This window comes from Equus caballus, chromosome 19 (assembly GCF_041296265.1).
Source record: "Equus caballus isolate H_3958 breed thoroughbred chromosome 19, TB-T2T, whole genome shotgun sequence".
Lineage (NCBI taxonomy): Eukaryota > Metazoa > Chordata > Mammalia > Perissodactyla > Equidae > Equus > Equus caballus.
In genome coordinates, this window is record NC_091702.1 from 43,902,043 (window position 1) to 44,023,938 (window position 121,896).

Here is a 121,896-nt window from a genome sequence, read left to right on the forward strand (position 1 = left end):
GTTTTACAACGTATGTGGCTGATTCTATGCACATTTACGTGTGTTAACAACAATTGCAGATTTCCGTTTTCCTGTAGTTGAACCAGTGGGGAAGCACACAGGATGGCAGCTATGACAGCCAGTGATCAGGATCCCACGGGCCCAGGTCGGGGAGCTCTGCTCCAGGGCCCTGCTGGCAAGGGGTTGCGGGGGAGCTTCAGGGGAGGTGTCAGGCTCTCTTCTTGATTCCCTCCACAGAGATGGAGAGGGGCGTCCCTGGGAGGCTGGTTTGGAGAAGTTGCTGGACCTGAGTGAGCAGTAAGCAAAGGCCTGTTCCCTCTCCAGTTCATTTATGTGTCCCCAGATAATAGCTCTCTCTTTTACATCCACCGAGAACCAGGCCCTTCCACGACAGCCCTACAAGGCAAGCTCTGGAACACAGACAGAGAAACGGAGGCTCACAAAGGCTGAAGGAGTTGCTTGAGGTCACCCAGGTAATAAGTGGTGAAGCCAGGATTTGAACCCAGGTCTATCCGGCTCCCGAGTCCAAGCTCTTTCACTGCACTATGCTGCCTTTCTTTCTGCCCAGTGCCACAATATGCTGGGATGGGGGCAATGGCCTCTCCTCCAGCACTGGGCAGAGAGCTCTGGACAGGTCAGGGCTGAAGCCAGGACACAGAAGGAAAGCTAAGAACAGAGGATGATCTAGGGAAGAGAGTAGCAAACCACAGTCCATAGGCCAATTCTGTCTTGCTGCCTGTTTTTTGGATGGGCCACAAGTATGGTTGCTACATTTTTAAATGGTTGAAAAAAGTCCAAAGAAGAAGCATATTTCATGATACGCGAAAATGGTATGAATTCAAGCGTCACTTTTAATGAGCAGGAACCCTGGCTCCGACTCTGAAACCATGGCTGCAATGGAGCTCTGCCCTGGCTCAGGTCCCTGTGCCCTCTTTGGTCATTGCTCCCTGACTTTGGGGCCTGGAGGCCAGGGAGGCAGGAGCGGGTTGCCACCCAGCCCTTCTGGGAGAACCTCCAGGGCGCCCACCAGGCTCTGCATCCAGTCTGGATTGCTTCCGGCAGGGCTTGGTGGGTTCTCCACCCTCAGCACCATCTGCAGGACCATGTTGGTAGTCCAAGAGGCTGGGAAATGCAGGGTGAAAGCTCCTGTCCTCATCCCTGCCTCCCATCGCACCGCCACTTCTTGACATCCCCAGCATCCCTCTGCAGACACCTGTCTGCCCTCGAAAGTCTATATGGGATGGGTCAAGAGGCATCTATACTACAAGGGGAGGAGGGGCAGTTAGGTGGAGCCTGACTGCCCCATTCCCTACCCTGATCCCCAACCACCAACAGCTTAACCTCTCCCTGTGGGACCTGCAAAAGTGGCTCAGAGGGGAGCAGCAGGTGGCAAGGAGCAGTGAGGAAAGAAAGCTAGGAGGAACATGTAGGCACTTTTGACATAAAATGGACAGATGCCAGGATTTCAAGATTGTCAGGGATATTAGGAGTTATCCAGTCCCCTGCCTGGCCTTGGCCTGAAGTATGTACAAGGAGTTTGCCTCTGTCAATCACAGCATCCAGCTCTGCCAGGGGTGGAAAGGAACCTGCATGTGCGTTACCAGGGTTGCAAAGGGCATGGTGGTCTGGGCAGCAGTCTGGTGCCACATGGCAGAATTCATCACAGTAGCAGCTTCCTCTCTTGCAGTGGTGATCCGTTCCAAGGCAGCAGAGGGGCTGGGGTTGGGAGCAGCTGCCTGGAGAAAAAGGGACATTAAAAAGAGACAGATTTAACAAATGGTGCTGGGACAACAGGATAGCCACATGCAGAAGAATGAATTCGGACCTGTACCTCACACCATACACAAAAATTAGCACAAAATGAATCACAGATCTAAATGTAAGAGTTAAAACTGTAAAACTCTCAGGCAAAAACACAGATGTAAATCATCATGACCTTGGATTAAGCAATGGTTTCTCAGATATGATGCCAAAAGCACAAACAACAAAAGAAAGAATAAACTGGAATTGATAAAAATTTAAGTTTTGTGCTTCCAGGGACACTATCAATAAAGTTAAAAGACAACCCATAGAATGGGAGAAAATATCTGCAAACTGTGTATGTGATAAGAGAATTTTATCTAGAATATGTAAAGAACACTCACCACTCAACAACAAAAACAGAAAAATAACCCAATTTAAAAATGGGCAAAGGATATACCCAAATAGCCAATAAGCACATGAACTAACTAATCATCAGGGAAATGCAAATCAAAACCACAATGAGATACCACTTTATATCCACTAGGATGGCTAAAATAAAAAAGATAGAAAACAGCGAGTGTTGGTGAGGATGTGGAGAAACTAGAATCCTCACACACTGCTGGTGGGATCGTAAAACGGAATTTTAAAGAGGAAGCAATTCCACTTCTGGTATATGCTTTAGAGAATTGAAAATATATGTTCATGTAAAAACCTGTCTGTGAATGTTCATAGCAGCATTATTCATAGTAAAAATTATTTCCCAAAAGTGGAAATAATTCAAATGACCATCAACTGATGAATGGATGAAAAAAAGTATGGTATTTATACATAGTGCAATATTATTCAGCCATAAAAAGGAATGAAGTGCTGATACATGCTACAACATGGATGCATCTTGAAAACATGCTTAGTGAAAGAAGTCAGGCACAAAAGGCCATATATTGTATGATTCCGTTTATATGAAAGGGCTAGAATAGGCAAAGTTACAGAGACAGAAAGTAGATTAGTGGTTTCCAGGGGCGGGGGGAACAGGGGAATGACTGTTAATGGGTATGGGTTTCTTTTGCAGGTGATGAAATTTTCTGAAATTAGATAATAGTGTTGGTTGCACACCTCTGTGAATATACTAAAAACCACTGAATTGTACACTTTAAAACGATGAATTTTACGTCGCGTGAATCATATCTCAATGAAGCTTTTATTAAAAGGAGAGTGACAGAGCTGAGGGAGAGTAAGAGAGAAGAGTGAGTGAGAAGAGGGAGACAAGAGAGGAGATGACAGGGGAGTGACAGCAAGGAAGAGAGAGAGGCAATAGAGAAAACAAGAGACAGAAGAGTGTGTGACAAGAGGGACAGAAAAACCCCACAAAGCTAGAGGAAGGTCTCCCTGGTCACTATTCACAAAAGAGTTCACCAATCCCAATTCCTACCATTTCCCCAAGTTGCTCAACTCAATTATTATCTGATCATTGTCTGTCCACTATAAGATGAGGGGCTTTATCTTCTTTAAAGAGATGGGGAAAGCAAGGCACTGCCAGGTAGGGACCATGGCCCAGGTTACCTGGTAAGTCTGTGGCTCAAGTGGGAATGGGCCCCAGGTGTTCTCATGCCCAGGACTCTTAATGCTGGTCTCCCTTTACTTTACCTTGACCTTCCCAATTGTCTCCTGTTAGGATAGCACCTGCCTGGGGCTTTGTTTAGGAATAAACTTGAGGTCCTTCCAAAGTTAACAAGATCAGCAGGGAACAGGCATCTGAGAGGATGTGGGGCCAGATGTGGTCAATCCAGCCTATTGTGGAAACGGGACAGCAGGTGTCTGGTGCAAGGGGAGCAGTGACCAGGGAGGTCAGACCTCTCAAGGTGATGGTGGGCTGGGCTGGGGTAGTGGCTTCTGAATTTGGTCTTGCTACTGCCTCATATTCAGTTTAGGAGCCTCCTGCAAAAGATCAGTTTCCTTTCTCATGTCATCTCTCTTCTCAAGCTCCTGGTCCAGCATCAGGTTGTCACCAATACCAGGGAGGGCTCAAAGAGGGCTGGAACTAGAAGAGAGCCCCAGGGATCATTCAAACAAGGGTTGTAGCTTATTTGTGAGTCAGAAATCAATTCAGTGGTCATAACCAGCATTTATTTTAATAGGATGGAACAGAATAGAATAGGATAGGATAGAATAGGATAGAATAGAATAGAACAGAACAGAACAGAACAGACTAGAATAGAATAGAATAGAATAGAATAGGAGTAGAATAGAATAGAGTAGAAAATATCCACATACATTGGATGTATACATTGTATATATAAGTGTAAGTTGTTTGGGGTCCTTTTTGAAATGTTTGTTTATTTCTATATACATGTATGTATGTACTGAGTCACAGTGTAAAATATATTTATTAATGTGATTGTGGCCAGAAAAGTTTGAAAGCCACTGATCCAGAAATGGAAAAGCCATTTTCCCCAGGTCATGCTCGAGTGGGTGACAGAGCTGGGAAGAGAATCAGCAATCCTGACTTCTTCCCTGCTTTTCCCACCGCACCGTGATCAGGATTTTCATTCAAGAAGCTTCCGGGTGCACTTGCCACAGATCTCTGCCATTCTCTAAACACCCTGCCTACTCCTGCTTTTGAGCCTTTGCCTTTATTGATTTTAGCTTCTAACATAGCATTAATCCCTGTCCCCATTATTGTTACAGCCTTCTTTCTGGAGGTGTGTATCTGTCTTCCCTACTGGCTTGTTGAAGGGAGGAAATGCATCTCTGTAGTTCTGATGTCAAATAATTTTTACGTAATTTATTTAAAAGGATCTGAATTGAACTTGAGCTCCCACAGTGTCCATAGGCCAGGAGAAAGTTATAGTTCCTGAAGTCCTGATGGTACCATCATAAAAATGACAGCACAATAAGGGAAAGGAAGTCCATCCCCATGGTGATCAAGCACCCAATCACTCATTCATTCATTCATTTTATTCTGTTGAGTGACTCTCTGAACCAGGTACCGTGGTGGCTCATGGACATACACTCCACTGCCCTGCTTCACCTGAACCCATCTCCCCAAAAAACACCTTCCAGGAGCTCAGTCTAGTGAACAGAGCATCACGATACTACAAGTAACCAGAACGTGGTCGTGTCATCGTTCTGTATGGTAAGTGCTGCCCCACAGGGAAGAGGTGAGAGCCGTGGGGTTTGGTGGAGGGGCAGTGAGCTCATCAGGAAAAGGCTTCTTGGTGAGGAGGCAATAGCTCAAGTGACTCTTCTGTGAGCATCCAACTGGCTTCAGACCCAGAGGCTAGTAGAAGTCCCAAGCGGTGGGGGCAGGAAGAGGCCCAAACAGGGCTGGTGAAGAACTGAAGGCTAATAGTTTGCACCCCTCCAGAACAATACCTTTTAAACAGGTTTGACAATTTTGCAGAGAAGATGGTGAGCGTGGCTGGGGAAGGGTGTAGAAGGGGGTCGGTGGGAAGCCTCCTCCCCGACTCAGTGGTTCCCAGCGATCCTCCTCCAGCCAAAAACTTGCAACCCCGCTCAGCGAAACTGAAGCCCTGCCCTTCCCCAGAAGCTCTTTTTACAAAGCGATTCAATAACATGTGAGTGGTGACTTCAGCATGCCTCTTGAAGCTCCAACCCCCACAAAAAGTATTCCTACCAATGACATCTAGTTTTTGCCCAAAAGAAGTGCTGGTAAATATGACTTTATCCACCCCATTGCATTTCCAGGGATATTTTGGCAAACCAAATTTGTTGGTGCCTGACAGTTGCTCAGCGAGTCTGCCTATTAAACTGGATCTGTGCTTGTCACATCACCTTCCCTCCCGTCCCCTCACCCCCCAGTTCACATTCTAGAGCTTTGTGCTGCCTCTGCTCACAGGAACCTCCTCTGGACACTCCTCTGGACTTCCCAACCAAACAGACCTTCCCATGCTAATTGCCCAAGGACAGCTTGTAAGTACAAAGGTGGGAACACAGAGAGGCACTAGTAGGTGCTTAGTAAGTGTCTGGATAAATATTATTTTTTAATTAATGAATTAATGAACATTAGCCCCCAGGAGGTAGATCATCCCAGGGACAGAAATGATTGATTGAATGAATGAATGAGACTAGACACCGGGTCCCTTTGCCATGCTAGGGTGGCTCCTTACCTGTCTCCTGGTTTGGGACCGCAGGGCTCAGCCACAGCAGGAGGAGAACCAGCTACATGGCTGCAGCCGTGGAACGGAGACAGAAGCATTTCAGGAACCAAGGCCGGGGCTTTCAATACCCCCCATCGCAGTAAGCTCATTTGGTATCTGCACACCAGGGGAGGAGCCAGCTGACACCTGGGCAGCCACTGGCAGAGGGCAGAGGTGTGGCACCAAGACAGAGGCACAGGTGTCCCAGCTGCTTGGAATAGCTTGCCAAGCAGAGGTAATGCAGGCAAGAACCAATTTCGTATCTCCTGGGTCTCTGAGGCTGTGGGAGGAGCAGTATCAGAGAAACCAGTGTGATATTGCTGTCAGGGGCTTCAGAGATCATCCAACACTCCCATTTTACAGATAAAGATACTGAGGCCCGGAGAAGACAAGAGGCACCCCAGGTTCACGCAGCTCAGTTATTGTAGAGCTGAGGTGAGAACCTTGATCTCCCGGCTCCGACTCCAGCGTTCTTTCAACCAAAATGCAGTGGAAGTATTCAGAGACGCCACCTAGGAGGTCCCATCAGCCAAGGAAATGAGGTGGGCGGCCCTATTCCTCCCAGAGTTGGTACAAATTATCCATACCGCACGGCTATTAGAATGCTGACACAACAGGACAAGGTTGAGGGTCAGAGATTTGAGGGATTATCTACTGTACGGAAACGTGAAGAGTAAGGTGACTCCATCGGCCCCTGGGGAAGCGCCTAACTATGGTCTGGTATGGTTATCCCCTTGGCCCAACCAGGTTTCTGTTCAGTCCCTGCCAGCGGCAGCGGGTCTGCTTTAAAAGAGAGAAGTGAGCGCCTAAGACAGCCTCAGTAGCCATCCCTAACCGCACCCTGTCACTTTCCACTAAAGAGGCCAGAAAAGTTAAATCTTACTTTCCCAACCTCCCTTCGCTTGGTGATCAGTGGTAGTTCTGGCCAGTAAAACACAGATGGAAATACGCTGGAGAACTTCGGGAGTTTCACTTTCTTATAAAAGGGACAGGCAGAAGAGGAGAGCTTGCTGGCACTTCCCCATGCCCTGCCTGTCTTTAGTGGGATGTGATGCCCAGGACTCTGGCAGCCATTCTACAATTATTACGCAACAGTTATACAAGGATGAGAAGGCAACATGTTGAGGACGGAAAAAGGCTGGGCCCCAAAATTTCATTGAATAACTGAACCAGAGTCAGAAAATGCCTACCTTGGGGCTTCTTGGTATGTGAGGGAAATAAACCTCCATTTGTTTGCCACTTTTATTTGGGGCCCCTGTAAGATGCACTGAAAGCGTAACCATGCAGTGATAATCTTCGGAAGTGCTCAGGCCAGGCTGGAAGGCCTGGTGCAGACTCCACTTGGTGGGAGGCTGGATACAACAATCTGCAGAAGTCCCTTCCAGCTCAGAGATTCTGGGGCTCTGAGATGGGGAATAACTTTTCCGTTTCTAACAGCCTCTGAATAGTTGCTGTGGGGGACACAGAAAGACTCAGGGGGTCCCAGGATTACAAATTTTTTCTGTTACTTTGTCATCTCCCTAAAACTCATTAACTGATTTAACAATACTATTTAAACACCTATTTTAGGCCAACTCTAAAGATCCACCTATGAACAAGATAAGGAACTTCAGTCCAGTGGGGAAAGTGACATACAACCTGGCAATTACAATACGACAAGATGATGACAGTGAGAGGGAGAGACAGAGGAGGGGACCTAACTGGGGCCTGGGATGGGAGATGGCGGTGGAAGCAGGTAGGCTGGAAAGACTTTCTAGAAGTATACTGCTTATGCCAAAACTTAGAAGATGAATAGGATTTTTTCAGGTGGAGCACTGCGTGGGATGGGAGAATGTTCCGAGGAGAGGGAACGACATGTTTAGAAGTTCCCATGCCATATATTTAATTCTCATCATTCATTTTAATTACTATATAATATTGCATTATGATAGGACTGTAAAACAGTGCAGTCACTGTGGAAAATAGTACGGTGGTTCCTCAAAAAATAGAAATAGAGTTGCCGTATGATTCAGCAATTCCCCTTTTAGGTATATACCCAAAGAATTGAAAGCAGGGACTCAAACGGATATTTATGCACCAATGCTCATAACAGCATTATTCACAATAGTCAAAAGGTAGAAACAATCCAAATGTCCGTCAGTAGTGAATGGATAAGCAAAATGTGGTATTTGCATACAATGGAATATTATTCAACCTTAAAAAGGATGGAAACTGTAACAAATGCTAAACATGGATGAACCTTGAAAACACGCTAAGTGAAACAACCACACACAAAAAGACAAATGTACGATTCCACTTACATGAGGTACCCAGAATACAGCAGGTCCCCCTTAGCTGGGATTTCACTTTCCATGGTTTCAGTTACCTGAGGTCAACCTCGGTCTGAAAATATTAAGCGGAAAATTCCAGAAATAGGCAATTGATAAGTTTTTAATTGCCTGCCATTCTGAGTAGCATGATGACGTCTGTGCCATCCTGCCAGGGAAAGGAATCATCCCTTTGTCCAGCGTATCCACGCTGTATATGCCACCCACCCATTCATCATTTAGTAGCTGTCTCGGTTGTTAGATCTACTGTCCCAGTATCGCCGTGCTTGTCTTCAGATAACCCTTACTTTACTTAACAACGGCCCCAAAGCACAAGAGTAGCGATGCTGGCAATTTGGATATGCTAAAGAACAGCCGTGAAGTGCTTCCTTTAAGTGAAAAGGTGAAAGTTCTCAACTTAATAAGGAAAGAAAAAAAATTGTATGCTGAGGTTGCTAAGATCTACAGTAACTTTTATTACAGTATACTGTTATAGTTGTTCTACTTTATTCATAGTTATTGTTGTTAATCTCTTAGTCCGCCTAATTTATAAATTAAGCCTTATCATAGTATGTATGTATAGGAAAAAACTTAGTATATATTGGGTTCGCTACTATCTGCAGTTTCAGGCATCCACTGGGGGCCTTGGAACGTATCCCCCGCGGATAAGGGGGAACTACCACAGTCAAATTCACAGCAAGAGAAAGGAGAGCAGTGGTTACCAGGGCCGGGGGGTTGGGGGTAATAGTGAGTTCTTGTTCAATGGGTACAGAGTTTCAGTACGGATGATGAAAAAGTTCTGTAGATGGATAGTGGTGATGGTTGCATGACAATGTGAACATAATAACACTGAAATGTACACTGAAAATGTTTAAAATAGTAATTTTTATGTATTTTTTTTACAATAAAAAATTCTGCATTAGGAGTATTCAACATTTATTCAGCCATTCTCTTGTTCATAGACACTTGGATTGATTCCAGTTTTTCATAATTATAAATAATGTTGCTAGTAACATTCTTACACATTTCCCCTCCCACAACTTCTAGGAATGGAATTATTCAGTCACAGGTTGTACACATCTTCAATTCCTAAATGTGATCAAATGGTCCTCCAAGTGGTTATAACGATTTATTTTCCCACCAGCAGTGCAGGGGATTTCTTGTTGTTCCGCATTCTCACCAACACTGGACACTCACTCCCTCCCCACCATCCCCACCGTCTCCCAGGTCCCTCCACCCCCCCCATAGGTGTTACATCATAACTAATTCTGGTTTTAATTTGCATTTCCGTGATTACTATTGGGTTTGAGATTACTGACCATTTAGCTTTCTCTTCTGCAAAATGCCTATTTGCAGCCTTCACTCATTTTTTACTCTTTTATGAGTTTATGAGGTTACCTTTTTCTTACTGACAGTAGGCATCCTTTATAAATTCCAGTTCCTACTCCTTTGTAGGTTGTATGTGTTGTAAATATCTTTCTCCTTGTGTGTGGCTTGTCTTTTCATTTTGTTTCTTTTGATGTGCAGAAGCTTTATATTTTAATTTAAGGCAAATTTATCAGTATTTTTTTTTTTGTGGTTTCTGCTTTTTGTGAATTGTTTTAAGAAATCTTCCTCTTTCTCTAATTTTTTTAAATCAGTATTTCTTCTAAAAGTATTTGTATTCGTTTCCAAAGCTGCTGTAAAAAATTACCACAAATTTGGATGGCTTAAAACAAGAAAGATGTATTCTCTCACAGTTCTGGAAGCTAGAAGTCTGCAGTCAGGTGTTGGCAGGCAGTTCTCTCTTTGAAGGCTCTAGGGGAGCACCCTTCCTTGCCTCTTCCTGGCCTCGAGTGGTTGGTGGCAATCCTTGGCTTATAGAGGCCTCACACCAATCTCTGCCTCTGTAGTCACATGTGTTTCTGTGTCTCTTCTCCTCTTCCTTTAAGAACCCCAGTAATATTGGATTCAGGGCCCACCCCACTCCAGTGCAACCTCGTCTTAACTTGACTGCATCTGCAAAGACTCTGTGTTCAAAAAGGTCACATTCACAAGTACCAGGGGTTAGGACTTGAACATATCTTTTGAGGGACAGGATTTAAGCCACAACAATATTAAAATTTTATTTTTCACATTTGGGTCAGTATCTGGAATTTATTTTTGCATTGATTTGAGGTGCGGATCTAAAATAATTTTTTTCATCTAGATAACGAGTATTAAATAATCATACACCAAATAATCTATCACTTCCCCATTGATTTGTGATACCACCTCTGTCATATATCAAGTTTCCTTATATGTATGGATCTATTTACAGACTTTCCATTTTGTTTCATTGTTCTGATTTGTTTTTCCCTATACGAGTGCCACATTTTCTTTATTATGATAGCTTTAGAATATGTTTTGATATCTGTTAGAGTAGGATTATTCTTCTTTAGAATTTCTTTGTCTATTTTAGCCCTTTACACTTCCATGTAAATAACGTATTTCAAAGATTGGCATCTGGGCTAACAACTGTTGCCAATCTTTTTTTTTTTTTTTTCTGCTTTATCTCCCCAAGCCCCCCCTGTACACAGTTGTATATCTTAGTTGCAGGTCCTTCTAGTTGTGGGATGTAAATTAACGTATTTTAAATTCACTTCTATATTGCTATTTTCTCTGTAGTTCCTGGGATATAAATTTTCCAATTGCATCTGCTAATCCTTTCTCGTGGAAGTTTATAACACTAATTTTTTAAGTTAAACTTTTAATTTTGAAATAATTGTAGATGCACCATGCAATTGTAAGAAATAATACAGAGACAGTCCACATACCTTTCACTGTTTCCCCCAGTGGTAACATTCCACAAAACTATAATACAATATCACAAACAGGATATTAACATTGAAAGAGTCAAGACACAGAAACTGCGCTGGCAAGGATCCCTCATGTTGCCCTTTTATAGCCACATTCACTCTTCTTCTATCCCTACCCCCTCATTAACCTCTGGCAACCACTAATTTGTCCTCCATTTCTATAATTTTGTCATTTCAAGATTATATAAATGGAATTATGCAGAGTGTAACCTTTTGGAATTGGCTTTTTTTCACCCAGCATAATTCTCTGCAAATTTATCCAAGTTGTTGCAGATATCAATAGTTCATTCCTTTTTTAAAAAAATTAATTTCACCTGTCTTTTCACTTTTTTTTTTTTTGCTGGGAAGGAGTCTGTCTGAGCTAACATCTGTTGCCAATCTTCCTCTCTCTTTTTTTTTTCTCCCCAAAGCCCCAGTACCTAGTTGTATATTTTAGTTGTGAGTCCTTCTATGTGAGCCACTGTGAGGTGAGTGGCGTGTTTCTGCACCCAGGAACCAAATCCAGGCCACCAAAGCAGAGTGCACTGAACTCTAACTGCTAGGCCATCAGGGCTGGCTCAATAGTTTATTCCTTCTTATTGTGAGTAGTATTATAAGGTATAGATGTAACATAGTTTGTTTCACCATTCATCTGTACAAAGATATCTGGGTTGTTTCTACTTTTTGACTAATAAAGCCGCTATTAGCATTCATGTACAGGTTTTTATGAGAATATATGTTTTCATTTCTCTGGGATAAATGTGCAAGGGTGAAATTGGTGGATCATATAGTAGTGCATGTTTGGTCTCATAAGAAACTAACAAACTGTTTTTCAGAGTGGCTGTACCATTTTACATTCCCACCAGTAATGAATGAGTGATACAGTTTCTTTGCATCCTTGCCAATGTTTTAGTATTGTTACTATATTTTACTTTGGTGATTCTGATAGATATGTAGTGATATCTTATGATTTAAATTTTTATTTCCCTACTGGCTAATGATATTGAGCATTTTTTCATGTGCTTATTTGCCATCTGTGTATCTTTTTCAGTGAAATGCCTCTTCCTATCTTTTGCTCATATTCTAATTGGATTATTTATTTTATTACTCTTGAGTTAAAAAATTTTTATAATTGAGGTATGAATGAGATACAGCATTTACTGTTGAGTTTTGAGAGTTCTTTTTGTACTCTGGATACTAGCTCTTTGTTGGATGTGTGGTTTGCAAATATTTTCTCTGTTTTGTAGCTTGTCTTTTCATCCTTCTAACAGAGTCTTTTGCAGAGCAGAAGTTTATATTTTGATGAAGTCCCATTTATCAATTTGTGCTTTTACAAATTATGCTTTCGGTGTCAAATCTAAGAACTCTTTGCCTAGCCATAGATCCTGAGATTGTCTCCTGTTTTGTTTTCTAAAAGTTTCATAGTTTTACATTCTACAATTAAGTCTGTGATCATTTTGAGTTAGTTTTTGTATAGGTGTGAGTCTTAGGTCAAGATCCATTTTTTGTCTATGGATTTCCCATTGCTCCAGCACCATTTATTGACATGGCCCTCTTTCTTCCACTGAATTGTTTATGCTTCTTTGTCAAAATCAGGCGGGCATATTTGTGTGAGTCTAATTCTGGGTTCTCTGTTCTGTTCCATTGATCTATATGTCTATCTCTCCACCAATACCACATAGTCCTTGATTACTGTAGCTATATAATAAGTCTTGAAATTGGGTAGACTGATTTCTCCTACTTTATTCTTCTTTTTCAAAATTGTTTTGTTCCTTTGTCTTTTCATATAAATTTTAGAATAATCTTGTCCATATAGACAAAAAATCTTGCTGGTATTTTGATAGGACTTGCATTAAATCTATATATAAATTTGCAGAGAATTGGCATCTTTACTATGTTGAGTCTTCTAATCTATGAACATGATATATCTCTCCATTAATTTAGATTTCTTTGATTTCTTCCATCATTAATTTGTACTTGCAGCATACAAAGCCTGTAAATATTTTTTTTTGATTTACACCTAAGTATTTCTTTTTTTTTTAAGCGATTGCAATGACATTGTATTTTTAATTCTGGTGTCCATGTGTTCATTGCTAGTATATACAAATGCAAATTGATTTTCATATGTTTATCTCATATCCTGCAACATTGCTAAACTCATTTATTAGTTCTTGGAGGGTTTTTAAAGTAGATCCTTTGGGATTTTCTACATATACTGGAATGTGTACAGATGAAATAATATGATGTCTGAGATTTGCTTCAAAATAATCTTGGTGGGGTAGTGGGTGGGGATATAGATGAAACACAATTGATTGAGTTGATAATTGCTGAAGCTGGATAATAGATACACGGGGGTTCAGTATACTACTCTCAATATCTTTGTATATGTTTGCAATTTTCTATAATAAAAAATGTTCCTAACTGTTATTCCCTGTAAAAGCTGCAGGGGCCCTCATTGCAAAATAAAGCCAAAAGTGGTTGACCTGTCATTCAAAGCTGTTTACAGTCTGACCTCCCCCCCTATTCAATTGTTCCTTGAACACTTTCCAAAGGACCTCCTTTCTATATGTTTCATAGTTGTCTAAACACCGCTTTCAGTTCCAGCTCTGTATTTCTGCTCCAGCTGCAGTGACCATCCTCTCTGTCCCAGGAGGTCCTCCTCACTTCCCTCAGCAGATTAAATCCCAACCAGTCTCTCGGAGACAATTCTAGAACCATGACTCCTTTGAGGCCTCCCTGATCACTCTGGCCACATTGATCTCTCCCTTCTCTGACCTTCCAGAGCTCTGTCTTTGTCATTTATTCCCGCATAACATAGTGGTTAAGAGTGGGGTTTTTAGAGCCAGACTGCCTGTATTTGGATCCAGGCTCCATTGTTTTTCAGCTGTGTCACTTTGGGTGAATTAAACTCTATGCTTTAATTACTTCTTCTATAGAACAGAAATGATAATGGTATCTACTTCATAGGGTAGTTGGGAGGATTAAATGAGTCATACACGTAAAGAATTTAGGCTAGTGATGAGCACACAGTAAACATTCCCTATCTAATGATTTCATTTGTGTAGTTCTATCTTACAACTAAATTATAAATTCCTAAAGGGCAAGAACTGCATCCAAGCACTGAGTTGTACACATGGTAGATGAAAAGAATCACACATCCGTGATTTGGAGCTGTTTAAGTCAGACAAGAAAAGTCAGTATTTGATTGCATAATTTGGGGATTATTCCTGTCATTGCCTTCTCTTTTGGTCTTTCACTGCCTGTACCAGGGTTCTTTGTTTGCCAGCAAGAGAAAGCGACTCTTTCTGACTTAAGAAAAAGGAATGTACTAAAAAGATTTCAAGGGAATGCTAAAGAACTAGACTCAGAACAGGATAGGAAACTGGTGGCCCGAGTCCAGGAGGCAGGAATGACAGTCTTATTACTATGCTAGAATGAGTAAGTACCAGCCCACTTTTTTGGTCATTGCCTTATTTAGTCAAGGTTTGAAGTCTAAGGAAAGAGCTCAGCCAATCTAGCTTGATCCATGTGCCCATTCGTTGGTCAGAGGTTTAAAAAAAAAAAATCTTATTTCTGGTAATGTTTTTATGGCGAAAGATTTTAACTAAAGAGACGGTTTGGGGCTGGCCCCGTAGCCTAGTGGTAAGTCTGGCATGCTCTGCTTCGGTGGCCTGGGCTTGTTTCCCAGGTGCTGACCTACACCACTTGTTGGTGGCCACGCTGTGGCAGCGACCCACATACAAAATAGAGGAAGACTGGCACAGATGTTAGCTCAGGGCAAATCTTCCTCAAACAAAAAGAAGACTGACAACAGAAGTTAGCTCAGGATGAATCTTCCTCAGCCAAAAAACCAAAAGGTTTACCCTATCTATCTTTTCTCTGGGACATTTGAGTCAACTGACACATTGTGGAAAGAATGCAGGCTGGATAAATATTTCTCTTTGGCTGGTAAACTCTGCCTTTAGTTTTAAGACTACGGTAAGGGCAAGTAAGCACGAATGAAGTCATTTCTACTCACAGGTGCTTATGATGGGAGCTCCATACCAGTCAAATAGTGCTGTTTATAGTCTTTGGAATAACCAGAGTCCAAGAATCCTCTGAAAAATTGTTCAGATGGTCATTGCCTGGTTCTTTCACTCTAAAACCTGGCAGTCAAGAGGGCTTTTCCTGAGTCCCACTAGCCGTTTCTACCCCCCACCCCATCCAGCCATCCTTCCCAGGGACCCTGATTAGTTTGAACTCATCCCAGAAGCGAAAGTTCCTCCAGGACTAAGGTAATGGCAGTGACCCTACAAACTATCAAGGATGGTTTCTAAGCCTGGATGAGCACATTGTTTATGAAAACTCCAAGATGTCCTCTCCCTGCGTTCTCTCAGGACAGAAGGGCTGGACAGAGGTACCAGGTCTCCAAGTCTGGGGAGATCAAGAAAGGAGGAGCCCTGGATGTTGTCCGGGCCAACTTGGGTCAGCTTATCTTGTGCAGAAGAATGTTTAGGGGGTATTTTAAAGCAACAGCTGTCTTGACTACCCTTTGATATCTATATACTTTTTTACATTCTCTCTGCATTTCAAGGGCAGAATTTCTTTTCCCCTAAAATAAAACAAAACCAAAATTAACTTTTTAAATTATAAAAAATAATATGATCACTTTACAGATAGTTCAATAAACAGATAAAAAGGAAAAAAAATTTCTCCATAATCCCATCATTTCAACAGAGCCACACTTAGTTTTATGTATTTCCTTCCCCTCCTTTATGTACTTTTGCTTTAGAGAGATTTTTCCATAATTGTAATAATGGTGTATACATACTTTTTTATATATAAACTTATTTTGGAATAATTTTAGCTTTACAGAAAAGTTGCAAAGATAGTATGGGAGTTCTTGTATACCCCTCACCCAATTTCGTTTTTCTCCAATGTTACCACCTTACGTTTTTCAAAACTGAAAATCCAACATTGGTACATCACTTTTAACTAAACCCGAGCCTTTATTCAGATTTTAGCAGTTTCACCACTAATGTCCTCCTTCTGTTCCAAGATCCAATCCAGGACAGCACATTGCATCTAGTCGTCATGCCTCCTTAGGCTCTACTGGTCTGTGACACTCTCTCAGTCTCTCCTTGTTTTCAACGGCCTTGACGGTTTTCAGGAGTGCTGGTTGGGAATTTTGTAGAAAGTCCCTCAAATTGGGTTTGTCCTACGTTTTTCTCACGATTAGACTGAGGTTATGGGTTTTTGGAAAGAAGACCACAGAGGTGATGTGCCCGTCTCATCATATCATATCAGGGGTGCATAATACCCATGACACGGCTGGTGATGTTAACCTTGATCACTTGGTTAGTTGTGATGGCCAGGTTTCTCCATTGTAAAGTTCCTATTTTTCTCTTTCCATACTTTTTTTTATAAAGTGAATCACTAATTCCAGTCCACTCTCAAGGAGAGAACGGATTGAGCTCCACCTCCTGGAGGGGGGAGAATTTACACACATTGTTTGGATTCTTCTGTCAGGAAGATTTGTCTCTTCTTCCCCATTTATTTATTTATTCAATTATTTATTTATATCAGTATGGGCTCATTGATATTTGACATATACTTTCCTCCTTTTTTTCATATAAGATTGTGTTATAAGATTTTTTTCCATGTTACTATCCTGGTCTTTATAACCATCATTTTAATGGTTGCATCTATTTTTGGATATTTTCCATTATTAATTTTGTGCTTTCATAAATTATGCTGCAGCAAACATCTTTTGAAAAAATTCTCTATGATTCTTTGTTATTCCAGCTCTGGCATAGTGTGTGGAACACAGAAACATGGTAAGTCTTCAATAGATGTTTATTTGGGATGGATGAATGAATCAATGGATGGATGGATGAATGAATGAATGAATGAATGATGGGCTGGCAATGTAACCCAATGATCCTTTTTTTCCTGTTGAACAGTCTTCTCCCTTGTGGCCTATGATGATCCCAAGTCTAAGTTAAATGTTGGGAAGAGAAGCTTGAGAACTTACTGGAAATTAAGCTTTGGCTTCCCGTGAATCACACCTAGTTTGTAACAATCAACAAAAGTCCTTGGAATGAGTAAAGCTTGGGTACTGTAAGCTATTTTTCTATCTCTGGTTGGAAAACAGTTTTACCAGCGTCAGCAGTTCTTCACATGCCTTTATCATTCTGCTCTCAGCTTTCCTTGTAGACATGAAGATTTTTAAATACCTAGGGTATTTTTAGGGCATATAAATAGCACCATATCTCCTGGTTTAGTCTCTGGCAAGGAAAAGCTGGCAGTTTAATAATAAAGTGAGTGAAGGACATTTGGAAATGTTATCTTCTCTGATAATGACTCCCGGACAAAACAAAACAGACACAGTTGCAGACAAGGTAGCTGAGGGAGGAGAAGGGAGATGAGGACATTTTAATCGCTTCAAGATTTGGGAAAGTAACCTCTGCAGAGATTTGGCAGCAAGAAAAGAGATAAGAAAGCTGAGAGAGGAGGTAGTCAGAGGCAAGGTCAGAACAATCCCGTCCCATGTCCCACAACGCACTTCTGATCATTCTTGTTCCCGTTGAGGCAGGGAGGGAAAAACATTACCAAGAACAGAATGTTCCCCAAGGAGTTGTCCCATTCTCCAGGAAGAGTCATGTCTATTTGTATTGAAAGGTGAATAGTTGAACCCACACAGACTCTAAGGGGGCAGTATCCAGAGAATTTGTCTATATTAAGAGTCCCTTGCGGATCCCTGACCTGGGGAAGAACAACAGGGACACCTTAAAGACATATCGTGCAATTGGACTAGAGAGTCCCAGGGTCAGTTGGCTTCATGTTCATCTCAGATTTGGGTCAGTGTTCTATTCATCCTCTTTTGGTTGGAAGAAATCAGACTGGTAGTAATAAGGTCAAGAACAGTTATTACAAAGATCCATGTGGCAAATTCACCTGACTACAGGACCCCAGGGACAACATGGCAAAGGGAGGCAGCCAGGAAGAACACGGGTGGGCTGACCCTGTCAAGGCTTCCTTTCTGCCTAAGACCTCAGCATGGGTTCTTCTGACTCAATTTGGCAGGGCCTGTGCTGGGTCTTTGGGGATATCATTGGGTTTTTGCAGAGGGAGGGCTGCTGAGCTCAGTGATCAAAGAGGACAGGTGTTAGACAGTGGACGGTCAGGGCCATTGCTGCAGCAAAGGCAATTCTTGTCAGGGAGGACCCTCAAAGGGTCACTTCATCTGTCCACTTGCATCCATGTAGAACAGGCTGTTTCTTACATTCGAATGGCCACCTGGAATTCATTCATTCACTCCACTCATTCCCTTGTTTGATTGCTGTTCTCTTAGGGAAAATACTAAATAACGAGATTGTGTGAGAAGCGCTCTAACAGGAGGTTTAGAGAGAATGCCAAGGGCTCACAGAGAATGGATAGAGTGGAACACAGTCAAGGGAGCCATGATGTAGCTGAGTTAGCTCTTGAAAGGAGGGAAGATCAAGGTGTATTGGGGGAACTGCGAGTAGTTCAGGGAATGGCAGGAGAGGAGGCTGGGAAGCTACAGTGTGGCCATGCACTGAAGAGCCTTTATATAACATGGGAAGGAACCAAACTTTCTCTTATGGGGACAGAAATATTGGTGAGTTTTAGCAGAGGAGTATGACTCCACAGTAATACTTTCCATCCTCCCCACTGCTCCAGTCTCCTTATTCCCCACTATGGATGGCAATTTAGCATTTTCAAAAAAAAGCAAGGTACATAAAAGTATATATAGTATGCTAATTTTTAAAGAAGGGTGAAGAATAAGAAATATATATAAAATTTGTTTGTATTTGCATAAAGAAACTCTATAAGGATAAACAGAAAAGTAATGAGTGGCTACCCAAGAAAGTGAGGCAGAAGCTGGGCACATGACTACAGGAACGCGAGGGACTTTCCACCGTCTACTTGTTTTGTGGATTTTCAGCATGTGAATGTAGTAGAAAATTAAATTTAAATATTACTAAATAAACAGAGAGAGACAGAGAGAAAGAGAGAGAGGAAGCTCTCTTTCATTCCCTTTTCCTCTGCAGGCCTCATTCCTGTTTTCACCTCATCAGGACTTGCTTTGAGTTAGATCTGCGGTTGCAGGGCTTCCAGTGGCTAAGGGAGAAATATACAAACCTTCTTTAGTCCTTCGTGCAGACAGACCCATTGTTGGCATCTAGGTTGAATTTCTTTCTTCAGATTCTAAGTAGAAAAAGGCTGGGAGGTGAGGGGAGAGGAGAGAAAGGTGCCTTTTACTTCCTTGTTTTCCCCTTACAGCTGCTAGTGCTGAAGCAGTGGGACTGCTGTGGAAACAGCTTCGGGGAGAAGCTGGGAAGCTGGCTTCTGTTCCTGCAGTGGGCCAGTGGGGAGACAAAACCAGTTGCATCACTGTTTGAAAGGAAAACAGATAAGAAATTCCGGGGATGTGAGAGAAAAGGACAGGACTTACCCAGAGCTTGTTGCCTCAAGATTACAGGTCAACTGCTGCTGTGGTTCAGATTTGCGTCTTACTGGGCTGCTGTAGCCTCTCAGAGGGCTGGTCCCTAAAACTCCCACCTACAGCTTAACAACCTTCTCACACTCAAGGTTTATTTTAACCCACTAATTCTCACCTCACTCGTCTGCTATCAACATGTACCTCCAAAGAGCCAGAGCACAGCTCTCTGCTTTCTGTTCCTCCTCCAGAAGCAGTTCACAGAATTGAGGGAGGCCAGGGTATATGCAAAGCACACCCTTCTGTTCTCCACGTTCCTAGAAGAGTAATGCTAGGCAGATTCTCTTTCCTTTTTGATCACATTCATCTTTTTTTTTCTAATTTTTTTAATTGCAGTAACATTGGATTATAACGATCACATTCATCTTTGATCCCAAGAACATCAAGCTCACAATGAGAAAGCTTGGGCCATGTGGCAGCTACTATCACTAAAACTTTAAAAGCAAGCAGTTTAATACCCTGGAGATAGGATGTGGAAGGACTGTAGTTGATCAGGGCAGAAGAGCCAGCAGGATGTGGTGGGCATAATGATCCCTTTCTCCCATACCCTAAGCCAAAAGTTCAAAGGAAAAAGGACGCAAGGTTGGGCCTCACTCTAACCAGGATGCTATAAAGATTATGCCTAGTCTTTATACCATTAGAGGGTGCAGTAAACCTACACACAGTGGGGGCCACAGAGGATGATGAACAATATAGTCAGCGCCAGAGTGGACAACTGTCCACCTCACAGTTCCCCTTTCCTTGGGGTGAGTCCCCAACACAGCCATAACTCTCCTCTCTGGCCTGCCTCACTGACAGTAGGCTCAAGAAAAGGCCTGCAAATCCCGCAGTAGAGGTTCCCTGAGCTGCCCTGCTCTCTGCCCTTCCTGACACTTAGTTGTTATTTTCCTTGGATTCTGTCATTTATCCCAGTATCTTTCCCCTAGCCTTTTGTTCCCTGCTTAAAAACGTCAGAGTCAGAGCAGAACATTTGAAATTTATACTTTTAGAGGTTTTTGGGTAATGAGGTAACAGTGATGATGCTGATATGCCACACCCTAGTCCAAACATAATTTCCCTCCTGAACTACTGCAGCCATCTCCCTAGAAAATCCCACTGCTTCTCCTCTCGTGTTACCCCAGTTATTCTCTGCAAAGTGGACACTGACATTTTAACCAGATCTGCCACTGTTCTGATTAAAACTCTTCAATGGCTTTCCAATGTTCTTAGAACAAAATCTAAAATCCTTAGTGCCCAATGTTCTGGGAATAAAATCTAAAATTCCTAGTAAGTCGTTTTTGTAGTTCCTTGCTCAAACTCCCCGTGTCAGGACCATGACATGTGCTCGTTCCGGTCTGGAGCCCTTTTCTCCCTACTCTGAGCCTCACTCTTTGGGTCTTGGTTGAAGTATATCACTTTCTCAGGGGCCTTACTTGTCTCCAACCTAAATTAGGTCCCCTTGTTATTTTTTTTTTAATAGCATCTACTCTTTTCCTTCATAGCTCTTACTACAACTTGTAATTACATATTCATTTTGGTGACTTGGGCAATGTCTGTCTCCCCAACAGGACCTTAAGGTAGGGACTGTCTCCATTTTGCTCCCTGCTGTAGCCCCAAAGCCTAGTACAGAAACTGGCATACAGCAGGTACCAAAATATTTGATGGATGATTAAATAGGAAGAGATTGGCATGGCTGGTGATGGTTCAGATGTAAGCTAAGAACCTGAATTTGTGTGCTAGTGGTAGAAGAGGAACGAGATAGATTTATTTTAAAGAGAAAAATCAACAAAACTTGATGACAGGCGGTGGGAAGGAGATAATGCTTTACTAGCTGAACATGCCACCTGACTCAGAGAGGAAGACAACTAAATTTCCAAATTAGGGTGACCAATGGTTAGCTTTGGGGAAATATGCTATTTATGTTGGTTTTAGATATCAGTTAGAAGTGACCAAGGGACACTGAAGAGGAAATGTTCAGAAAGTTGCAGAGTGGAAGTGGAGCACCAGTGGACCAGGAGCATAACAGAGAAACTCAGAGCCAGTTGTTCACAGAAGTGAGAACTGAAGCATCTAGGACAATTCAGATGTTGTGGAGAGGAAGATTTACCTCACTTTAAGAGACAGTTACACCAAGGGGATGGTGAGGGAGCACACCTGTGCACTGGAAAGGACTATATGCCACAAAGTCTTTTATACACGAAGAAATAGAAATCCAGAGAGGTGAAGTGATCTCCTCAAGGTCACATAGCAAGTCAATCATGAAGCTTTCTAACCCACTTTTCCTGACTTGTAAGGTCCAGTTTTCTTTGCATTATAACACAGAAACCTCCTGAATTTTCAGACATGCCTGCTTTACAGTGGACACTCAATACCATTTCCTGATAGTCAAGTCAGGCAAATAAAAGACAGAATTTCATTTCCTTGGTTTATTAAAGATGACAATGAACTGTTAGGCTATGTATGAATTACAACAAGTAGAAATCCAGTTCAGAACACAAGTTGTACAAACACAAACACCACCTCTATTTAGACTCTTGCTCCTCTTATGTTAAATCAACAAAAGCTCTAAAACTTTGGTAGAGAAAGTCAAAAACAGCCTCATTTAAGTGGAAAATACTTACCTTCCACTCTTCTGCTATGTCTTGAATCTAGTCTCCACCTTGTAAGCAAACTTTTTTTCCCTTTATTTATAAAAAAGAACACTTCTTCCCTCTCATTTCATTCAGAAGGAACTCTCTTCAGTGCATTCAAAGCTTTTCCCCACAGCAGCAGGGGATTTTCAGATACTGGTAAGTTGAAAAGTGCTTTCAAAACATCCCATCCTCTTTCCTCTCTCCTCATACTCTCAAATAAATAAATAAATGGGTATTTGGACAGTGATGACAGCAGAGTGTCAGGGTCACTAAAACAGATATGCAATCGAAAGGGAGGGATGGAGTGGGGGAGGTGGAGAAAAATAAGGGAAAAACCAGGAGGATGTCAGATCATCGAGTTCAGCTCTAGAAACTGTATCAGCATTTTCCATCCTTTGCTCCTTTGCTAATATGAAACAGGCAGGACAATAACGAGAGTACGTCTCTCCTCCAGTGTAGTGACTTGGAGTAAGGAGCTGGACTTGTATTTAAAACTAAAACTGGAAGTAGAGCTCACCAGATTTTACAAACCCCTGTCTGAATCTGAGGCCTAACCCTTAGTAAGATGAGTTTTGTGGGGTCATTTCCAAAGCTCCTTGAAAGACAAGGGAGCTTCTAGTCAGCCCTTCAAAATTGGGCTGGGCTGGAGGCCTTGGCTTTCAGAGCCTCCCCCATGAACTGAAGGGAGGGCAGCCTCGGGGTCTTCCAGCCTGATGCAGCCTTCAGATTCCAGTCTGAGGCAGAGGGACCAATGCCACAGGTCAATTCCTCCCTGCTCCCTGTTGCCTGGGTGGAGCCTCAGCTCTGGCCATTACCTTACTGCCCCTCTACTTCCTGTGAGTCTCCTGGTTGTCTCTAGCTCAGGCACTCACCAGCTTCCACCAACCATGTGCAACTTTCTGTTCAGCTTCCTGGGGCAGTGCCTACACCAAGTTTTTTCTACTAGCAACCAATTTTGGAAAGAGAGGTACACAGGAAGAAGTCAGTCTCAAAACAGAAGTGCAGTGGGTTTTTGTTCACAGAGCTGCCAGCCCTCAGAGCAGCAACCCTGACCAGTGTTTTATGCAGAGGTCAGGAGCTACAGCACCTTAAAGAACACCACAAGCATATATGTGGTCCCATCAAAAACTTTTCCCATCAAAACACACGTTAAAAAAGGGGGTATGTGTGTTAAAATTAGTAATGTGAAAAAGATGATTGAACATATGAATATCACCAGGCTAAAGAGTTAAGTGCATAATAGGCATAAAGGCTCTTGTTATCCCAAGAACACAGGAACATTCACACTCACATCCACAAATTATCACGTTCTCTAACACTACTAATAGCAAGAAGCTTGTCCTCAACTTGACAAAAGAAACTAAGGCAAGAGATCAGCCATCACGGAGGGCCCTAGATCTACTGCAGGAAGAGGAGACAGAGAATAGAGTTGGGCCATCCTTTTACTCAGAACCAGAATGACTATCTAACAGAGGAGACAGTGGCAAGAGATCCACTAATAAGATGGTGAATGGGGTTTCTGGCATCTATTTAGGATGGCATCAAGGACTTGCCTGAGCTTGAAAGATCATACCTGCACCAGAGCTAGGTTGATTAAAAGGGACCTTATCACCAAAGAGGAGGGAAACAGCTCCTCTGACTGAATAAGTGCTCCTTAAGCAACAGAGTTGTAGCCTCACTGATGCTTAGTGTAAGGCTACGAACGGGCCTGGCCTAAGTATCAGTTCTGTTCCTTGCTTCAAGCCCACCAGGGTGGATACAGAAAGTCAGCTTGTGACACAATCTACACCTAGAATATTTCAAACAGGGAAGTCATGGCTGCCTCCTTGAGGTCTCTGAGGATTCCAAGGTAGTAATAATGTTTTTACGGCCTCAAAAATACCTAAATAAGCTGGACAGAATACCCATGATGTAGTCCAATTCTCTGCTGCTTCTCCTCAGGGCACAGTTTGACCCTATTTCAGGATGGGGAGAGAGAAAACTCCATCCTCCTGTCTCAGCAGCAAAGGAGAAGTGAATTGGTTGAGAACTGCCTGGCTCAGAAGCTCTAGAACTAAAACAAAATAAAACTGGAAATGATACTTGAGATGCAACTGAAACTGGACTGGTCCAAGTGGAGAAGGCCATGGATGTCAGAAGAAGTGGGTCTCACTGTCCATTCGTCTAACAGAGGCACTGGAAACTTCACTTAAGGACCCATGCATCAGTTCTAATGGAAATACTTGGTACCTAAAAATTGTCATCACAGACTGGACCCCACCAACCTAACGAAGGTTGACTATACATGGACATTAGACAAGTCATAAAAAACAATAATGATAATAATTAAAAAAAAAAAGTGAAGTGAGGAAAGTCCTTAAAAGGGTGGCTCAGTTCAGCATTATATGAGACCCCAGCCCCTAGAAAGAGGGCTTAATGTGCTTTCTTCAGGTGGTCTCTAGGACGGTGGCCTCTAGGGCCAAGGCTTCAGTGGGTTCCTCCTCGTAGTCTGACATGTAGGACTCCAGGCTCTGCTTGGCCAGCAACTCCCGCCGGGCTTGCAGCCGCTCACACCGAGGACACCTCCCAGACTTGAAACAAGCTTTATGGTAACATGCTTTACACTCTATGCAGGTTGGGAAGATGAGACAGAAGAGAATAATATGTATTATCTCAAACTGGAAGGAAGTTGCTGCCACAGCCCCTTCTCACTACCATTGCTCAGTGTGCCTGTGGTGAAACACAGGGAGTCGCTGAATCAGCCAAACTCTGACTAATAGGGGTGGCTGAAGGGAAATAAATTAGCTTTGTGTTCAGTCTTGTTTGCCCATTCCACACCTGGCACCAGCCCTCACCTTCACAGGTCCGGCACTTATGGAGCTCAAAAGGAAAGATGATGTCATCCTCATTCTGACAGAACTCACAGATAAAGCCCTTGGCCTGGCAGAGCTGTGGAGGAAAGGGACAGGCAGCAAAATGAGGGGCAGCACACCAGGAACTGGCACAAGAGGGTGAACATAATTGAGGGGATGGGCAGCATATAAGTGAGACTTGAATGGGCTCTCAGGGGTTCTCCCACCTACTGGGAAGAGACCCCAGTTAGACTTAGAAGCACGATAGCCAAACTGGGGCCACAGCTGCGCAGAATTAGACAAAGCTTTAAGGTGAAGACAAGAGAGGCATGAGTTTGAGAAATTCCAACCATGAAAGTGGCTCTCAATGAAGACATAAAAAGAAGGAAAGACATGCCACAAAGGGCTTCCGAAAGTCAAAATTCCAGTCTGGGTAATTATTTTATTTTGAAATAGGAACCACAGCCAATTAAGATAAAACGTGGAGGCAAGGATCTCTCTCCAAAATAATACCCTGCCTTGGGTCAGGCTATAGCCAAGTCTTTCCAATTCCCCCTAGTACACAGGATCTCTACACATGTCCCATTTTAAGCTCTAATTCTGGGACTGTTATAGGAACATAAACTGGACATATTCCAAGATGGGAAACTGTAAAAATGGAATTTCTGAATTCCCGGCATGTTGGGTATATATCAAGAACAATAATAAATTGCATCTATAGGATACTTAAAGTTTACAAAATGCTTTCACATAAATTATTTCATCAATCCTCAAAAATACTGAGAAGAAAGGACAGTGGGTATTAATCATTATCTTCATTTTGGAGACAAGAAAATTGAGGCTTATCTCAGAGAGGGGAAAGTATTTCCTTTGGTCACAGTGATTGAAAGTGAGGGAGCCAAGATCCAGAACCTCTCCAGATTCTAATCCAGGGTTCTCCTCCTATGTCATGACAATTCTATAGTGAAGGCCTGTTTAGTCCTTCCCATTACCCACGGGCAATGCCAGCACCAAATCCTCTTCTACTTCTAGGTTCTTTAGATCTGGATGACTTAGCTGTTCAGAGGAATAGCAATCCTGTCCAGTTTCTCTCACAGTGTTGACCTGCCATTTCAACTTCCTAGAACTGAATGGCAAGAACACTGGGTCCACCCTACTCCCCACATCCCTAAGAAAGAGCCCAGCTGCATGCTAAAGTGAGACTTTCTTTTACCATGCATCGCTCCACGTGGGCAGCCCCTGCCCTGGTGAGCTCAGCAAGCCGGGGCCCCAGCTCCCCCTTCTTGGTTGCAGTCAGGTCATTCAGCGAGTACAGGTGGAGATCCTCTGTCAGGTGGCCTGGAACTGTGTCAAAGGCATCCAGAAGTCTACAGGAAATGAGTGGAAGCAGAGAAAGAACACTTTGTGTGGCACATCAGAGTAGAAGGATCTCTATCCAGAAGCAGAATAGGGAAAAGAAGGGCCCCAGGCAGAGGTAATGAGGGCGGGCAACATTAAGTGAGCCTAGGTGTTCCAGGCCACCCCAGCCCTCCCACAGTGCCAGAAGTCCAGATGGCATAAGTAACTTTTACTCTGCACAGTGATTCATGCCAGTTTGCAAAGAGTACTAGGCCTGTCCTGGAAAGAATAACTAGATTTCCCCTTCCAGAGAGAAGGATACAGCCACAGCTACCGCTATAGGCTTCTCATTTACAATTTCTGGAATTTTCTGCAAGATCCCCCTACTCTCCTTCTTCACATAACAACGGCCAACTGCTGGGACATTTCTTTCAGAGACGTTAACCCAGCCAGAGGCCTCTAGTGTCCACACAAAACTTACTCCTTGGCCAGTCGGCATGTCTTGAACATGTTCTTCATGTGATACAGCTGGATCCGCAGCAGCTGAAGAGAAAGACATTGTGGTGGTGGGTACAGGGTAAGAGCAGGTAAGAAGAGGAGAGAAACAATTATTAGAATGACCAGTACCTTTAAACCCTGTGGGTCTGGAAGTTTTATGCTCAACAGCCAGAGCCAGACTGTTCTCTACACTCATAACTTAACTTGCTTCAAAGTTACCTCTAGCCAGGGAAGGCCCCTCTGCTAGGTCAGCCTGCCCAAATCACATACACAGCTGAGAGCTGCTGAGAAATCCAGAATTTGAATTTCCCACCTGATAACCTATTCTCCATTCAGTAATACTTTCAGTGAAGGGAGAAATCCTGCTTTTGCCATCAAGTGCTGTCTATAGCTTCAGAGCTGCCATTGCCAGACAAAGTGTGAACGATGAGATGGTTACAGCTCTGACGTGGTGACAAAGAGAAGTGTGGTGATCTTGGGAAAGGCCTGTATGAACGGAAAGAGGGGATGAGGGACTAAGAAGGGTAATCTGTGATGTGGTCTTTTCAAGGGTCTTACCCGGACTTGATTAAGCAGCTTGACCTTCCTATAGAGGGCACTGTTGATGTCCTGCACATTGAAGAGAGGATCGTTCCAGATCTTAATGAGCAGGTCCTTGGAGAAATTGCTGACATAGTACTTGCTGAAGTCCCACTTGCGCAGAACTCGGCTGGGGATGACCATCTGGGCATTCTCATGGCAGCACTGACAGAAGTACTTGCCCAAGTACTCACAGTACCGCAGCCGTTTGATATAATCTGGAAAAACCAGAAAGTCAAAAAGTCAGATGTGGCTCTCCCATGTATAAGCTGGTGAGGCCGTCCTGCTCTTCTTTTTGAAAGAGTAGAGTGGATGGCTAATGGGCTCCAGCCACCTCTGTCTGAGCTCCCAAAGCAGGCAGAAACCCACAAGGTGGGGCCTGTGGTTTCTGTGTTCCACTCTGAAGACCACTGAGGAAACAAATCCTGCCAAAGTTAGTTAGATCCAGCCTCTAAGAATCTGGCCAAAAGTGCCCAATTTTCCCCAGTATACAATCCTGGTAATATGCTCCGTGAAACAATTCCCCTCTGACTGCCAGTGATCTTGCCTAGTCCCACCTTGCAAGTCCAGCCCCTTCTTTCATTTCCCTAGTTCTGCTCTGTCATTTCCTCTTACCACGTCTCTGACCAGCCCCTCTCCCAAGTGTGCAAGAGGGTAAACCCACTGGAAGCAGCATGGGGGTCAGAGAAGATACTCACCTGGGTCAGTCCGGATGCCACATCCTGCACAGCGGTAATTCTGCTTGGCCACAGCAATTTTCCTCCTGAGGAAAGAAGGAGGAGAGGGAATTGGCAGATAGCAGCTGATAAGGCCCCTGAGATGTAAAGGATGAGGGTACAAACACAGGGCTCTTGTTAAGTATGGGAAGATAGGGGAATTCATCTTTCTTTAGAGTTGAACAAAATGAACCTATTGGGAGAACCAATTCCGACTGAGGATTATAAGGTTAGAATTTAGATCTCGGTAGTGATTCTCCCCAGTAATGAACTACACTTTCTGTACAAATGTAAGAGATGAGAAATAGTAAAGAGGAGAGAACAACAGGAAAGAAAAGCATCATCCATCTTGAGAGAAGAAAAACCAGTAAGCTCACAAAACTACTGGAAGCAATGCAACAGGTTGAAGGCTACTGATAAAAGACCTCATTTCCAGTTAGCTCTGGGAAGAAATGGGAGGATTAAGAGTAAGATTTGAGGACAAGATGGATAATTCTCTCCCTCTGCCTTTAAATGAACAGAATTGTGTGGGAGGCAACAGCTGGAGGCAGAGACAAAAGGGTGAGGAGACAGCCCTGACAATCCAAAGAGGATGTATTCATTTTCCAAAGGGCATAGATACTGGCTACTCACGTTGGGGCTGGATGAACATTAAATATAATCTGAGGCCGGGGTGGGGCCCACTCTAGGTTGCCACGAACACGAATACGCAGCTTGTAGATGTCAGCATGCTGCCCATCATCTGGTGAGATGGGCAGTGAGTCTGGGATGGGCAGGAGCTGCAGGAGAAAAGCACAGGGTGACGGGACATGGACAGTCTGGGGGAAGACACATGCTTGACTTTCTGGCCATGAGAGAAGCATAGTTAATGAAAGACACTTCAGGAATACCATAGGTAAAGGCTTCAGGGAACCTTGGCCCTTGAAACAAGTCAGAAAGCACCAGGCACAAATGAGAGCCCTGGCAGCTCTCACTTGTCCCAAAAAGCAAAAGGAACAGAAACAGCATCCCAGTGTGGTGGCACCTATTGCTCATACTGTCCCTGAATTCACCCCAGGACTCTTGGTATGCCAGGGTGCTTCACGCCTTACACAACTGCAGAGCAAAGAAGAATGTGAACAATTCACTTTTTTCACAGTTTCTCTAAGGTGGTCACAACACAGGAGTTCCACCTTTGGTCTAGGGGGCAGTCATGTGGAATAAGGACAGTGAAGGAGCCATTATGTCCTGTTTTAACAATTGCTGGGAAAACCTAGGCAAGCACGCACGCATGCATTCATTCATTCAACATATTTGTAATGAATGGCTTCTGTGGATAAGGAAGGAAACACATAGGCTCATTCTAAACCGGGGACATGTGACAAAGGAGAACAATATCAGAAAGTGTCATAGCCTCCTGGTGCTGGACAATGGGTAGAGAAAAAGAGCTGAACAATCTACCTTCTGAGGGGCATCATGCTCTGGAACTAGCCACTCTAGCTCTGAGGCAGCTGGGAGCTGCATCCCCTCAAACTGCTTCAGGAGCCCCATGGCCACTGCCTCAGCGGATGTGGAGTGTAGGAAGCAGTGGGACCTGGAAAGGAGAGATTCAGGGAAGGCTTAGCATAAAGAAAAGACAGGAGGATGGAAGTCTTCCCTTCAGGATCTGATACCATATGCAGTGACTTCTGAGAGAACGCTTGCAGCACCCCTACTCTGCTCAGCCTCTTTTCTCACCATCTTCAGATACATGTCTACAGTGAAAATATACTGGCTTTATAGTTCTAAGACTTAAGCTTAAATCTCACTTACTAGCATTGCATGGCACTGCTAGTTAAGGATTCTGTATCACTTCCTTTCTCTAATCTTCAGTTTCTTTAACTGCAAAATAGGGATTATAATGCCTGTTTACAAAATAAAGTGAGCAAAACTGCCTTGTGGTCTATCAAGGGCTATTGTTGCTCCCAAATGAACTATTTCCCCTCGCTGAGTCTACAGCGTAGAACCTGTTCAATTTGATTTCATAATCAGAAAATCATGATCACTGCTGTCTCATTTGAGACCTGATCTTCTGGGGGCCTCTGGTATAATCAGAGTCAACAGAGAAGGAACAATCCACACTGTGAGCTTTGTCTCCAACAGAGCTCACCCTTTTTGAACCAGTAACCTGCTCTCTTTTCTTGGGCTCGCTACCATCAGGCAGGCCCATCACTTTAACCTTGCCTCTGTGTGAATTTGGATGGCTCCATCCATGCATGGCCTTTCTCATCTATAGGCCAAAAACTGGATTTGTTTCTCCATAAGGATTTATTTTTTAAAAAAGTACTTACAAGGATTGGGAGGAAATGAAGGATTTGCTGTTTGAAGCTGTGCTCCTTCTGATGTCAGCATCTAAATGGAAACCAGAGATAAGGGAAGCAGGAAATGGAAAGGGAGGAGGTAAGAGAATAATGAAAATCATTCCAAGCTATTGCTGGCTAAGCACTCAGGGTAGCAGCCAGCTGCTACATTCTGTGTGATAAGGGAGAGTGTTCAGGTGAAGCTCTACACACAACGTACAGTTTGGCTTTGTTCAAGTCACAACCAGGCTGAGGTAGTGACACTACGTATATTGAGGAGGTCAAAGTGGCTACAAATCCAGGTGTAAACACAAACTCAGATTTAGTGTAAAACAGCGAATGAGAAAAGGAAGCATCCTAAGGTACACAGGGACACACCCTCTACCAAACAGAAACACAAAATAAATTACTCCAATCTCTCCTTCATTCTCCAAATTGCAAGCCCTCTTAAACGATAAACTCTCAGAGGCAAGAATTCTCTCTCTTTTTTTGTATCAGAATCAGTACCTAACACAGAACTTGGATCATAGAGGTTACTCATTAAATGTATGTGGAATTGGAACTTTGCTTCTAACATCTCATCACTACTGCTATTACCCATGAATGTGGGAAGTCTTCTATATTCTTAAAAAAGTTTCATGGAAAGATTTCTCTCCTGTCTGATGGCACAGGGAAGAAAAGAACTTCTCTATGGCTTGGCAACTCCCTGTAGATGCCTGGTAACCAACAAATTTTCATGGAGATATTCAACGTGATCTTTACTATAGAACTCTCAGGCATAATTACAGCAAACTATGGCAGACTCTCCAAAGCCTATTTCTGATACAGGATTTTGAAAAGGATTTCTAATAATGATATGCTTGAACCTCCAGAGACCTTATCGATCCATATGCTTTTATTGGCCACCCATATGCCTTTATTGGGGAGAACGTGAAATTTAGCAGTCATGTTCAAGAAAGGCAGATAGAAACTATTCAAGTCATGAAAAACAGACTGTTTTGATAAGTCTCATCCCTCACTTCCTTCAATACCTAGTGAAAAGAGAAAAGACTTTCTTTTCCTAATTAAACCTACACAATGATCAGTCTACTGAGTTTGAGCCCCTCAAATACACTGCTAAGCTTACATGATATCACTTTGCACTTGGCCATGAGTAGCTCAACTGTTCTTCATGTTTCCTCTGTATATACATATACATATATATATTTTTGTATGTACCACTAGATTATAAAATCTCTCCTTGTGAGCAAATGAGATTATGTCTAATTCTTGTATTTGGCTCTAAAATACTTAACACAGGGCTCTGTATATAAGTATATACTCAAATAATATTCCTGACAAATCAATGTCTTCAAAGCTATATACACAAGTAAGAGAAGAGAACTGAAATCTGACAGTTTTCATATGCTCTCTAAGCACAGAAAAACTTAAGACAGCAAAAAAAAATTTTTTTTAAGACTGGCATCTGAGCTACCATCTGTTGCCAATCTTCTTTTTCTCCCCCTTCTTCTTCTCCCCAAAGCCCCCAAGTACATAGCTATATATTCTCGTTGTAGGTCCTTCTGGTTATGCTATGTGGGACACCGCCTCAGCATGGCTTGATCTGAACTGGCAAAACCCTGGGTTGCCAGAGCGGAGTGCGTGAACTTAACCACTCGGCCACGGGGCCGGCCCCAGCAAAAAATTTTTGACTAGTAATTAACAAATCCTATTTTATTTAGTAACAAGGAAGATCATGTACATCATATTTTCTGTCTGAACTTACACCACCAAAATCCAGATTCCAACGCACTGCTAGTTGTCTATTTAATTGTAAATATTGCTATTCAAGAAAAGAAAAAACTTCTAGGCAAGAGTAAACTAGACCTTCCTAGACCGTCTGGTTTACAACATTCATTTACATAATACTTATACTGCCTTGGATTTACCTAAGTCTTGCCTTGTCCTTGTAGCCCTCAGAGTGCTTTGTACACAATAGGTTTTTTGAAAATATTTCTTCAATGAATGATTAATTGGCTAAAAGCAAAAAGCAAATTTCAGCCTGTTTGGGAGTGATAAAGAAGTAAAAATGAGAGAAATCTTACACAGCTATCCTTGAATAAAGAACTAACCAATGTTGTTACTTTAGGGACAGGCTATTCAAAAAAATACCACAGGGGGCCAGCCCTGCGGTGTAGTGGTTAAGTTCGCATGTTCTGCTTTGGCAGTCTGAAGTTCACGAGTTCAGATCCCGGGCAGAGACATAAACACTGCTTGTCAAACCATGCTATGGTGGTGTTCCACATACAAAACAGAGGAAGACTGGCACAGATGTTAGCTCAGGGACAATCTTCCTCACCAAAAAAAGAAAAACAAAAAACACTGCACATGAGAGAGAAGAGGTGGTTAATCATTCGTGGTTGCTAAGGAAACCATTGTCTTCATTAAAACTATTTAGCTGTTCTTCATCCTTACAAAGTCTTTTCTTCTTTGAGAGGAAAAAAACCATTCTCCCCTCTTTGGAAAACATAGTCAAGTCATACTTTATGGTGTTTCTTCTTTTTTACCAGAGGTGCAATGAGGTTGGAGGTATGTAGCAAGGACTTCCTAGCTAATCATGCATACTTCCAAGAATGCGGAAGACCACAGGGTTTTGGATGTAAGGGTCTTACTCCAGGAGTGGAGAGGGAGAGGCAGCACCTGATATCAAAAGGGACATGACATCTGACACTGGTCAAGTACCACGAAGGCCCTGTGGGTCCTGGACCTCTGCTGTATCCTGCTGACTCTCGAGTCAGTTCAAGCAAATGACTAAGTTAATGTGATTGGAACACCAGCTGAGGATCTGGATAAAAATATGTCAGGGTCTAAGACTGATAATTAAGGAGTAAAGAGAGAGAAGGAAGCTATTCGATTGGATGAAGTAACTATGTCCCAGACGAGAGCACTTTTGAAAGAAGTCTAAGAAGCTCTCCTTCCAAGTGCAAATTAACATAATTATGAAACTTTTTATCAATTCTTTGTACAAAAACAAGTATTCTTTTCTAAGAGAACTGATTTGAAATGCTTTTGATACTTTAAGATAGGATAAAGCTATAACTACTGACTGAAAAAAGTTCAAAATATAAAAACAAACAACAATGACAAAAATAACATGTTGAAAAAATTTTGTTTTTCATTTTGGGTGAGGAAGATTGGCCCTGAGCTAACATCTATTACCAATCTTCCTCTTTTTGCTTGAGGAAAATTGTTGCTGAGCTAACATCTGTGTCAGTCTTCCTCTATTTTGTATGTGGGACATCGCCACAGCATGGCTTGATAAGCGGTATGTAGGTCTGCACCCAGGATCCAAACCTGCAAACCCTGGGCCACTGAAGCGGAGCACGCGAACTTAACCACTATGCCACTAGCTGGCCCCATAAAAAGAATTTTTGCACGTCCAGACATTGGTATTGAGATGACCAGGGAAAACTGGTTAAAACCTTGGTACTCTAGCAAATCTGTAAATTTGTAAACCAAATAAGTGAGGAACAGGAAGTGAGTTAACTTCAGATTTTACCGGCCAGTTTGATGTTGGTCTCCATCCTGCTTTCCCTTCTAGCAGATAAGGTGCTATCCAAATTCATTGGAAATCCAACTCCAATGAATTTTCTGTAACTGCTGACTCAAGAGGAAACACTTTGAAATGGAGAACCACAACTATTCTTGTTTTAAAAGGAGAAAAAATTTGATTAAAAAGCAGAGGGTGGGGAGAAGCAAATGTTTACCTTGAATTGGATATAATTCAAAACTTGTCAGAAAACATAGTTCATGAACTTTCCTCTTTACATATTGTGTCAGTTATCAATTTATTGCCTTTCAGTTTTAAACGTGCCCTTCTTTTTGTCTGCTCTGTGATAATGGAGCTAAACTCTGAAATACTGGTCCTTCGCCAGCTGGCACAATGTTAAGCTTTGTCAGTAGAGGGCACTGGAGGGACACTGAAGGAGGAAGGGGTTTCTCTTGCTGGTTCTGGCGTACTCCTCTAGGCAGACTCCTGTAGTGCATGTGACTTTTCCTCTGGGGAAGCATGCCTTCAAGCGGCTTTGCAGCAGAGTGCCACTAGCAGTACTTCTCATAAATGGCTTCTCTTGGCACCTCTTGGGAAAGCTTCATAGCAAGGGTCACAGGCCTGGCACCTCCCATGAACCATGTCCCCTGGTACTCTGAGTTCTGAGTCACGGCACCTCCCTGGAGCAGCCGCCTCCAGCACCCCAGAGAATGGTTTCTTTGCTAAGGGCCATTGGCACGGCACCTCCATGGATAGCATCCCCTGGTATCTCTCAGGACAGCTCTGCAGCTTTAGAGAACTTCTCCACCATCCAGTGAGCCAGGAGATCTGGATCTCAGCCCTGGGGATGTGGCCCTCTTCTACATTTGTTCCTTCCCTGGGTGCTCTATCTCAGCCCTAGGGAGAGCAACTGCTGCCTCTATTTGCTATTCCTGTATTCTTTAGAGATCTCTTTACTCCTTACAAGCCAGTCTCCCACTACTTCAATTTCCCATTATAGTTAATAATTCTTCATATTAAACTTTCCCTATTCAAATTACTATGTGGTTTCTGTGTCCAGATTGGACCCTGACTAGATACAAAGATACATATATGTGGAAGATTGAAGTTCTAGAAGACTCTACAAAGGAAGATAAAGAAGAATTGATAAAGCTATAATAGAAGAGGATGAAGTGGTGGGAGAGAACAACAAACCCCTAAAACTAAAGAAGTTGAAAAGACTGTCTGGGATTGCGTGCTTATGAATGCTATCATATCAATTTGGCAGACACCATCAGAAGAAATAGATGAAGTGAAAGAAGCTAGACACAAAAGATCACATATCATATGATCCAATTTAAATGAAATGTCCAGAAAAGGCAAATCTATAGAGACAGAGAGTAGATTAGTGGTGAACTGAAGGTTGGGGTAAGAATGGGAATTAACTGCAAATGGGCACAAGGGATCTTATTGGGCTGATGAAAATGTTCTAAAACTACACTGTGATAATGGTTGCACAGCTTGGTAAATTTACCAAAAATTGAACTATACACTTAAAGTGGGTGAATTTTGATATGTGATTATACCTTAGTAACATTGTTTAAAAAAAGAAACAGACGTTGATGAATACAAAGCTTTCTATCAAGAAGCTTTCTATGATCACAAGGTTTATATCCACGTTATTGCTAGGAGGAAGGAACTTTCAAATCTATTTCCTTCATAAACACTTCTGCTCCATATGGTCTATTTGATGAATCAGGATCAAAGAAAAGTGATTATATTAAGCAGAGTATTACAATATGCAGAGTACTTATCACAGATGATGTCCATAATACGATCCTTAAGTGCTTTAATTTTTCCAAAGTGTTACAGATTCTGATGACCCTTCTTTGATAGACTCTTCAATAGCATAAATCACTTAAGGTGATCAAAAAGAAATGAGCCTGTAAACCTCTGGACATGATGGGGAAGACTGCTAATAAGAAGTATAAGGATAGTTTTCAGAAAGAATTTGGTACCAGTAATAAACTTGATTAAATACCAGAAATAGATGAAAAAGAACAGAAAGCAATAAAGAAATTAGAGTACAGAAAAATGAATTGTAAATTACACTTTCATAATTGGGAATCTGTGTATAGAAAGAAGGTAAAACAAGTCACTACTTTTGAGGGGCTTGTTCTGACTGCTGTTTCTCCAGCTCCCAATAACGTGTTGGGATTGTGCGTCACAAGAAAAAGTAGTTTTTTAGTTGAAAAATGTTTCATACTCTTAGTGTATAAAAAAGCTTTAAAGCTCCAAAATGGAGGAAGAAATAATGCTAGGAAGACCAAATAAAGGTATGCCTTATGGTTAAAGCAGAGTGAATATGCTCTGATGGAGAAGTGGCTGACAACCAATAAGTGCACCAGCGAAGGACTGTGGTTACAAACACATTAGAAACCAGTTAAAAACTGACTTAGGATAATTACTTCCCAAGGAAGGGAAGACTATGTTAGGATAAATTAAAGCTGTTCAGGAGTAAAGATAAAAGGCACCTAATTACTTTTATTTCTCTAAATCTTGATCTAATCTTACATAATAATTTCAAATTCTAGTGGCTGACAATATTAACAGTTAACATTAACTGTTTAATAAAAAGTCCTGAGTTTTGTTGTTGTTTTTCTTAAAGCCAAGTTGAGTAGAAAACTGCTACTTTCTTTCAAGTTAACCCAACCTACAGAAAGTCTACTTGTTTGGATCACAGAGCAATTACTAAGGGCAAACATTTGCAGCAGTAAATCCTAATTGTATACAAAGTACCTAGAAGAGAGAGCTTTCTGAAAGTCGGCTCTGCAAACTTTCACTAAGACACTAAACTTCATACTATTCTATCTGACTTTAAACTTTCACTAAGACACTAAGCTTCATACTATTCTATCTGACTTTAAACTTTCACTAAGACACTAAACTTCATACTATTCTATCTGACTTTAAACTTTCACTAAGACACTAAGCTTCATACTATTCTATCTGACTTTTGCTATCTGAATGTGTAGCAGTAGCTTACCTAAAAGTTTGAACTAAAGTTTCTTCACCTAACCATTCCTTTCTAAACTGTCTACTACCTCATCAGCCACAATGACCACTTAATATATATGTATCACTATAGGGAAGCGTCAACAAGGACAATCTCTGTGAGGAGGATTGTCGGGGTCATACGAGGAAGAAGAAAATGAATATCTGAATTGTTTCTGGCTGTCTTAGGTCTGCTTTTTCCCAGCTAGTTCTCCAGATCTTGTAGCCCTTAGAACCTTGACAGGAGTCACGTGATAAAGTATGTACAAAAGCTGGTGCCAACATTCACACACATGCATGTATGAGCACACCCACGCTTCCAATGCAGGCTACCTGAAAACATTGAGGCCACCGACACTGAGAGTCCGTTCTTTGACATGCGAGTCAGGTTAGATCCTTCGCTACCATCTGTGTAATAATGATTATAAAAGGGGCCCTTTAGTATTCAGACAGGAAGTAAATCAATGAGAATGACAGCTCTATACCACATGTTCCTGAATCAGAACTTGACCGTTGCTCCAAAGGTAAAACTGCTTTCAGGAACTTACGTCCACAGGTAGGTACTCACAATAACTTGGGAGACAGTCACTGCTGCTCCCCGAAATTGGCCTTGCCAGCCTTCCCCAAACCAGACCTCCTAAAGTAGCGGTTCTCAACATGGGGGATTTTTCCCCCTACAGATACTTGACAATGTCTGGAGACATTTTTGATTGTCACGATTTGTGGGAGAGGGTGGAATGCTACCAGCATTTAGTGGGTAGAGGTCAGGGATGACGCTAAACATTCTATAATGCACAGGACAGTCTATCACAGCAAAGAATTATCTGGCCTAGAGTTTGAGAAACCCAGCCCTAAGTTCTTTCCCTTTAAGGATTTCTGTTCTGAACTGACTAGAGAGTTAGCTGATTAAACATCTCCTCTGGGCCCACAATTGCAGCAAAAGGTTCCAATAGGAGCATACTTGGTGCCACCTCCAGACAGGCTATTTCAAATCTGACTCCTTCCAGACTCAACAGCTTCCCCTGGCTCCTTGCTTTGCCAGGGGAAAGTGGTCAAGTGGACTGCTCCACACCCAGTGAAGCAGCGTTTTGTATTTACCTTAGTATTACCCTCATGAAATTCTGACTGCTGATCCTAGAGAAAGGGCAGAACTCTTTTATTTTCCTCTAATTTGGAGATCAGGTCAATCACAGACTGGTATAACAAAAATATGTATATATTTGGTCTTTGCCTCAATTCCTGGCACAGAGCTCCTAAAACCCTTAGAATTTCCTGAGTGATAGGCATGTCTTTTATTATTTATAATGAGTCTCTTTCCATTATATCTGAGTTTATGCTAATAAGGTGACTCTTAGGGGGCACTTAGATAGCTTTACTATGGGGCTGGTTGCCAGAAAAAAAACCCAACCACTTGATTAAAGGATTAGAACTTTTATCCCCACCCCCAATCTCCCAGGAGGGGGAAGAAACTAGAGATTGAATTCAATCGCCAATGGTCAATGATTTAATCACTCATGCCTACATAATGAAACCTTGATTAAAAAAAAAACTCATAATGATGAGGTTTGGGGGAGCTTCCTGGTTGGTGAATATATCGATGTACTGGGAGAGTGGTGCACCCTGACTCCACAGGGACAGAGGTTCCTGTGCTTGGGACACTTTGGGACCTTGCCCTATGTACCTCTTCATGAAGATGTTCATTTGTATCCCTTATAGTAAACTGAAATTATAACTATAGCACTTTCCTGAGTTCTGTAAGTCATTCTAGCAAATTATCGAACCTGAGTGGCGGGTCATGGGACCCCTGAATTTGTAGTTGTCTGGAGAGAAGTAAAGGTAGCCTGGTGACCCCATTTGTGGCTGGCATCTGAAGTGGGGTAGTCTCATGGGATTGAGCCCTTAACCTGTGGAGTCTGTGCTAACTCCAGGAATCAGTGTCAGAATTGAATTATAGGACACAGTCGATGTAAGAGAATTGGAGAATTGCTGTTGGAAAACCACATACAAACAAAAAAAATTGGAGCTTTAAGTGATTATCTATTATTGTCATGAATAGAAATCAGGTACATTAAAGAGAACACAGAAGGAAGACTTCCTGGAGACCTGGAAAAATATGTGTAAAAAACTGTATTTCTGAATGGGGAAGAAACGCAGCTACCATAACCTGGAGGTCTGTGCAGGTGAATGGGCTCTAGACTGGTGTAAAAGGAAACTGGAGCCTCAGGCAATAAAAGATCCATTCATCATCATTTTACAACACAGAATTACAGATACAATTCACCTCTACAAGAAAATTACTTTCGGTTTCACCTACTGGGGATAAGTTTATGTCCCTGAACTGTTTTTTTGTTTGTCTGCTTGTAGCACTGATGAAGACTTGAAGAAATCTATGATTTGCAGGAATGTTTTAACCCACTAAACAGTTAACCTGATTTAACACAGCTGCCTTCCCAGATTAGAACCCATCCCCTTCTCTATGCAGGCAGATGCTTACAACAATAACAACAACAGTCTGTGATTCTGCTAAGCAAGTGTGCAATGGTAGGACAGAAAATAAAGCTCTACTTTGTAAACTTGATTTTTTTCATTTTTTGCTTTTTTTCCCAATAACTTTTTGTCCTTTTCTCTTACGATTATAACAAAGCTTCTTTTAAACACTTTGAAACAATTTCTGTTGTGTTATGAAACACAGGAGAATAGGATTATAATTTCACACAGGTATGGGCCAGCCCTCAGCTGTGAGCAGGAGGAATCAGAGGGAGAATCCATGAGAAAGGTGCAACTGAGGAAGCAGCATCGGGGTGACTTCAACAGGCAGCCCACTCCACCTGGAACACTTCCTTTCAGTGTTCTTTTATGCTTAAATTTTAAAGGGGTTCTCTTTTTAGCAAGAAAGGCTGTCCCTTACAATCGCTGACAACATTCCATAATGGACCATACTGAAGATCCCCTACATAGGGAAAGCTTCTCAGCCTATGATTCTAAATTGAAAGAAACAGGTAATGAAAGCTCCCTTGAAGAAGTGTCAGTTCTTACCTTGGATTTCAAATTCATCAACCTCATCAGCAGAGCCTGAGTCAGAGAACTGTGCTGAATCACGTGAACTGAACTGGGAGCTGCTGGAAGTGACCCGAAAGCCTGTGAGGTTTAAAAACAAAAAAAGTAATAAACAGGACAGAAAGAGGTCTCCTTCTCCCTCTAGGGTTACAATAAAAGGGACCAGGTATGACTTCAACAGAGAAGTAAATAGAACTTTGGCTGGGGTGATGCTGGGGAAGTGGAAACTAGCCCTTCTTGCTGGTTTATCTCCATTTTATTCATGAAATTTAGAAAGTTTTATGTAAATAGAATGTACTACTATCTGGGAAGTGAATCTGGAACGACTGGTCTTCTCATATCAGAAACCTACTTTTTGGAAGATATTTCTGAAGCAGGAAATGGATGAACTCTAGGATTCTGGTCTAGTAGGAAAAAAAAATCAGAACAACAGAGAAAATCTTTCTGGCAGCAGAGGAACCCTTGGCTGGGTAATAACATCTCAAATTAAGACAAAAAAGAAAGCCCACGTGGTGCCATGTCTTATCCTGAAGCCCTGAAGAAGCAGGAAGAGACACGCTCACAGACTCACTCACTTCCATGCTCAGTCTCCTGGTACACAGGGAGCAGATTCTTGGTGCGGATTTGCTGGCGACGAAGGCGGATCTTCTGCTTCAGTTCCTGGATCTCTCTATCGCTGTCTTCCTCCTCGTCTTCTTCCTCTTCTAGGCACTGGCTCATCATGTTGCACTTCATTAGCTCAATGGCAGCAATCAAGGACTCTGAGATGCTGAAGTGGGCATTCTCCTGGCAGAAGGAGAACACCAAAGAAGTTGCTTAGTAAGGGGCTAGAAATATTGAAAACCTCATTGATAATAATGTGGGAAAGTAGAGCTTGCAAGACATGCACTCCTTTTATTCAAAACACCCCTACTATAAAGAAAGCTGATGGCCAGAAAACCTGTTCTACATTCTCTTTGCTCTCGTACCTGGCCATGCCTGGGCCTTCCTGTTCCACTTTCTACATAAAAATATGACAGGGAAGAAGTCCAGAACTTCATATCAGGGTCTTTCCTAAAGCCATACACCTGTACACAAATTATTAAGGTAAATGTGATGTCTCAAGATAAAGTGCTTTGTAAGCTATAAAATGCTACAGGAACGTTATTTATTACGTATCTGAGCCTTAGAACAAAATATAGAAGTTTATTCTGGAAACAGTTTTTACTTAAGGTTCCAGGGTCAAGGAAACAACAATCATGTGGCTAAAATTCAATGCTTCTCTGCCCAAGGTAGCTTCTAAGTCAAAATCAGTAATATTTTTAGACTCAATGAGGAGCATGTCCTCCATGAAGAGTTCTTCAGAGATAGAACTTACTGAGTTTATCTTTACTATGAACTTATCTTTACTGTTGTCTATACTTATGTTACTGCTGTGTACCCCAAACCTCCTTAGAATGAATGGCACTGCAGCCCCTCAGGCCAGATCTCCCAACTCATGGACTCTTTGGTAGCCCCTTAGACTCCTCACCTTTTCCAGGTCTGCACAGCTGCCAAAGTCTTGCTCAGACAAGTAGCTGATGAGGGACTGTCCTTCTGATGGTCTTCGGAACATACCTTCCCCTGAGCACAGGTACTGACCATCCTCTGTAGAAAAATGGAATGTGAATGTGAAAAGCTCTCACTTGAAATGCAAATCTGTAACAGCCAAGCTTCTTCAAGAAGTCTGATGATTTTACCACTAAAGATGCTCCCAAGCCTTCCTAGGTAACAGACTGGAAAGAAGCTATCTACCTTCTAAAGGAATTTCTCTGAATCTCAGAATCCCAGAGCACTAAGCCTTCTGGTTAAGGAACGGTGGAATCAATGTAGAGAGCCTGGAAACAATCCTTTTACCATCTAAACATGAACTACTTGCCCTCCTACTCCACAAAAAAGAAAACAAAAAACCTGTGCTGAGAGACAGACAAGGAAACAAATGGTTTCCTCCTGTGGATGATTTCCATGTGGAGCTTATCTTCCGGTAATTAAGCCCAGACACTCAAAGGCCTCTTTTCAAGGTCCCTCTCACCCACGCAGAGCGCCATTCCATCTGGATCAACAGACACTCATGGTGATAACGCCCATAGCATGAGATGGTGGGACCCCTAAGTCAGAGGGGAGCAAGAGAAACAGCAGGGCAGTGTGATTTCCAGCACAGAGGTTGAAAATGATGAAAGGGAGGGTGAGAGTGTACAGTGTGTACCCTCCACAGAGCTGAGATGAGCCACAGAGCTCACAGCTCAGCAGGCACAAGGGGAGAGCAGAGAAAAGACACAAATGCAGTCCTAGCCTTCCTAGTACTCACTTACCATACTCCATGTACAGAGAGCTGGGTGTGCTGACTTCACTGCTTTGGCCAGAGTAGGGCAAGGGGCCTCTCAACTTCGACTTATCATTGCAGGATTCTAGTGTCAGTGACCACCAGGGAGTAAAAACACACATACGAGGTGAGCAACAGATACATTCTCAACTTTGGAGTTTCAACATTTAACTGCTCCCATTCCCAAGACCCTCCCAAAGAGGAGAGAGGTGGCACACCAACAGGGAACAGTCCAAGAATGCAGGAACACATGGAGGAAGGGAGATGGTAAGTCAGTATATTCTAAGGTGAAAAGAGAAAACATGACCCAGAATGCGGCAACACAAAGGTGAAAAAGAATCAAATCAGTGGATTCCTGAATTTAGTTCTTTTCTTCTATCTTTTTACCAAATGTTCCAGGAACATCAGCCAATTTCCAGCCTCCTGACAAACCAATTCAGAAAACAGTTCTCACAAGGTAAAACAAAGATAAGTACATTAAAACTTTTCTGATACCTTAACACTAGGCTTTTAAACAGTATCAGATGGGTTATACTCACTAAGGAAATACCAGGATATGGCCTCTCTTGACCCTGAAACGTAAATTTGTCATACCTACAAATTTAACCCACTTCTGAATTGGCAGAATAACAACATAAAATCTAGCAATGTCCTAAAAGAAGCATTAAGACAATGCTAGAAAAGCCAGAGATGATGGCCTTATAACCAAAGGGCTCAGCCACAGGGCTGCAGACCCAGCCTCACTGGAGAAGGAAGGGAGACATTTCAAGAGAAGACTAGCAAAGTATGAAATCCCTGGGTAGAAGTATTCAAGGAACAGTGAAAGTTAGGAGTGGGGAAACAGCAGCAGGCAGGGCTTGCAGGAAATGAGAAACTGATATTCTCCAAAGGAAAACACAAAGTTCCCGGTGCCACAGAAGGAAGAGCAGGTAGAAAAGCTGTGGGTGCCTGAGAAATGAGGAGGATGCTCCAAGAGAATGAAGGATTGGGCTGCATTCAACCCACTTCCCGGACAGATGGTGCCAACTTGTCAGCTGCTCCTCTCACAAAAATGCTACTGTGTGGTAAGAGAGAACCTGTGTTCTCTTCTCCTTGGCCTCAAAGATTTCTGGTGGTCCTGGCAGTGGGCTCTGCTCCTCAATACTGAACTGAAGACAAAGCAGCAGTCACCATGATACCCTGGTAAGAAACTAAGACTTGGAAGGGAACTTTGAGGTCCCCAGTCAAACTCAGTGTACAACACACACTCCAACACCAGCACCCTTTTCCTTTACATGTGAACACCACCCAGCTTTTGCTTACTGAGCTCACTACCTCCTGATGCTGCCCATTCAACTGAACAGCTCTAATTCTTAGAATTTCCTCATGTAACACTTGAAATCTGTCTTCTTACAATTTCTCATCTCCTTAAGAACTACAATGCTCTTCTAAATGATGGTCCCGCCCACTTATTCCTCTTTAATGTTCTCTTTTCCAGGCTAACATCCCCAGTGGCTTCACCCATTACCAGGAAGCCATGGTTTTCAGTCCTCCCTCACCACTCTGTCTTGCAGATATATTCTAGTCTGGAGTCATGGAGTCATTAACATCTCCATGAATTATGGAACCCAGAATGGAAAACAAGATTCAGTTTGAACACCACCATGAAAATCAAAGAAACTTAAATCACTAGAAAATTCCTGTGCAATGGCTGGAACAGGTGGATGGGGACTTTTAAGGGAAGGAAGATGGGTGAAAGAAAAAGGAAACGGTACTCTAGGACAGGCAAGAAACATGCACCCACAGCCAAAACCACAGAAAGGGGAGAAAACGCATTCTGGTGTTAATTCAAGGGGAATAAAGTAATCCATAGTAAGTATTATAAGAAAAATTCTGCCACTGATTCATCACGATGTCTTAGACAAATATTGGGCCTCACTTTCACCCTGGGGCAAACAGGATTGATAAGTCTTGACTCTGCCTCCCAGAAGCTTGTTACGAGACTGAATGAAGCATCTGGAAGATGTGGGCAGAAAACATATCATAAAAAATCTTGGCGCTATTTTACAGACAGGTCCAAGCTTCACAGCAGGACCAGACTAGACAGATTTGATTTGACACCAGAATGGAAAAGGAGGTTCTGAACCAAGCAATGTGGTCACAGAGGAGCAGGAGGAGGATGAGGCAGTGGACAGAAAGGAGGACTGGCTCCCAAACCTGCAATGGGATCTTCAACTATAATGGTGATATTCCTGAGGCCTCCTGTACGTAGACAGACACGTGCAGAGGAGAGTGCAGAGGAAACGAGAATAGAGAGAGTGAGAAAAAGAGTGTCCTTTTATCTAGCAGAGGAGGGGACTTAACTCCCGAGAGGGAACCCTAGTGCTGAAGTAGTCAGCTACTGAACCCTAGCAGCTGACTCATACAGGAAGCTACACATGACCCACACTCCCTCAGACCCTTCTGCTTAGGTTTTCCCTGGGTCCCTTTTCCAATGCAGGTTACCGTGTTTCTGGAATCCACGTGGATTCCAGAATGGGGGCAGGGAAGTTTCACATGCTCAAAGACCAGTGGCCTGGAGTACAGCAGACACCAGGCCTGCAGCAGGAGATGTGAAGTGAGGATCTAACCCAAGTACTCTTCACATCTAAGAAAGCTCGTGGGAAGACAGGCTTTGATTTGGAGACTTTTTTTCCTGAAGAGTTCCAATAAGCCAAACCACATTCTTAAGGGGAAAATAGAAACAAAAGTTTGTCATTCATAAGTTTTAAATGAGGGCCTTAGCTCTCAACTTTCTAGAAATTACAAACAGAAATCAACAGCAGCTCCAGTTACTAATGGAAATCCCCCCTTTTTGCTTGTTTTCTAAATTTTTTTTATATTTTATTTTTATATTTTATTTCTAGGGCTCTCTCACCCAGAACTGGCTTTGAGCAAAAAGGTCCACATTCCACTCACTGTTAGGGAGATTCTTCTACAAATGAAACCCAACCAAAGCCTGCTAGGCACGAATAACCCAGGGCAGATGATGGCAGAGAGATGGCAAAAGCAATGAGACCCACCTTCCCCATGCCTAGGGTGCTCTCTGCTAGCAGCTGGTATTTGTGTGAAGGAGGCCCCAGTGGCCCCTCCTTACCTGACTGCCTTTCAACCTGAATTAGTGATGCAGCAGTCAGTGCCCCAACTTATTTACAAGGTCATATCACCCCACACTCACTATATCCCTAGTTTTAATGAAGAAACCCTAATGTCAATTTGCCTCTCTCATATTAGTATTACATCCTGACCAAACTTATCAGGAATCATAGGAAGGGGAGGAATTTAACGGGATTATTTTTAAAGCTCATTAGTACTTCCCCTCTATGTAAGAGACACATTTAAAACTTGAACTATGATGAGTTACACTATCCTCTGATGCTAAGAAACTACTGAAAGAATTGAGGAAAGCATTTAACATTCAGCAATGTAAAAAGGAATACACATAAATATTCTCTAGAGAGACTTCTTGGGTATCCATATTACATTACAAACTTCTCTCTTTTATTACAAGCAAGATATCCATCATGTCATCAGAAACATAACTTCTCTTCCTATCATTTGAAGACCCTTAAGAAGAAACTTTCCCTTCTACCCTAAATTCAGGGGGCCACCTTCGTAACTAGGGGCTAGTGATTATCATTACCTAGGGCTCCTCTGGAGGCAATGTTGGTATCAGAATGGGAGCGAGTATGACTCCTCTTTGTTTCACTGGTGACAGTGAGTGTCTGCCCCTCTGAGAAGCTGGACCTGCGAAGGATGCTGGACAGCTGGCTCTGCCCGCCTCCCTCCTGGTCCCCTAGTGACGAAGCAGCAGAATCTGGCTTCTGGGAGCTGCTGGACGAGAACAAGTTGGAGCTGCTGCTCTCGGCATTGCTGCTGTGACTCTGACAGCTCGCAGTCCGGCCTCGGGGGTCCACGTTGCCGATGGCCAAGTACTCAGGCCCCTCACTGGCATCACTTGGGGAATCGTTCCGGCTGCTGACCCAGGATGCTTCTATGGGGCTGGTTAAAGTGCTGGAGCTCATCTCATTTGGAGTGGAGGGGGAATCCCTGGCTAATGCAGGGATTGGAAGCAGGGGGGCTTGGGTGGTTTGATCCTCTACTGGTGAGGTGTGCCCTCTGCTTTCTCGAGGTCCCTGGGGAGGGCCAGAGAGTGAAAAGGAAGTAGATCTTCTTTCTAGGGTATAAAACGAAAGAGAAGGGAAAGGTGAGCTGGAAGTCTTTGGTACATATAAAGGGCTTCTCCACAATTAAGGACCAAACTCCCTATCAGTACTGGGTGCCCAGGACACCTGGTGTCACCTCAGTAAAAGTCATTTGAGGTAAGTAAAAAATTACTTAGAAGCAGCTAAGCAAAGCACATGGGCTCTTGAGACAGTGGCTTCATTGCTTATTCATATGCTTTTCTGATCCATAAAAAGAGCAATAATAATAACACCTACCTCACAGGACTGTTTTGAGGATCAAATGAGATAATATACACAAACTGATTATAACAGATCCTGGAATGTGGTAGGCACTCAATAAATGTTACCTATGATTACTGAAATGCCTTCTTGGCAATGTGGATTAGAAACCCAGAAGAATCTAAAAACATCTCTCTTTCCTGTTACTTTAATGATTCTATTGAATTATCTTAGGTCAGTTGCTATATAACTTTTTAAGATGTTCATTTTTATGACATGAAGTTTGACAAACTGCACGAACCCAAGGCTTTGTCTACACTCAGCCTGTGAGCAGGCACCAAGTCTTCTACTTTCCAGGGCTGGGGATACACGGTATGACTACCCTTCCTGCCCCCATACCTGAGCTGTGGTTGGGTACGGATTGATGAAGGCTAGAGAAGGACCCAAAGTAGGAATGCTGAGCGTAGCTGGTTGGAGGGGTATATGTGGAACCAGGCAGAGCTGTCAGGCTCTGGCTCTTTGTCACGAGCAGCGGGCTCTCATGCTTTCTGGCAAACTACAAAAAAACATGTGTCAGAATCAAGGACAGAGACCTTGGGGCATTCAGGGGTATTCAGCACTACAGAAACGCTGATAGAAGCTGACCTTTGGCAGCAGACTTGGACTGCAGCCAGAGCCTGTAGATATAGCATAGCTACCCCCTATTAGAACATACAACTTCAAAACCTTGAAGTCCTGCCATATACCACAGCTTCTGTCCCTGGAATCCTAGGGGGTAAACCTGGAGTGCTTTATCATGGATGCAGTACAACAAAATGCTCAAGACTATGCATGTGGAGTCAGAAATCAGAGAGACTAGGGTTCAAACCCAGACCCTATCACTTACAGGCTATTTGGTCCAAACTTTGGGTAAGTGACTTACCCTGTCCCTCGATGGCGTCCTTTATAAAATGAGATTAATGCCTACCTTATAGAATTGTGAGGATTAAATGAGATGATGCATGTATTGTGCATACACCACGGCTGGCACATAGAAAGTATTCAATAGATGGTAACCAAGAATCAAAACTTAAAAACCAAGAGAGATAGGGAATCCCTGCCTAAAAGAAGGAGGGACTGTGATTCCATTCTAGCTGATGTACTGATATTAGTGATGGGGTGAGTGAATTGGAGGGTTAACAATAAGCAACAAAATTTTCTTTATACTTCAAGGACAAAAATGATCCTGTGTAACACTAGGCCATACTACGTCTAATGCTACAAGTCCTACTCCTGATTCAAAATCATCCCTCTTCTCCCTAGCAATTTGCCAAGCTTGCCCTTAAGGAGGTGCTTACTTAGACTCAGGATTTTAAAAAAAGAGTTTAAAAAACACACACCTCCTTCTTCAAACAGACCTAAGCTTAGACTTTTCACTTCAATAAGTACTTTACGGTAACTCCCCTTCTTCTCCAAGTTTTTTTTTTTCTTTTTAATAAAAGCCTTTCAGTCCACAACTGCCTAAGTGAAGAAGTAGTTTGTCACATAAGGTTACATCATGGTGAATTTGAGGGACCCAGCACAGACACAGATAATCCCTTGCCCCCTTTACCATAGACGCATCAATCTGAGCCAAGAGACGGGGGTTGTTCTGTTCCACTGCTTCCAGGCATTGGAGCATGGCCGTGACGTGGGCGTTGCTTAGCAGGAAAGCAGTATCTGTGGAGAGAAAAGCTACTGCAGAGATGGAGCCCACTGGGGAGATCTTTAGCTTCCTTGTGTGGCCCGGGGAGAAGCTCAGGGAAGAAGAGAGGGAAAAAGTAAAAATGACTTGAGGAAAATCATGCTATTTGTGGAGAGAAGAGGAATCAGGGACAAATAAAGTCTAGGATAGGCTAAGCAATGTGCAATATAGCAGAGGGGCTACAACAAGAGGCTTCAAATTCAGAAAGTCCCAGATTTGAATTCTGTTGCTAGGTGACTTTTGGCCAAGTCACCTAAACCTCCTTGGACTCTGCTTCCCTGATTGAAAAACAGAGGTATTAATACTGACCTCTCAGGGATGTGGGGAAGAGCATATGTATAAAAAGTACAAAAGTGACTGGCACATAGGAAACTCAGTACATGGTAGTTACTCTCACTGGTTTGTGAGTATGGGAATAGGAGAACACCTCAACATAAAGTCTGATTGTGTCTTACACAGCAGGTGAGAGAGAAGACTGGATGGGTGTTTCTGATCAGAATGTCTATGGCATCAAGTGAGGCCCTGGGATAAGAGTCAGTGTACAAGAAGCGTAAAGTGGAAGAGCATGAGGAATACGGGCAACAATCCTGGCTAAGTGACCTTTACGTACCTGTGTAGAATTTTCTGATATACTGTCTATCCCCAAGCAGAGTTCGAAGCTGGGCTGAGAGACAGTGGCACTGCAAGCTATGCTGCAGCCACAACTCTGCAACGGCACGCTCACTCACACCATCAGTGCCGCTCTCACCATTCTCATGCAAGTTGATGAACTGGGAGGCAAAGAGGCAGGAGTCAAAAGATACATCCTGGTAAACACAGCAAAATTGAGGCCTGGTGATTTGAGACAGGAAAGAGGAGGCAATCAGAGGTATTTTTCCTCCAGCTAGCATCTAGAGGTTACTGAGCAAGGAGAGGGAAGGAAGGGATTAACGGCTCCACTGCTAGATTGGGCCACTGGAGAGGGACTAAGCAGTTAAGTCCTCAAAGGCAGCTCCAGGAGAGGACAAAGCTGCTACATCTGTCTCTTTATGTTCTAACTCCAAAGAGACATCAACTCTGGGGTATTCAGAGGGAAGATAAACTTGACGTTCTGGCCTCTCTCACAGAGTTCTCTATTTCAGATGGCCGCCAGAAAACAATGCAACAAAAACCTGGGGGAAAGGATCCAGGAAAAATGCCATCAAAGGTTCTCCACCAAAGAGAAACAATCTCTTGTTGGCTCTGGGCACAGCATTCTCTACTGGAACTTCCTTCTACTTGGCTGTTCCTAAAAACAAGGTCTCAGAGCCCAGGGTTAGTGCAAAAAAATGTATGGATGGCAATTTCAGATAGCTTCTAAGAGGAAATGTCTACAGCAATACATTTTAGAAAAGGAAGTTAGAGAAGGTTTTGGTGGGAAAAATAAAAGTAAGAAAGACAAAGAAAATCTATGTAAGAAAACCATTAGGCTCTGGCCTTTTCTCACAAAAAAGGCCAGTCTGACACCTTGTGATTTGGTTCTCTGATCATTTAAAAACAAATGACTTTTCCTCACATCATCTCAACAATGAATCTGGCAGTGGGTGGGGTATACATGAAATAATACTGGCCATGTACCAACAAGTGTTAAAGACGAGTGACAGATATTTTAGGGTTCATTACACTATTTTCTTTAATTTTGTATATTTTTCAAATTTTCCATAATAAAGAGTTAAATAAACAGATACATAAATTTGACAGTGATTGATCTGGAACTAGCTGTGTAACTCTGGCCAAGTCACCAAGCTTCCCTGAGCTCTTGTTTCCCTGACTGCAAATCAGGAGTACTATGTTGAGCTGAGAGGACAGGAGAGTAGGGTGCTACAAGGGTAGCCAAAACTGTTAGGAAATGTTTGGCTCCATTTGACCCTGGCCTTCAGAAACCTCACATTTCTTTCTAATTGGTGCATCCTCTTCTCAAAAAACACAGTTATCAGCATATGAGTCCAACTTCCCCCAACCACTTCAGGGAACTGTCACCATTTGCCCAGGATTTTGAAAAGCTTCATTCTGGTCCCACTATGCAGATGTTTTGAAAATAACAAAACTTTTGCACTCCTTCCCCAGAGGAGAGAAAGTGGCCCAGAGCAATGGGTTTTCAAGGTTTATTTTTTTTTAATTTTTTTGAGGAAGATTAGCCCTGAGCTAACATCTGCCGCCAATCCTCCTTTTTGCTGAGGAAGACTGGGCCTGAGCTAACATCCATGCCCATCTTCCTCTACTTTGTATGTGGGATGCCTGCCACAGCATGGCTTCACAAGAGGTGCTAAGGTCCGCACCTGGGATCCGAACTAGCGAACCCCAGGCTGCCAAAGCAGAACATGCGAACTTAACTGCTGCGCCACCAGGCTGGCCCTCAAGGTTTATTTTTATTTTCATTTATTTTTTGCTGAGGAAGATTAGGCCTGAGCTAACATCTGTTGCAAATCTCCCTCTTTTTTCCTTGAGGAAGTCTAGCCCTGAGCTAACATCTGTGCCAATCTTCCACCACTTTACATGTGGATCACTGCCACAGCATGGCTGACAAGTGGTGTAGGTCTGAGCCCAGGATCTGAACTGGTGAACCTGGGCCGCTGAAGTGGAGCATGTGAACTTAACCAGTATGCCACGGGGCCAGCCCCAATTTCAAGGTTTATTTTTTAAAGCAAATAATCCTCCCCTCCAAATCAGTCCTACAGGGATAATTTCCTGCTCTCAATTAACAGGAAACTTGACTCACCATCCTTTTAGTCTAGGAGACTCTTAAGACAGAACATCAAACAACAAACCCTTGTGGTTACCTTCACTTCTTACCTTCTCCACATGAAGGGCCGAGTGGGGACTGAGCCAGCGGATGTCTTTCACAAATTGCCAGTAATCAGTCTGGCGGCAACACACCTGCTGTGGGAACGCATAAGGTGAACAAATCACTACCATTTTGGACCAAATCTAGTTCTAGTGTTAACATTCAAAGAGAGAAAAAAAAATATAACTCTTTCCTTGCCTCAACCAAGGTTCTCAGCACCAATCAAAGGAATATATACACATATTCATCCTTTTAAAGGATAATCGTTAAAAATTATTTTAATGATTCTTTTGGGCATTCTTTTGCATATAATATAGAAGGTTATATAATGAAAATAATCCGTTTTCTCCCATTCAGTTTCCTAGAACATAATTCTTAAAACTGGTGAAGAGTTATTTGTTAAAAGTCAGAGATGGAAGTCTTCAGTTCTTTCTGCAAAATAAAGTAAGGAAAGACCTGCTTTTCCCAGGCAACCCAGGTCAAGAAAGAGCTGTTTTAAGGGTCAAATAAATGCTCAGTCCTACATAAAATAGTCTCACACTGGAAGAGGCCTGAACCTGGCAAAAAAATGTTTATATCATGAAAACCTCTTATTTTTTGAGAGTCCTTTCTGAGCTTACTGGGCACAAGCTAAAACTGAAATCTAAATAATGTAGAAATATAGAGCTGGCACAAGTATTAAGAGACAGACTAGTCAATGGGACAAAATAAACAGCCTATAAAGAGTCTTTAAAATATATCAGAACTTAACCTATGATCCAAGAAGCGTCTTAAACGTCATGGACCTCCCACCTAGTCTAGGAAAGTGGAAGTAAGAATTAGAAGTGTCAGGTGTACAGGATCTTTTGCCAGTTAGAGTCACGGAGACTTTTAGTATTTTGGCAGCAGTGTGGCAGTGTTTCTGGACTCTGTTCTGTGGCTTAGTGGATACTGACTGGCCAGAGGTGGGCAGCAGTGGGATATCAACTCCAGAATGTCTCCTGGTTATGTCACATATAAGTGAATAGCATCTAAACTTGGTTTCCTTTCTTTAGGCAAAATTTTAGGCTCAGAAATGAAATAGGGGACATCACTACAGATCCTTGAACATTATAAAGAAATATAATAAACAACTCTCTGCTCACAAATTTGATAACCTAGGTGAAATGGACCAATTCCTTGAAAGATACAACCTGCCAAAACTCATGAAGAAGAAATAGTTAGTCTGATTAGGCCTATATCTATTAAAGAAATTAAATCAACAATTAAAACCTTCCAAAACAGAAAGCACCAGGCCTAGATGGGTTCACTGGTGAATTCTACTAAACATTTAAAGAAGAAATTATACCAATTCCCTACCATCTCTTTCAGAAGATAGAAGCAGAGGGAATACTTCCCACATCATTCTATGAGGCCAGCATTATCCTAATACTAAAACCAGAAAAAGACAACACAAGAAAAGAAAACTATGGACCAATACCTCTCATGAATATAGATGCAAAAGTCCTCAACAAAATACTAGCAAATCAAATCCAACAATGTATAAAAAGATTTATATACCATGACCAAGTGGGATTTATCCCAAGTATGCAAGGCTGATTCAACATTCCAAAATCAATTACTGTAATCCATCACATCAACAGGCTAAAAAAGAAAAATCATATGATCATATCAATAGATACAGAAAAAGCATTTGACAAAATCCAACACCCATTCATGATAAAAAATCTCAGTAAACTAGGAACAGTGGGGAACCTCCTCACTTTTTGATAAAGAAAATCTACAAAAACCTACTGCTATTATCATATTTAACAGTGAGAAGCTCAAAGTTCCCCCAGTAAGATCAAGAACAAGGCAAGGATGTCCCCTCTTACCACTGCTTTTTAACATTCTACTGGAGTCCTAGCTAATGCAATAAGACAAGAAAAGGAAATAAAAGGTATACATATTGGGAAGAAAGAAATAAAATTGTCTTTGTTCACAGATGAAATGATCGTCTAAGTAGAAACTTAGAAAGAATCAACAAAAAAATGCCTAGAACTAGTAAGTGATTATAGCAAGGTTGTGGGATACATGGTTAACACACAAAAGTCAACTGCTTCCCTATATCCCAGCAATGAACAAGTGGAATTTGAAATTAAACACACATTACAATTTACATTAGCCCCTGTAAAAATGAAATACTTACCCATAAATCTAACAAAATATGTATAAGATCTGTATAAGGAAAACTACAAAACTCTGATGAAAGATACCAAAGAACTATATAAATGCAGAGATAATACATGTTCATGAGCAGGAAGACTCAATGTTGCCAAGATGTCAGTTCTTCCCACTTGATCTATAGATTCAAAGCAACCCAATCAAAACCCCAGCAAATTATTTTGTGGATATCAACAAACTGATTCCAAAGTTTATACGAAGAGGCCAAAGACCCAGAATAGCCAACACAATACTGAAGGTGAAGAACAGAGTTTTTCTTCAAAAAAGACTGATACTATCTGACTTTACAACATACAATGAAGACACAGTAATCAAGACAGTATAGTATTGGAAAAAGAATAAACAAATAGATCAGTGAAACAGAATAGAGAACCCAGAAATAGACCCACATAGATATAGTCAAACAATCTTCGACAAAGGAGTAAAGGCAATACAATGGAGCAAAAATAGTCTTTTCAACAAATAGTGCTGAAGCACTGGACATTTACATGCAAAAAAAATGAACCTAGATACAGACCTTATACTTTTCACAAAAATTAACTCAAAATGAATCACAAACCTAACTGTAAAACACAAAACTATAAACCTCCTAGAAGATAACATAGAAAACCTAGATGACTTTGGGTATGGTGATTACATTCCAGATACAAGACCAAAGGCATGATCCATGAAAGAAAGAACTGATCAGCTGGACTTCATTAAAATTAAAATTCTGCTCTGTGACAGACAGTATCAAGAGAATGAGAAGACAAGCCAAAGACTGGGAGAAATATTTGCAAAAGACACATCTGATAAAGTGTTACCTAAAATATACAAAGAACTGTTAAAACTCAACAATAAGAAAACAAATAATCTGACTTTTAAAAAATGGGCCAAAGACCTTAACAGACACCTCACCAAAGAAGATGGCAAACAAGCACATGAAAAGATGTGCCACATCATCTGTCATCAGGGAAATGTAAATTAAAACAACACAATACCACTATACACCTATTAGAATGGCCAAAATCCAGAACACTGACAACACCAAAAGCTGACAAGGATGTGGAGCAAAAGCAAATCTCATTCATTGCTGGTGGCAGTGCAAAATGGAACAATCACTTTGGAAAACAGTTTGGTAGTTTCTTACAAAACTAAACATTCTCTTACTGTATGATCCAGCAATAGCACTCCTTGGTATTACCCAAAGGAGCTGAAAATGAATGTCCACACAAAAACCTCAATAAAAACTTGATGTCAGAGTGATGTCAGCATCAACGCAGAGTAAGCTGTTCCCTTAGTCTTAACTCCCTAAATTACAACCAAACAGACATTCATTAACCAACAGAGGATTCCATACACAGCACAACAGGATGCCTGAGAGATCCATGCAGCCATACATCTGAAGATGGGGGTACTGGATCCCTCGTAAGCAGTGGAAGGAGGTGAGCAGATCCCCTCTTCCTCCCCAGTGGCATAAATCTAGGTCACAAGTCCTCACACAGCAGCCAGTACATGGCTCTAAGAGGAGGTGGGAGAGCAGGCAGGCCTGCAGGTGAACACTTTTGCTTTCAGAGTTGCAGCCTGGCCAAGGGGAACACTTCGCACTGAGTGGCATGGCTCAGCCACCACAAGGGTGCTCTCATCAAGTGCAGCAGCCCAGGTGAATCACCCAAGAGTCCGGAGTGGGCCTGCAGGTGAGAAAGAAAGTGCCCCTCCCCTCTCCCCTAGTGCACCATCTCAGCAGGTCCCGACCAAGGCAGCAGTTCCACACCAGAGCACTTGTGCATGTGTGAGACCTGCCAAGCAGCTGCAGCCAGGGGGCAAATGCAGACGAGCCCTATCAGCACAACTTTCAGGAAATGCAGTGGGTTCAGAAAACACAGCACCTGCCCCCTCAGAGGTGGCAGGTGGAATCTGCGACCTGATACTACCACTATGCACCAGCAAAGGATCATATCATCAAACACCATGAAGAACTACATTAACACTCCAGAGAAGAAGGAAAATGATGTCTCCAGAAACCAATCCTGAGCTCACAGAAATTTACAATCTAAAATGATGAAGAATTCAAAATAGTTGTCATAAAGAAACTCAAGTTACAAGAAAACTCAGAAAGACAGCTCTATGAACTCAGGAATAAAATTAATGAGCAGAAAGAATACTTCATAAAAGAGATTAAAACTCTAATAAAAAAATGAAACAAATTCTGGAGAAGAAAAACACAACTAATGAGATAAAAAAACAATCTAGAAACCTTAAAAAACAGAGGTGACATTATGAAGAACAGAATTACTAATTTAGAGGATAGAAATATAGAAATACTTCAGGTGGAGTAGGAGGGAGAACTAAGATTTTTTTTAAATGAGGAAATTCTTTGAGAAATATCCGATTCAACTAGGAAAAGCAATCTAAGAATTATAGGTATTCCAGAGGGAGATGTGAGGAAGAAAGGAGCAGAGAGCTTGTTCAAAGAAATAATAGATGAGAACTTTCCAAACCTGGAGAAGAAACTGGACTTACAAGTATATGAAGTCAATGGAAGTCCTAATTACATCAGTGAAAAAAGACCTTCTCCATATAATAGTATAACTGGCAAAATTCAATAACAAAGAAACAATATTAAGGGCAGCAAGGAGGAAGAGAATAATTCACAAAGGAACTGCTATCAGGCTTTCAGTGGATTTCTCAGGAGAAACCTTACGGGCTAGGAGCAACTGGAATGACATATTCAAAATACTGAAAGACAGAAACTTTCAGCCAAGAATACTCTATCCAGCAAAACTATCCTTCAGATACGATGGAGAAATAAAGCTTTCCCAGATGAACAAAAGCTGAGGGAGTTCATCGCCACTAGACCTCCCTTACAAGCAAGGATCAAGGATCATACCTGAAACAAAAAGCAAAGGTTTACAAAGCCTTGAGCAAGGAGAGAAATAGACAGACAAAATCAGAAAATTACAGCTCTTTATCAGAACAGGTTAGCAAACAATTATAACATAAAAGATAAAAGGAAGGAAAGCGTCAAAAATAACTATAAACACCTCATTTTAATCATAAACTTGCAACACAAAACAGAATAAGTTGTGACAACAATAACTCAGATGGGGAAGAGGAAAGAGATGGTACCTATTTAGACTAATGAGATAAGACGTTATCAGAAAATGGACTATTTCATCTATGAGATCTTTTATACAAACTTCATGGTAACCACTAAACAAAAAATCAGAGCAGAGACACAAAACACAAATGAAGAGAAAGCTGAGAAAACGGTCACAGAAAACCACCAAACTGAAATGGCAGTCAGAAATAGAAGGGAAATATAGAACAACTGGAAAACAAGAGATAAAATGGCAGTATTAAGCCCTGATATATCAATAGTCACTCTAAATGTAGATGGATTGAATTCTCCAATCAAAAGACAGAGAGTGGCTGGATGGATTAAAAAACAAGACCAACAATATGCTGTCTTCAGGAAACACATTTCAGCTCTAAAGACAAATACAGGCTCATAGTGAAGGGATGAAAGATACTTGAAGCTAATGGCAAACAAAAGAAAGCAGGTGTTGCCTTACTTATATCAGACAAAGCAGACTTGAAAATAAAAAAGGCAGTGAGAGACAAAGAGGGGCACTATATAATGATAAAAGGGACATTCCACCAAAATGATGTAATACTTATGAATATATATGCACCTAACACAGGTGCACCGAAGTATATAAAACAACTATTAATAAACCTAAAGGGAGAAATTAACAGCAACACAATAATAGTAGGGGACCTCAAAATCCCACTTACATCAATGGATAGATCATCCAGACAGACAGTCAACAAGGAAATAGTGGCCTACATGAAAAACCAGACCAGATAGACTTAAGAGATATATATAGAACATTCCATCCAAAAACAGCAGAATACACATTCTCCTAAGTGCACATGGAACATTCTCAAAGATAGACCATATATTGGGAAGCAAGGCAAGGCTCAATAAATTTAAGAAGATTGAAATCCTATCAAGCATCTTTTCTGACCACAGTGCTATAACACTAGAAATCAACCACAAGAAAAAAAGCTGAGAAAGTGACAAATATGTGAAGACTAAACAACATGCTATTGAACAAGTATTGGATCAATTAAGGAATCAAATAAGAAATTAAAAAATACCTGGAGACAAATGAAAATGAAAATACATGATACCAACACTTGTGGGATGCAACAAAAGTGGTTCTAAGAGGGAAATTCATAGCAACACAAGCCCACTTCAACAAACAAGAAAAATCTCAAATAGGTAATCTTAAATTACACCTAACAGAACTAGAAAAAGAAGAACAAAGTCAGCAGAAGGAGGGAAATAATAAAAATTAGAGCAGAAATAAATGAAACAGAGACTAAAAAAAAAAAAACAGTAGAAAGGATCAATGAAACTAAGAGCTGGTTCTTTGAGGAGATAAACAAAATTGACAAACCCTTAGTTAGACTCACTAAGAAAACATGAAAGAAGGCTCAAATAAATAAAATTAGAAATGAAAGAGGAGAAATTACAACAGATACCACAGAAAGACAAAGGATTATAAGAGATTACTATGAAAAGCTATATGCCAACAAACTGGATAACCTAGAAGAAACAGATAAATTCTTAGACTCATACAACCTCCCAAAACCGAATCAAGAAGAAACAGAGAATCGGAATAGAGCAATCACAAGTAAAGAGACTGAAACAGTAATCAAAAACTTCCCAAAAAGCAAAAATCCAGGACCAGATGGCTTCTTCAGAGAATTCTACCAAACATTCAAAGAAGATTTAATACCAATCCTTCTCAAGCTATTCCAAAAAATTGAAGATGACAGAAGGCTTCCTAACTCATTCTATGAGGCCAATATCACCCTGATATCAAAACCACACAAGGACAACACAAGAAGGAAAATTACAGGCCAATATCTCTGATGAACAGAGATGCAAAAATTCTCAATAAAATATTGGCAAACCAAATACAGCAATACATTAAAAAGATCATACACCATGATCAAGTGGGAGTTATACCAGAGACACAGAGATGGTTCAGTTCAACATCAGCAAATCAATCGATGTGATACACCACATTAACAAAATGAGGCGTAAAAATCACATGATCATCTCAATAGATGCAGAGAAAGCATTTGACAAGAACCAACATCAATTTACAATAAAACCTTTCAATAAAATAGGTATAGAAGGAAAGTACCTCAACATAATAAAGACCATATATGACAAAGCCACAGCCAACATCATACTCAACAGGGAAAAACTGAAAGCCATCCCTCTGAGAACAGAAACAAGACAGGAGTGTCCACTCCTGCCACTCTTATTCAACATAGTACTGGAGGTTTCGACCAGAGAAATTAAGAAAGAAAAAAGAAATAAAAGGTATCCAAGTTGGAAAGGACAAAGTGAAACTCTTGCTGTTTGCAGATGACATGATCTTATATATAGAAAACCCTAAAGAACCCACCAGAAAACTATTAGAAATAATCAACAACTACAGCAAAGTTGCAGGGTACAAAATCAACTTACAAAAATCGGCTGCATTTCTATACTCCAATAATGAACTAGCAGAAATAGAACTTAAGAATACAATCCCATTTACAATTGCATCAAGAAGAATAAAATATATAGGAATAAATTTAACCATAGAGATGAAAGACCTATACATGAAAACTATAAGATATCATTGAAAGAAATCAAAGAAACAGAAATAAATGGACAAATGGAAAGAAATGGAAAGACATTCCATGCTCATGATTGGAAGAGTTAAAATGTCCATACCACCCAAAGCAATCTACAGATTCAATGCAATCCCAACCAGAATCCCAATGACTTTCTTCACGGAAATAGAACAAAAAATCCTAAAATTCATATGGGGCAACCAAAGACCCTGAATAGCCAAAGCAATCCTGAGAAAAAAGAACAAAGCTGGAGGCATCACAATCCCTGACTTCATAATATACTACAAAGCTATAGTAATCAAAACAGCATGGTACTGGTACAGAAACAGGCACATAGATCAACGGAACAGAATTGAAAGCTCAGAAATAAAACGACACATCTATGGACAGCTAATCTTCGACAAAGGGGCTAAGAACATACAATGGAGAAAAGATAATCTCTTCAAAAAATGGTTCTGGGAAAACTGGGCAGCCACATGGAAAAGAATGAAAGTAGACCACTATCTTACGCCACACACAAAAATTAACTCAAAATGGATCAAAGACTTGAAGGTAAGACCTGAAACCACAAAACTTCTGGAAGAAAACAGAGGTAGTACACTCTTTGACATCAATCTTAAAAGGATCTTTTTGAATACCATGTTTTCTCCAACAAGGGAAATACAGGAAAAAATAAACAAGTGGGACTTCATCCAACTAAGGAGCTTCTGCAAGGCAAAGGAAACCAGGATCAACACCAAAAGACAATCCACCAACTGGGAGAAAATAATTGCAAATCATATATCCAACAAGGGGTTAATCTCCATTATATATAAAGAATTCACACAACTGAACAACAAATAAACAAACAACCCGATCAAAAAATGGGCAGAGGATATGAAAAGACATTTCTTCAAAGAAGATACAAAGATGGCCAATAGACACATGAAAAAGATGCCCAACATCACTAATCATCAGAGAAATGCAAATCAAAACTACCCTAAGATACCACCTTACATCTGTTAAAATGTCTATAACCACTAAGAAAAAAAATACCAAATGTTGGAGAGGTTGCAGAGAAGAGGGAACCCTCACACACTGCTGGTGGCAATGCAAACTGGTGCAGCCGCTATGGAAAACAGCATGGAGATTTCTCAAAAAAATAAACATAGGAATACCATATGACTCAGCTATCCCACTACTGTGTATCTATCCAAAGAACGTGAAATCAACAATTCAAAGTGACTTATGCACCGATATGTTCATTGCAGCGTTATTCACAATAGCCAAGACATGGAAGCAACCCAACTGTCCATCGACTGATGATTGGATAAAGAAGATGTGTTATATATACATACAATGGAATACCACCCAGCCATAAAAACAAGACAAAATCGTCCCATTTGCAACAACATGGATGGACCTTGAGGGTATTATGTTAAGCAAAGTAAGCCAGAGAAAGACAAACACTGCAATGATTTCACTATAGCATTGTTATTCACTGTAGCATTGTTGCTAACAGCAAATTATTGGAAATGATCTAAATGTCCTCACCAGGGACCAGTTAAATCAATTATGGTACATATATACAATGGAATATTATAAAACGACAGCTGTAAAAAAGAATAAAAAAGCTTTTTATGTAATGATTTGGAATGAATTACAAGATAAGTCAAGTAAAAAAAGTATGCTGCAGAATAGTGATTACAGCACGCTTTTATTTGCGTGAAAAATCAGGAGGTTTAGCAAAGAAAATTATTCATATTTGCTTTTATAAGCATAAAAATTCTCTGGAAGGAAACTGGCAAACAGTAGTTGCCTATGGGATTGCAAGAAAATAAGACACTTCACTGTACATGGTTTTACACTTTTTGTTTTCTTAAGTGTATAAATGTACTATTTAAAAAATTAAATATTTTTTATTCAAAGCAAGTTACAGAGTGATATATACAGTACACTCTTGATATTTTAAAAAGCACATAAATGCATAGGAAAAAAATAAGAAAACTACCAAAATGTTAAAGAGTGACTGTTATTATTTGGTGTTGAGATTATGAGTGATATTAACTTTCTTCTAAATTCCTTTCAGCAGCATTTTCCAAATTTTCAATGAATAAAAATATATTACTTAAATATTTAGAAAAGAAAAATACACAGCAGTATTTACTATTATTGTTCTTTTTTAAATTGGGCCATCTATATCGCCAAGAACAGGTTTCTGCTTGGTGATGGAGAAAATGGGGATGTTTTCATTTTTCCTATTCAGCTGAGAAGTCTCAGGGACTGAGAGTCTCCACATTTCTAAGCAGCAGAAAAGGGGACATCACATATGCCTTGCCTCATGGAAGTGATGCGGGGTCGGTGAGCCGAGGAGTCGAAAGAAAGATTTCTTAGACTCTTAAGATCTGGCAGTAGTGCTCTTTTATTTAGAGAGTAGAATAGCATGGGGACAGGACCCATGGGCAGTCAGAGTTTCTGCTGCCGCTGCTTCTGCTGCCCCCGCTGGCAGGGGGACAGGGCCCATGGGCAGGCAGGGCCGCTGCTGCGGCCCCCGCTGGCATGGGGACAGGACCCATGGGCAGGCAGAGCTGGTGCGTGGGGACAGGACCCACGGGCAGTCAGAGCTCCTGCTGCTGCTGCTTCTGCTGCCCCTGCTGGCAGGGGGACAGGGCCCATGGGCAGGCAGAGCTGGTGCGTGGGGACAGGACCCACGGGCAGTCAGAGCTCCTGCTGCTGCTGCTTCTGCTGCCCCTGCTGGCAGGGGAACAGGGCCCATGGGCAGGCAGAGCTGGTGCGTGGGGACAGGACCCACGGGCAGTCAGAGCTCCTGCTGCCGCTGCTTCTGCTGCCCCCGCTGGCAGGGGGACAGGGCCCATGGGTCCTGTCCCCCTGCCAGCGGGAGCAGCAGCAGCGGCCCTGCCTGCCCATGGGCCCTGTCCCCCTGCCAGCGGGGGCAGCAGCAGCGGCCCTGCCTGCCCATGGGCCCTGTCCCCCTGCCAGCAGGGGCAGCAGCAGCGGCCCTGCCTGCCCATGGGCCCTGTCCCCCTGCCAGCGGGGGCAGCAGAAGCAGCGGCAGCAGGAGCTCTGACTGCCCGTGGGTCCTGTCCCCATGCTATTCTACTCTCTAAATAAAAGAGCACTACTGCCAGATCTTAAGAGTCTAAGAAATCTTTCTTTCGACTCCTCGGCTCACCTACCCCGCATCATTTCTGGTGGCCCGTACGGGGATCTCGCTTCATCGGCTTGTGAGCTCGAGTTCTGGTAAGAGCCCTTTTCTTCCTTGTGCCTTTCTCTTTTTCGAGGATGGATCTAAATTCACTTCTCCATCGGGAACTTTCTTGGACAGCTGTATGAATCCACGTTTGCTGCCCATGGCTACTCTATGGGGCAAATTGTGGCATTCAGCTTGAAGAGAATCAGTACCTTAAGCCTCAGGGTGATGGAGAATGAATTAATCCATTCTTTCCTGACTCTATCTCTAATAGACAAATTTTACGTGGGCACGGGTCAGCCACTTAAGTCATTAGGATGGCTGCCAATCTCCAAGACTCCCGTGGAAGGTTTCTTTTCCTAAGGCTGGATTGGGATCCCTCCCACGGCATCTGACCACTCTTCGAACTGCGGGAAGGTCCCAATCGGGACTCCAGTTCAAGGAAAGTACCAAACTCTAACCTTTGGTGGAGTATGGGAACCCCTTCTTGGGAGAATGGCTCTAGGATGCAATTGGGTAGAATGTCCCCCAGACTGGCGGAAAATTCCTCACTGTCTTTTTCTCTATCCTTTTATCCTGGGGACCATTCACCAGGCACCTATTACTGCCAGGCAGAATAGGGAAGATGTTTAAGGGATGCCCCCATCATCCCTTGCTACAGGAACCCCAATGGGGGGACTTTCAAGGTAATGGCTCCTTTTCTTTCTCCTTTTCTCTCAGGGACCATTCACCAGGCCTATGTTGCCAGGCAGAATAGGCACCAGGCACCTGTTACTGCCAGGCATAACAGGGAAGGTACACAAGGGATGCAATGCCGGGGGACGCCCCCATCACCCCTTGCTATAGGAATCCCACAGTAGGAACGACGGGTAGGACGCTGCCCTAGGTTCAGGGGGGATTTTTCACGGTAATGGACCCGTTTCTTTCGTCTCTCTTAAGAGTTACAATGGCTGATCTCTTCTTTTCCTTTCTTTGTCTGTCTTGTTCATCACCTCCTTTGTTGTCACCAAGTCGAGGTTAAAGTTCAGGCTGGACCTGAGCAGAACCTTGACCTTCTGTAAAATCAAAACTTAAGCCTTTTGCCAGGGACTTAACTCTCAACCTTGGCACTGGGAGTGCCTCCAGCCAGTTCCAGGCCTTTTTCTCCTGCTTCCCTACCTCAACTGTGCTGGCTCGGAGACAAAGTGCCCAGGCTGAGCGAGACTTGACTAAATCTTATAACTATGTCAACACCCGCAATCGGCCTCTGCACCCTTTCTCCAGGTGCTGTCAGTTGGACACTAGCTTTACCGCCAGGGGGGCACGCCCTAAGCATCCCCAGAGACCCATCCTGCATCAGAAGGACTAAAAGGTAGACCAGATGCAGGCTGTCAAGGAAAATGAGATCCCTCTAAGAATGTGGTCATGATGCTATACCTTTCCTAAAGCCCCAAGTGATTTTTAAAAATACACTTCACATTCCATAACACATCCTTACGAAAGCACAGAAGTGATATGACCAGCATGAGTCATTGTATCCCTTCCCCCTCTCCAAGGGCACAACACCCAGAATAGCTGCCTGATGACGAAGCAGCCAGAAGCCTTTGAAAGCCTTAATATTCAGGGAGGAAACGAAGGGGAAAAACAAGTCCTTGACACAGACTTTAATTTTTAGGTCTTTACAAGGCAGAACAGAGCAGCAGTGAAACTGGTATGGATCTTTGTTTTTGATTCTTCCCACTAGAGCCTGTAGTTGCTAAGTGTGTGTTTGTGACAAATTTGCCTAGTTTGCTCTGCTTTCACTTATTACACTACTTCTGTTTTGCAGGTGACCATTTTCCTTAATATTTTTCATTCTGAGACCAGTGCCTTCACAGATATTATCATTTATTAATAACTATACAAGGTATGCTAATATTGTTTTGTATTTACCAAGCATCTTTCATTGGAGAATTCACTGACTTTACTAATTCATCATGACACATTTTTCCTTTCTGGCACAGACAGTAAAACTGCCTTGTAATATGGTGAAGTGATTACTCTAGATGACAATGTAAAATTAGTAACAGAGGCAAGGAAAAAACCCTTTTGCTATCAAGACACAAGTTCTTTAACCACTAAATGGTAGTGCCACTAATTTGGTAGCTATTTTTGTCATCAGCCTGGGAAGCTTGTATGGAGTTTTTTGTAAAATACGTTGGCATAATTCCCAAGTCTCTGGCTTAGAAGACTGAGTGGCTGGCAATGCCACAAATTAGTATTAAAAATATCAAGAGGAAGGGCAATCTCATAACAGAAAATAAGTTTGTTTTAAGTTGTGCTGTGCATGGCCTGTAGTCTGGACAGACAGATGACAATGTATAGCAGACAGCCAGTCTTGTGGATACGGAGTTCAGCAGAGATGTTTGAGCTGAAGGTCATTAGCGTTTAGGTGACAGTTAAAACGCAAATGGATAAGACTGTTTCAGGAAAATATGCAAAGTAAGAAGAGATAACAATGTAGGAGAGAACCCTGTTAAAAACTAAAATCTGAGAGGAAGAGACTCCAGGGAAAGAAACTAAGGAGTGGTCACCTAGGTAGAAAGTCTCTATGAGATAGAAGATAATAACGCCATATGAGTCAAGGTATGATGATGGTCAAGAGTGAAGAACATAAGGCAGTGTTCAAAGCAGAAATCTTCATGGATTTGGTAAAATGGATGTCATTTTACTTAAACTTCAGTGGCAAGATCACCAGTGGTATTGGCAGAAACCAGACTGCAGTGGATTAAATTATTTGTTTTGTAAATTCCAGTGTTCATAATTATTTTTTCCATAGGACCACATGTAACATGAAACTTAAAAAATGAAAGGAACATTTATTACTTCCTATGTGCCACAAACTGCACTAGGCAAATTTGTATGCTATTTCACTTAATTTTTCCATCAAACACTATGATATAAATAATAATATCCTCATTTTTACAGATGAGAAAAGCAAGCCTCAAAAAAGTTAAGTAAATTACCTAACAGGACTGACTGACAATTTATTATGTTTTCTAATGGTTTTCATGTATTTCCTCATTTAACTCTCACAACAATCCTATGAGGTAGGGTACCAGCCTTATCTCATTTTACAAATGAGGAAACAGAAGCACAAAGAGCTATGTAACTTACCCAATACCACACAGTGGTGAAGCTGAGATTAAAATATGAGCAGTCTGACTCAGAAGTCCATAATAGTAACTACTATGTCAATTTTTTCCCAAAGGACCTGAGCACTGAGTCTGGATTTCGATCCAGGTTCTGTTTGATTCCAAAGACTTTCGTTAGTCTACTACACATTTTGCCTCCAAATTACTCGAATGGTGTTTTAATAATGATAACATTAAGAAGACTTCAGATCTTTAAAGGATAAATGTTTTCCATCTTTAAAACTCTTCTAAGAGAAAGGGCCTCACTTCCAGAACTTACTCAGTTAATAAAATCTAACCTAAGTCAACTTTTCCACTGAATTCTGAAAATATCCAATAGGAACACCAGTTTAAAGATATTGCTCAGAGGTTCTATACACATATTTTTAGAAGGGAGGGTAGCACATTAAATCCTATGAACTATGAATACCTTAAACACCAATTAGTTGATCAGATCTTTTCCAATGTGACTGCTAGTTGAGATTAAATCCTGATAAAAAAGAAAGACAAGCCTGGCTCAGGAGAAAGAGTTCCAAGGAAGAATACTAGGCCCAGACAGGAGAAGAGCATGAGTGATTGGGAAGATGTGATTATGTACCTATTTGTAAGGTCTGATTTTTAAAAAAGTAGACCCAGATCCAATGACTCACTTGACAATTTTATCCAGAACCAAAGCTTATTTAAAACACTACAAACGGAGAAATTGCCAAAGATAAAGCAAAAACCATTAAGTATTATTAGAGTCCACTCATTTTCAATACTCAAAGCTTAATAGAGTGTTTGAGGACATTAAGGAAAAGAAACTCAAAATCAATAAAGTTTATACTGAAAAAAATTTAAGCTATAGATAAAACTACCATTCATAAGTATCAACCAGTTTGTCTACAAAATGATGCTTACAGGATATTCTAAAAATGACAATAATCTGTAAGTATTTCTCAGATGTGTCCTAGGATGCTCCTAAGAGGAAAATCCCAATGATTCATCATTGTCCTTATCCTCCTCTTCGTCATCATCATATCACAGGCCTGCCCTCAAGGACTCACAGACTAGTGGCCTTCATCTTCTCACTGCCAACAACTTGATGCAACTGTTTCTCTCCAACAAGTGATTCAGCCAATCTGGCAAAAAAGAAAAGGTCTACATACCTGGTCATGGATGAGCCCATGATAGAGGATGCTCTGCATGTCCCTGCAAAGCCTTTCCAGGCCACCATACTTGGACCAGACGTTGGGGCTGTTGGCTGATACCAAACCCTCCACAGTAGTCTTCAAATTACCCAGCAACTGCCAGTGCTCCCTCCTGCAAGGGCATCAGTTATACTAATGGTTAGTTAACTTTGTCATACCTGATCCTGATCATGTCAAAGAAATTCTTAAGTCAAGAAGTCTCCTGCCCCATATCCTAACATTCTCTCCCCTATTAATTTTTCACTTGGGCATAAGACCCAATTCTGAAAAGACTGAAGTTGTAAAGAACACTATGAATAAAAAAAAGCAAAACAGAAAAACTCTCACCTTTACATGGCATATTAGGCTTTGTAAGGTGATCTTCAACTACTATCTCATTCAATCCTGACATAAATAGCATATAACCCTGTGTTTCTAGGAGTGTGATCTATCAAGATCCATTTCTGGACAATAAGAGTACACAGGCAATATATGAAGAGTTAAGGGCATTTGCTCAAAACCAGAAATCTCTTGCCAAACAAAAAAGTCAAAAAATGACTTTTTATTCACTATATTTCCAAGCACTAAGTACCTGTACACAAATATTATGAATAAGAATAAAAACTGCCCATGATTTTCACCCACAATTTTTAAAGCTAAAATTGAAACCAAAATGTTTTAAGTTTATACTGAGCCACTTTGGGACATGCCCCCAACTCAGTCAACTATGAGCTTATTCTCTTGGACCATCAGAAGTACTTTGGTGGAAAAGTTTGAAAATTGCTGCCCTGATGTTCAAGGTTCCTCTGAAAGCCCCAGCATTTTCTCAACACAGGTTCCAACCCAACACTCAAAACCAGGTGCAATTGAATGAAAAAAGTTGGATGCCCTGAATCAAACTGGATAGGGAAAATGTGAGGAGATGAGGGGTCAAACGCCTCCTCTTGGGCCCCCAATTGTTATACTGCACACTTCACCTTGACTTTTCATTTCTTATTAGAATTCCACTCTTTCCTCTTTTCAAGGACAGTCATGAGAATGGTAATAAATTCTTCAGGTAACTTTCACCATAACTATTTTACATCATTTAAATACCTAGGGGTGGGAGGGTCCTAAATTGGAATCCTTTCTAATTCTATCAGTACTCAAAACTAATCTCTTTTGTACATTTTCTGAGCCATTTTTAAAAAGGGGATGAATACAGTAAAGGCAGACAAGTAAAATAAAATGAATAAAAGCTAGGTCTGGTTATAGGAGTGTCATCTAATAAAGGAAAAGCCAGATGGATCTCACTCTGGTTATTTGCTCAGAAGCCCTTGAGACCAAGAATTTATTCCAACTGGGAGACACCAGGCTTCCTTAACTTTATGCCATTCAACTTTTGAGTCACCATACTCTCTGCTCTATTTCTTTTTTCCCCAGTTTTACTGAGATATAATTGACATATAACATTATATTAGTTTAAGGTGTACAACATAATGATTTGATATATGTATATATTATGAAGTGATTATCACAAGTTTAGTAAACATTCATCGCCTCACATAGTTAAAAATTCTTTTCCTGTGATGAGAACTTTTAGATCTACTCTGTTAGCAACTTTCAAATATACAATACAGTATTGTTAAATATAGTCACCATGCTGTACATTACATCCCCAGAATTTATTTATCTTATTACTGGAAGTTTGTACCTTTTGACCACCTTCACTCATTTCCCCTACTCCCCCCCAGGGCAACCACTGATCTGTTCTCTGTTTCTATGAGTTTGGTTTTTTTAGATTCCACATATAAGTGAGATCATACAGTTTGTCTTCTCTGTCTGACTTATTTCACTTAGCATGATACCCTCAAGGTCCATCCACGTTGTCACAAGTGGCAGGATATCCTTCTTTTTTTACAGCTGAGTAACATTCCATTATATATATATAACATTTTCATTATCCATCTGTCAATGGACACTTAGGTTGTTTCCATGTATTGGCTATTGTAAATAATGCTGCAGTGAACATGGGGGTGCAGATATCTCTTTGAGATAGCGATTTCATTTCCTCCAGATATATACCCAGAAATGCAACTGTTGAATTATATGATATTTCTATTCTTAATTTTTTGAGGAACCTCCATACTGTTTTCCATAGTGGCTGTACCAATTTACACTCCCACCAACAGTACACAAGGGTTTCCTTTTCTCTACATCCTCACCAACACTTGTTATCTCTTGTCTTTTTGATGATAGCCCTTCTAACAAGTGTGGGGTGGTATTTCATTGTGAGAGGTTTCTTTTCTGGCTGAACAAGAGTCGCCCTGAGCTAACATGTTGCCAATCTTGCTCTTTTTGCTTGAGGAAGATTCACCCTGAGCTAACATCTGTGCCAGTCTTCTATTTTGTATGTGGGTCACCACCAGAGCATGGCCACTGATGAGTGGTGTAAGTCAACACCCAGGAACCAAACCCAGGCCACTGAAGCATAGTGCACTGAACTTAACCCCTAGGCCACTGGACCAGCCCCTCATTGTGGTTTTGATTTGCATTTCACTGATGATTAGTGATGCTGAGCACCTTTGCATGTACTTGTTGACCATTTTGCTGTTCTCTTTTTTTTTTTTAAGATTGGCACCTGAACTAACAACTGTTGCCAGTCTCCTTTTTTTTTTCTGCTTTTTCTCCCCCAAAGATCCCCAGTACATAGTTGTATATTTTAGTTGTGGGTCCTTCTAGTTGTGGTATGTGGGACACCGCCTCAGCACGGCCTAATGAGAGGTGTCATGTCCACACTCAGGGTCCGAATAGCCAAAACCCTGGGCCGCCGAAGCGGAGTAGGCAAACTTAACCACTTGGCCACGGGGCCAGCCCCTGTTCTATTTCCATATCAGTCCTGAGAGATCTCAAGATAACTGAGATGTACACAGGACTGAGGTGGTCATTAAAATGCTATTTATTGTTGTACTGTGAGAAACTGACATCAGAGGCCAACCAACTGCCAACCTTTGCCTCAGTGACTCTCCGTCTCCAGCTTCCTTGGGGCTAACCTGGCCTGTTCTGACTGACATAGTTCTTCCATTCCAACAGGTTATAAGCAAGTCTTGGAGGCCTGAGAGCCAATCTGCTTCTGCAAGTGATTCTGTTTATCTTGGTTCTGATTCATTCTGTACTGATCTTACAAGTTTAACTGCCAAAGAACATCATGATAAATTCTGAAAGCAGCTATCAAGTACCCTATCATCCTAGGGCTTTCATCCCAAAATATACAAAAAGCACTGAAATCCTAGAAACCCTGAGCATTCAAATCTACTATCCACTTCTTCTGGACAAAGCAAAAGAACTTTCCTTCCCCACAAGATAGTGCCCCTGAGATACCAAAGCTACAACAGAATGTGGCTCTTATTCTAAGATACTCCAAACCATCTATTTCTGGTATAAGCTCATGTAGAAGAAAAGTAAACTTTTTAAAAATTTTGATTTACATAGCTAGTCTATTTAGTGTCTCTACCTTTTCAGGATCCTTTACCCTAATGATATAGTTCTCATTTTCAGAGTTGAAATACTAAGTTTAAGTGAAGCCCATACACGGTGGCTGAATTAATCCATTCATACCTAAATCTTAGATGCAGGTAAACAGATCACCATGAGAAATCACATACCCCTTCCCAAACTTAACCACATTTTCAGCAAGTAAGGTCAGTCTTCCCTAGATTAAATCTGTTTGGTAACAATTATTTGAATGGTATCACCCTGTATTCACATGTAACCTTCATCTGGGTAAAGGCAAGGCCTTTTAAGTGTATTAGATTCAAAGCAGCTCTTTGAAGAGCCATTTCTGCAAGTACACAGTGTGCTCTCCTTTAACTGCCATAAATTAAAAAGCAAGTTTTCCTAAGCATCTCACCCTATGCCAAGGAAGAACCAGGCTTGAGTGGAAAGTGACAACATAATCCATCTCTCTCAGAATCGTTTTCATCAACAGTCAAGCCAATCTCAGAATGAAGTCCTACCTATTTTCTTTTACCTATTTTCTTTTCCTCCTTTAAAGAAGAACTGGGGTGCCGGCCCCGTGGCCAAGTGGTTAAGTTCACGTGCTCCGCTGTGGGTGGCCCAGGGTTTCGCCGGTTCGTAATCCTGGGCGCGGACATGGCACCGCTCATCAGGCCACGCTGAGGCAGCACCCCACATGCCACAACTGGAAGGACCCACAACTAAAAAAATACACAACTATGTACTGGGGGGCTTTGGGGAGAAAAAGGAAAAATAAAATTTAAAAAAAAAAAAAAGGAAGAACTGGAATTGCTTAAGCAACTCAAATAAGGAAATCTGAGGAATAACAGTTTTCCTAAATGCCAACTCAGTCCTAAGCTTGCCACATCACAATTAGAAATGACACTCAAGGTTAAAACAGAAAAGTTACAAGAAAATGTTATTTTTTAGAAGTGTTACACCATATAGCTAATCACTAAAAATAATGAAGTATATGGTAAATAGTAAATAAATAATAAGTACTACATAATTGTAAACTGAGATTCAGTGCAAGAAATATATATCAGCATATCTTTGATCCCGAATGCTCTTTTTAGTGGTAAAAGGAAACAGCTTCAACTTATTGGCATATCCCCTCCACAGTGTGCTGTTTATCTGCAACGCATTGTGATATCTACCTGAGATGAGAGTTGGAGGTCAAGTAATGATTTGATCCCTGAAACGTGAGCAGAGGTGTGTGATATCCATTTGATGGAATATCATGAAACCATTAAAATTTTTTAGTAGGAAGAGTTTCCAAAGTTAATGACAGTACATTAAAGCATAAAAAGCAAAATGTAAAATTATATTTATGATCTCAGCATAAAAATACTGAGAGAAACAATGATATGTTGTTAGTGGTTACCTTTGGTTATATAAGGGGAATGTAGAAAAGAGAGGAACTGTTTAGGCCTTCCTTGAGGCTAGGAATTAACGAAAGATCAATAACCCAAACAAAGTTAGCAAACAAGAAACTGGACAGTACCATAAAGGATTTTTTAAATACCCAAGTATCAAGGGCATCTTATGCTGAAAGACTGTGGTCAGGCAAGCACCTGGGACTTTTAATGCCAGAAAGCACTTCCTGGAAAGAAGTAATGGGTTCCTTCTTAAAGTAGAGAAAAACATAATTTAGTGAAATAATTATTGGCAACATTGAGGTAGCAAGAGACTACTATATTTAATTTGTGTTTAATTTTCTTCTTATCTGGCTCCATATTTTCTGTTTTTAATTATACAGTATTTAACTTGTAGAGTAGGTAGTTAATATTTATGCTTATAGAAAAATATGCTTATAGAAAAAACACACTTGACTCTATTACACAGTCTCTCACTTCTGCGGCACCTAGGAGAACCTAACCATTGGCTAGTCCCACCCCTTTACTGGCTGACAGCAGAATCTTTGCTAGGAGAGAAAAGTAGTAATCGTAGGCATGCTTTGTAACTTCATACTTATTCAACAAATTCCTCACCAATCATACTAAATTTGAATAATATCAAATTTATTGAATTTCAACAATGAATAGACTTAACAAAAGTATGGAAAATCCCTTATGTCAGAAACCTAACCACTGATGACATATAAACTCCTCAGTATGAAGTGCAAAAGTTCTCCATCATGTGGCCTCAAGCTAAATACCAACTTTCCTACTCAGTACTCCTCAATTTGAGGAGTCTCTCAAATTGAAAAAGACAGTCTTTCAGTCTCTCTCTCTACCACACTTAATTACGAACATGCCAGTCTCATGCCTACTTCCATGACTTTATTCATACAGACCTTTCTACTTGAAATGCTGCTCCTCTTGTCCCATTCAGGAATTCAGGTTCAGCTCTAGTTCAACCTTCTCCCAAATTCTCAATAGTGTGACCCACTATAACTCTTTTGTTAGAAACTCCATAACATATGCTGTCAATATACCATTCCTCCTAATAATCCTCAAAAAAAACCCACAAAAAACCTGTTGTTTCATAGTATATGGTCTGTTTCCTTAAGGACAAAGACCATGTCTTTCCTATTTACTTTGTATTTTAATAAGAAGCCGGGAGAAAATGTCATGCAGTGGAAAGACAACAAGCTTCTCAGTCATACCAACCTGAATTCGAATCTGAGCTCTCCACAAACTAGCTGTGCATCCTTGGGCAAGCCATTTAAACTCTTTAAGCTTCAGTTCCCTCATTACAACATGGAGATGACAACAACCGCTTCATAGTGTGGAATGTAATCGATAATCTACAGAAAGCACCATCATAGAGCAGATAATAATATTCCTTCCTTTTCCTCTTTCCTTTTGCCCCTTTGAACTTCCATTGCATAAATCTAAGAAATCCAACTAAATCAGAAGGGGTACCTAGAATAAAGCCTTTTTACCCTTTCGGCTTCAGAGAAAATTCTGCCAAAAACTATCTGAGATTGGATAGTCTGCAGTGTAATTAAGACTGGTCACAGCGCCTCACATCCAAAAAATATCTTCAACTGCATTTAAACTAGGGTCAAATCTCCTCTTAGTGAGATTTCAAGGCCCTGTTTATGTTCATGGTGTTCTCACTAAAGTAGGAAAGCTGGGAAAACTTCCTCAGTATTAGATGTACCTAGTATAGAAAAGAGACTCAAATCTGCTTACTTGATAGAATGGAAGAAACATATAAGGTTTTACTGTAAAAAAATAAGGTTTATTTCAAGAGTCATATAAGAAAGCTAATCTCATTATCTTACAGTCACACCTTATGTTGTCTGGGTAGCAGAGTACTTTACAAGCAAGGTAAAGGAAACACATACCATCACATCAACAGCAAATGCTCAGGAGGAAAGACAGTGTCAGTCACCTCAGTTTTAAGGATACTATTTTATTTATTTTTTATTTTTCTTATTTTTGAGGAAGATTAGCCCTGAGCTAACATCTGCTGCCAATCCTCCTTTTTTTGCTGAGGAAGACTGGTCCTGAGCTAACATCCATGCCCATCTTCCTCTACTTTCTATGTGGGACGCGTACCGCAGCATGGCTTGACAAGCAGTGCCATGTCCGCACCTGCGATCCGAAACAGCGAACCCCGGGCCGTCAAAGAGGAACGTGCAAACTTAACCCCTGCACCACCGGGCTGGCCCCTAAGGATACTATTTTAAAGTAACAGGTAATAACTATCATTAGAACTAAAACTAGATCATCTTAAAAATTGCTGAGGGAAGGAAATAGCAAGAGAACATCATAAAAATCATTTTTAAAAGATGACAGAATTAAGACCAAACAGATATGAGATAAAAATAAATGTCAATGGAATAAACTCAACTATTTAAAACAAAACAGCCAATCAAGCAAAAGGGCAGGAGGAAATTATGATATTAATATCCAAGTTGTATTCAAGGCAAGAATCATTAAAAAGGACAAAGATGGCATAATGAACATATAGTTCACATTAATTTTTATGTATCTAATAACATGGCCTCAAAATACATAAAAACACACAACAAAACAAAAACTGTAGAAAACATAAAGCAAAAAGAAAAACAGAAAGGAAAAAACAATGGTAATGAGAGATTAACATTCAGATCATGAAAACCCAAAGTAAAAAAGTGACTAGAGGAGCCGGCCCATGGCTGAGTGGTTAAGTTCGGGCGCTCCACTTCAGTGACCCAGGGCTTCGCCAGTTTGAATCCTGGGCGCCAACATGGCACCACTCATCAGGCCATGCTGAGGCCGCACCCCACATGCCACAACTAGAAGGATCCACAACTAAAAATACACACCTATGGGGGCGGGCCTGGTGGCACAGCAGTTAAGCTCACAGGTTCTGCTTCTTGGCGGCCCAGGGTTCGCCGGTTCGGATCCTGGGTGCGGACATGGCACCGCTTGGCAAAAGCCATGCTGTAGTAGGCGTCCCACGTATAAAGCAGAGGAAGATGGGCATGGATGTTAGCTCAGGACCAGCCTTCCTCAGTAAAAAGAGGAGGACTGGCAGTAGTTAGCTCAGGGCTAATCTTCCTCAAAAATAAATAAATAAATACAAATAAAAATACACACCTATGTACTGGGGGACCTTGGGGAGAAAAAGGAAAAATAAAATCTTTTAAAAAATTAATTTAATTTTAATTAATTTAAACTTAAATAACCACATGTAGTTAGTGGCTATCACGTTGGACAGAGCTGGTCTATAACTACCCAAGTAAGTTGGTGAAACTTATAGAAGAAAGATAACAAAGCAAAACACATGCAAAAAAAAATTCCATTTAGTGGAAGAAGTGATAAAGCAGCTATAAAAAGCAGAAACAGCTGTGGGGAGGGTAAATACTGAGAAAAGCTTCAGCTTAAGGTCCCTGCTGGCAGCTGAAACACCTCCTCCTCCTGGGTTCTAATAATAGCATTTTCCCCAAAAGCTTCAAGAGTATGTTTCTGTGGGGTTTTTTGGTACTAATAACTGGACTAGCAATATGGATTGCTCAAAAATCATGTGATTTTCCTGCTTTGCTATCAGTTCTATACAGTCAACCCCTAGCATGGTCAAAGGAAAAAGAGAAAGAAAGGGAAGAAAACAGAAAATGAAGATAAACATAAAAAAGTGAAAATGAATAGAGAGAAGGGGAAAAGAGGCCCTTCCAAAGGTAACAGTAGCAGTGGCACCTGCTCAACTATAAGAGGCATGTTAAAGTTTTGATTCCTTGAACAAACAAATACTCACTGAACACCAATTACATGTCAGGCACTGTGCGAGGCACTGGACTTATGGTGGTTAAAGAGGAAGAGTCTCCAGCTCTCAGGGTACTCAGAATGCAATGGGGAAATGGGCACTTACATAACTATGCTATGAAGTGAGAAGTGCTGTAACAGAGATGGAAAAGGACAGGTCAGGATGCCTTCTAAAGGAGCACTATTTAAAGGATGACTAAGAACTCTCCAGGAAAAGGGGGAGGTATTACAGGAAATGCAGAGGAGCAAGAACGAGAATAGCAAGGAAGGAGATGAGAGAGTGAGTGAATGCCATGGTTTTTAACTGGGAACTTCATAGGGACTAAAGTACAGATTAAACACCAGGGAAGGAATTTTCACTGTTTCCTATTTTCAGTGAGAAACTGAACATTTCTGAGCAAAATATGATAGCAACTTTGCTTCTGAAAAATTAAGCTGGTGGCAGTGTGGAGGCTGTCTGGAATTGGGGGACTGAGTCCAGATTGGGTGATTAGTTAGAAGGCTACTGAGATAATCCACAATGGGAGATGATGAGGGCCTTCAGTGAATATATAGTCTATATGTGCCCAGAGTCCATGTCTCTTTCTTTGGTAACAGAATCCTGATTTTTCACAGGGTAATCACCCCTCTGCCACTTACTCTGGTCCATGAAGTTCCAAGAAAGTATGGCTTTACATCAGGATCCAGGGTTGGTCACAAAACTTAGGCCTGACTGAGCAGTGTATTCCATACTCTGATTATAAGAACAGGAACATAACTTAACTCAGTCCAAAAAGAGTCAGCCCCAGAATTTTCACTTTTGCTGTCTCTATTGGGATTGCATTCTTTTCTTTTTTTTTTTTTTGCTTGATCTCTAAACTTGAAGTTGCTAAGGGTATCCTGTAGAAAACCCTGCTTGAGAATGAAGCCGACATATTGAGAAAAAAAGCCCACAGACAGGGACAAATCCTTGTTTAAGCATCTATATTTGACCATGCCTGAAGCAATACTACTCTCTGGATTTTTTAAGTACTATAAACTGACATATTTGGAAATGGAGGAAGAAAATAAAGCTTCAAGAGAAAAATCAGGAACAGAATTCATGGGATCTGGTGACTGCTTGGATGGGAAATGAAGAGGGAAGTATCAAATTCCACTCTGAGGCTTCTGGCTCCGTTGACTGAGTGGAAAACACTATTAACTGAGAGAGAGAAGAGAGGAGGAAAAGGTTTTGGTCAATGGAATGAGCTTACTTTGGGGACACTAAAAGGTATCTTGATACTTGAATTTTGACTCTATCTGGATCACAGTACCAGGAAAACTGTGCATGTAGCTGGGTTCCAAGCTCAGAAGTAGACTGCACAGCAATCTAGGGTGACAGAGCAGTGCTAGAAGAACCATTCCTTTAGTAGTTTCACCAGACCACCTCCCAACAACTGGCATTTAGGAAACCCTGGGGAAACTGAAGTATCACCCCTAAGCACTACAGTATTTTGCTAGAGTGATAACTAGCTAGATGGAAAGCAATTCGGGAACCTATGACATAACTACACTTCAAGAATGAAGTCAAAGCTAGGCCAATACCCCACTCCCCAGTGTGCTGACCTCAGATAGAGGAGCCATGGAAAGAGGAAGAACAAACTATAGCATTGAAAACAGCAAGTGAGGGGCCGGCCCCATGGCCGAGTGGTTAAGTTTGCACGCTCCGCTTGGGTGGCCCAGGGTTTCCCCAGTTCAGATGCTGGGCGCAGACCTAGCACCACTCATCAAGCCATGCTAAGGTGGCGTCCCACATAGCAGAGCCAGAAGGACCTACAACTAGAATATACAACCATGTACTGGGAGGCTTTGGGGAGAAGAAAAAGGAAAAAAAAAAAAAAAGATTGGCGACAGATGCTAGCTCAGGTGCCAATCTTTAAAAAAAAGGAAAACAGCAACTGGAAGAGCACACATCCACCTTATTTCAAGAAAACTGGGGAGCGGATGCAAGCAGACATTTTTTGCACTTAGTACATACCAGGCACTCTGTGAGGACCTTCATGAACATTCTTATTGAATCCTCACAACTTACCAGTCAGGAAGGCATTACTCTCCCCACTCAGACAGCAGGAGCCAAGTTAAGCAGTAAAGCTAGGATTCAAATGCAGGTCCATCTGGTTACAAAGTTTATGCACATTTCACTACATCAACTACTTTCAGAAAATATATTGAAAAGTTTTATGCTTTATATATAAAAATGATGTCATCTCATCAAGAAGATTTTTTCTGAATTGGGTGTTTTATTGGCCATAGAAAGATCAGATTTGCAGTGACCCAGCCACAATGCCCCAATTCCTAGGCACAAGGCATGTACACACCAGATGTCTCTTTGGAGCTAAGGAGGCCATCAATGCTATGAAACCTATTAAACAACACATTTGGAGTTAACCAGCCATTGACAGAGAACAGGCTATAGCAACAATATGAGTGACTTCGTGGGGATAATCCCACAGCTGAAATTAAGTTTTGACTAGAGTTCCATAGAAAGAGTAAGAGAAAAAGATACCTCCAAAAGAGCTGTCCTACTGGCCTGAATGACAGGCAAAGAATGCTATAAAATTCGCTATCTTATACATTTCTTTGTCCCAATATATTAGCATAGTGAGAGGCAGCATAGTATAAGTATTAAAAGTGCAGACTCTGGAGCCAGATTGCCTAGGTTTGAATCCCAATTCCACCAGGATTCACTGTAGGACCTCGGCAGGGTATTTACTACGTCCATGTCTCAGCTTCTTCATCTGTTAAATGGTGATAATGATAGTATCCATCTCATACAGTTGTTATGAGGATTAAATAAATTAATACTTGTAAGGCTCTTAAACAGTGCCTGGCATGTGGTAAATAGGTGTTTGTTAAAAACATTAAACAAACAACTAACCCAGCTAGTTGGGGAGGAAGTTTGAACTTGAATTTCCAGTGTGGCCTCTCCCACATGAACTGGTAGAGAAAAATAAAAATAATTCTAAAACTTATTTAGAATTTATATGGGAACTTTTACATGAAGCATTCACAGACATCTGGAGGAAGAATAAATAGCCAAACATACATAAGCAGAAACCGAAACACACAAAAGGGAAGTAAGATGTTCAGTTTCACTGAACACACCATTCATAGATCTCAGGCAGGAACCCAAATCCTGTCAGTCCAAGTTTTACACAGCAGGCCAAGGGCTGCGTACATAAAAGAGGAGTCACCCTTAAAAACAGCCAGGTCTTCAACCAGGCACAACATCTCATTAATTTTTCCCTGTTGGTATTTTCTTAGAGGTAAATATTCTACCACCAGTCTCGGGACCTCAGCTGCTTCTGAGACCATCACTACATCTCAACGTTTTTAAAAGTCAAGCAAGACTCCCTTAAGTCACATTTCTGCTCTATCCTGTCACCATTCCAGATTTTTAAGAGGTTAAGACCAGAGTTATTAATGAAGCAAACTCTAAACACAGGAAATACCTCTACAGAATCCAAGTCACCATTTAGTCAAAGTAGTTTTTAAAATCTTAAATCTTCGAATTTCTAGAAGGTATGAACTCCATGACAATAGTTCCATATAAATAGATGTGAAATTGCTTATACATTGTGGGGAAGGAGTGACGGGTTTGAAGATAAAAAGGAAACGACAGAGAGGTCCTGCCACTCTCTGACAAGGACCCAGCATTAACAAAAGGCACACAAATTCTAGTCTCATTAGCAAGCCCCCTCCCCCACACCACTGCCATTACAATCGTCCACTTTCATGCACAGGCTCTCCCTGTCGCCTTCTGCTTCACGCTCATCCCTGCCTAAGCTTCCTTCTAGGCCACCCACAATGCCTACCCTTTGCTCTCAGAAATTCTTACAACATCAGCCTTCTCAATATTGGCCCGACTGCTGTCACCGCAAGTTTCACTCAGGGCATCAACCTTGTGCCCTACTCCTATCTACAGACTCCGGCCTATAAAACCTCACTACAGCACCTCCAACAGCCACGTCCTCTCCAGCAGTCTTGGAGCTGAGCTTCACCCACTTCTGCTTCTCCTGCCCTCAACATATCCCATCCACCCTCCCTCACCAAACCCCTTCCCTCGTCCGTCCTATCCACGCCCTGCCCGTCCCTCTTTTCAGAATTTCTTCCAAAACAAGTCGCCCACAGCAGTCGCCCTCCTGTCTGTCGCTCCCAGCACTTCTCCCCATGCTCTCCGAGCCCAGCCCACGCTCCTGGTGCTTCGGCGCATCCAGCTGCCCCCGACCCCCGGCCCCTTCCCAGCCCACCTGCTGTCCTCAGGGAGGCGGTCCTCGCAGCCGCCAAGCTCCATTCCCGCGCCCTCTGGCCGCATCCGGGGCTGCGACGTCGCCTCCTCTCTGAAGAGAGGCGTCCCTGCCGTGTCGCCCCTCAGCGCTCCCGGACTTCCCCCCGGGAACGGAGGAGGCACCCACGGCGTGTGGGCTCAGGGTGAGCCACCGCACCCGGGCTGAGGCAGCGGCGGTCACTGCTGCCTCAGCCGCGGTTTCCAACCCTGCCACCCCCACTTCCGGCTCCTAGAACTTCAACTCCCAGCAGGCACCTCGAAGACCCGGCCACTCCCGGCATGCACCACCCTATCCAAGGTGAGGCCGCGCTTGCGGCCGATAGCAGACGGTTGGCGAGTGCTTGCGGGCGTGCTGTGGGATAGGAACCCGGATCTGAAATGCCCGCCAACGATAGTCTCAAGATCCGGTACCACTGTGGACACTTACACACTCCTGTCACACTTCACTCTTGGGACCGGACTCGGTCAGAGATCAAACTAGGAGACGACGCTGGGCTGAATCCAAGGGCGGTTAACCCCACTTCTGCCTGCCCTGATTTAGCACCTGTTGGTGGTGTTTGGGGATCTCAAGCATTTCAACGAAGAGCTTAGAAACTGAAGGCCACATGTTGCTTTGGCATCACAAAGAAAAAGCAGGAAGGAAAGGCTTTGGGGGCAGGTTTTCTGGAGGATTGATATCAGGACAGAGTTTTCAAGGATGAGTATGAGGTAGCCAGGAGAAGAAGGGAAGAGGAGGTGGAGAGAGCAGCACAGGTATGAGGACGCACGCTGGTTTGGGAACTGCTGGTTCCAAGTAGTAATCAGAGCTGGGAAGAGGTGGGGAACAGAATGATGTGGGTGAACAGGCAGGCCGGATCATGAAGTGCCATTCTAAGGAGTTTGAGTGGTATCCAGAAAACATTTAGGAGCAAAGCAAGCATATGCAAATCAAGGAGTGATTTGATCAAACCTGCTTAGAAAGCTACTTTGGACAATGTGGAGAGCGAATGTGGTATGTCCTATGTTGGAGATAAGGGCAGAAGAATAGATATGAGAGGAGATTGAAAGTCCCTAAAGGGGCCAAGATGGTAATGCCAGTGATGAAGTGAGCCAGTTTGTAGGAGAATGGCAGAAACTCTCTGAACTGGAAACCACATGCCTCATCCAAGAAGGAAAGTCTCACCTTCACTATAATTGAATGTTGCCAAATGGGCATATGGGCCTAGAGCTGCCAGGTTCTCTCATTTTTATAAAGAAGCTAGGATCTGCATTTTTAAGTACACTTTCCAAATTTTTAAATATTGGCAACAAATTAAACATTTGTAAACATCATGCAGGCCAAAAAAGTTTGTCTGTAGGCTGAATGTGGCCTTTGGGTTGCTAGTTTGCAAGCCCAGGACTAAACTAGGGTGGTGGCTGTAGGGAGCAAGGAGGTTTGGATTAGAGCAGTGGTAAGGCAATGGAATCAGCACAACTCTGTGAGCAAGGGATCAAGGTTAATTCCATAAAAAACTAGTTGCTCTTTTAAAAATGATATGACTTTCAGGAATTTTCAAACTTGAGAAAACTTTTTTGTCTGTGAATTAAAAGAGAAATGAAAGAGCCTTTTATTGCAAATTAAGATTTCAAACTTCCATGTATATAAAAAATACTTACTCTTTGTTCAAACTTTCTCATATTTTCCTGCTAAAGGGTTATACTTTTTAAGAAAGGAGCAGTGTTAGTTACTAGGATTTCACTGCCTTCTGTTTCTACAAATGTATGAACTTTATTTGTTGGCATACAGTATAATCCCAAATTAATCCCACATGATCTTAACATACATTTACATGAAAGTCAGCTTTATCAGGAAATTCTAGAACTAAAATTGTAATAAAAGTTCTAGAAAATAGGATTTTCCTCATATGCCCAAGTCTGGGTTTACACATATTTTCTTTAAAGTAGTCAGTTAATAAACATGGCAATAACCTACACTAGCCATGTTTTCTCTCCCCTCACCCCAGGTAGCCATATACTGAATCCCTTGTTTATGATTCCACTGCTTCCCTTTTGATATAGTTTCTTTGTATCTGACTACATTCCTAAAAAAATATTATTTTTAAAATTTTTGTGTTTTAACTTTATAAAAAGGGTATTAAGCTGTATTTTTTCTTTGGGGCTTTACTTTTTTTGCTTAATATTACATTGATAGATTTATTCATATTGTTGTGTGTCACTATAGTTCATTGATTTTGACTGCTATATTATAGTCCATTGTGTGAATACACCAGTTTATTCATGCTGTCTTTCATTGATTGATATTTGGATTGTCTCCAGATTCTTGCTATTGTAAACAGTGCCGCTTTGAACATTCTTGTACATGTCTCCTCTTGTAGATAAGCAAGGGTTTCTTTTGAGTACATACCTAGAAGTGGAATTTCTAGGTCATAGGGTTATTGTCTGTTCTAGATTTTGTTTTGAGTGGTGGGTTTGTAGGTCCATAGCTTTTAAAATAACTAATAGTTATGAAGTCATAACAAGCTATAATCAGTTATTTAAAATAATTAAACAAATGAAAATGGGCCATGTACGGAAAATGATGAGAGTATGTCATGAAACAAGGATTATGATTAATCCAGTTTTGTGCATCTGGGGTCCAAATGCAAAAAATTGTCAAATATGCAAAAATAAGCATCAAAGTTCAAAAGTGTCGTTTAATGTAATGGCCTTACTTAGTAACTACTTGCTGAATTAATTAATTAATATTTTGAAAGTCAAAAAACCTGAAGAAATGGGGCTGGCCCCGTGGCCGAGCGGTTAAGTTCGCGTGCTCTGCTGCAGGCGGCCCAGTGTTTTGTTGGTTCGAATCCTGGGCGCGGACATGGCACTGCTCATCAAACCACGCTGAGGCAGCGTCCCACATGCCACAACTAGAAGGACCCACAACGAAGAATATAGAACTATGTACCAGGGGGCTTTGGGGAGAAAAAGAAAAAAGAATTAAAAAAAACCTTAAAAAAAAAAACCTGAAGAAATTTATTTGATCTTTACCAATTTGTTTTCAAGATCACTAGGATGCTGCTTTTATACAAAAAGTAGTAGGTCCTAGCATACCACTGGCAGAAAGCCAATTTCACTCAAGAATCAGTTATTCAAATAGCAGATTTTTAAAATTCATTACATTTACCTATTTGTCAAAAACTTGGTTTTAAGAAATAATTTCCTCAAATATATTCAACAAATATCAATATAGTTATGAATATGTTCTTTTTTATTACATTTACTAAAATTATTCTTAGCATTTAAAAAATATTCACATTTTAAAAGCTAAGTGATGTCTCCCATTGGCCAAGTCAAAAACAATTTGAGCATCAAAATGAGTTAATTCATGAAATGTATAAATAACTATATTCTTCTCAAAGGTAAGCACAGTCCTTAGACTCTTCATCCGTTTGCTTTTCAGACTAGATTTTTTTTTTTTTGAGGAAGATTGGCCCTGAACTAACATCAGTTGCCAATCTTCCTCTTTTTGCTTAAGGAAAATTGTCTCTTAGCTAACGTCTGTGCCAATCTTCCTCTGCTTTATGTGGGATGACGCCACAGCCTGGCTTGACAAGCTGTGCTAGGTCCGTGCCTGGGATCTGAACCTGCCAACCCTGGGCCACCAAAGCAGAACACACGAACTTAACCACTATGCCACCAGGCCGGCCCCTGGAATAGAATTTGTAACACAAAATGAGTCCCTGAATATCTATGGAAAGTTTATATGTATATATAAAAATATATATGTGCAAAGAAATAAATAAATAGAAAAAGGAAGGAAGAAAGGGGGGAAGGGAAAGCTCTTTTTCACACTAGAATGTCAACTGATAAGTGTAGAGTTAGAAAATCACTATTTTGTAACCACCATAGTAATAATTGATTCAGGCAAGAATCACCAATGGATGCTAAAGCCGTTAGTGAAATTTATTCTGAAACAGGATATTTATACAGTTTCAAAATATCTCCCCACAGATTACTTATTCACTATAAATGGGAAAAAGGGTACTTTTACAGTGGGGAAATCTGGTGGGTATCACCTTAACCAGGTGATCAAAGTTAAGATCACCAATAATAAAACAAAATGACATCATGTGCCTCGTGATGCCAGGCACTGAGAGGAACACGAAATCACTTACGCAGTATTCCTGACCAAAGGGAATAACCTGGGGCCGGTCCAGTGGCGCAGCAGTTAAGTTCACACGTTCTGCTTCTCGGCGGCCCGGGGTTTGCTGGTTCGGATCCCGAGTGCGGACATGGCACCACTTGGCACACCATGCTGTGGTAGGCATCCCACAATATAAAGTAGAGGAAGATGGGCACGGATGTTAGCTCAGGGCCAGGCTTCCTCAGCAAAAAGAGGAGGCATGGCAGTAGTTAGCTGAGGGCTAATCTTCCTCAAAAAAAAAGTGAATAACCTGAATCTAATCACAGGGTAACAGTAAGACAAAACCAAACTGAAGGAGAATCTAGGCAACAACTGCCTTCAACCTTCAAAAGTGTAAATATCATAAAAGACTAAGAAAGGCTGACAAATTTTTTCAGATTAGAGGAGACGAAAGAGGCAGGACAAAGATGCAACATGTGAACCTGGGTTGGATCCTAGATTGGAAAATCAAAATTGCTGTAAAGGACTTCATTGGATTAATTTGCAACATTTGAATATGAACTGTACACCAGTTTATTGATGTTGTCGTTCATTGATTGGCATTTGGGTTGTTTCCAGGTTTTTGATATTGTAAACAGTGCTGCTGTTTATATAATTGAAATGCATCAATGCTAAATTTCCTAAATTTGATCATTTTAGCATGGTTATGTAAAGGATATCCTTAGAGATATATTCTGTGGAGTCGTGACGTCTGCAACTTATTCTCAGATTGTCCAACAACAAAAAATAATAACAATTATAGCTAGCTATCTATATAGAGAGAAAGCCAATGTGGCCAAACTTTAATAATTGGTGAATCTTGATGAAGTGTATATGAGTATTTATTGCGCTGTTTTTGCAACTTCTCTAGATTTGAAAATAGGCAAGGATTTAAAAAATCCTATAAAAAAAAGACAAGTTTTAAAAAATAGACATGGATCTTAGTATGGTTTTGTTTTTCTTATGACTGTATCCTGATCAATAGAGCTAAAATTTTAGTGTTTCACATAGGAAATTCTTAGCTTATAATGATTAATTTTGAACGTATTTGTAATTAATTAATTTTTTTCACACAGTTTAGCATTTTTAGAAGTCTTTAGCCAATTTTGCCAAATGACCAATTCACTGATTTTACCAAATTTACTTATTTACCAAATTCTTTTTCTTTTCTTTTCTCTTATTTCTTTGAATAAAGCTTATAGCAGTATCAGATGGGGTGATTCTAAAAGCTTTTGAAGAATTTTGTCAAGTTTTAATTGATTGGTTTCTATTTTGTCTTTACAGCAACATTTCCATCTCCTTTAAGCATTTAGTATTCGTTCATTTATTCACTGATATAGGAAAGCTCATTGCCAGCCATAGGCAATGCATACAAACTCAGAATTTAGAAAGTTACAATGAAAATTTCAAAAATCTTATTTCTGGACTGAGCAAACCCTTACCACATTTGAGGAAAGTTCACTTTGTCCCTTCCCAGTTCCCTGCAACTCTACCTGGATAAAGCTAGGCCAAGAGAAGGGATCTTCTACTGAGGGAAAGAGAGGGAGGAGAGTGAGTCCACAGTCCAGCCTGGCCTCTTTATCCCGGAGCCGGGAGGCCAAGGAGAGAAGCAGGGGGGGAAGGGAGAATGCCTACGAGGCCACAAGGCCCTAGAACTCCAGCTCTCCAGAGCCTTCCTAGACTACCAATCACATAGGAAATCCAGGATATCTTTTTAAAAAGAAACAATCTTTTTGTACATAGGGGGAAATTGTGTGATTTATGTAAATTTGTGTAGCTTTAGAAAATTCCACAATTAGTCATTCAGTGACTTGACCTAGAACCCTTGGTTTTCAGGACACCTACCCTGCCCAGAGAAGACAAGGCTAACATTTACGAGTGAGCTAGAGGCCCACCCATGAGTCCAGAAAAAATTCCCCTTCAAGTTCCCCTATCTACCCAGAGCAGATTCCTTAGTCAGAGAAAACCAGTGGTCAGGGAGCTGGAGACCAGTAATGCCTCCAGCTATGCCTGCAACCCTGCCTGTCCTGTTCTCGGCTGTATCACTGCGCTGGAGCACAGTGTCTTGCAGAGTAGGAACTCAAACTCTGATTGAATAAATGAATGCATATATCCTGAAATAAAAAGGCAAAGACCAGAACAGCAAAAGCTTAGAACAAAGGAGAAGGGCAACACAAAAGAGAAACAGGAAGCTACAGCAAAGCGGCAAAGAAAAAGCTACTGCAGCAGAAAACAGTGACAAAGGGGGTAGAATGAGAAGAATTGAGCAGAAAAGAGAAGAAAAACTGTACTGTGGGTACAAGTAGCTTAAGGGAGTTAGGTATAACAACTAATAGTTATACCTAACTAATATATATTATAGCTACATATAATACAAATTGTGCCTAACTCCCTTATTATACTAGTAATAATACAAATTACATCAACATATGAATTCTAAAAATCCTCTTCTGAAACACAAAAGAACTGTTAACTAAAATTAGACAAAGACATTGCAAGAAAGGAAATTACACACCAATATCACTCATGAAAAGAGAAACAAAATCCTTGACAAAATATTAGCAACTTAAATCCAACAACAAATCAAAAGGATAATACACCATAACCAAGTAGGTTCATCCCAGAAACGCAAAGATGGTTCAACATTTGAAAACCAGTCAATGTAGTTCACCATATTAATAAATTTAAAAAGAAATCCATTTGGTCATCTCAATAGATGCAGAAAAAGCATTAGATAAAATTCAACATTCACTCAGGATTAGAATTCTTATCGAACCATGAATAGAAGGGGACTTCCTCAATCTGATAAAAGGCATGTACAAAAAAATCTGATTATCATACTTAATGGTGAAAGACTGAATGCTTTCCCCCTGGGGTTGAGAACAAGGCAAAGATGTCTACTTTCACTGCTCCTATTAAACATGGTACTGGAGTCCTCAGTCAGTGCAATAAGGCAAGAAAAAGAATACAAGGCATACAGATTGGAAACAATTATGCTAGGTAATATATAATCCAGATAAAAAAAGAGTATATATTTTATGAGTCCATTTATATAAAATTCTAGAGAATGCAAATTAATCTATATTGACAGAAATATCAGTGGTTGCTCAAGCAGTGGTTGGGGGGAAGGGATTACAAAGAAGCAAGTGAAAACTTTGGAGATTATGGATATATTTATTATCCTGATTACAGTGGTGTTTTCACAGGTATATACACCACATACCTGTATAAACTGCACACTTTAATATATGTCTTTTACTGTCCATCAACAATACCTCAATATAGCTGAAAAAAGAGGGACTTAAAAGACATATCAAACTAATAAAAACAAGTTAAAGTATGAAATACATAAGAGTTGTGCTTACTTTTGAAGAGAAGGTAGATCTCTATGCACATTATGAAAAGAGAGCCAGAGGGGCCGGCCCAGAGGTGTAGTGGTTAAGTTGGCGCACTCCGCTTCGGCAGCCTGGAGTTTGCAGGTTCGGATCCTGGGTGTGGACCTAGCACTGCTCATCAAGCCACGCTGTGGCAGCATCCCACATAAAATACAGGAAGATTGGCACAGATTTTAGCTCAGGAACAATCTTCCTCAAGCAAAGAGAAGAAGATTGGCAACAGCTGTTAGCTCTGGGCCAATCTTCCTCAAAAAGAAAAGAAAAGAAAAGAGCCAGAAAGTGTTAATAGAAAAGTATGATGTCGTTAGGCCTGCCAGATTTAGCAAACAAAAATTTAAGCCTCCAAGTTAAATTTGAATTTCAGATAAACAACAAATAATTGTTTAGCATAAATATATCTGAAATATTGCATGCAACATATCATAGTAAAAAAATTTGCTGTTTATCTGAAACCTGGACCAAACTTATACTAAACAATTGTTCACTGTTTATCTGAAATTCAAATTTAACTGGTCTTGTATTTTATCTGGCAATCCTAGATGCCATCATATCTACATTGTATGAAATCAAGCCTCTGAAAAGGACAGCCGCTTGAAGCCTCTGTTTATTTTGACTTAGATGAAGCTGCTGAACTGCTGTACTCTAGACAAAGGCTGCCTGCTCAGTGTCCAGCACAGTGCCTTATTCACAGTGGGTGCTCAGAACATATTTTCTGCTCTGCAAGCTGTGTGGAGATAAGGACTGCATCTGTCCTGCTCACCATTTTATCCCGAGGGCCTATTACTGTTCCTGGTGCTCAATGAATATATGATTAAATGAATAGCTGCATCTTCTGCCCCAGAAAATTGCAGGGTTGACCTTTTAATACCAGCCCTTGTAGCTGGCTGATCAACTTCTTGGACAAGCCCCAGTTCTGATTTCTTGGCTTGTCTCCCTCTTCACTTTTGCTGTGTGTGTCTCAGGTTGCTGTTTTATTTTGTATTGTTTTGTGCGTGACTGACCTATCCTTACCTACATTGCCTCTTGTTTTCTTGTTTTTCCCTTTGGAATCTGGGTGATTGCACTGAGACTCTGAGACCTTCAGCCCTTGGGCAAACCTGAGAGTCTGAAACACAGCAGCTAGGATTGCTTAATGAATTATTGCAGCATGTTCCCTTTAGAGCTAAGGAGATTTTGGATGGGGCTTCAGGTTTGGGGAGACCAGTATAAAAGGAAATCTTTATATATTGGTGGTGGGAGGATTTTAAACATTTGGGATTTTTATTATCCTATAAATATCTGAAGTACAAAATGCATTCAAACTCTAAATGCATTAATTTTCTTCCACAAAATTAAGAACTTAACCTAAGATTCCTCCTTGTAGTTTACTCCCACAAATAAGCAGAGACTGTAGAAGTTATTTCTAGTGAGAGAAGGATAGTGTGGAGAAAAATGTCTTGTACTTAGGAGATTTTAGAACTGTAAGGAATCTTAGGATTCTTTATTTAGTTACATAATTTAGTATAACTACCTGCTTGTTTTGAAGAGGAGTATGAGGCCCAGACACTCTCCCAAGTTCACCCATTGAAGGTCTGAAGTGAGAGAAAGGTAACACTCAATAAAACCTAGGTCTCCCATGTACTACCAGCTCTATAACCCACTTTCCCTAGTTCTTAGCAGTTGGGAAAGCGCTGATGGCTGTAGGGTGGAACAGTAATAAAATGAAGCACATTGTGCTAAGAGCATACATGCTACTCTTCTTGGCATGCTGAATACTGTTCTTGGGTCTTTCTGAGCCCTTCCTCCACCATTAAAGTCTGTTGTACCCCTTCATCGGTGTGTTCTCGGATGATTCACTCTTCTTATATGGTTATATTTTTGTCTTGGGGAAAAACTAAATTAAGTACAGGCTACTGTGGTTTTGAGATACTTTAGGTCACCGATTCGTTTCTATGCAAAAAGACATTTTAAGAAGTAGAGAGGAGGAAGGTGGCAGAGATTTCTAAAGGGACAGAATACCTGCCCTTGATTTTTTCCTTAGACGTAAATGTCTTAGATAATTTAAACTGTTATGACGATGACATAACCTAAATGCTTCCACACAAACGCAGTTACTTTAAAGGAGGAGAAGGAGGTAAGAAGAGAGGGAATATCACATTTTGTACATAGGGGAAAAAAAGGTTATTACGTAGGAATTCATGAAATATTAAAAAGTTTTCCTATAGGGATGATTGGAAAGAAAATGAATCCTCCTATCAATTCCAAATGCAAATGAATTAGAGAAAAATGCAGTCAAATAAGCAGAGGTACGTACTTACCCCTCTCCCAAGGGAAGATGAGGTCTTATTAAGGTAGCTAGTACTATGCAAAATGTTTTGAGTGCCAGTTGAGAAGTGGTACAGATACGGGAAACGTAAGCATTCACTTTCATTGGTAAGGTAAGGTGACGCAAGAATTGTGACTGCAGCCTCTGCTTGGCGTCCAGTCGTGGCGACTCCGCATGCTGCAGGTGGAGGAGCTGGCTAGGGAGAGGAGAGCTGGGACGCGGTTCTGCAGTCTACACTCGCAGGGGTCTGTCCTGCCTCCGAGGCTGCATTGCAGTGGGGTGTGAAAAGTTCGTGTGTACCAAAGCTTAGGGGGCCCTTCTGTAGCAGGAGGGACTCGAAGGACACGGAGGAACATGATCTCATCTAAGGCATGTGATTCTGAGGTGCTCAGGGTCCTGCACCCCCCAACTTGGGCTGAAAAGCGAACTGCCAAAACAGCAGCCCTTGCAGGCGCCCAGAGCTGCGGGTGCAGTGTTTCCTCCCGTCCGGCAAGGGCCGCTAGGAGCGAGTCCCCGCGTGGGGCGACTCTCGTCGGCCGCTCGTCTCTGTAGCCCGCCCGCAGCCGCGGGTGGGAGGGAGAGAAGGCCGCCAGCACGCGTGCGCGCTCCGTCGGTGCGGCGAGCCTGCGTGCGTGAGTGGGAGGTGGCAGGCCTCAGCCTCTGGCCTTCACGGCTGTCGGTCCCGGCGCGACGTCTCGAGTCATGAACCGGTTTGGTACCCGGTTAGTGGGAGCCACGGCTACCCCGTCGGCGCCACCGAAAGCCCGCAGCAATGAAAACCTCGACAAAATTGATATGTCTTTGGGTGAGGAGCCGAGTTGGACCGAGTTGGAGTGGGGGGAGGGCTGGGTGGAACCAAGTCCCGCGGTTTGTGGGGGAAGGGGCAGTTGGCCGCCGTTGTCGATCGAGTTTTCTCACGGGTGGGCGGAACCAGGGGAGGGCCCTGGGCGCGGAGGCTGGACAGGCTGGTGCGGGGGTCGAGCCGGAGGGACCCGGGCGTCCCCGCGGCTGGGCTGTCTGAGGAGGGGCTGTGGGGGCGGGGGGCGCCCGGGCCCGGAGGGTTGGAGGGGCCAGGGGTGCGGACCGTTTCCCCCCCAAGAGGCGCTACCACTCGCGGGTGAGCCGGCTCTTTGTGAGGATCGCTCGGCGGGGCTGCCTGGAGCGTGTTGGCGGTGGGCGTTCTCGGGGAGAGGGGAAGGTCGCCTAAGCTCTCCCTCCGGAGGAGGCTCCTGGAGAGCCCCGGCGGGGCTGCGCGCCTTGGAAATCCGTGCTGCCCGAGAGGGGCTGGTTGGCCGTTTCTGCGCCCGGCCTCTGCCTGGCGCTGTGGGAGAAGCGGAGGGACGCCCCCGAGAGTTGTCGCTGTGACAGGCGCCAGCCCGCGGGGCGCCGACCCGGGAGCGTGTGGCAGACGGAACACAGCGCCAGGCAGGGACTTCATCAGATGGTGCTGTGTTAGGCGGCGCTAGGGAAGCGCGTTCTCCTTAGCCAGGCCTCCCGGTTCGTTGATTAGAAAATTATGAAGCAGAAACCGGGGGCGGGGGGGGGGGGGGGGAGGTGGACAATTACGAGGGTTGACGGGAGCCGGGTACGGCGCGGAGTCTAGCACGTAGAAGGGGGGAGTGGTTTGGTGAGGATCGTGTGAAAATCGGGAGGACTGGTGATTCAATTAAAAATTCCCACCGAACTCTACTGAGGCACTAGTCTCTCTGTTCGGCTCAGCTGGTTAAAAAGTAATCCCGTTTTTACCGGGATTCAAGTCATGGTGTTAGATGTGGTCAGCTGCCTGCTGTTTCTGTGGCCCACAGTTTTCTGGATATTTGAGAAGTACCTGACTCATGGGTGCCGCTGTGTAACTTTTCCGAGGATGGTAGCTTTCTCTTGTTGTGGTTTATCTGCAAAGGTTTAGTCAAAAGTCAAGAACTCTTGGTTTCTCTGATTGCCACGAGTCAGATCCCAGTATATGAATTAACTAAATCATCAGAAATAATAGGTTTGGCCTCGTCTTGTCTTACTGCTAGTCAATAATGAACGCTATAGAAATGAGAAATCTTTTGAGTTAATAAGGCCAAGAAAAAGTATAATAACGGATATTTATTGATGCTTACTACCTGCCATGCACTGGACTAAGCATTTTATCTGTAACTCGGTTTATCCTCATAATAACCGTTCTATGAGGTATGAGCTCCTGTTGAGAAAGAGCCTAGAATCCAGAACCACGCTGTCCCCGTTCAAATCCTGCCTCTGCCACTTATTAGCCATGTGGTCATGGGCAGATGACTTCTCAGTGCCTCATCTGTAAAAAGGTGCATAACTGTGCTTGTCTGCCTCAGAGGGTGGTTGTATTAAATGAGCCAGTAGGCATATATAAACCGTTTAGAACAGTACCTGGTACACAGTAAGCATTGTATGACATATACACACACTAAGCTATTATTGTTATTCCCATTTTACAAAACCTGAGGTGTAGAGAAATTAAATAGCTTCCCTAAATTCAAACAACAAGTAAGTGGTGGAGCCAGGATTTCAGTCTGGCTCTAGGGCCCCAAGCTTTAGCTGTTGTAGGAAGTGTTAAACGTGTGTTTTCATAACCAATGCGTTTCTTAAGTTTCTAGGTTTTTTGTATGTATTTTGTTTGGTCATTAGGATGTACAAGTGAAGAAAACTTCTCTAAATAGGTAGAAATGCAGAGCTGTGGATGGCTAAAGTAGAGCTTGGCCCTTTTTCTCCTCTCCAAGAACATACAGCATTCTGTCAGGTGCCTTTTTTTTTTTTTGATGAGAATTTTACAGAGATGGGATGAAGAAATGATATCTATTTCACAGTTATTATGCTTTGTGAATATATTGTGAATATTATGCTTTGTGATCGTACCTGGAGAGGTTTTAGAATCTAATTCTGGTTACCGATAAACTGGCCTTATTGTGGCTCAGTTTCTTAATTTGAAAATGGGTAGTATAATAATTTCATAGAATTGTGAGAATTAAATGAATACATGTCAGAAGAATGCCTGTTAGTACTCAGTTACTAGTATTATTATTACCGTGTATATACCCTTAGTGTTATAAAAGAAACTTATAAAAGTAGTTCATCGTAATGGTTTGGTATTTTTTTTCCTTCTGTTACCTACCCTATCTACTCCTTGAGTAGGAGAAAGCCATTTTCTTCTTTTGAATTAGAAGAATCCTCTCTGCCACATTTAACTTGAGGATTTAGACAATAAAATGTTTAAATATAAAACAAAATGTTATGTTTGATATGCATTGCTACTTTTAATGTTTAGTTATGTTATATTCCATAATGCTCTTCTTTAAAATTAACCTGGTTAGTCAAAAGTATACTCTGCTTTTTTTTTTTAATGGTCCCCAGACCAAATTCATTTCTTTGGTTTGCTCTCATGGCTCTGAGATTTCAGACTTCTGGTGAAGAAGAAGTAGCATCTTGTAAAAAGAAAGTAGTATTTCCAAAGTAGTGTCTTTCTGACTGTAGTTTTCCCTTTCTGCTCACTGAAAATTTAAGTTCATGTATCTGATGTTCATGAAACCTTTTTTTTTTTTTTAAACTGTTTTTGAGTGTCTTTAACTTTGATGAACTCTTGTAGTTGAAGGATTGATCTCAAGGAGATAAGGAAGTACTTTGGGGGACATTTGAATGATTTTATTCAAGTATTTGTTTGAATGTGATTGAGAGTCTTAAAGATAGCAGGTAGATGAGATAGAGTAGTAATATGTAAGAAAGGATCCCTATTATCTATATTTCCTTCTTTGACTTCAGAAAAGACTAATTATATTAATATAATTGTTAGATTATGTGTTTAGAGCACTTTGGAAAACATAACTGAGGTTAATTAGTTTTGTTAAATTTTATTAAGTTGTTGTTGACCATGTTCAATTTCTTTAGTTTATTTTCTTTATCAATCATTAAAATTAATGTTGGAGTTGAGACTGTGGAAAAATGGATATTTCTAAAATGAGTATTTTTGGCTTCTAGTAACTTCCTTTTAACAGATGCAAATAGGAATTTGGAGTACATTTACTTTCGTAATCTTTACGTTTTTCTGTTGTGGAATTTGAACAATGTGGTGTTTGTGAATTACTTTGGGGAGTTTGAAAGTGTTTTTGGAAATAATGAGGCTTAGATCAGCAGAGAAAGGAAAGGAAACTCTGAATTACTTTGCTAGTGGAGTAGAGAACTAATAGTATTTTCTTCTTGTACTTTATCTTTTTTATGGTACTTGTTTAATTTTGTATTTACCATTTACATGTCTGTTTCCATCAGTAATTTTAAACTTATTGAGAGCAGGGACGATATTTTACTTTCCTTTGTTTCTTACAGCACAGCTTGCCATCTGTATTCATTGCACATAGTATATACTCCATAAATATTTGCTGTATTGAGCTGAACTTAGAAATTTAATGTTTTAATTGAATGATTTATTTTTTGGCCACCTATGGTTTTATTGAAAGGTGGTCATCTTTAAAAACTGGAGACTTCTGTGATTATGAAAAATAAGTATGAATAATTTTTGTAATCAGACTTTCGCTTATTTACATTTATCGGGGAAAGAAATACTATGGATAACAAATCTTCATTAATTGGTAGATCTGCTCTGGGCTATTGATTTGAACTTTTCCTACAAAACCTTTTTTCAGTGCTCCTAGTATATTGGCTGATTAGAGCTTTTATCTTCTTATCATTATTATCCTCTTATGGAAGTGCTTTCAAAGTAGAAAAGAAGTTAGGAACATAGGAAATCTATCAACTAGAAAAGGAGACAGATGGGGCCGGCCCTGTAGCCGAGTGGTTAAGTTCAGGAGCTCTGTTTTGGCAGCTCGGGGTTTCGCCGGTTGGAATCCTGGGCGCAGACATGGCACCACTCATCAGGCCATGCTGAGGCAGCGTCCCACATACCACAACTAGAAGGACACACAACTAAAATATACAACTTTGTAGTGGGGGGATTTGGGGAGAAAAAGGAGAAAACAAAAAACAAAAAAAGAGAAGATTGGCAACAGTTGTTAGCTCAGGTGCCAATCTTTAAAAAAAAAAGAGAGAGTAATTGTGTCATTAAGTTAAAATAATCATCACATTTCTTCTATCACAGATGATATCATCAAATTGAATCGAAAGGAAGGAAAGAAGCAGAATTTTCCGAGACTAAATAGAAGACTCCAGCAAAGTGGTGCCCGGCAATTCAGGATGAGAGTACGATGGGGAATCCAACAGAATTCTGGTAAGTTTTGCAAATAAGCTTTAATAAAGAGCTGTTCTTTGTGGGTTCATAGTATGCTATCTTTAGTACATACTTTGAACATGGAGGAAATATATCAGTATCCTTTGTGATTTGTATTTTTCTCTTCTTTGGTTTTCCTTTAATCTTAAAATCTGGTAAACATTTAAATTGCCTTAAATAGATGGTAACACTGTTTCTTAAAAACATTAAGTCATTTTAAAGTAACCTTAGTATATAGTTTAAATTATATCGAGGGCTATAGAATTGTAAAGGATCTTAACGTTGTTATCATGAGGTCTTATCTCCTTCACAGTTAGATGTTCCTTTAACAGTCTGTCTGATGGATGACTGTATAACTCCAGCTTAAATATATTCAGTGAAAGAGCATACCACCTCAAAAGACAACTTACTCCATTATTGGAGACAGCTCTGTTTACTAGAAAATTTTCTTAATTTGAATTGAATCATGTCTGCCTATTAATACTACAGAGTTATAGAAAGCAAACTCTATTTTCTATATGAGAACCTTTTAAATATGTGGAGACTACTATTCTGCATAGAAAATGACTTCCAGACTGTATCTTATCATCCAAGACCCTTAGGATTTGTTAAATCCTCCAAAGGTGACACTCAGAATTGAATGTTTTAGATGTTATCTAAGAATCTTGGAACTCTACATATATAGTTATTTTCGGTAATCTGGAAACTTGTTTATTTATAACCATCTTGTTCCAAAATGGATTTAAGGCAGTAACTGGGAGCACTGTTAATTATGTATGACTCATTAACTTTTTTAGCAGTTGTTTCACTGTTTTAGAATAAATCTCTGTTCAAATTTTAAAAACTCTACAACTTTTTTACACATATGAAAAAGTATATGATAAACCAGCTCCCAAGTTTTTATCCTATATGTTGAAAAACATAAAAGATAATCTACTCTCCAGTGGGTTGAATATATTTAGTTCTATGTTTAACAGCTAATATGCCAGCATATCCTCAAAATATGTCTGTAACTGAAATTATACCATCCAAAAAAATTTATTCTTCCCTAATAATTTCTTGAACAGCTGACCCCAAGCAAGTAAATTTTGTGACAAGTATTTAGTTATAGCGAATGAATATTTAATTCCGGTGATTATATTTAAAGATTTCTTATAAATGTTACTCAACATAACCGTATTTTATATGATTTGTTTTAAAATAAGTTCAGAGTTCATAGAAGCCAGAATTATATTCATTTATGCTAACTATATGTTAAATACCTGGTAAATGCTCTGAACTGACCAGGTTCTCTGGGTATGTAAAGGTGTGGTCTTTTACTTCAACAGAGTAACAGAGAGAAGTTAGATAACAGATAAGATAGAAAACATACAGTTGAGGGGCCACCTTGTGGCGTGGCCAAGTGGTTAAGTTTGCGCACTTTCAGTGGCCCAGGGTTTCACTGGTTCGGACCCTGGGTGCAGACCTAGCACCGATCATCAGGCCATGCTGAAGTGGTGTCCCTCGTAGCTCAACTAGAAGGACCTACAGCTAGAATATACAACTATGTACTGGGGGGCTTTGGGGAAGAGAAAAAAAAGAGGAAGATTGGCAACACACATTAGCTCAGGGCCAATCTTAAAAAAAAAAAAAAAAGAATTCCAGCATCTCCTCTAAAAAAAAAAAAAGAAAACAGAGTTGAGAATTGTTATAAGAGAAATTCCAGTAGTACTATAGGACTTTCGATAGGGATTTTGTGCTAAGAAAATCAGTGGCGATTTAATTGATAAGGTGAAATAGAATCTGGTCCATAAGGGAACAGAAAAGCTTTCCTTTTATGGGGTTTGTGATCTGAGCCTTGAGATAAATGATGTCTAGGGGCAGCTTAGGATCTTGTAAGATTGAACTTGCACTTGTATGTTCTCCACTTACATGTGACAGGGCCTAAAATAGAACAGCTGCTGCTGTCACTGAATGTGCAGAGAGATATTAAACTCTGATTGGTTAGAAGTTGAGATTTCCACGTTGTAATTTCAGTGAGGATGTTCACTTGAGGTAAGAGAACAAGTAGGACAGAGAGCCCTTGGCACACACTCAAATTATTTTTGATGGCTGAACAAATACGTGAATAAACTCTTCCTAATTCTGTGCCTGAAATATAATTTGGTCAGTCAATAAATACTCATACAGTGTCCTTCAATGGTGGAATACTGTACAGCAGTGGTTCTCAAAGTGTTGTCCAGGGACCCTGGGGAATCCTTGAGATTCAAGGGGGTCCACAAGGTCAGAAATATTTTTATAATAATACTAAGACATTAATTGTGTTTTTACTCTTGTTCTCTCATGAATGTACATTGGACTTTTCCAGAGTCTGCACAACATGTGAAAGTTAAAACAGATTGAGTGCAGAAGCAGATATGAGAATCTAGCTATCTTCCATTAAGCCAGATGCTGAAGACATTTGCAAAAATGGAAAACAATGCTGCTCTTCCTAGCCAATATTTTTGTTTTGGAAAATAGTTTTTACTTTTCGTTTAAGATGTTGTTTGTCCTACATGGAGGGGGTTTATTACTCTTGTTTTAATGAAATAATAAGTAGTTTTTAAATGTCTTAGTTTTCACGTCTAGTATGGTAAGTATCAGTAAACGTAAACCCACAGAAACAAAAACTCTTTGGGGTCTTAAATAAATTTTAAGAGGGTAAAGAGGTCCTGAGACAAAAAAGTTTGGTAGAAGAGACAGGGAAATATTTGTATATTGCTTTGGAAAGGAACCAGTTGTATGATTACATACATTCTGTGATATGACATTTCCTAGAAAACTTCTCAAATCTTCATGTAAGTGATCAGACTCCAGAAATTATTGAGGCAAGTGGATGTTGGTGTCAAAGAAATTCTTGAAGAGTTTCAAAGGAAAGATGAACATTCCTGTCTCTAATTTTAGTTGTTCTCAGCCTTGGTTGCACCTGTAGAGCTTTATAAAGTAGACTGATAGTCTGGCTGCGCTTCATTTCTACTGAATGAAAATCTGCAGAAGTAGGGCCTATGGAATTTTTTTAAAGCTCTGTATGTGGCTAAACTGCCCCTCCGATGGAGCTGAAAATGTGAAAGGATCTTCAGAGATAGTAGTTCAAGTAATGAGAATGAAGACCCTCTGGAAAGACAGAAGAGAACTTTTTGGAGGGGCTAAATGGATGAAAACTAAGAAAAGACTATTGCATGAGATGATGTCTTCAGTACTTCATAGTGCTTTCAGAGTATATGAAGGTTACAGAGGGTAAGAACGGAGAGAAATTGAAGCAATATGTAAAGGTCTTTATTTGTGAAATGTGCAATGAAAGAGTGAAAAATAGAACCATTGCTAAAACTGAGGTACAGCTAGTGAAGTTTGTTCAGACATACAAAGGGAGGGAGAGGGAAGGGATGATCCGGGTTTGCTAGAAGGTAGAGGAGAAGAAGCCACTGATAAGAGAGAAATAAAAGTTAGTGGAAAGAATCATGAGTATGAGAACAATGACAGTAACTGTCAGAAATAGAAGGCACCCAGAAATAGAATTCTATCCCATACTTTTCTCCTTTTAATTAATTGTATTCTTTCTCATGAGTCTTTCTCATTTAAGCATAAAACTTTGGTGTATTAAGAAATTCATCTATTTAATCTCTCTTTTTGCTCTACCAATTCATTCTTTTGGAGTACTTTCACATTTCTTTGTTCCTCTCTCAGTCCTGTATCATATCATGGTTGAGGACTGCAATAGTATCTGAAATGGTCTCACTGCCTTCTCTCTCCCTCTTCCATTCACTCTAAGATACTGCTTCTAGGGGCCAGCCCCGTGGCCAAGTGGTTAAGTGCGTGCTCCGCTTCAGCTGCCCAGGGTTTTCCAGTTTTGGATCCTTGGCACAGACATGGCAATGCTCATCAAGCCATGCTGAGGTGGCATCCCGCATGCCGCAACTAGAAGGACCCACAACTAAGAATATATAACTGTGTACCAGGGGGCTTTGGGGAGAAAAAGGAAAAATAAAATCTTTAAAAATAATAATAATAAAATAAAATCTTTAAAAAAAAGAAAAAAAGATACTGCCTTCTAGACTGATGTAATCTGATCTTGAGTTCTGTGACCCCCTCATTCCTTGTCAAGTGCGGTTTTTATCCCCACTTAAAGCTCTCTGATTTGAGGCTAGCTACATCCATTTACTTCTTATCCTTTTCCCTAGACTGTCTCTCAGTATGCTGTGCCATCTTTGTACTTGTCGCTTCATGTCTATCTTCCTATTCAAATCTTGCCCTTTTTGTAGTACCTAGCTCAGAGCCCACTTTTCTATAATACTTGTTTTTTCATCTTTGGAAATATACCATAGGTTATATTTTCCTTTTACTATTCTTTAGTTTTTATATAACTAAAGTTTGGAAAAGTGTTCAGTTTTTGGAGCCACACAAACTTCCACTTAGCTCATGACTGCTATTTTCTAACTATGACCTCTGGGTGGTCGCTGTCCTTCACCTCATTTTGCTCACCTGCAAAATTGAGATCATAGCGTGAACCTCATCAAGTTCCCATTTAGATTAAAGTACTCAGCACAGTGCCTACCTGCTTTGTTATTTAATACAAATAAAAACAGCAAGTAGATGTAGATTTAATTTGAATATACAGGTTCCTCCAGCATGCCTAATTTCCATTTGGTTGCAATTCTAGAAGGAAGTCACACACAGAGCGGCAATAATTTGATTTTAAAATTTAAGAAAAAATTGTAACTTATTGCTTCTTTTCTGATTATAAAAGTAGTAAAATCAGTACCATTAGGACTGAGGCACAGCAGCCGAGAAAGGAAGCAATCTGGAAGAACTCCCCACCATACTGAATTGCCATGCTGGTGAAACTCACTGGGAAGCCATTTGTGGGTGTGATGCAGCTTTCACTGGAGGATGAGCAGGGCCACAACTGTAGTGATGCCTAGGACTAGATTTAGACAGATGCCTAGGGACCAAAATTTAAGGCGTCACTCACGCTCAGATTTTGTGCCGTACGTGCCTCTCTTGCTTTATTTACCATAGTCTCAGCTTGTGGGAGAGGGATAATGTGTGCCACTGGGTATCCTATGCCACAAGAATAAGCCTTGAGTTGTACACTGAAAGGTGGAAGAAAAGCCTCTTGTTCTTCGAGAGTCCCTCCAGCGCCCTCTACTGACAAAGCTTAACATTGTGCCAGCTGGTAAGAGAAATGTTCCATTAAGAGAAGCATGGCAGTAAAGAATGAATTGGGAGCTGAATGACATTAAATTGGTAAAGGGTTCAACCATCATAATATAACAAGTTTTCCTCTCTTGTTAGATTTTGGCCTTAAAATGGGTACACCACACAAAAACGTTCTGGAATTAGATAAGTTTGAGAGTGACATGTTATCACTGTTTTAGAGATTCATCACACACATTAGTTCTGAGAAATCCTACAGTAGGGAAAACTATTTTACTTTATTTAGTTTGACCATGAAACTTTTCTGTTGGAAGACCTGTTACCATACTTCAGATGTGTAATATTATACAGGATACCATTCTGAAAACATTCCCCCCAAAATTAGAGTTAAGATAAGAATGCCCAGTATCACAATTGTTACTTAGCATGGTTCTGTGGAATTTCCGGCAGTTGCGTTAAGAAATAAAAGATTTTAAAGTGTAATTATTGGAAGGAAGAAGACAGTATCACTTGTGGGTGATATGATTGTCACTCAGAAATCCCAAGAAAATAGCTTGAAAGACTATTAGAAGTAATAAGTGAATTCAGTGACATGGTTGGTTAAAAGGTATTAATTAAAATCTCAGTAGTGGGGCCGGCCCACTGGTGCAGTGATTAAGTTCGCACGTTCTGCTTCTCAGTGGCCCGGGGTTCGCTGGTTCAGATCCTGGGTGTAGGACATGGCACCGCTTGGCAAAAGCCATGCTGTGGTAGGCGTCCCACGTATAAAGTAGAAGAAGATGGGCATGGATGTTAGCTCAGGGCCAGCCTTCCCCGGCAAAAAGAGGAAGATTGGCAGTAGTTAGCTCAGGGCTAATCGTCCTCAAAAAAAAAAAACAAGAAACTCAGTAGCTTTCTGTAATGCCAGGAATGGTAATATGAAAATTATTCTTAGAAAAGGATATTTTTTTGTGATTGACAACAAAATGTATAAAAATACCTAGTAATAAGCTTAAAAAGAAATGTGCAGGACCTGTAAGAGCAAAATCTTCAAACTATATGGAGCCAATTTAGTGGCAAAAGAAGACTTGAATAAGTAGAAAGCCATACTGTGTTCCTGAGTATTGTAAATATGTCAATTCTTGAAAAATCAGTTATAAATGTAATGTAATTCTTTTATCAAAGTAGCCAAGGAAATTAGAACTAGACTTTAGAAAACGGATTTATCAATATGACAGTTCATAAATGGAAGAAGGCAGATAGCAAAAAAACACATGGAAAATGTTCATTATCACTAGTAAACTACCAAGTAAGACAAGATTTTTTTTCAAATACTAAATGGTAAAGATTAAAAAGAATTAATTTTTAGAGTTGTCAATAATATGGAAAAAGTGGCACCATTATCTTCCTGGGAATGTAAATAAATATAGTCATTCTGGAGGGAATTTTTACAGTATGAATCAAAATTCTTAAGAGTTTGCTTTACTATTTGATACAGCATTTTGTTCTCTAGAAACTTATATCTTTTTTTATTAGAGACTTGAGGAAATAATCATGAATGTGTATAGAAGTGTTATCTACACTGTTATGGCAAGGTTATTTATAACAGTGTAACATTAGAAGTAGCTAAAATGATTAGTATGAAATTGATTGGATCAAGTGTGGTACATTAAAAACTAATGAAATAAAAGAATGTAGGGACATGGGATAATATTCACAATGTAGTGTTAATGTATAGTAGAAAGTAGTATATAGAGTATAAGATGTGGTTGCTAGAAGATTGACTCAGTCCACCTTCTAGGCACTTGGTACTACAAAATTGTGAATTACCTCATGTAATGATAGTCTTTTTTTCTTCTTCTTCTTCTTATTCCCAAAGCCCCTCAGTACATAGTTGTATATTCTAGTTGTAGGTCCTTCTGGTTGTGCTATGTGGGACACTGCCCCAGCATGGCCTGATGAGCAGTGCCATGTCCACACCTGGGATCTGAACTGGCGAAACCCTGGGCTGCCAAAGCAGAGCACATGAACTTAACCACTTGGCCGTGGGCCAGCCCAGTGATAGTCTTTTGAGTTGCTTAAAAATTTTTGAAACTGAGGCTGACCTGGTGGCATAGCGGTTGGGTTCATGTGCTCTGTTTCAGTAGCCCGGGGTTTGTTGGTTTGGATCCCGAGCTAGTCAAGCCATGCTGTGGCAGGTGTCCCACATATAAAATGGAGGAAGATGGGCATGGATGTTAGCTCAGGGCCAGTCTTCCTCTGCAAAAAGAGGAGGATTGGTGGCAGATGCTCAGGGCTAATCTTTCTCAAAAAAAAAAAAAAATGGTTGGAATTAAAAATGTTAACTTTTTAAATGTATACATACAAGTAAAAGAAAAGACTAGAGAGATGTAGAATGTTAGTGGTTATCTCTAGGTGGTGGGATAATGGGTGACTTTTATTTCCTTATTTATACTTTATATGTTTCTAAGAATTCTGCAGTGAGCACGTTTATTTTTTCATAATCAGAAAAAAGTATTTAAATAGATAAGATACAAAATGGAAAAGCAAAGTCAGTAATGTAATATGCCACAGATATTAAAATACGTCCATTGAAGCTCACTGGGAACTTTAGCAAAAGCAGTTTGCATATGGTAGGACTGAAAATAAAGAAGCCAAATTGCAACGTAGTAAGTAAATGGGAGATGAGATAGTGACTCCACTCTAGATTAGCATTATCCAACAGAAATAAAATGTGAGCCACATATTAATAATATATTTTATTTAACCCCATATAGCCAAAATATCTTTACAACATATAATAAATATAATATTATTAATGAATTATTGTACATTGTTACATCTCAATTCAGACTAGCCATATTTCAAGTACTCAATAATCACATGTGGTTAGCGGCTAACACACTGCACAGGGAAAGTTGAGGCTGTCCTATCTATTGAGACAGTAATACCAGACAGAGGATGGCTAGAGGGGAAATGTGAGAATCCTCTGGTCCTTTACAGTCCATTATAGCAACAGGACCCTTTCTACTGCAGCTTATTGCCTCTTAAAAAAATGAAATATTTTCTGTAATTCAAAAGAAATATATGTAAATAATATAAGAAATATATAAATAATAATAAAAAATAAAACTCATACCCTCCACCCTGTTTAAGAAATAAGATATCTTGTGACCTGTGTGCCCCTCAGTTGTATTCTTAGATTGATATTGTTTCTTCTTTTTTTTTTCCCTCTCCTACAGGTTTTGGTAAGAATAGTCTGAGCCGTCGAGGAAGAGTAATACCTGGAAAGAGACGTCCTTATGCAGTTATCACTGGCCTTGCAGCCAGAAAAGCATCTGGAATTCGAAAAGGAATTAGTCCTATGAATCGACCACCTCTAAGTGACAAGGTAGGTTGATGGCTACCCGTGAGTCAGATACCCTTTTCTTTTATTTGTACTAATGTATCTGTGCATGCGCTTGAGAGAGCATTTTATTTGAATATTTTTATTTATTTTTTAGGTAGTACTTTGGGACTTATATAAAAAATTTGGTAACTAAAAATCATTGTCATTCATGAAGAAACCTGAATTTCCACATTCTCAAATATGAAATTTTTTCTTATGGATTCCTGACTTTCCCTGTGTGTGTGTACAATTTTTAACAGGTTATTGAGGTATAAGTTTGTACTATAAAATTCATTTGTTTTAAGCATACGATTCAATGAACTTTAGAAAATTTACGGAGTTGTACAATCATCACAACAATCTAATTTTAGAACAGTTCTTTCACCCTAAAAAGAAATCTCATGTCCATTCAGTCATACCTTATCATCTGCCTCAGGCAACCACTAATCTACTTTCTGTAGATTTTCCATATATTTGCCTGTTCTGTACATTTCGTGTAAATGGAAATTATACAATAATAAATGGTCTGGCATGTAGCCATGTTTTTCAGGTTCAGGTTCATGTTGTAGCATGGATCAATACTTCATTCCATTTTATTACTGAATAATATTCCGTTATATGGATATACCATATTTTGTTTATCCATTCACCAGTTGATGGACATTTTGGTTGTTTCTGCTTTTTGGGTATTGTGAATAATGTTGCTGTGAACATTCACCTGTAAGTCTGTATGGACATAGGTTTTCATTTCTCTTGGGTAGGTACCTATCCCCTAGTTGATATTTTTAATTAGAGTTACAATCATTTACCCACCATAAGTTAGTTACTTTTCAAATTTTAACTTAAGTTTTATTTACATCTCAAGGAGTAATTTTTGGATTGGCTAAAGCATTCCTTAAAATAGTTTCACAAATTGTTTTTCTTCTAATTCTTATGTTTAGTACGTCTGAACCACTAAAGAATTTAATGTTCTACTTTTCAATCCCTTTGGTTTCTCTGATTATGAAAGTAATACATACTTGTAAAAAAAAATTCAGGACATTCATTCCTTAAATTATCTTAAATGTGCGTATTCTGGTTAAAAACCACAACTGTCTTAGATCCCTTAACTTTTCAATTCTGCCACCACCAACAGCTGTTCTCTCCTCTAAAACTTTATCATAGAATTTACTGTTTAATTATTAGAAATTAGAAGACATTAATGAGATATGGATACTGGAAGGGAGAGTGGGTTTAACTGCTAATTACTTGCTCCAGGAAAAATTTTAAGTTGCCACATGTGGTAGTCTTTTGAGTTGTTTGAAAATATTGAAAATGTTAAATTATAGAATGCTAAGAATGTACTGAATAGATTTTAGAGAGAGTCAACTTAGAATATCTGTCATATAAAAGTTGTGTTTAAGTTCTTACGAGATTCTTCTACTGGACTGTATATCTTTGTCAGTGTCAATTCCGTAACTTTTCCCTTTTAGATTCAGAATTTACCAAAACTGGGCCTATGTTATTTTCTGTAGAACTTTTAACTTAACTCTGATAATACTAAACCATTTAGAACATCTGTGACCTTAAAAAAATGTGTTGTTGCTGCGTGTAAATGGCAGTTATTTTCTACTAACGGGTAGTTTTAATCATTTATCTGATTTTGACAGAAATAAACACCTTATCTCCATACTGTGGAATTCTATTTAGCGATAAAAAAGGAATAAATGTTAATACACAGGATAGCATGGATACATTTCAAAACATTGTGCTAAGCAAAAGAGGCCAAATACAAAAGACTATGTACTGTGTGATCCCATTTATTTGAAATTGTAGAAAAAGCTAAGCTATAGTGACAAATCAGTTATGCTTGGAGTGGGAGTCAGGCGAGGTAAGGGAATTGACTACAGAGGGTCACAAGGAAACGTTTTAGGGTGAGGGCACTCTTCTCTATCTTGATTATGGTGTGGTTACATGATTGTATGTAATTATCCAAATTCATCAAACTATAAACTTAAAATTTTATTCTATGTACATAATACCCTAATAAAATTAACATAAAAATGAACTAAATATCTTAATTTCTTTCTCTCAAGGAATATATTTTTTTTTGATGAGGAAGATTGTCCCTGAGCTAACATCTGTGCCACTCTTCCTCTATTTTGTATGTGGGAGGCTGCCACAGCATGACTTGATGAGTGGTGTATAGGTCTGCACCTGGAATCTGAACCTGTGAACCCCCGGGGCCACTGAAGCGGAGTGTGTGAACTTAACCACTAAGCTGCCAGGCCAGCCCCAAGGAATAATTTTTTTTTTTAATTTTTTAATTTATTTTTTTTATTAAGGTTATAAAAGTTAACATCCTTGTGAAATTACAGTTGTACATTATTATTAGTCATGTTGTAGTTACACCACTTCACCCCTAGTGCCCTCCCCCCACCCCCCTTTCCCCTGGCAACCACCGATCATTTCTCTTTGTCCATACGTTAACTACCACCTATAAGTGGAGTCATACCGAGTTCGTCTTTCTCTGTCTGGCTTATTTCACTCAACATAATTCTCTCAAGGTCTATCCATGTTGTTGTGAATGGGACAACTTTGTCCTTTTTTATGGCTGAGTAGTATTCCATTGTATATATATACCACAACTTCTTTATCCAATCATCAGTTGCTGGGCACTTCAGTTGGTTCCATGACTTGGCTATTGTGAATAATGCTGCAATGAAGATAGGGGTGCATAGAGCTTCTGAAATTGCTTATTTCAGGTTCTTAGGATAGATACCCAGTAGTGGGATGGCTGGGTCATAAGGTATTTCTATTCTTAACTTTTTGAGGAATCTCCATACTGTTTTCCATAGTAGCTGCACCAGTTTGCATTCCCACCAACAGTGTATCAGGGTTCCCTTTTCTCCACAGCCTCTCCAACATTTGTCACTCTTGGTTTTGGATATTTTTGCCATTCTAACAGGTGTAAGGTGAGATCTTAGTGTAGTTTTGATTTGCATTTCCCTGATGATTAGTGATGATGAGCACCTTTTCATGTGTCTATTGGCCATCCGTATATCTCCTTTGGACAAATGTCTGTTCATGTCCCCTGCCCATTTTGTAATTGGGTTATTTGATTTTTTATTGTTGAGTTGTGTGAGTTCTTTGTATATTATGGAGATTAACCCTTTGTCGGATAAATAACTTGTGAATATTTTTTCCCAATTAGTGGGCTGTTTTTTTGTTTCAATCCTGTTTTCCCTTGCCTTGAAGAAGCTCTTTAGCCTGATGAAGTCCCATTTGTTTATTCTTTCTATTGTTTGCCTCATGTGAGGGGTTATGGCGTCCGAAAAAATTCTTTTGAAGCTGATGTCAAACAGTGTGCTGCCGATATTCTCTTCTAGAAGACTTATTGTTTCAGGTCTAATCTTTAGGTCTTTGATCCATTTTGAGTTTATTTTAGTAAATGGTGAAAAAGAATGGTAGATTTTCATTCTTTTACATGTGGCTGTCCAGTTTTCCCAGCACCATTTGTTGAAGAGACAGCTTTCCTCCATTGTAGGCCCTCAGCTCCTTTGTCAAAGATTAGCTGTCCATAGATGTGTGGTTTTATTTCTGGGCTTTCAATTCTGTTCCATTGATCTGTGCATCTGTTTTTGTACCAGTACCATGCTGTTTTGATTACTGTGGCTTTGTAGTGTGTTTTGAAGTCAGGGATTGTGATGCCTCCAGCTTTGTTCTTCTTTCCCAGGATTGCTTTAGCAATTCGGGGTCTTTTGTTGCCCCATATGAATTTTTGGATTCTTTGTTCGATTTCTGTAAAGAATGACATTGGAATTCTGATTGGGATAGCGTTGAATCTGTAGATTGCTTTAGGTAGTATGGACATTTTAACTATATTTATTCTTCCAATCCATGTGCATGGAATGTCTTTCCATGTCTTTATGTCGTCGTCGATTTCTTTCAAGAAGGTCTTGTAGTTTTCGTTGTATAGATCTTTCACTTCCTTGGTTAAATTTATCCCAAGGTATTTTATTCTTTTTGTTGCAATCGTGAATGGGATTGAGTTCTTGAGATCTTTTTCTGTTAGTTCATTGTTAGCATATAGAAATGCTACTGATTTATGTATGTTGATTTTATACCCTGCGACTTTGCTGTAGTTGTTGATTGTTTCTAATAGTTTTTGTATGGATTCTTTGGGGTTTTCTATATATAAGATCATGTCGTCTGCAAACAGCGAGAGTTTTACTTCTTCATTGCCTATTTGGATTCCTTTTATTTCTTTTTCCTGCCTAATAGCTCTGGCAAACACCTCCAGTACTATGTTGAATAGGAGTGGTGAAAGTGGGCACCCTTGTCTTCTTCCTGTTCTGAGAGGGATGGCTTTCAGTTTCTGTCCATTGAGTATGATGTTGGCTGTGGGTTTGTCATATATGGCCTTTATTATGTTGAGGTACTTTCCTTCTATACCTATTTTATTGAGGGTTTTTATCATAAATGGATGTTGGATCTTGTCGAATGCTTTCTCTGCATCTATTGAGATGATCATGTGGTTTTTGTTTCTCATATTGTTAATGTAGTGAATCACGTTGATTGACTTGCGGATGTTGAACCATCCCTGTGTCCCTGGTATAAATCCCACTTGATCATGGTGTATAATCTTTTTGATATATTGCTGTATTTGGTTTGCCAAAATTTTGTTGAGGATTTTTGCGTCTATATTCATCAGTGATATTGGCCTGTAGTTTTCCTTCTTTGTGTTGTCCTTGTCAGGTTTAGGGATCAGGGTGATGTTGGCTTCATAGAATGTATTAGGGAGTGCTCCATCTTCCTCTATTTTCTGGAACAGTTTGCGAAGGATAGGTATTAAATCTTCTTTGAATGTTTGGTAGAATTCTCCAGAGAAGCCGTCTGGTCCTGGACTCTTATTTTTGGGGAGGTTTTTGATTACTCTTTCTATTTCTTTACTTGTGATTGGTCTATTCAGATTCTCTATTTCTTCCCGAGGAATAATTTTTTTAATCAAAATTATTATGAAAGAAAAACATTCCTAGGTATACTTTTTAGAACACATTTATACACACATATAAATTCTAGAGCCATGGAACATAAATTCACCATATATTAATGGGTATTATAGTTGTATTCCATGTATTCATCATTTAACTAATGTTGACTGAGTACCCACTGTATGCTAGATGCAAGGGATTCTGCAGTGAATCAATAGAAAATCATATGATTACAATATGGCAAGTATTTTGAAGGAAAATAATCTGACAACAGCATCAAAGAAGGAGCTTTCATGTTTACTTGATGTTATTAAAGACAAAAATACAGACCTTGGAATGGGCCATTAATCTGATTTTGTAGCATTTCTCCTATGCTCTTGATATTCTTTATCCCTGTTTTTACATTTACTTCTTTTCCAAATATTTATGAAAATGAAGATTTTTATAATTTTTTAGGTGTAAATTTAAATTTATTTATTTTTGTTTTGTTTTGTGGGTTTTTTTTGAGGAAGATTAGCCCTGAGCTAACATCTGCTGCCAATTTTCCTCTTTTTGCTGAGGAAGACTGGCCCTGAGCTAACATCCATGTCCATCTTCCTCTACTTTATATGTGGGACGCCTACCACAGCATGGCTTGCCAAGCGGTGCCATGTCCGCACCCAGGAGCTGAACCAGTGAACCCTGGGCCGCCGAAGTGGAACATGCACACTTAACTGTTGTGCCACTGGGCTGGCCCAGATTTTTATAATTTTTGCGTTTTATAGTCAGTCAGTATTTATGAAATATTTCTCATATGCTTAAAATATAAGGGAATCCAGATTAAGTATAAGATATATGGTCCATATTGTCAAGGACTTTTGAAAAGTCTTTATGGAAAATATGGAAACCTAAATTGGGCTTTAATGATAGATTGAACTTACATATGTGGAGGGAGAAAAGGTGGACATTTCATGTGCTTGTTTCTATGATATTAAATTTTCTTTTCCTTTTTTTCTCTGTAGCCATTTCTACTCAGGCCTCTTTGTTATCACGACCTCCTCTTTTTTCTTTCTCACATATTTTTATTTTTTGTACCTTGGCCCTCTTATCCCTTCACTTGATATCAAAATCACGTTTATATAAATGATCCCCTGATTTACATCTCTGGCTCTCTGATTCTTCTCTTGAGCTCCAGAGGCATGTTTCCCCATCACCCGTGCATCTCCCAGAGCACCTCAAAAAAATAAAAATTTATTTTTCTGTTTGAATTCTCCTTTTGAGGCAAGAATTTTAAGTATGATGTGGTTGTTGTCTTTTTAGTCACTTAACACTGGAAACATTCAAGTCACTTAATCTCTGTTTCTCTAACCTATACATCTCAGCAGTCCGTGTCCATTCTGCCTCAGGAATGTTTATTGTAGGAGGATATATGTCAAAAAGCAATCTGATTAACATAGTTTCTTGCCTTCTGAAAGAATATAGAACGATATTTTCCAGCATTAAAAAGGAAGACAAACCTTCTGAGACAAAATGAAGTGCAGAGAAAACCAGTTGCAGTTCTCAAGAGACCTAACCAGTTAAATAGAAAGTAAGTACTCAAATATAAGACAATAATAAAGACAATAATATGTTATCCTGCATTTAAAAAGATACATTTCTCACACTACATATTCAAAGGGATGGATTTGCAGTGATTCTTGTAGTTATTTGGTCATTTTCAAGACATATTTGGAATGTCTCTGAACATCCAACATGAAAGCATTCAGTAATAGCTTCCTTATATTTTAGACCCAGTGTTATTGATGAATTTAACTAATTATAAATTTTTTAAAAAAACTTCACTCTACTTCTTTACCTCTCTTGACATATAGAATAAAATTGCAATGACATATAGAATAAAATTGCAAAAGGTGATTATTTTGGTAAAAACACCTCAGCCAGAATTATTCATAATTGGGAATCCTGAAAGCTGAGTTTGTTATTCAGTCTCGGTGGCTTTTAATAGAACAATATGTGTTATTTGTGGAAAAGGCCAACTAGAAAGAATTCTGTGTAAATGCTTATTAAGCTGAAATTATTTTTATATTAAATTGAAAGGCATAACAAAAACTTAAAAATTATGACCTATTGTGGCGTTCTGTTCTCTGTATGGATAAAGTGGGCAGAAAGGAAATTGACAAGCTATGAAGTTTCCTTATTTCAGTTTCAAGTACCATTTATTAATTTCTTATAGAAGATAATTCAAAACAAAAAAGCCCTGAAATGAAGTCTTGGTATAAATGCAATGGCTGGAATTGCAGTTTTGCTTTAAAACCATTGTCTCTTTTTTTTGGAATCACTTGGTGGTACCTTTTGGAAAAAGGGAACTTCTCAAATAATAACTTGTTAATTACATGAGCCATTAATGAGCCCATCTTAATTTGGCTACCACGGAAATTTAGCATTTGAGCCTCTGTAAGATTGGAGGTAAGATTAGCTAACCTGTTAAGCACTCAATTATAAAAATAAATAAAAATGAAAATTTTTTTCTCGTATTTTACCAACTTCCTATAGAAACTAGAAAGGAATTAGTGAAGGTCAAGTCAAACATATTTAAGAGTATGTTGTTCTGTGCATGAAAGAGGAAGCAGCGGAAGAGAGTAAGTCTGTCTGTGTTTTTTATTAATACATAAAGGTTTCTGAGTGAGGAAGGAAGAGAAAACTGGACATGTTATTTTCAAGGTTTTCTCTGTTTTTGGTTTTCAGTAGTTCAACTATGAGGTGCCTAGATGTGATCTTTGTACTAATCCTGTAAATCTGTTCATTTATATTTGTCACCAAATTTAGGATTAAAAATGTTAAAATGTCTTCAGAGGAGTTGTTTTATGTCAGAATATTAGAGAGCTGAATATTTGCAAGATAGATTAATACAAAATTAACCAGGTTGTTATGTAATATGCTGCAGAGGGAGATATTTGTAAATCAAATCTTTGTGTAAATAAGAAAATAATTTAGAGTCTTTATGTTTAGTGTACCTCAAGTTTTCAGCCTATGAATTTAACTGTTTTTGCTTATTTTTTCTCAAGATGTTTTCAGAGTTAAGTGGCTCAGGCTATTCATGATATATGTGTTTTTGTTGCAGAAATAATATTCCAGCCAATTTTACTAGGAGTGGAAATAAATTAAGTCATCAGAAAGACACTCGCCAGGCAACTTTTCTTTTCAGAAGAGGCCTGAAGGTATTAAAAACTCTTGGTAGTGTTTTCTTTGTACCCAAACAAAGGATCCTCAACATCCACCTTTAGTAATTCTCAATCGTAGGCATGGCCCGTGGTTGAGGTGTAGGGGTTGGGTCTGGGATTTGCAGAACATGACATTAGATTCGCTCTTTTTTTTTTTTCCTATTTTCTTTTTTGTTGTCCTCAATAGCAACATCTTATAAGAATTTAATGTTATTTAGGAATAAACTTGTTTTTATCACTTGTTCTCATATAGGAACCCCAACAAAGACGTGTTGCCAGAATAAGCACATGCCCCTCTCCTGCATTCATACATATACCATACTGGGTTATAAGGTTACAGAGCAGGATAGCTCTTTGGATTCAAGTCCTCTGCTTTCTGTGGGATCTACTGCTTTTTTTTTCCCTTCAGGTTCAGGCCCAGTTGAACACAGAACAACTGCTAGACGATGTAGTAGCAAAGAGAACTCGTCAGTAAGTTTCAATTTGTTTTTCAAGATGTCATTTCAAAACTCCCAGAATATTAGTGACCCGAATTACTATATGCCCCAATCCAAAAGAAATTAAATGAATAAATTAACTGTTGAGCCTGAAATAAATAAATCTTATTTTGTTTTTTCCCAAAAACCTTTTTTTATTTTTTATTTTTTTATTTTATTAATTTTATGTTTCCTTTTTCTCCCAAAGCCCCCTGGTACATAGTTGTGTGTTTTTAGTTGTGAATCCTTCTAGTTGTGGCATGTGGGATGCCACCTCAGCATGGCTTGATGAGCGGTGCCAGGTCCTCGCCCAGGATTCAAACCGGTGAAACCCTGGGCCACCAAAGCAGAGCACTCGAACTTAACTCCTCAGCCATGGGGCCGGCCCCCCCAAAAACCTTTTAAATTTTCACCTCAGTATTTTAACGGTTTTGGCACGAAATACATTCTGTTTTTAGGGTTTTTTTTTTACTTTTTTTCCATTTTATTAAAACAGCTCTTTATTTTCTGTAGCTGCTTTTATACAAATGAATGTATTAGAGAATAAATAGAGGAAAATCCAATAGAGCTTTTAGAAAATTTGTAAACCTTTAAAAACAATAAGATGTTTCTCCTTTTCACATTTTTTCCCCTTACACCTATAAAGGTTTTTAAAAATATATTTTTGTGTGTTAGAATTGCACTTCCCAAGTGTGTGAGTTGTAGCATTCTAATTCCATCAATATGATCAGCTTTGGAGATTAAACCATATAAAATTATGGCTGCTTTTTGGAAAATAAAATATGATCGTGGTCCAGATATGATTCCAACTAAAATAGGGCATGATTTTGAGCAATCAAAGTGTAAGAAAGGAAACTATTTGAATGTAATGCTGGCAGTATTCTTTTGCACAAGAGTCATGACATTGGAAATCATAAGGAAGTGATAATCATAGTCTATTTGCTTCTGCAATGAAAATTTTTTACATAATTGTAATAATATAAATGCTTTTTATTTGTTTTGAGAATCAACCTATAGAACATAGCACAAAATACTTAATTTGGTAACAGAATATAATGTAAATGTTGGATTTTGACTAACATAAATATAAGAGTAGAGCTGATAAAAAGTGGGAGGTACAAAGTGGGAGAAGAGGTGGAAGAAAGGAATGGAGGTACTACTGTCCTTTCATAGAAAGTGAGTAGGGGATGGTGTCAAGAGACACTACTGAAAGAAAGAGATTTAAGTATATTTAAAGTTATAATGGAAGTAAAATAGTGATATAGCCATCAAAACGGTTAGGAGTAGGTAGGGAAACTAGACTATAGTGTGATGAGCTAAATCCTCATCATAGCAAGATATTATATAAGCATCTTGTTTAGCAAACTGGAGGTAGTGAGCGAACAGTAAAAACAGGCAAGGTTAGAATTGCTGCCTCTGGGAAGCAGGAAGGCGGAGAATGGTGGGGTGAAGGACTGTTGCTTTCATTAGAAGCCTTTCTGTGTTGACTTTTTTTTAGTGTGCATATATTTGTTACACTGAAAAATATTAAATAAATTCAGGTATCCAGTTCCTACCTCCAAGATGGTGATTAATTATATCATGGTGGGCCCCAGGTATCTATATTTCTTAAAAGCTAAGAAAAAATAATGGCTATGTTAAAATGTATGTTTATATGTAGAATACATTATAGGGTTTATAAACTTATATTTTAATGAAGTTTTGGTTTTTTGAAACTAGATGGCGGACTTCCACTACAAATGGAGGAATTTTGACTGTATCCATTGACAATCCTGGAGCAGTGCAGTGCCCAGTGTAAGTCTTTATTGTGCAAAAAGTATAACTTCTCATTATGTAAGATGATAGAATAGTGTTGGTCTTCTGCTCAGAGTATGATCCAAGTTAGAATAAACTGAGACAAGAATAAAAGTACAGTCATGCATCGCATAACAATGTTTCAGTCAACATTGGACTGCGTATACAACAGTGATCCCACAAATTAGTACCACATGGCCTACATGTGGAGTAGGCTATACCATGTAGGTTTATGTAAGTAGGCTCTGTGATGTTCATGTAATGATGTGTTTCTCAGAACATATCCTGGTCGTTATGCAATGCAAGACTCTAATACTTGTGGTACAAAATGGAAATAGTATAGTATAAAGTTAAGAGTAAAAGCTTTCTTGATTCCTAGTTCTGCAGCCCCAAAGTAACCACATTTAACAATTTTGTGTTTTTATTTTAAAAATTCGGTGCTTGTATAACAAATAAATGTACATCTATTTTTATGTATACCTTCTTCCCCTTCCCCCAGTATATTTTTGACATCTTTACTTTTCGGTACATATAGATCTACCTTCTTTTTAAAGGCTTCGTAGTGCATTCTTTCATCTAGATGACCTTAATTTAGTTAATCATTCCATTATATTTATTGCATTATAAACTTTCTAAGTTTATGGAGTTTGTCATCTAGCCAGACATTTTAATGATTGAAATGAAAAAACATGTGATGAGTCTCTAGAAGATCAAGACTTGGAGATCACAGTCATTCCAAATTGTTGAAAAGTTTATGGTTCTACTTAAAGAGGTGTCCTGTGAACTATTATAAATTTTAGTCTCTAGATTAGTCAGTCAAGAACCAGATACTTTTCTTGAGAGCACAAATAAAGTATCCCTAATACATTTGAACATGTGTACATGTCAAGATGTTTTATGTACCAAATGATTTATTTCTCTTATTTTGATTGTTAAGCTGATCTGATTTCATTTTTATATTTTTCTAATAGAACCCAGAAACCACGATTAACTCGTACTGCTGTACCCTCATTCTTGACAAAACGGGAGCAATCTGATATAAAAAAAGTTCCTAAAGGTGTCCCTTTACAATTTGACATAAATAGTGTTGGAAAACAGGTAAACTTTTTTCCTGTAGTTCTTTGGACCATTTATGGTTAATATTCTAATTAACAAATGTATAACAAATTAAATAGGATGTCCTAAGTCTCCTCAACCCTAGGAAACCATTGATCTGTCTACTTTCTGTCTCTGTGGATTTGCCTGTTTTGGACATTTCATATTAATGGGATCATATACTATGTGATGTTTTTTGACTGGCTTCTTTCACTTAGCATAGTGTTTTCAAGGTTCATCCATACTGTGTTAATATTTCCATTTTTTTAATTGCTGAATAATGTTTCATTAAATGGATATATACTGTATTTTATATATTCATTTATCAGTTAATGGATATTTGGATGGTTTTCATTCTTGAGCTATTGTGCATAATGCTCCTTTGAACATTCACGTACAAGTTTTTGTGTATGTGTTTTCCTTTCTCCTTGGTAAATACCTACCAGTGAAATTGCTAGGTCGTATCATAACTCTGTTTAACCTTTCGAGGAACTGCCAGACTGTTCTCCAAAGAAGTGACTGCACTATTTTACATTCCTACCAGCATGTATAAGAGTTATAAATGTTTCCATGTCCTCCCCAACACTTGTTATTATCTGTCATTTGATTATAGCCATCCAAGTGTGTGTGAAGTGGTATATTTCACCATGGTTTTGACAGTTTTGTGTTGACCTTGTATCTTATGTCTTGCTAAAATTCATTTATTACTTTTAGTAATTTTGTAGATTCCTTAGGATTTTCTATGTGAACAATCATGTCATTCTCCAAATTACTTTCTAATCTTTAAATCTGTTCTTGTTCTTTATTATGATGGCTAGGATTGACTTTCAGTACAATGTTCAATAGAAGTGGGAGAGCATGTATCCTTGCCTTGTTCCCAGGCTAAAGGAGAAAGTATTAAATGTTTTACCATTGAGTATGATGTTACCATTAGGTTTTTAGTAGAGTCTCTTTATCAGATTGAGGGAGCTTCCTTTTATTTGTAATTTGCTAAGAACTTTTATCATGAATGGGTGTTGGATTTTGTCACATGCTTTTTTTGTATCCACTGACACAAGAATCTGTGGAATTCAAGATATGAAGTATGGACAGAAATTTGACCAAATTGATTTTGGTTATTTTTATTTTGTCACTGTTGTTACTTTCCTTTCAGAAATTGGGTATAATTTGTGTGCTTTCTGTTGTTAATCAAAAACCATATTTTGATATGAATTTCTGTGATGAACTTACAGAAATTCAAGGAAATTTGTTTCAAAATATTCACAAGTCTAAATAACTCTTTTATCAAAGGCATTGCTACAGTTGGTGGCAGTGTTTGCAGAGCCTAAAAATAATTCAGATAGAGAAATCTTTGGATGTATGACTTATAGGCATTATAGGATATGTGTTTTATATAGTGTATAATGTAGGCATTATAATGGCTAGGAGATAGGGATTCTGAGTCAGACTACCTGGTATAAATTCTGGAGCTGCAAGTAGGCAAGTTAACTAACTTCGGCAAACTTCACTAAATTTACCTATTTCGTACGGTTTTTCTTAAAATTAAATGAGTTCATACACATAAATATTCAGGAAATGTTGGCTGTTGTTACTGTGAATACCATTATGATTGCATTATTGTTCCAAAGAAAATATGGCTTGTAGTCAAGTAGTTTAATTTTTTGTTTTGTTTTGTTTTCTCTAGACAGGGATGACTTTGAACGAGCGATTTGGGATCCTGAAGGAACAAAGAGCCACTCTCACGTTCAACAAAGGAGGAAGCCGCTTTGTAACTGTGGGATAGATCCCATGTCAAAGGGACGTTGGAGTGATGACTCTGTTTTAAAAGTTGAATTGCTTGAAGAGTTCGTCACAGAAATTCAAGAAACTTTATTTCAAAATATTCACAAGGCTAAATAACTCCTATTTTTATTTTTGAAGTTTTTTTTTTTTTTAATGTATAAATAATGCCCTGGAAGAATAACAGGGAATATACCTATCTGTTCTTAAAGATTTCATGGTTGGCTCAGACAGAACAATTCTCTATTTGACTTCTTTGGTTCCTCATGCAGCAGAAAGAAGACAGAGAGATAGAAATTGATTATTTTTATGATAGTGGTATTTAGGATCTCATTGCCTTTGCCCATTTTTTACACTTTGCCATGGTAAATCTTGATCTTCAGAAATATTAATAGGTCCCTTTGTTGCTGTCACTTATCTTTTATAGTGCTGATGTAATAAGTGTGGTTGACTTTTCTTCCTTAGAGGTGTAAAAAAATTTATTAGAATTGCAGTTTTGGGTTTTAAGGTTTATGGGAATATCTAGAACTTGGTTCATTTTTCAGGTAACATTAGGTTAATCCTCCAGAGTTGTAAATCTTTAATACTGAACTTTTAACAAGAAATGTGACTCTAGGCGTTAGTCTCAGTTTAAAATGTTGGTGTGTAAAAGGCTATAAATGTGTTTACAAAGTTATTTGATAGAGCATTGGAGGAGAAGTTCCGATGTAAAAGCTGACAATTTGTGTTTAGTAAATGAAGAAAGTATGAGAGGGAGTAGCAGGTTGAATACAGGTAACTGAGGTGAAAAACTTTGAAACACAGGTTATAAGTATACTGTTTGGATTTAGTGTAGTCTTAAATCTAGTGTCCACAGAGAATTCTTCAAATAATATTTAGAAGAATTATAATTATTAAAATGGATTGAGCCCCTTAGATATTTTGATAGTAAAATTAATAGCCATAAAGTCCTAGACTTTCTTATTTGAAAAGTTAAGTTTTATAAGCTTTTGAGCTTGCTAAGTTAAATAATATACAGCTCCAAAAATGAAAATATGCTTGTACACATCACAAAGAAAAAAACTGCAAAATGATGATAGAGTTACATTGTAACATTGTTTTGTCCCTTTCACTCTGATTTCTTGTATAAAATTCAGGCATTTATGATGAGAAAAGGGTTTTCCCCCCCACACTCTGGAGTGGTAGGAGGAGTTAGTCTGTTGTGCCAAGTTAGTGTTGAGTCCTCAGATGGTTGTATACTATAAGTTATGGTATAATGCCAAAATGCAGCAAAATATTCCAGTTACAAGTTTGGTCATTTTGAAGCTTAACCTTTTGGTTTGCTATAATGTTAAAACCTCTAAATAGCTGTTAGTTTCCCTAGAGTGTATTATTAGTGTTGATTTTCCCTGTAAAAAAAAACAAAGCATTAAGTTATCACTCCTGCCTGCCTTGCATTGTATGCTAGACTTTATTGTTGTCTCTCTTCCTCCTTGGGTTACTTGGTTTATGCTAGCCACGGAAAGCTATCAATAACAGTTTCATGCTTATACCAAAGAATTAAATCTGATCCTTAATATCTGGTATTTTGCCAGTCAGTCTACTGATAAGGGATTATTGGAAGCCAGTCATACAATTTGAAAATAAACTCTAGTCTCTCCTTAGGCCAAGGACTCATTGCGAAACTTTTTTGCAAATATAAATGCTTAGATTTGATCCATGAACAGTAAGTTTTAGACTGGTTTAGAATTACTGGTAGCTTATTTTAAAGCAAAGGAAAAACAACTGAGCACGAGTTTGCTGTCTTTAGAACAGTTTGTGAAAATATGGTATAAAGTTTTCATTTTCTTATTTTAAATATTATTGTATAGAGCTATTATTAATGCCTTTTTTTGAAAACTTTAAAAATTGCCCCAAATATTGACATTAAGTGCATCAAACAACAGAGTGTCTTTGGTATATTAAACTTTTGCTCTTCATGCATCTGTCATTTCATTTTCTTTTTAAATATAAAATTTTGCCTTTGTTACAACTAAATTAAAATTCTTGAGTGCTAACATGTTGTATATAGACAAAAGAATATGCTTTGTTGGAGGAAAATTTCCTTTCTTGGAATGTGGTTGTAGTCATCCTTTTTCAGTTCTTAAAGTTTTTTTTTAAAAACAGGATGCAACTTAAAATTTCCTTTGCATCAAGGTGTATGCAAAACATTGATGCAGTGCATCACAAAATGAACGTTTGTATTTAATGAGGAGATGCTTTACACTGTACTTTTTGGTGTTTTTTGGAAAAGTTACATTTAGATCTATTCTGAAGCTGTCCATTTTTAACAAATAAAATGTTACAGGTCTCACATGATTTATTCTTAGCTATAAAGATTGAGTTGTGGTTTATAGATTGTTCTATGTTACAAAGAACTTTGTGGTGATATATTTACAACTTTTAGAGTTTGCCAACCTACCTACCAGCCAAGTTGGTAAATCACTCTAGACTCATATTGACATCCTTCCAACTGCCTTTTGACCATTTCATTCAGATTTACTTAGAATGTAGAATATTAGGTTAAATGAGCCTTTAGAGATCATCCAGTTCAAGTCCTCTTTTTACATCCTAGTTAAGTGAAATTCAACTTTTCAAGACTTGTTTGTGGCAGTCACTTTTTGAGCTCAGATCTTTTAATTCTCAGTTCGTAATAAACTGCCCTTGTCAATTGAACACCCACAGAAAGTAGTAGAGTAGTGTGTGGCTTGTCAGATATCTAAGAAGTGGTAATAGCCATGCTTTGGCATTTGTAGCGTGGTAAGTAAATCTACTCTACCAGTGATGATCATGAGACTTCGTTACTTTGGTATTATGTAGACCCATTAGAAAAAGACCAGTCTTCCTAATCAGATGTTATGTATTTTTTTCTAATAGGCATAAACTTTTAAATTTTAATTTTAAATAAATCATAAAATACTTCTAAGTATGAGGAAACTTATAGGCGTCATTGCCCAATTGTTATTTTTTGTTAGAATAAATATATATGTCATATTTTCCTGTCAATAGCTTTATAATTCACATAACATACAGTGTCAGGGTAATTTTGTTCTGATGTGTATTTACCATAAGGAAGTAAGAGTGAGAAAAAATAGCTGACTTTGCACTACAGAGAATGAATATACACTCTGAATGCAGGCAATATTAGGGCAGAAAATGATTTCTTCGTTTCTGATCAATGTACCTTTGAACTTTCATCAGGATTATATGATTATTTGGTTTTTGCCACTGTAAAAAAAAAAATGAAGCATGTGATTTAAGCTTCCATTTAAAGACAGCTCTTTTTGCATAGATCATTTTGGAGTTAGCCTCTTTTATAAAGTGATACCAATAAACCCCAAGCTTTTACAATAAGAATTTTAGACTGTTATGGACCATTAACAGAGATTTAAAGATTTGCTTATAAATTGTTGACTTCTAATGTCTTTTTCTTTCCCTACCATTACAGTTTGCTTTCTATCTGAAATCTATTCAACAAAAAGGTTGATAAAACAGGGAAATGTGATAACCATTCTGGAACTGAAATTCCTTGTTCTGAGTGTATTCAGATCAGGTTTACCTATGTTTAAAGATGAGTAGGAAACTTCCCCTCGTGTCTGTGTGTTTAACTTCTACTTCGATTTCCATTTTCCTCTAAGAGAAGAAAATCACCTTGTCTAAATTTTAAATTTAAAAGTCAGTTATTAGTGTTTCTTATTAAAGAAGTCAGGAAAGGAAAGGACCAAACATTTATTGAATGTATTCAACAAGTCAGTGTCTTTGCTTTACTTTTGCAGAGAATGGGATTAGCCAAGATTTTAATCCTACTACTTTGGGTTTATAAAAGTGGAGACTTACAGGAGTGACCATAATATATTTCTAGTGAGTAGAAGGGGCAAGGGAAGGACTTTATTTCTGCATGGTATAGTGAGATGCAGAATTGGAGAGAGCTATTGAGATTTGAGTGAAACGTTTTTGCCCCTAGTATTCAATGAGTTAACTCTCAGCCTGTAAAATAAACAGGAAGAAGCAGGGAAGTTCTCTCTATCAATTCTTAACAATCAGTAACCCCCACTGCCTGTTTTTTCAGCTCCTGCTTCCAGTCCACAGAGCAGTAGTGGAATAAGTTATAGATCCCTGTAACCGTTTTACTCACAGCCTTTTTGTAACTGTTTCTCATCATTTCTTTTATTCATCACTAGACTCTCTGGTGAGGGGCTGCCCCCGTGGCGGAGTGGTTAAGTTCGCACACTGCTTCAGCAGCCCAAGGTTTCGCTGGTTCTTATCCCGGGCGCGGATATGGCACCACTCGTCATGCCACGCTGAGGCGGCACCCCAGGTGCCACAACTAGAAAGACCCACCACTAAAATATACAACTATATACTGGGGGGATTTGGGGAGAAGCAGCAGAAAGGAAGAAAAAGATTGGCAACAGTTGTTAGCTGAGGTGCGAATCTTTAAAAAAAAAAAAGACTGGTGAACTCACAATGACTCCATTTCCTATATCTCATTCTCACAAGATGATCTTTTCACTTGCTTTATGGAGAAGATTGAGGGAGTAGGATGAGAATTCTCTCATATTGTACCTTTATTTTTTAGGTGAAACCTCAAATCCTTAGAAGTCTCAAAATTAGCTCCTTTATCTTTTCTTTCAGCCTTTCTTTACTAGGAGTTGTCTCATATAATGGTGTATATAGCATCTTCATTTCCCCCCGTATCCACGGGCCTTTCTTTCGATCTTCGAATATCTACAGACTTACGTACCCTGTTCTCAAAAATTGTTGTTGTCGCCTCCCAACCTTCTCTCCTGTGTTAGTACAGTAACCCATCATGTGTCTCTGCTGCTTTCCATTCATTCTCACTATTTTTTTTAACTCCTGTTGATATACTCAGCCCTGGGATATGGACAATTAAAGAGTTTAACATATTAAGGACCTTAAAATCTAGTTGAACAGGAAAGTAACATAAATCTATAAACTTGTTCAGAAGTTCAGAGACCTGGATTTGCATGGTATGTTGTAATTATGATGAGATATGCAGATAGGAAGAATGAGGCCATATTACAAAGACCTTATCGGAAGAATTTAGTGTAAATGTGGAAGATAATAGGTAATCAAATATAGATGACAATGGTGCATTTTAGCTATCTGGCAACTATTTCTGTAGCATTGTAGAGTTAATATGGAATATAGGATTATGCTTTTAGTCATTGTAGTTGAAGTATCTCTAAAAAGTATAAAATGAGGT

At 40.1% G+C, this 121,896-nt stretch overlaps 2 protein-coding genes and 1 long non-coding RNA gene across 52 annotated transcripts; 2 read left to right on the forward strand and 1 right to left on the reverse strand.

Moving 5' to 3' along the window:
* Nucleotides 1-21,915: 21,915 nt before the first annotated feature.
* On the reverse strand, nt 21,916-90,039 carry RUBCN (rubicon autophagy regulator). Of its 50 annotated transcripts, none has more exons than XM_023623577.2 (22): nt 89,558-89,891; nt 66,702-66,855; nt 51,336-51,419; nt 49,135-49,294; nt 48,393-48,499; nt 47,201-47,357; nt 46,039-46,572; nt 44,574-44,618; nt 42,367-42,462; nt 41,547-41,662; nt 40,612-40,822; nt 40,016-40,117; nt 37,313-37,387; nt 30,409-30,469; nt 29,540-29,672; nt 28,733-28,878; nt 28,082-28,146; nt 27,363-27,601; nt 26,788-26,849; nt 26,182-26,335; nt 24,972-25,065; nt 21,916-24,742 (listed from the first exon to the last, which is right to left on the reverse strand). In XM_023623577.2, the coding sequence occupies exons 1-22, from the start codon at nt 89,668-89,670 to the stop codon at nt 24,564-24,566; spliced, it is 3,087 nt and encodes a 1,028-aa protein (XP_023479345.1). In that variant the 5' UTR covers nt 89,671-89,891; the 3' UTR covers nt 21,916-24,563. The 50 variants fall into 50 exon arrangements, with proteins under 50 accessions (XP_023479345.1, XP_070099675.1, XP_070099696.1 ...); XM_070243574.1 differs by having other exon boundaries at nt 51,336-51,422; nt 89,558-89,846; XM_070243595.1 differs by lacking the exon at nt 37,313-37,387 and adding an exon at nt 88,771-88,831 and having other exon boundaries at nt 51,336-51,422; nt 89,558-89,637.
* On the forward strand, nt 63,945-67,064 carry LOC138919206 (uncharacterized). Its single transcript, XR_011429204.1, has 3 exons — nt 63,945-64,091; nt 64,209-64,286; nt 66,580-67,064. It is a non-coding gene; the product is annotated as an uncharacterized lncRNA (long non-coding RNA).
* On the forward strand, nt 89,995-118,983 carry FYTTD1 (forty-two-three domain containing 1). Its single transcript, XM_001501465.7, has 9 exons — nt 89,995-90,370; nt 94,667-94,795; nt 103,189-103,337; nt 109,762-109,874; nt 111,408-111,504; nt 111,917-111,978; nt 113,703-113,777; nt 114,749-114,875; nt 116,557-118,983. Exons 1-9 carry the CDS (start codon nt 90,268-90,270, stop codon nt 116,653-116,655), a joined length of 954 nt encoding a protein of 317 aa, XP_001501515.1. The 5' UTR covers nt 89,995-90,267; the 3' UTR covers nt 116,656-118,983.
* Nucleotides 118,984-121,896: the final 2,913 nt, after the last annotated feature.

Excerpts from the sequence above, each read along its gene's own strand:
- RUBCN (XM_070243572.1), bottom strand. The coding sequence starts at position 70,895 with ATGTGGGGTGCTGCCTCAGCGTGGCCTGATGAGCGGTGCCATGTCCGC. Across the intron at positions 30,470-37,312 it reads GGTGGCCTCAATGTTTTCAG|ATGCTGACATCAGAAGGAGC; the intron begins GTAGCCTGCATT and ends GTTTCCATTTAG. Across the intron at positions 29,673-30,408 it reads TTCATTTCCTCCCAATCCTT|GTCCCACTGCTTCCTACACT; the intron begins GTAAGTACTTTT and ends TCTCCTTTCCAG.
- FYTTD1 (XM_001501465.7), top strand. The coding sequence starts at position 90,268 with ATGAACCGGTTTGGTACCCGGTTAGTGGGAGCCACGGCTACCCCGTCG. Across the intron at positions 103,338-109,761 it reads GACCACCTCTAAGTGACAAG|AATATAGAACGATATTTTCC; the intron begins GTAGGTTGATGG and ends GCCTTCTGAAAG. Across the intron at positions 114,876-116,556 it reads TAAATAGTGTTGGAAAACAG|ACAGGGATGACTTTGAACGA; the intron begins GTAAACTTTTTT and ends TGTTTTCTCTAG.